The 118,996-nt window shown below is 46.1% G+C and overlaps 3 protein-coding genes across 5 annotated transcripts; 2 read left to right on the top strand and 1 right to left on the bottom strand.

The window, feature by feature from the left end:
- Nucleotides 1–585: 585 nt before the first annotated feature.
- POPDC2 (popeye domain containing 2) lies at nucleotides 586–21,069 on the top strand. 2 transcript variants are annotated; one of them, XM_055002840.1, is made up of 4 exons: nucleotides 586–1,266; nucleotides 6,210–6,318; nucleotides 14,208–14,676; nucleotides 19,356–21,069. In XM_055002840.1, the coding sequence occupies exons 1-4, from the start codon at nucleotides 776–778 to the stop codon at nucleotides 19,430–19,432; spliced, it is 1,146 nt and encodes a 381-aa protein (XP_054858815.1). In that variant the 5' UTR covers nucleotides 586–775; the 3' UTR covers nucleotides 19,433–21,069. The 2 variants fall into 2 exon arrangements, with proteins under 2 accessions (XP_054858815.1, XP_054858816.1); XM_055002841.1 differs by having other exon boundaries at nucleotides 14,208–14,724; nucleotides 19,347–21,069.
- Nucleotides 21,070–24,809: 3,740 nt separating this feature from the next.
- Nucleotides 24,810–56,967, bottom strand: PLA1A (phospholipase A1 member A). Its single transcript, XM_055002172.1, has 11 exons — nucleotides 56,524–56,967; nucleotides 47,971–48,172; nucleotides 44,323–44,500; nucleotides 40,699–40,807; nucleotides 39,260–39,361; nucleotides 37,306–37,395; nucleotides 34,094–34,261; nucleotides 30,248–30,337; nucleotides 28,495–28,603; nucleotides 26,785–26,949; nucleotides 24,810–25,106 (listed from the first exon to the last, which is right to left on the bottom strand). Exons 1-11 carry the CDS (start codon nucleotides 56,594–56,596, stop codon nucleotides 24,971–24,973), a joined length of 1,422 nt encoding a protein of 473 aa, XP_054858147.1. The 5' UTR covers nucleotides 56,597–56,967; the 3' UTR covers nucleotides 24,810–24,970.
- A 4,065-nt stretch (nucleotides 56,968–61,032) lies between these two features.
- CD58 (CD58 molecule) lies at nucleotides 61,033–100,309 on the top strand. Of its 2 annotated transcripts, none has more exons than XM_055002759.1 (6): nucleotides 61,033–61,174; nucleotides 71,187–71,492; nucleotides 78,904–79,170; nucleotides 80,605–80,730; nucleotides 88,615–88,701; nucleotides 99,641–100,309. In XM_055002759.1, exons 1-6 carry the CDS (start codon nucleotides 61,126–61,128, stop codon nucleotides 99,646–99,648), a joined length of 843 nt encoding a protein of 280 aa, XP_054858734.1. In that variant the 5' UTR covers nucleotides 61,033–61,125; the 3' UTR covers nucleotides 99,649–100,309. The 2 variants fall into 2 exon arrangements, with proteins under 2 accessions (XP_054858734.1, XP_054858733.1); XM_055002758.1 differs by lacking the exon at nucleotides 99,641–100,309 and adding an exon at nucleotides 90,657–91,616.
- The last annotated feature ends 18,687 nt before the right edge of the window (nucleotides 100,310–118,996 follow it).

Raw genomic sequence — 118,996 nt, 5'->3', positions numbered from 1 at the left:
AAAAAAAAAGTACTTCCGAAACCCCAGTTTTATAGTCTCACTTCAGTATCCAGTCTTGCTTCTACTGCTTACCATCTATGACGGACACAATTTTTCATTCCCCCCCCCCCCCGCCCCGCGCCTTGGGAAAGAAGAGATACCCTTTCTCACCACACTATCTCTGGAAAGGGGCTGCAAACACCGAGTGCGTGCATGCGAACAATACGGAGCGTAATCTTGTTCTCTGAGTTATGTTAAGTGATGAGTGCCTGCCTGGCTTCTCTTCCCCCTCAGCCGCGGCTTCTTGAATTTCAATTCCAAACATGGTTATCTATTTGGGGTCTTTCCATTGCCCTGTGCTCCACGTTCCACCTCCAGCACCAGTGCCCTCTGCTTCGCTCTTCTCCACCCCTTGTGCCCTCCCCGCTCCTCTTGCAGCCGTTCTATTTCCACTTCTTCCATGGCTGAGGAGAGGGCAGGCCGTGGGCACTCTTTCCAGCTGTTTTGCCAAGGTATTCTCCACTGAAGGGGCCCCTTTCTCTCCAGCATCAGATTTCTGCTGTGGATCTAGCCAGTTCGCTGGGGCAGGGACCCCTGCAAGATCGTCAAGAAAGCTACTGGGTCTACTTCGTTGGGGAAGGGATTGCTGGCCGTGTTTTGTGCAAACATATTCCTCGTTTCCCAAATGGTCCACTATAATTTCAAAAAAAGTGGAGCTGCTGTTTAGTTCCCATTCCAAGAATCTGTGTTCCTTGCGCATTGTAATATAGCCTACAAGGCTTTTAGGCCTTAGAAAATGAGTGTAAACAGCACCCTTTTGGACCGGATCATTTTCCACCCAACTTTGTGTGATGATTGGAAGATCTTTTCCGAAGGGGCAGCCTACCACTTGGCCGCTTGCATCCTTCTCCTGGGATTGATGGGGGGAAGCGGCCCCTTTGGTGCCATGTACATCTTTGGTTTCCTGGCTACGGGCTTCCTCTGCTTCGCTCTCTGGGGCTGGCTGGATGCATGCGGAGTCGACATCTTCACCTGGAGCATGTTTTTAGTTTTGATTTGTGTGCTTCAATTAGCACACCTCGTTTACCAGCTACGGAAAGACACGGTGTCCGAAGACTTCGACCAGCTTTACAAGCAAGTGTGTCAGCCGCTGCAGGTGCCCTTCCAAGTGTACAAAGAAATTGTCAAGTGCTGTGAGGAGCAGGTGCTGCCATTGGCCAGAGACCAGGCCTATGCCGTGGAGGGCAAGACAGCCATCGACCGCCTGTCTTTCTTGCTGTCAGGCAGGTAAGCATCTCCTCCTTTGCTTGGCTTTGGTCACCTGGGTACTTTGGTTGCATAAACGAGATAAGCAGGGCTTTTTTTCAGGGGGAACGCCAGGGAACGGAGTTCCGGAACCTCTTGAAAATAGTCACATGGCTGGTGGCCCCGCCCCCTGATCTCCAGACAGAGGGGAGTTGAGATGGCCCTCCACGCCGCCCAGCTCAGCGGCGCGGAGGGCAATCTCAACTCCCCTCTGTCTGGAGATCAGGGGGCGGGGCCACCAGCCATGTGACCATTTTCTCCGAGGGCAACCCACTGCGTTCCACCACCTCTTTTCCCAGAAAAAAAGCCCTGGAGATAAGAATGACATATTCAGCTTCCTTTGCAAGCTTGCAAAGAGGAAGAGGAATGTCAAACAACCTGAGACATAACCTTGGTCTAAGCAATTGCAAACATGGTTTGGAACTGGGGTGTCTAGTTCTGGTTTGCAAGGTGAACTATGGTTTTTGTAAACCAGACTTTGGAGGTGATGCCAAACTAGCATTCGCTGCAATCCAGAAATAGAGGGATTTGAAGTACATAGAGAAAAGGAAAGGGGCCCAGGAAGGATGTGAATCTGTGGGCTGAACTACATGATCCCTCATTTATGGGATGGTCCCCGGCACCCATCAACCAGACAAGTGCTGGAAGTTTCAGAGTTAATCCCCAGATGCAAGGGGTTGTGCAATTCTTAAAAGATTCTTCCCTTTGCACCTATAGCCTCTCTTCTTCATTCTGCCTTGGTGCAGCCCCCTTTCTTCTTCAGATGCAAGTAGGGGCCATGGTGCATGGGGGCTTAGTGTGCTTGCCAACCTCCAGGTGTGGCCTGGAGATTTCCTAGAACGGATCTCTAGCCTACAGGGATCCGTTCTCTTGGAGAAAATAGCTGCTTTGGAGGGTGAACTCTGGTATTATAACCAGCTGGGATCCCTCCTCTCCCCAAACTATGCCCTCCCCACGCTCCATCCTCAAATCGCCAATAATTTCCCAGCCTTAGAAATTTACCCTTCCCCTTTTGCTATTTTCCTGACCTGAAATGGCCCTAGGAAGCGACGACCGTTTGCCCCATTGAGAAAATTTCTGTGTACTGAAGAGCTACAGTTAAGTCATGGTCTGCATCCCAATTGGGCCCCTGAGAATTAATACAGAATGCCCAACACACATCTGGCAAACAGGACTTGGTATGGACATGGGGCAGACCTATAAACCATGTATCATGTAGTCAGGCCCTGAGGCTCACTGCGGGTTGAACCAGTCCCATCTCTTTTCTGGCTTCATTTTCACCAAAGGGATAAAGCTGCTTTGGTTCTACCATTTCAGTCTGCAGATGGGGACTCGTGAGATAGACAGAAACAAATATGGGAACCCTGCCCCTAGAAATCTAGCATGTCAAGGAGAAGGCTGATGTACCTAGACAAGACATTCTTCCACAGAGGTTTTTTTTTCTTTTTGACAGATATTTAATCCTGTGAGCCCACAGACCAGTCTGAAAGGGGGCGGCGGCATGCCAGGCGCAGGTTGGCTGCTCTGATGAAGGCTGCCGGGGACGAGTTTGGGGTGGGGGGATGTTTCAGGGAAGAAAGGCGAGTGCAGACAGGCAAGTGCATTCTGCCTGGCTTCTCTCCCCAATGGGCTCCTCCTGCCTGAGGTACAGAAGCAGTCATTGTACCCAGTAGTGTGTGGATGTAGGATAGTTTCGTTTTCCTTGCTGAAAGAGGTTCATCTCACATGGGACCACAGCCACACCCCTGAGGTCCTAGAAAAGGAACACCCACCCGATCAGGAGGAAGTTCTGCACATTGCAGTGAGGCTTCCCCTCAGCAGGCTGTGCGGGCCCTACCACCTTCACTTCTCTGGGGCAGCAGGTTTTCCGCAAAGCAGAACTGGTCCTCTGAGCCGTTCCTCCAAACCATATGTTGTTTGTCGAGGTGCACTGTTGCCTTGCCAATGTGGGGCAAGTGGTGTGGTGTGCGATCTGTGCTCTGATTTGTAACAAGCATGGAAAGGGCATACAGGATCTTCCCACGGGCAGGGCACTGCGATTTATTTTTTCCCCTTGCCTGCATTCCCGCCTGCAGCCATGTTGTTGCCAGGCAAGTTGGTTTTGGTTTGGTTTGAATGGAAGTAGCATAGGCCTAGGAGAGGGGGTGTCACCACCTTGTGTAGCCTGGAGTCCGCATCGGCTCAGCACCAACCCCCCCCCCAAGTTGTTGGGTAGTTTGGCCAGGGAACTGTCCCTGTCCACAAAGGGAGGCTATACACATTACTAAGTACCTAGGGATGCTCAAGTGCAGGATTGTATGCATAGTCCTCAATTCATGTCCATGCACATGAATGCCGCTTTCACGGGAGCTCCCTTTGTGTGATGGCATCTGCAAGTGATGCCAGAGGGCAGAGCAGCAATTCAGCTCTGTTTTCGCTGCGAGAACAAGTACTGTTGGCTCCTTTGATTTGCTAGTTTGCATTTCTTTACCATTTGAGAAAGTGCCATTTTCAATGAATGGATGTGGGGGGGAAAGGGATACGTTTAGCAGTTGAGGAGGAACTGATATTGAATGTGTGAATGTATTCACACAGAGCAAATGGAAGTGTGACTGCGAGCGAGCGCATGGGAAGTTGGAGGGGGGGACGTGAAATGAGGTTCACTTGAACATCCCTAGGGACTTCGTAACATGTATTTCCACCCAAAGACGTGCTCCAGAAGGGGCAACTGCCTCCGCATTTTGCTCACAGGCAGGAAAGGGATGTCTGGCTGTCGCATTCCTTTCTCCAGCTTGCTTATGTCTCTCCGTCTACACACCTGTCAGCTTCTCTCTAGCCTGCCTTCCACATTTCCTGTGCAGAATTACTGGATACAGCCGCATACACTGAGTTCTTTGACCCTAGATGCGACGGTGTTGGCTCCTACGGTTCCATCCCACTGATGAAAGAGCTTTCCACTGGCAGAGGCCTCCTTGCATCTAGGGAAGGCTCCCCTATTAGCAATATGAAGTCACAGGATCCAGCCCACTCACTAGAAGTAGGGTTGCCAGCCTCCAGGAGGTAGCTAGGGATCTCCTGGAATTACAACTGATCTCCAGGCAATAGAGATCATCTGCCCTGGAGATAATGCCTGCTTTGGAGGGAGGGTGGGATCTATGGCATTATACTCTGCTGAGGTCTCTCCCCTTCCCAAGCCCCACTGGTCCCCAGGGTTCACTCCCAAACCTCCAAGAATTTCCCAACCCAGAGTTGGCAACCCTAAGTAGAAGAATACCATTTCATTCCAGAACAAATGACAGTCATCTCAGGCCATATTCTCTTTTTGTTATGGAAGTGCAGAGCCATTAATATAGTGGGAATATCCTGTAATAATTTTAGCAATAGTCTCTGACATCAGAGGTGAAGCTTGACTTGGGATTGGCTACATCCCCTAATCAGTCTCATGGAGGACGCTGCCATAGGTTGGATTTTATTGCCCATAAAAATCAGGGAGCTCTGGACTTTTCTTCGTCCCTACTTGGGAACATCCGTACCCCAAGACCAGGAGGCCAGGGGTTAAAAAGCTCCTCTGCTGTCTTGGTACTGCATGGGACTCTGCTCACGCTCTGCGGAACCTGCTACGATCTAGGTAAAGTGTACTTTGCTAAGTTAGACCAACCGTGCCGCTTTTATTTGAGATGCTGTGTGTTGTGTGAGATTGTGTGCTTTCCCTGATTTTGTATTTTGTCCTCTTTCCTTCCCCTTTTGAATCCAACCCCCACAACTCTTTTTTTATAATAAACCTTTTTATAAACACTTCCCGCCCCCCCCCCCCCGCCCCCGTTGCTTCAATAGTACAATATATTTCCCTGGGATGCTTCTCTGAATCTATATTGCTATATTTTCCCAGGTTTTCACCCAGTGATTTTGTTATTGTCCTAGTGCTGCTGATCCCTCTCAGTAGGTCAGTCTTGATAGTCTCAGGAGGACTGATTGATTGATGGATTGATGGATTGATTGATTGATTGATTGATTGCATTTGTACCTTACTCTCCCCACACACAGGCTCAGAGCAGTAACAACAATCAAACACATTAAAATCCATTATATATAAATTGCATTAAAACCGTACATTACATTAGCACATAAAATCATTACAAGTCATACAAATCAGTGCAAGAGGCAACACCTTTTCCTGTGACTCCTATGCTGAAGCCCACACAGCTAAATTCTGTACATCCCGTGGGATGGTGATGCTATACCTGATAAGAGGGTTGGCAGACAGTTGGGGGAGGGGGCTGGGTTCTCCCCTCAACAAGAGACCAGCTAAAAAGGACTAACCAAGGAGCCCTGCTCAACCCCGACCTCAACCATACGCCTGATGGTTGAGGTCATCTCTGTCCTGTAGGACCAGTAGAAAGATAGCAAATTCAGAGGGGCCCGGGTGTCCGCCAACAGAGAGTTCCACCAGGTGGGTTTGGGTTGCCAGGTCCCCCTGTCTTCCCAGCAGGAGTTGGGGGACCCGGCATCTACCTTCTCTGTCGACAGGCATGTGCACGTGCTCCCAGGCCCACGAGAAGGCATCACTTCCCGGAAGTGATGTCATTGCAAGGGCTGCAGCTGCCCCAGAAGCACTCCCGAGCTCGGGGAGGGGGTGAATTGGGCCAGATCGGGCCCGAATTGTTCCCACACTCTGCAGTGGCCCAATCTGGGCTGATCTGGGCAGATTTAGGCCCAAATCAAGCCGGATCTGGCCCATGGGAGCACACCAATAGCTTTTATCACTAGACTGAGTACCCTCCATGGAACATATGGCGAGACTTTAGTGGTGGCAAGCATTGCCACGATGCTTTCCAGGGAATCCTTGGTCCAAGGGAGATTTCCAGCAAGGAAAATCACCTCCCCCCGACTACTGTTACAGCAACTAAGCGTGTATTTGAATACTGTCCTTTCCCTCCCTTCCGTAGGATCCGAGTGAGCCAGGATGGGCAGTTTCTACACTATATCTTTCCATATCAGTTTCTGGATTCCCCAGAGTGGGAATCGCTACGGCCATCTGAAGAAGGAACGTTTCAGGTAAACGAAAAGATCGCTGCCTCGCTGCTCTGCACAGCCTTTCTTTTTTAAAAACAAATCTCTCCTGTTAAAAAAAAACTTACGACAGAGGCTGGGATGCACACAACTAGTTCTGCGGGCCTGAAGCCTCTCGGTTTTTATGTTTCTTGAACTTCCATCTTGTGCCACTTTAAGTGTGGAGATTTTCAAAAGCAGTTTGTAGCATAAGATGGAGGTGGGGGTGGGGTACATCTTGCTGGCGAAAGGAAAAAGCTCAACATTCCACTGGGCGTGTCTAAGGTGGCCAGCCAGAGGGATCTCAGAGGGGAGAGGCAACTTGCGAGAAGGCCTGGGTTCAAATTCTGGCTTGCTTCAAATTCCCTTCAGTTTCATAATCTCAGTTGTGTGGCTAAGCAATGACAATGGGGTTCTGGAAGAAGTGTAAACCAAGCTTGAGCCACAAAGGGAAAAGTGGGATATATTTTAATAAATAAAATAACAACACCCCCTTCCGGGCATGTATTGGAGCATAGAACTCGGCACTGTATGTAATATTTTTTCTCAGTTAGGAGGGTTGTATTGTAGTAGTAGTAGTAGTAGTAGTAGTAGTAGTAGTAGTAGTAGTAGTAGTAGTAGTAAATTAATAATAACATTCGATTTATAAACCGCCCTACAGGATGACTTAACACCCACTCGGAGCGGTTTTCAAAGTATGTCATTATTATCCCTACAACAAGAATCACCCTGTGAGATGGGTGAGGCTGAAAGAGCTCTGAGAGAGCTGTGACTGACCCAAGGTCACCCAGCTGGCTTCAAGTGGAGGAGTGGGAAATCAAACCCAGCTCTCCAGATTAGAGTCCCATGCTCTTAACCACTACACCAAACTGGCTCTCAGGGAGTCTGAGATGCTTTGTTAATGAGTTAGGGACCATAGACTTCACCACTATGTTGCCTTGCATACAATCTGTTGCTTAAAATATGTGCTGCTTTGTGCTACCTGTGCATCATGCTGTTTTATATCAGCCCTAGAATTGCTTATGTTCTGTTTCAGCATTTCTTCAATTCTGTATTGGATCCTTGCTAATGCTATGTCTTTGTAAACTTGCATTTATTCACCCTGTGGCATTGTTTATGGAAATGTCCTTGATACTGACTGTACGAATCTCACACTGTTTAATCCGCCTTGAGACTCAGGGAGAAAGGTAGACTAGAAATGATATAAATAAATGCATTAAATAAATAAATATTATAATCTTGAGGCATTCACTTATCACTCCATCTTCTGCACAGATTAGACAGATTCATGGAGGATGGGCCTATCAGGAGCAACTAGCCATGGGGACTGAAGAGAACCTCTAGCTTCGGAGGCAGTAAATCTCTGGATCCCAGAGGCAGGAGGCAACTTCAGGAGAAGGACTTGGCCTCTTTGCATTGATGTTGGCCCTCTAGAGTAACCGGCTGGCCGCTGTGTGAGACAGGACGGACCACTGGTCTGATCCAGCAGGGCTCTTCTTCTTACATTCTTATGATCTTGCATCATAGAATGGACATGGGGTTGTGGGTCTTTGTCAGGAGGACATTTAGTGACAGGCCATTCAGTGGGCCCCTGTAACTGAGGGCCAAGCGAGAAGAGACGAATGACACTTGAGTGGCAAGTGAACAGACTCACATGCATTCCTCCCTGTTCACTTGCACTCCACTCAATCATGTAGTGATCGAGTGGAGTGCAAGTGGAGTGCAGGTGAACAAGGAGGAATGCACGTGAGTCTGTTCACTTGCCATTCAAGTGTCATTCGTCACTTCTAGCTTGACCCTGTTACTTTTTCCCCTGTGGGGAGATAAGCATCTGAGACCAGGATGTAGCAAACTGGAATGGGGAAAATAGTCTGAGGGGTTAAAAGCTCCTTACCCCTTTTGCTCAAACTTACCATTTCTCAAGGACGCTTCTGAGGTTTAAAAAGAAAAATGGTAAAATGCACGTGTTTTGGCTGGACCTGAGTTTGTGGTGGTGGGTCCTGGAGTGGTGGTGGGTCCTGGAGTTCTACCAGAATTAAAAACCGATCTCTAGACTAGATAGATCAGCTACTCTGAAGAAAACAGCCACTTCAGAGGGCAGATTCCACAGCGGAGCCCCCTCCCCAAACCAGGGTTGCCAGGTCCCCTCTGGACGGAGGTTGGAAACCTGGCACTTACCTGAGTGCTGCCATCACATGCATGCATGCTCCCAGCCTGTGCCAAGATGTCACTTCCAGGAAGTGATGTCATTGTGCCAGCCACGTGCCTAGGGTTCCCAGGTGCCCTCCGATGGCAGGCAAACTCCTGGGGATTTGCCCCCTTGGCCGCCAATTACCCAGAGATCGGCGGGAGGAGGCAAGCTCCTGGAGGTTGCCCACCACCAGCAGGCAACCAACACAGCGACATCACTTTTAGAAGTGACACTGTCGCACTGCCCACAGGAGCATTCCTGCATCTCAAACAGGATGAATCGGCCCTGTGTGGAGCGCGGGAGCGCTCGCGTGGCCGGTGCAGTAACGTCACTTCCAGAAGTGATGCCATCATGCTGGCTCCAGGGTGTGCGCGTGGTTTGCGTGTGTGCAAAAGAGGACCTCGTGCAGCACACAAGGTAAGTGCCAGGGACTCCACCCTCCCGACAGGAGGTGAGGGGTACCTGGAAACCCTACACGTGCCACTTAAGGGAGTGCTCCCACTCTTTGCAGTGGGCTGAATCAGGCCCAATTCAGCCCAATTCAGGCTGCTGCAGTGCCCAGGAGCGCTGCCAGGGCTGTGCGACAGGCCTTGGAGTGTTCCCGCATTCCTCAGTTGCCCAATTTGGCCTGAAATCAGCCTACTGCAGCATCTAGGAACGTGCCACGCTGCCTAGGAGCACGCCCCAGGAGGCACATTCCCCTGCCGGCCAGGTAGGCGGGGGCGGGGGGTGGAGGGTGGGAGTGGGGGATCCGCCACCTCCAACGGAGGACTAGCAAACCTACCCCAAACTTTACCTTCCCTGGGCTGTACCCCCAAGTCTCTCAGAATTTCCCAAACTTGAGTTGGCAACACTCGTGTGAACTCCTCTTTGGCCTGGTTCTTCAGAGGACTACATTATGTATTAAGAAAAGAATGACTGCCTTTTGCTTGCCATCCTGAGAAGGGGGTTCCATTTATCAATAAATCTGACTGCTCAGGACAGAGGTGGTGGGTGAGACTGGAATCACGGGCACTCGTCGCCAAGCTCCCTTCTGGGCTAGAAAATGCTCCTGGATTTCTCTCCCCTCCACTCTGCCAGATCCGCCTCGCCCAAAGTCTGCTGCATTGGCTTCTGGGTCTGCTAAGACCAAATCAAAGCAGCTGCTTGCGTGGCTGAGGCACTGGATGTCAAGCGCCAGGACAGGCCGTGTCGTTCACCCGTATTCTTCTTCCCCAAGCACCATTCCTTGGTCTTGAGCCAAGGAGTCCCCGGCGGGGACACTGGGCGGCCTCTGCATATCTTGGCCCGCCTCTCGCCATCCTCCGTGGCATGTCAGTGTCTCATTTACACAACCTGGCGAGGGGAACATGGTGTTGATTTTAATAGCCAAACAGCTGGTTCTCTTAGGTCAGCCTTTTAAAATGGTCCTAATTCAGATGAAACTTTCAGATTGCTTGCAATATCGGTTTGAGATACAAATGTATGAGTAAGCCATGACGGAAAAACGGAGACCCCTAAAAACAGATCAGTAAACACCCAACTAGCTCCCCGCTAACTCCGTTGCCTGCTGGCCTTGCCCTGCTTTAATTCATTCTTACTGACATTCTGTCTTGTTTCTCCCTAAATTAAAACCACCAAAATGGTTTCTCTGCCCCCCCCCCAGCTGTCCCTATTCAAAAACAGGGCAGAAAGATTCCCAAATCATCAAGAAACGTCAACCGTCTGTCCAGTTCCTAATACACAGGGAGGAAAAATCAACTGATAATCTCTTTAGTAACTAGAACTTCACAACGTACGATGATCATCCAGTTTCCCTAACAGTATCCTTGCATTTGGCCCATTTGTTGAAATATGTGCTTAGTTATTTTGATCTAGGCAGAGTCTAAGCAATAAGCTTTTACTTCATGATCTTAGGATGCCTTTGCTCTCAGCCTGTCATTCATTCATTCATTCATTCATTCATTCATTCATTCATTCATTCATTCATTCATTCATTCATTCATGTCATTTATAGTCCGCCTTTCTCACTGAGACACAAGGCGGATTACACACTGTAAAAGGGCATGGAGTGCAAAATAGAGTGTGGGGTGCAGCGAAGAAGAAAGAAAGAGGTGTTCAAGAGGAGAAATAATATTTTGAATGAGCTAATTAATAGGAGACAATGACAGATCATAGATCCAGAGGAGTTAGCTGTGTTAGTCTGTAGCAGCAAAATAGTAAAGAGTCCAGTAGAACCTTTAAGACTAACCAACTTTATTGTAGCATAAGCTTTCGAGAACCACAGCTCTCTTCGTCAGATGCATTGTCAGCTTTCGAGAACCACAGCTCTCTTCGTCAGATGCATCTGACAAAGAGAGCTGTAATTTTCGAAAGCTGACGATGCATCTGACAAAGAGAGCTGTGGCTCTCGAAAGCTTATGCTACAATGACAGATCACTATATCTATATGTTGCTTTCTCTCCCATTTCCCATCTGAAAAGTTTTGTGTGATCTCCAGCTTAGTAAAATGCAACACACTGTTTCACTACAAGCTCAAAAGAAGTTGTGGTCCATCTAAACTATATGAATGGGTTTTATAACAAGTTTATCAGCATATGGATGACACCCAACTAGGGTTGACAATGTCCAGGTGAGGCTTGGAGATCTCCTGGGATCATAACTGATCTCCAGACTGCCGAGATCAGTTCCTCTAGAGAAAATGGCTGCTTTGGAGGGTGGTTTCTTTTTTAAAAAAAATGTAAGTTTATTTAATAGGAGAAAAAAAGACAATAGAAAGTGTGTAAAGCATCTTGAACAGAATACAGAATAATAGATTTAAGCTACAACAAAAAATATAAGCAAGACATATAAACGCCCCAGCTAAATTTCATATTACTCCTCTCCCTCTCCTTAATTACTTATACCCAAAATTTTATACTCAACATTCGATATTCAATTATATACATCACCTTTTATATTCAACATTTTAAAGATTTTAATGTTATAACTGATCTATATCCATGTTAACTCTTCTTGATTTTTCTTAATTTCCAGCTATGTGTTCGAAGAAAACTGTCCATTTTTCCTGGAATTCCTGTGTTGGCCTGTTGTGCATAGAAGAAGTTAATTTAACCATAGAGGCATATTCATACAATTTAGTTGTCCATTCAATCATATCTGTACAAAATTCTGTCTTCCAGTTTGCTGCATAGGCAACTCTCGCAGCTGTTACTATGTACTTAAAAAGTTTTCCATGGGATCTGGATGCCACGGCATTACATCCCTGCTGAGCTCTGTCCTCCCCAAGCTCCACCCCAAATCTCCAGGAATTTCCCAACCCAGAGTTGATAACCCTACACCCAACTCCGAAACATCAGATAATCTCTCTTCCAAAACCTTAATAGAAAATTATATAGCAGGATGACGACAGGCCTCCAACAGCAGCAAAGGACATCCTGTGATCCCGGCTTCTACCTCCAAACGTCTTCACAGGATGGCGTGGTCCGACACATCAAAGGCTAATGAAATCTACAAGCCTCTTCCCCCAATTTGAGCCCCTCTCACTTGTCTTCATAAGCCACACCCCTGTTCCTACTGTTACTGAGAATGGGTCTCCTTGAGATTAAGTGGAGGGAATTAGTGCCAAGGAGTACGGCTCTGTGAGGGGGTAACACTGGGATATCTCCACCAGTATTTACAAGCTCCCTTTCCCAAGCAGGCACATGAAACTGGTGATCTTGAATATAGGAGGAAAGCTCGCACGCACGCATGCAAGCAAGCAAGAGATTGTTCGCAAATACACAAGATGTCTAGGAAAAACAGTGGTGAAAGTGGAATAGATCTGAGGGATTTCAGGGTGATAATTACCTATCCAAAGAGCAGAGTAGTCCACAGAGGAAGAGCTTTGAATGTCCAGCATTCTCGGCCAGGAGAGAGAGAGAGTCTTAGGGAAAGTATCCCTAAGGTAGCAGCACTTGGATCCAGAAGGCGCTATTTGATTGGGGTAAGAGCCCTGGTTTTTAGAGGGCAAAACATATCCTGAGGCTGGGGAGCCCCCTTAGCCGTTGGAACAAAGACCCTAAAGGTCAGTTCCTGGGAATTACAAAGGTTTGATTACCTCCTGCCGGAGTGTGTGAAGGGAAATGCAAAGTCTCTCCTGCTACCTCACAACGGGGCAATTTGCTAATGAATCTCCCTGGAGCTGAGTTGATTAATTTAGATAGGGACAGCATCTTCCCAGGAACAGATTATAAACTTATCAGTGCTAATTGATTGCTACTCGATCTTGGGGTGGGGATTTCATCATGGAATGAGGGTATCGAAATGTGCTAAGGGGGTGACTCAATGAGACCCTGTCTTATTACAGCTCACATCCATAGCTTGGAAGGCAGTAAATACAATCACTGCGGTCACTCTGCATTTCCGTGAATGTCCTGCTCATGCTTGATCTCCTGGGTGGGACTCAGCAAAGCTCACTGCCCAGCTGGCTGGAATTCCCCCAATGCACATCAGGCTGCATTAATCCAGGGGTCCTGTGATTTTTATCAGCTATTAAATATGGCGTAGGCCAGGGCCGACTACTTACACTACAGGGAACTGTACAAATTATTGCTATAATTCAACTTTGCCAAGACCAACTATCTCCGACTAATGTTTGACTGCCCTGAAACAAGACAATTTTATTCGTTTTTTTATGTTATGTATAGTCCATCTTTCTCACTGAGACTCAAGGCAGATTACATAATGTGAGATTAGCACAGTCAGTAGCAAGGATATTTCAATAAACAATGCCGTAGGATAAATAAATGCAAGTTTACAAAGACAAAGCATTAGCAAAGTGTTCAAGACAGAGTTGAAGAAATGCTGAAGCAGAACAAGGACTGACATTAGACAACACAGAATGACCCGGTAAGGTCATACTTAAAGCAACAGATAGGACAGAAGGCAACATAGTGGTGAAGTTTATGGTCCCTAACTCATTAGTGAAGCATAACTTTGACACCACCTCCTATCTGAGTAAAAATCCCTTTTTAATAATTCAATTTTACATCATTTGTGGAAAGCCAGGAGACCGGGGGCTCTACTGACCTCCTCAGGCAGGCCGTTCCATATTGCATTTTTCATGAATATTGTTTTTTATCCCTGTTACCAAAACAAATATGCACTCGCCAATATATGCATAGGAGGAGCCCAGAAAAGGAAATACTGCCCCCCGCATCCTGGTTCACCCAACAAAGACTCCCCAGGGAAAGTGATATAGGATAGCAGCAGGCCATGGAGGGGCTTTGGTTACAGATAAGGGGGCCGAAGCGCCCCTCCGAGAGCCTTCCAAAACAGTAGTTAAGTGGACCATCACAAGAGATTGAGCCCCCCTCCCAGTAATTCACCCATACAACCGATGAGGTAAAAGGTATGTCTGGTACACACACAAGGGTTGCCAACTGTGGCTTGAGAAATTCCTGGAGATTTTGGGGGTAGTGCTTGGGGAAGAGTTCAGTGGGTATGTGATTCTTGAGCGTGTGCCCTCGGAAGTTGCCGTTTCCTCAAGGGAAAGGCAATACTGATCTTGGTGTTCAGACAGCCTGATCCGTTATAAGACAGCTTTGTGTGTTCATGTTTGTTCAGTATGAATCTCTTCCGATTCACATCTTTGAAATCCGCCTATGACTCGCTGCCGAAGACGGTATCACCTACTGAGACGGAAAGCCCAGATGTCACCTCTCTGCTTTTCTTTCCTCGGCAGGTCACTCTGACAGCCGAGACGGACTGCAGCTTCATCACCTGGCCGAGGAGGAGGCTGTACTCCCTGCTAGCAAAAGAGCGCTACATTGCCCGTCTCTTTTCAGTCCTGCTGGGCTACGACATCTCCGAGAAGCTGTATGCCCTGAATGAAAAGCTTTTCGCCAAATTCGGTCTTCGTTTTGACATCCGTCTACCCAGCCTCTACCACGTCCTGGGACCTGCCTCTTCAGAGACTGAGATGGAGCCCGAGCCGGCTGAGCCCGAGCCAGTGCCCTTACGCCCCCCGTCGCTGACCTTTGTGCAGTCCGCCCCCACAGCCTCTCGTGCACCTCCCCCCGCAGCCCCTTGTGCCCCTCTCAGGATACCTCGGCCTGACAGTGACCTGTCCGGTGAGGACTCTACCAGTCTTGTATTGGAAGATTTTGCTGAGTTGACAGGGTCCTTTATGGACTATGTGAGCGAAGGGGAGTATATGAAATGAGGGCACTTCTAACATGGGCACACGTCACCCGGTGTAAGTAAGTAAGTACTCTTTGTGCCTCTAGAAGGAAACACAAGTGTGTGTGGCTGATCTGTCCAGCATGCTGTGTACACCATTCTCTTGGTTCTCCTGCTCAACCCAGAGCTCATGTGCCTCAACGGGCTGGTGTCAGCCCTGTTTGTCTTATTAAATTATTCTGATCCAGGTAGCCTGAGATTTCGGTGCTTGGACCTGCCAGAACGTTATTGTCTCTTAATGCCCAGTGCCAGCATAGACCATGTTGGCATTCTGGCCGTTGTGGTGGCTCATTGGAGGAATGAAAGGCTGTATGAACCTCAATCAACTTGAAGGGGCGGCGGCAGAATCCCAGTGAAGGTGCTTTATGAACACGGAACCCAAAGTCCCAGGATTTAGCCTCTGTTTCTGAAATTGATTCTGATACTTATCCAAAGCTTCGCCTCAAGTTCAGAATGGAAATTCTGGATGCAAAATGCCATAGAGCCAAGCTACCAGTGACGAATGACACTCGCGTGGCAAGTGAACAGACTCGTGTGTATTCCTCCCTGTTCACTTGCCATTCACTTGCGCTCCACTTGATCAAGTGGAGTGCAAGTGAAAGGCAAGTTAACGGGGGAATCCACGTGAGTCAGTTCACTTGCCATGCGAGTGTCATTCCTCACTTGTAGCTTGGCTCAGAGTTACATCACGTCTGGGAGATGAGCCGGGCTGCCAACCTCCCAAAGAGACCCGGAGATCTGGAATTAAAACGGAATTCCAGAATACAGAGACTAGTTCTCCTGGAGAAAATGGCAGCTTTGGAGGGTGGACTTTATGGTGTTATTCCCCCACGGAAGTCCCTCCCCTCCCCCAAATCCCCAGAAACTTCCTGTCCTGGAGCTGGCAACCCTGTCTTATGGCACCGTAAGTGGACATTGATGGGTGAGGCTGGTAGACACCATTTCTTTGTGGAATATGAAGAACGGGCTCTGAAAAGGAAATGAGGTTCTGAGGCTGTTTCCACCTGTAGCCAGACCAAGGCACCAATTTCCCAGGTCATAATTTTTTTAAAAAGCTAAACTCTGAGACTTGAATACAAGCTTTTTAGGGTGCGCTCCGTGAACTCCAAGTTGAGATAAAGACTTGGGTGTGAGGAAGAATAAAAAGTAGCAGGGGAAAGGCCTAGTGTAAGTTTAACCTCAGACTTAAGGTAAGCAATCTTTGGTCCAGTCAGCCAGAGCGAAGGTGTGGCAAAAGATTTCAGTAAAGACTGTATCAGCTGCAAGCCGCTGTTCTTAGGGAGCCAGTGTCAGAAAGTGAAGTGAAGGGTAAGCTAGGAAGTCCCTGCTTCTAATGCAGCTTCAGCACCTCAGGCTCATCCCTCACTCACCATCTGAAATATGGGGACAGAATTACTGGCCTATCACACAGGGCTGTTGTAGGGAGCACTGGAGAAGGCGTGTGTCACAAAATGCGCAAGCGGGGAAGGGTCTGGCCTTGTATGCAGAAGGTACATTTTCCACTCTTCCACTTTTGAAGGGCTCTCCGGTTAAAAGGCCCTCATGTAACAATGCCAGAGGGCTTTCAGCAGACTGTATTGGCCTAGGTGGAGCAGTGCTCTCCCGTGCTATACGGCGCATCCAGCTGTTCACATGTATAAATACTAAAGATCAACATCCTCTGTGTAAGTATTCTTGGTTGAGGTTTCTGGATTATTTCTCCACATGTTTCATCCTCATGGTAGCCTTGATAAGAGCTAGAAGGGTTCTGATGGTGCCTCAGAACTATCAACTCCTTTGAACAAGCTGATTCACACGTGACAAGATTACACAGGTTGTGTAGGGTCCCCACCTTGTGTCCTGTGAAACCGTCACATGTGAATTGAGGGTGCTCCACAAGCACCCTGTGTGTGATATCTGATTCAGGTTGCAACTGTGGCACACAGAGAGAAGGGACTTCGTCCTTCCCCCATCGCATCGTTTTCCTGATATAAAACAGTCCTGGGGGAGCACAACTTGGCCGGTTGGATAAACCCATAAGTTGGGTTTCCCTAGCAGGCCAAATAGTGCGCCCCAGGGATGGTTGCAAGATGTCCTGCCTGGCCCATTTTACTGCAGCAATTTTATGAAGGTGGGATTCTGTGACAGGTGATGAAGCAGACAGGCATATGTCCAGGGCCAAAGAGCTGCCATTGTCCTAGGGTTGCCAATCTATAGGTGAAGGCAGGAGATTTCTGGGAATTACAACTGATCTCCAGACTACAGAGATCTGTTCCCCTGGAGAAAGTGGCTGTTTTGGAGGGTGAGCTTTATGGTTTTATTCTCCCCTCCCCAAATCCTGCCCCCCGCCCCAGGTTCTTCAGGAATTTCCCTACACAGAGTTGGCAACCATGTATTGTCTGGATGCTCCTCTTGGGAAGCAATCCAAGTCGAATCCTAGGCGTTGGCATACTGTGGGCACAGAGGAGGTAGAATTCTTGTATACTCACTTCTACTCTTGTAGAACTCTTCTGAAGTAAGAGTGTTACTCTGTTTGGAATTGCACTGTTAAAAATGACTGTTTACATTCAAGTACAGATTTTCATTTTCGTTTAGAGATGTGGTGAAATGGACAGTGTGAGCTAGGAGTACAAAAAGCTCTGGGTGTGCCATGTATATATTTTATATGTACAGGCCTTTCTCAGTTTTACCTCTGTATCCCCCCCCCCCCACTAAGTGAACAGTAACATTATCTTCTTATGAACAAGCAAAACTTTAACATTGGCCAAAACAGAACTAAAAATAAATAAATGGCTGCAGGAAAATCCTGATGAAGAGCTACAACAATTCTGTGAAGGACAGTTGAAAAAACTACAAGGTTTAATGTAGCTGGATGATTCTTTGAAACTTAAAAATGCTGCTACCCAAGCACAAAACCCATACATGCTGTGCCAGTTCTCAATGGCACAAGTGTGAGAAAAATAAATGTTTTCCCTTTTGAAAGTACATCCGAGCAAAAGAACCCCTCTTCCTTTCAGGGCCACACAACTGGCCCGTATTTGAAACGGAAAAACAATGTATGTTATATATATGTATATACACACGTGTGTGTGTATATGTGTTTGTATAAATATACACACACACACATACGATTTGTACATCTGTTAGTCTCTTGCCATGAAAACCCCACCAGGGGGTTGCCATAAGTCAGCTGTGACTTGTTGGCACTCTCCATCACCACATATGGGTAAGTTAGTAAAAGCCCTCTCCTAAGAAGAGAAACGAAATGACTATGGGGGGGGGGGGTAGTACTATTATGGATGCAGAACTGCTTTAATAGCTGCCTCCGTGGTAGGGTTGCCAACCTCCAGGTGGAGCCAGGAGCTGTCCCAGAATTAAACATTATTTCCAGACTACAGAGATCAAATGGTTCCTTTAGAGGGCAGACTGTACGGGATCATGCTCCTGTTGAGCTCCAAACCTTGCTCTTCCTGCGCTCCATTCCCAAATCTCCAGAAATTTCCCAACCCAGAGTTGGTAACCCTACTCCATAGTCACTTTGTTTTTCTCTGCTGACTTATAAGATGTGTGGTTGATAAAGGCAGCAAACATTGCTGGGTTAATTTATACAAGGGACACACGTTGGGCAATACCATATTGACTGAAAAGGAAGATGACCCTAAACGTAAGATGACCCCCTTTAAAATGTTATATGTGCATACATACGTATTACTGGACATAACCATATCTTGTATGCAAATAATATAAGACCACCCCATCTTTTTTTTTTTTTGATGGAGTACGTTGGCGGTAGGGAAACCTACTCTTGTATTTGAGTAAGTATTGTCCTTCTGGGCTTCACCCCATCAGTGGCCTGCAAAGTCACCAGTAGGCATTTGTCAACTCCCTTGACAGATCTAATGACTTCCAAGTGATCATCTTCCCCTACCCCACCCCAACAAAGGCTTGTTTCTAAAGGGAAGATTACTCTGAACATTGTGATGTGTGCAAGAAATAATGAAAATTCTGTAGATGAGTACAGCCTGGACTAGCCTGATGTCGTCGGATCTCGGAAGCACAAGTAGGGTTGGCCCTGGTTAATACTTGGATGGGAGACCACCAAGGAAGTCCAGGGAAATACATGTTGCGAATTCCTGGGGACACTTCAAGGGCAGGATTGTATGTGCAGTCCTCAATTCACATGTAGGCTGTTCTTGCTCAGCGCACTTGAATGCAGCTTTCACAGGAACTCCCTTCGTGTGATTGCATCTGCAAGTGAGTTTGGAGGGCTGAGTGCCAATTCAGCTCCGTTTTCTCTGCTAGAACAAGTACCATTGGCTCCTTTGACTTGCCAATTTGCATTTCTTTAGGGTGCAAGAAAGTGTCAACATCTGCATTTCAATGAATGGATGTGGATGGCAGTGAAACTGAGATACTTTTAGCAGTTGTGGAGGAACTGATATGGAAGGCATGAATGTATTCACGCGGAGCAAATGGATGTGTGACTGTGCAAGCAAGTGCATGGGAAGTTGGAGGGGAGACATGTCCCTAGATACTTCATAACATGTATTTCCACTCTTAGACTATGGTTCCACTGGCCCTGAAGTTTTCCTGCAAATATACTGAGTATCTAGGCATGAACTGATTCCTAACTGGAATAACCATCTCTCTTTCCTTACTGCAGCCTCTGGACGCCCTCTGAGAAACAACCGCCAAGCCCTTGCGAAAGGACGTGCCCCGCTCGCTCCCACTCAGACCCCAGAACTCTAGCGAACAACCGTTTGGGCTCGCCAAGACTGTCCCTATACCACCCAACAGGCACATGTGTCCGATCAGAAGAATGTTTGTTGCTTGTGTGTCCACATGTGAGTTTCACTGGGAAGCGTGTGACACTCTTGAAGTACTTGCATGAGACCAGCGTGTGATAGTAGGACACTTTTCCACAGCTTGTCGATCGTCTCCAGCACACCTTTAGCTGCACGTGTCTTCTGAACACTTGGCCCATGGCTCTGTCATCAAACATCGTGGAAAGACAATGGCATACGGAGTCAAAGGTCCTTGCTTTCTGCCGAGGGCCTGGCAGGTCAGCATTTCCCAAACTGGGGGGGTGGGTGTCTGTGGGTCACATCTGAGTCTCTAACCTGAATGGGGGTGACCATCTTACTGGGAAAGACGGGGAGGGGGAAACTGCTCACCTTTAGAGGTTCTGCCTGTTGTGTTGGGAAGCAGCAGCAGCAGAGCAAAAATGCACACACGATACTGGCCTGGGTGGCTGCTGGGGCCTCTGATCTCACAAGAGAATGGAGACCACCCCCCCTACACAGGTCAGGCATGTCTTGTTGCACACTTTTTAAAGGACCGGGAAGCAGCTGAAGAAGCCGTGCTCTGTCTCCAGGCTGATCAAGGTCCCTTGAAGAGGAAGGAATGGGTGACGCTTAACCCTTTCCCCTCCACTTCTGAGGCAAAAGGGCTCTCTGGTGCCTGGCAGGCACCAGCAAGGGAGGGGCTGTATGGGGGGGAGTGGCCTGTGAAAATGTTCAAATCAAAGAGCGGTCCTTGGGTTGCTTGCGTTTCAGGAATCTGTACTAGTTCCTCACCATCAAACAAAGCGCATAAAATAAATTTTCTGTGTCTCCTGTTTCGCTGGGCAAAAGGGGTGTTTGCTAAATTGTGACTACTCTGGATTGCATCTTGCAAGAGAGGGGAGGAAAAAAAGAAGAACCAGGTGCAAGGTGAAAAGATTCATTAAAGATTTTTAAGATCCCTATGCATTTCACTTTAGGCCTGCTCAGGAGATCTGTTGTAAAATACTCCATAGAAGCTATGTTATCGTGTCCGTTCTTATCACTCTAGTTTGAATTATGTATGTAAATATTTTGATGTTCCTTCCATTCTGGAAATAACAATTGTTGCAGTTCTGGATGCTGCTAAAGAAGCTTTTTAAGATAAACCTGTAACATGCTCCAATGGATATCTTTGTATTATATTTTAATGCTTCTAATTTTATTAATTAATTGTTCTATTTTGACAAATCATGTTTTTATAACAGATTTCCTGATGAAAGCTAAAGCAAAATGCAGAGAGATGAAAAAACCTTCAATAAATCCTTCCACCTTGTACCTGGCTCTTCTTTTGTTCTGCTTACTGGTGCGTCCATTGTTTCTCCAGCATTCTGGGACTGGGGAGCCACACCTATAAGCTCAAGAGACAGGCCTTCCTTAAGCTGCTAAATAACTGCTGTGTTTAGCTGAGTACTATGTTTAACAAACCAAAAACACAAGACAAAACCCAAAAAACACAAGACAAGACAAGCTGAAGGTCAGGAACATTTTCCAAACAGTGAATATCTAAGGCATTTTAGACACTCTCATTGGCCATTTCCGCACGTCCTAACATCGCACAACCCTCACAGAATGAGGACATCTTCATGACGCGATTTCTGACATCATCACACCACAATCCCATTTTCATGGCACGATGACATGAGAAATTGCGCCATGAAGACGCCCTCCTTCCGTGAGGGTTGCGCATCAGTAGGATGTGCAGAAATGGCCATTGTCAGGTATCTTTGGATATAGTAGTAACAAATTTGTGAACTTAATTCTGAACAGGTAAGATTTACAAAAAAAAAAAATTACAATAGAAAATTACAATAGAAAATATTTGCAAAAGGAGTGAAGTATCATTGCAACTCCTATGCGTTGACCAACATAAATAATACTAATAACTGTGCTTATCTACTGCTCTTCTAGAGAGATTAGTGCTCCACCCAGAGCAGAGATTACTTCCAGGAAAGTGTTTTTAGGATTGCACTGATATTCTCAGTTTGACGGTGTTAATCCAATACCCTTATTGGACTGCATGACTCATGTCGTATGTTGTATGAATATTAACAGCAGTGGATAAAATAGTCAAGAAAACTGAGACATTGATAATATTTTCATCCAGAATCTAAAGCTTAGGCTTGGCACAAGGCAAATTGCTATGGGAAGGGGATTCGAGAGCCGAGGCACCACCTACCAAAAAGGCCCTTTCTCTGGTCATCACCTTCACGCAGCTTCTCTTCTGCAAAACAGCTTAACAGTCAACTTAATAGGGGAGCAAGGATGCCTGCAAACATCCTGTTCCCAGACTGGCTTTCCAAGTAAGAACCAGCATTTGGAATCGGATCCAGAACTGAGTTTGCTTTTAAGACTAGCAGGATGCGTTTTCTGTGCGGCAAAATGACAATTTGTACTAGAGATGCCAACTATAGCAGCCAAGCAACCACACCTCATACACACAGGTACTAAACTTTACACCTTTGGAAAAGAAAGGCTTAATTTGCACTCTGTCCATGCTCAGGCTCCCCCAAACTGGTCTTCCCAGGGAAGACAAAGGCAGCTGAGCACATTTCTCTAGTCATTTTCGGCTGGAAGAACTGCAGCTGTAAGTCCATATGGGTTCTTTCTACAACAGGAGGATTCTGAAGATGCTAGCTTTACCTGGCACTTCCCCTTAGATAGAAGAGATGGGCTCTGTCGTTTCAGGACTGAGAAAGTGCAGATATTTGGATGGAAGATAAGGGGTCTGGTTTGGAGGAGAAAGGGGAAGGGGAAGAAAATCATGGCTTCAGAACAAAGTCATACCTGGACAAAAAACAGAAGAGAAGTTCTATTGAATTTGGTAACCAAAATGACTTTGCCTCTCTCTCTTATTTTGCCATCACAGAGAGAAAGAGGATTGGGTTTATTACTGTTCCCAGGATTTGTTAGATCTTTTTTTATTTTACTATATGTTTTTGCTTTGCATCATCAGTGGCTTTAATTGCAATTAAGGTTAATTGGTGTTTAAGGGCCTATCCAGATTTGTGTTATATGCTGTCAAGTCGTCTCCAACCTATGGTGACCCTATGAATGAAAGACCTCCAAAATGTCCTATTGTTAACACACTTGCTCAGATCCTGCAAACTGGAGGATGTGGCTTCTTTGAATGAGTCCAGCCATCTCATTTTAGGTCTTTCTCTTTTCCTACAAAATAGAAAAGAGTCCAGTAGCACCTTTAAGACTAACCAACTTTACTGTAGCATAAGCTTTCAAGAACCACAGCTCTCTTCATCAGATGCCACAGTTCTCTTCATCAGAAGAGAGCTGTGGTTTTCGAAAGCTTATGCTACAGTAAAGTTGGTTAGTCTTAAAGGTGCTACTGGACTCTTTTCTATTTTGCTACTGCAGACTAACATGGCTAACTCCTCTGGATCTTTTCCTATAGCCTTCCACTTTTCCTAGCATTATTGACTTTTCCAGACATTTTTAAAAAGTTGGGTCTGGGTTCCATGTGGATAGTCTGTGCACATGGAGCAGCAAAAAAAATGAGAGAATAACTCCCCCGTGCTGTTTTGAGTGGGAAAACGGCTGGCGGGGGGGGGGGGAAGAGGATTTCCTCCTCTCACAGTGGTGTTCAAGCAGGCTCTCCTTTATTTTTTATCAGCCTTCCTTGCAGCTGCTGCGTGGCTGCAGGGAAGCACAGTTGGATGTCTGTCCTCAACTCTTTAAAAACCAGCATGTCTTGTGTGAACATTTTGACTGCACATTGGAAACCTAAGCTAGAGAAGTGTTTGCAAAGAAAACTCCTGCCTGAATTTGAATTAATAAACCAGGTTACCAGGAAAAATCTGTGGTGCTTTATTGGGAAAAGGAGTTTTTTGATGCCTTAGTTTCCAGTGCCTCCTTGTGGCGGCTTCTTGGGCAGAGCTGGAAGCATCCTTGTAATTCTGGGAGATCTCCAGCCACCACCTGGAGGTTGGGAACCCCAGAACATAAGATGAAGCCAATCAGTAAGAACCAAATGAACATTTTTTACTTTGGAGGCGGCGGGGGCGGGGAGGGTACATCTAATCAACGTCTTGGCAGAATATTGGCAGAATTAAAGGACTTTTCATATCTGCCTCTTCCTTTAATACAGTCTTCTTGTCCTATCCTGTGGTGGTCAAGCAAAATCCCAGCATCTCCCTCCATGGCAGCGTGGGCACCCATCTTTGCAAGTGAAATTGCAGGGGTAGATACCAGCAAACTGAATTCCAGCTAAGCCCTCATGCCCCCCCCCAAACTTCAAATAGGTTGGCTGCTTTTTTAAAGTTTTAAAAGCACAAACTCAGGGAATGGGACAGAAGTTTCCTGACAACGTTGGGGAGGGGGCCAGGAAACCAGCTCCCTTCTACAAGGACCGGCCCAATCTGTGAATGGTTCTGGTCAAAAAAACAGGCAGAACCAGAATGTCCTTGTGCAGGTGTAAAGGGTGGCTGCATTTGGAATGCTATGTATAATTCTGGTCACCATAGCCCAAGCAGGCTACTGTAGCACTGGAAAAGATGCAGAAAAGGGCAGCCAAAGTAATCTTGGGATCAGAACAGCTTCCCTATGAAGAAAGGGTAGAGTTTGAACCTTTATTATTATTTTTACTTCAGAGAAAAGACAACTAAGGGCCAAACTAGCTGTGCCCTTGTCCTCGGTGTTGGACCTCTGTCATGTCTACTTTGGCCCTAATGGGGAACACGACAAAGGTGGAGAAACTGGAGAGAGACAGAACTTTTCCCCCCTCTCCCATAATATTTGAAGTCATGGTCACTTGATGTAGATGCAGGGACAGAAGGAAAGAAAATCCTTCTCTACTCGAAGAGTAGTTAACATGTGGAACTCACTGCCACAAGAGGTAGTGATAGCCACTAGTTTAATTGCATTTAAAGGTGGGTTAGACTAACTCATGAAGAAGCCATCATGACTAAATGCAGGGCTTTTTTTCAGCTGGAACACGGGGGAACGGAGTTCTGGAACCTCTTGAAAATGGTCACATGGCTGGTGGCTCCGCCCCCTGATCTCCAGACAGAGGGGAGTTGAGATTGCCCTCCGCGCTGCTGTGCTGTGCGGCGCGGAGGGCAATCTCAACTCCCCTCTGTCTGGAGATCAGGGGGCGGGGCCACCAGCCATGTGAACATTTTCTCCAAGGGCAACCCACTGAGTTCCGCCACCTCTTTTCCCAGGTGGTGGACTAGATGGACCGTGGCTGTCATCTGCTACAAGCTGGTCTTTTCAGTCTGCAGTGCAAGAAAGGAATATGTATGTTTGGACTGAAAGTGCTTCTAGATAGACCCCCACCCCATCTTTACATGTTGTGTTTTGTCATCTTCTTTATTGCAAAATTCAGTGGCTTTGGGTGGAGACATACAGGCATTCTAAGGGGGGCACGAGTGATTCGAACACACATCTGCACCGTTTCAAAGCCTGTGTTTTCAGGGCAGAGAACGTGGGCTCAGACCACTTCCAGCATACTTCACTGCCGAGGTGCTGTTGGTACCTCTGTATCTGCTGGGGGAGCTGTGCTAGGCGTGCACGCAATGGCCAGGTCATAGGAAGGGCTTATGCTTCTGGTCAGAGTCATTGCCTGAGTCAGGCAGAAGATCTTCTCCCTGCAAGAGGAACGGGTCAAAGTTAGAGGATGCTAACAATGCCAAAGGTGAGTCCTTTATGAAGGTGCCATATTACTGTCACAAGCGATGCAAGTGGCCTGGGTCGGTGTACCAAAGTATCAACCACCCTGCAATACCTCAGCATGCCTCCCCAAGTTACATTCCTGGCTCAAGCTTTTCCTTGCTGTTGTTTCCTTTGCTAGATCCTTGTTTGGCTTCAGCACCAGGCTGAGCTACTTTTGTAGCATTTGATTTTACTTCATTTGTACACTGCCTTTCTCCTCCAGTAGGGATCCGATGAAGTTTCACATCATTATCCTTGCAACAAGCCTGTGAGGTAGGCTGGGGCTGGGCTGAGAATGCTTGACTGGCCCAAAGTCATCCAGCAGTTCCATGGTGGAGCATGGCAGCTATAGCTTCTGATGTCAGAAACTGAGCTCTGCTAGGGATTGGCTAGATCCCCTAATCAATTTCACAGAGGAGGCTGGCTTGGGTCAGATTCCATTCCCTATAAATATATGGGAGCTCTGGACTTTTCTTTGTCCCCATTTTGGAACATCCAGAGACCCCAAGACTAGTGGGCCTGGGGTTAAGGGTGCATCCATCTTGGTCATGCAAGGAACTCTGTACATGCTCCGAGGAACCTGCTACAACCTAGGACAAGTGTACTTAGCTGAAAGGGAAACTACACGAGACGCCCAGGCACTTGTTGGGTCCCTCAAGGTTCCCTGGGTAATGTAGTCTTACAAAGAACAGCTGCTCAATGCAATTCTCCGCTGGGGGAAGAACGATGGGAGAGATTCTCTGTTTTGCAAAAATCCGAGATGCGATTCTCCACCAGAGAGAAGAGCAGTGGGGGGATTCTCTCTCTCTTACAAAATGCCGCCCTGGATTTCCTGCCTCCTATTACATCCACCCTGCCCTCGAGCTCCTGGAGGAAAACCCGAGTGGAGGCTTTTGGCAAGGGACAGAAAATCCCTGCACACACTGCTCTTCCCCTGGTGGAGAATCGCATTGAGCGACTGTTCTTTGCAAGGCTACACTACTCGGGGGAACTTGTGGGACCCAATACATGAGGAACACATATCTGGCCTCATACAGTTTGGCTGTGAGTTAGACTAACTTCATACCTTTATTTGAGAGACTGTGTGCTGTGTGAAAGCATGCTCTTCCCTTTGTTTTGTATTTTGTCCTGTTCCCTACCCCTCTTGAATTCACACACCATTCTCCCCTTTTTTCTAAAATAACCCTTCTTTTTATGAAGACTTTTTTTGGCTTCCTTAGTGCAATACATTTCTCCGGGATAATTCTCTAAATCTCTTCCCTATTTGTCTGATTGCCTGGGCACTACATAGTTTGCTATAAGTATTTTCCAGAGTTTCCACCCTGCGGCTCTTTCTCGGTGGGTCCGAGGTACCTGAGTGGTGGCAGCCACTTAACAGGGTGTTTTCCAGGGAAACCTTCTTCTAAGGGTACTCCCAGGAAGAACAGGCACTTCCCCCTTACTGTAACAGTACTCGTGGGATTACATTGTTTGGCCTTTGTGAACTATATTGATATTTAAAGACAAGAATGGAAAATCATCCCACAAATCAGCCTGCAGGCCTGTGTGCCCCTGCATGAGGCCAGAGAGTTTTCTGTTACTAGACCAGGCTTTCGAAAGATGCTACTTGCTTACCTTGGATTGACAGGAAGGGGAGCAGCACAAAACTGGCTGACCACCGGGTCCTCGTCCTTGCTCCTTCTCCAGCTCCTCGGGTGGTAGAGCAAGCTCACGCTCTCCACCTGGCACAGTGGTATGGAGTGAGTCACCAGATTTTTGCCCAGCGTCTCCTGCTTGGGTCTGCAAAACCCAGCAAAGGAAGTGAGTAAGCGTACGGTAAATACACTTTGATTGGGTTGCTGAAGTTTTATTAACTTGTGTAAGCACTCATAGTTTTAGATGTCACTATGATGTCTTTCTAGATTTACAAACCCCAGAGGGGTGGGGGGAACTCTTGGGTTTCTGGAGACGGATTCATTGGGGAGAGTGGAAGGCAACAAAAGAGAGCCACAGCAAAAACTTTTTGGCTATACATTCAGAATCTCTCTACATGAGAGGCCTCGGCACATGTTCATCAAGTGTAGAGAGACATAGTATTAGCTAGGAAGCATAGTTTAAAAAGACAGAGTGGGCAGAGATCTGTCCTCAGAGGGTTTGTTAATTTCATCTTCACCTCCCAAAGGCTCTGTTAATTTCACCTCTCCAGTCTAAACTGTGTAGGATTGCAACTAGAGGTCAGTGAGAAATGGGCTGAAGTTCCCTTCTGGCTTTTCACAGCCACTTCACACAGCTCCAGTGTATAGCAAAGCCTTTGCCCTGCCTTCGATTCTGTCTTTTTAAACTACCCTTCCCGGCTAACAGGTGTTCTTCACGTGTCAGATGTGTGATGTAGAGAGAATCTCAGCTACACATACCAGAAGACTAGTCTTGTTATGGGAAGTGGAATTTCTTTTCCAAGATTCACTTTTTTAGAGACAGCTATTGATTCCTCTTATTCTCGTTTTTCTTTTTTAAAAGAGTGATTCCCCTTTTATTTTTCTTTTAAATCAATGCACCCTTTTTTAACTTCAGCCTTTCCAACTGTTTTGTGCCATACACCACTCGGTAGTGCTCTAACAGGAAGATAGGTGATACACAGCCTGCCTCTGAGAATCTACAGAGTGAAGTTCTGAAATTTTGCAGAACCCCTCTTTCTGCACCTCCTCTCTTTGAATTTCTCTTTAATCAATACAGACTTGATCAGAAACTGTCTCCAAATTTCTAAAAGGAGGAAAAGAAAAGGATTGTTAGATTTTAGGGAGAAATTGTGTAAAGAGGAATTAAGAGATGGTTGTTGTGGATTTTCCGGGCTGTATAGCCGTGGTCTTGGCATTGTAGTGCCTGACGTTTCGCAGCTGCTGGCGAAACGTCAGGAACTACAATGCCAAGACCACGGCTATACAGCCCGGAAAATCCACAACAACCGTTGTTCTCCGGCCGTGAAAGCCTTTGACAGGAATTAAGAGAATTCCTCTTCACAGCCTTACAGAAGACCCTGCCATTTAGTTCCAGCCCTTGCAAAGTCTCCCAGCAAGTTTGGCTTCAGGGACCCCAATCACTTTCTTTCTGTAATAAGATCCTGCCAGATTTCACTGAAACCTACACAAACATTTGCAATTGCAGATCCATGGGAGGGTCATGTCTTCACAGTATTTAATGTTACTAGATCCCTTGTAGATCAGCCTATCTGGCCTTCTATGCTCCTGCTACAATTACACTTTGTGTAGATACTCCACCGGTAAGGTGCAGCAGAGAAAAAGGGACAAAGACAGCGAAGGCACACTGGACTTGTCCACGGTTACTCACACAGTGATGGTGGTACTGAAGGTAAAGTTTCTGCTCATGAAATAGACCTCAATGGTAGTATCCGAGGTTCTCCTCTGCTGCAAGCGAACTTTAACCAGGCTGTGATACACTAAGCAAAAGAGAAAGCCATTCTCGTGTTCAGACAACCAGGATGTAGGAAGGCTGTGGTATTTTTCTGAGGGGTGGAGTGTCTGACTCTCTCATGACAAGGATCCTTTCATTGTAAAATATTCCCAGTTCTTCATCCCCTGTACTGCACGCTGTAACTGTCTCTCTACGGGCCAAACTACAAGTGACGAATGACACTTGAATGGCAAGTGTATTCTTCCCTGTTCACTTGCCCTCCACTTGCTCTCCACTCAATCCACTTGCCGTTCAAATGTCATTCATCATTTGTAGCTTGGCCCTACATGTTACTTCTTTTATGAGTTCTCCGCAGATCCAATCCGTGCTTTACACAGACACACGTCAGCTCTGAGGATTGTTTTTGAATTTTAAAAAGTGTGCAAACAGGTTCAGAAAGCAGCCACTGAAGGAGGAAGAGCTCCTTTTTCCCAAGCTCTTTTTCTCCATGCAAAAACATTGTGGAGGGGAGATATTTCCCCATTTCTGCTGCTCCACGTGGAGGTATTTTGTGCCTGTGTCGCAGCAGTTCTGTCTTTATACACATCAAACATTTTTGCGTAGTCTGAGAGTATATTGATGTTCATTTAGTAAGTTTTCACGGTGACTTTTTTTGTAGTTAGTGGCTTTCTTTCTGTGATTCTCTCATTTGACATCCTTCCTCCCCTGGCAACATTTTCCCAAGCCCATTTGCGCTGTCGTCTTTTATAGATGCCAATCCCCAAGCTGATGTGTGTATGTGCAGAGCACAGGCTGAGTCCGTGAAGAACTTGTAAAAGAAGTAATGTGTAGAGTGACTGGATGTCTTTGAAACCTGCAGATGTTCCTCTGGTTGGGTCAAGAAAAGGAAGTAAACCTGTGACAGAAAACGGACATCAAGGACACTTGTTTCCTAAGAACGAATATCCGGTTAACTGGTTTTCCTGAGGAACAAATTCACTGGATGCACTCTGCATGTTCTCAGAGCTGTGTCATCATGACTGCTGTATGTGACAACTAGCATGTGTGAATGGGCCATCACAGAACTCAGAAAGAGCAATCTCCTTCCATCACTTGACACTATTTTTCGGGGGAGTACATTCATACATCCAGTCCCCCCAAGTGCAGAGAAAGTGACGTAAAACCCTTTGCGTCTGTGGGTTTCTGCATGTTGGGCTGCCTCCCTAGAATGATATCACATTTACAGTCCCCAGTAGCAAACTGGAAAAAACCCGAACCATGCGCACGAACTGGAAAAAACCCAAACCATGTGGTTCGTGGTCCATCAAATGTCATGAACCACGAACTTTCAAGAACCTGCCCCTGGTTCGTGAACTGGTTTGTTTGGTTCGTGAAAACGTCACATCTGGGTCAGAAAACCGTCACTTCCAGGTCAGCAGAAGGTCTGCAAGAAGTCCATCCCCTGTTGCCTAGGAAACTGATTGATTGGCACCAGGCTGTCTGCAGTCACAAACCAAAAAATGAACCAAACGAACCAGCCTAAAGTTCATGGTGGTTCATCAGAAATGGGATCTGACGAACTGCGGTTCGCGAACCACAAACCAGCCTGGTTCGTGCTTAATTTTGGTTCGTATTTCAGTTCATGCCCATCTCTAGTCCCCAGCCCCCCTGGATGTTCTTGGCTACTTACCACAGTACGGAGCTGATGCAGCTGTGGCCAAGTAAACTTTTACCTCTCTGGGCAGTGTTTTCATGTCGATTCCTCCGTTGTCTAACAGTCCTGCAACAAGAATAGAGCACAATGTAGAAGAGCCATTGGCAGGAGCACAGAGAGCTGGGTTGTGTATAGGCCACAGCTCCTGCAAACATGATGTTTGGGAATAGGCACAAAATCCAGATTCTTGAAAATCTCAGTGTACGTTTAAAAGCAGATGAGTTTCTAGCCCTTGTGTCTATGAAGGCAGAGCATGAAAGTGAATAGTTGTGATGAAATCTCAAACGTGACAGGAGAGACAGGGCGAGATGCCCAGAAATTCAGTGCCCCGCAGATCTGCAGCCTCCCCTCCACAGCAGCAGACAGAGGATTTATGGTATGAAATAAGTATATCTACACCTATTTTCTCATAGTATATAATCTATAGACCACAGAAGTAACCTCTTGACAGAGTATTTCCCTTTAGTTCAGAATTCACAGAACCTGGCATGCCTCATGTAAGTGGATATGTGTTGTTATTCTTGAAAAAGGGTTTGGGTAGTTGGTTTATCCATGCTCTGCCCCATCAGCTTCACTCATCTGAACAGGGCCTTCGGCAGATTTGCCCTGCGAATAGGCAAAATCTACAACTGTGTCTGCACATGCTCATTTTCTGTTGTGGCCTTCTCTTTGTGGAATGGCCTGCCTTGTGAGGTCAGAAAAGCTCCCACCCTCCTGGCTTTCCACAAACTATACAAAACTGAATTATTCAGGATTTTTTTTACACAGGTAGGAGGGCTCGTACTGTATCCAAATAGTCCAAATGGTCTCTTTTGGGAAAGGGACAGGAAGTGTATACTATACTAATGTGTACTGACTGTTGCTGTAACCTATCGCATTGTTTAAGAGATGTTTCAGCTGTAATTCATATTGATGTGCACTCTGTAATCTGCCCTGAGTCTCACTTAGAAAGGCAGACTATAAATAATGTAGATAAATAAATAAAAATGCCCTCTGTTGTCATTGAGCAAAATTTGCCTTCTCACAGTTTTCAATTAACGTTATTTTTCACCTTATAAGCACAGAGCCAAAAATTTCCACTCTTGAGTCGGTTAGTAATTTAGGAACTAAAATATTTGGTATAAAATCTGCCCAGTGTAATGTCAAGGGTTTGATCCATTTCTGTCTCTCCTTGTTGTACCGTGGGCATTCAAATAAAACATGGGTTACAGTTTCGATAACACCCAGACCACAGCCACAATATCTGTTTGAAAAAGGTACACCCAAAATACGACCTTCAGAGACTGCAGAAGGTAGCGCATTCAGTCTTACAAGCATAATTGCTCATCTATATTTAGGGACTGTTAAGCCAAACAAATACGTTGGAGTCGTAAAACTTGGAGGGATCCCCATATAAAGGGAAGAACAGACTCTCCTAGCTCTACAGATGGTGCTGTTCATATCTATCTTCAAAATTAATTCCTTGATGGTTTTACGAGCTAAAGACCATCCTAGAGCAGTGATTACACCCTCTGCACATTGTAAAATATTCAGTTTTCCTTCAATTGCTTGGCTCCATGCACTAGAATAGTTATCATGCTTTAAGTAAAACAATCAGCTATTGTTCTTTGAGAAGATTATTTTAAGTTTCATGTTTGGAGCCAGAATCCAAGCTCTGGCTTCAGTAGAATGCTGGCCCAGTTCTAGTTTGAGGGCAAGACCCGCCACAAACTTTGGTATTTCACAGATCTGACGTAAAAACTGTGTTAGTGGTCCATCTATAGTTTCACCTATCTTATGAATCCACACTGCTGCGCCATATAGTAATTGAGGTATTACTTTGGTATTAACAACTGTAATTGCAGCTGGAAGGTATTGTCTACCTTTTCTATAGAAGAATCGCTTTATCGCTGCTCCGGGAGAAGCTGATAAGCACACTGTTGCTTTGTTCCTGAAGTGAAAATAGTCTGAGAATTTCTCTACACAAGACAGCTTACACGGGGATGCTCAAGTGTAGAGAGACACAATGTTAATCAGGAAGTGTAGTTTAAAAAGACAGAGCTGAAGACTTTCAATTTCATCTCTCTACACAGAGTAGTTTAAAAAAAGCCAGCAAAGATAGCTCCTCAGAGGGTTTCTTAATTTATTATTTTTATTTTATCGCATTTATATTCCGCCCTCCCCGCAAGCAGGCTCAATTTCATCTTTGCCTCCCCAAAGGCTGTTGAAATGAACAAACCCTTTGAGGAGTGATCTCTGCCGGCTCTGTCTTTTTAATCTATGCTTCCTGGCTAACATTGCATCTCCTTACTCTTGAGCGTCCCTGTATAAGATGTCTAATGTAGAGAGACTGAGTTATTACTGATAATGACATCTTTATCCTGCCATTCATCTTAATAGTTCAAAGCAGCATACATGGGATTATCACCAGAACAACCCTAAAGAGTAGATTAGGATGAGAGAGGAAGACCGGCCCAATGTCACCCATGACATTTAGGGAAATATTGTAGGATTGTCAACCTCTATAAGAGACCTATAGATCTCCTGGAATTACAGCTGATCTCAAGACCAATAAGATTAGTCCCCTTGGAGAAAATGGACACTTGAAAGGTGAACGCTATGGCATTATACCCTGCAGAGGTCCTCCCCTCCCCAAATTCCAACCTCTTCAGGGTCCAATTCCAAATCTCCAGGAATTTCCCAACCTGGAGTTCCCCAAATTTCCCAACTGGCCGGAGGCTCTTAACGTCAAGTTTGCCCATTTGGCACAAGAACCAAAGAGGGTCATCTTATGTTATCCCAGGGAAGGGTGACGATCACCTTGAATTCCCTTTCTCATGTTTTCCACCCAGCCATATCAGTCTATACAGATTTCATCCAACAGAGGAATTTTTGAAACACCAGAAACAAGAAAACAACCAAACTTCCTTTTAAACCTCAATTTCAGACAACTGAAGAATTTAAATTCAAGTTGATATAATTTCTTTTGACCATAAAAAGAAATCAGTGTATGTTCAAAAACTTTGGCTGAAAGAGTGATGGATCAGGAGGCCACGATGAATAAATGCCGTGTTATACCAGCTGATTGTTTAATGTATTTAAACACTGGAAGTCAGCTGAGCAATGAATATCTGTTTCAAAAACGATCTGTTTCAAAAAGTACTCCTGTTATTTGTAGGTTGTAGTTACTGATATTCTTTCATTTCCTCTCCTCCACCCATGCTTTTAAGGTGTTGGTTGGGCCTTGTTTTGCATTTGTCATTGAAAAAAACAGTTTTACTCTCCTAGTTGGAATTCTTTGGTACAAAGCACAGGCTGCATGGCAGCCTCAGAGTTTCGACATTGTTCCCCTTTCTTATTCAGCAGGAAACAATGACTCACCAACAAACTTGTGGTTAGAGACAAGGATGGTTGAAGTAGCTGATCTCCTCCCTGAGGCTGCAGCAGCCTCCGTGGGCGCCTCTGCTTCCTCTCCACCCCTGCCACACCACCCACATCCACTCCAAATATAGTTTGGCAACAAACCCCTCAGACTCTCAGGATGACCAGGGACCCAGAAATGTTGTCTCTCTGGACCCTCTCTTGGTGGCATTGCTTCCGCCATTGATCAAGTTGGGCTTTGTGACCCCCTCCACCCATTTCCTACTTGTACAGAAATTCAAGAATGATTTTAAAATCATCCATACGAGACTTTCATTCTAGTTTTCAACCTATGTAAAAAGCATATTTTATTTCCCTCTCAAGACCATGAGGCCACTTCATGATCTCCGCTGGATTCAAAACTACCCACCAAGTTCTAGATTTCTGGACACCTGATACCATTGACAGAGAGCCACAGCATACCTATTGTGGGACAGGAATGCAAGAAAGACCCAGTGCAGCGTACGCAGTGGCCAGCTAAGAAATCCTTGTAACTGGAGCAGGGAAAAGCTGTCATGGGGCAAGAGTCCTCCAAAGCACTTATGTAGAAATGCACAGCCCTCATGTGATCACAGATCATATAGTTATAGCCTGTAGGAGTGGGAGAGAGAGAGAGAGAGAGAGATCATAAAACCTGAGACCAGCAGACCACAGAGTTGGCAGGTATAGGCTCGTAATTGCTGTCCAAGCAATGCTTGCAGCAGGCTTCGTCATGAATGGTGGTCGTTAAGAAACTGATTTATCATCATGATGACTGCCGTTTCAGAGCTGGGGTTGGACTACACAGGTGCAATGAGGTTAAGGAATAAGGATGCTAGTTCCCTGCCAGGGGCGGGGGATCCCTCGCTCCCACCCACCCCCATCCCCACTTATCTAGTCAATGGGAGGAATGCACCTCCTGGGGTGTGCTCCAGGGTGGACTGGCACGCTCCTGGGCAGCATGGCGTACTCCTGTGCACCACAGCAGCCTGATTCGGGCTGGATTCGGCTAGAATTGAGCCGGATTTGGCTGGAATTGGGGCAGATTCAGCCAGAATCAGGCCGGATTTGGTCCCCATTCAGCCCCCTGGGGAGCACAGGAGTGCTCCCAGCGTGGCACATGATGCACACAATGATGTCACTTCCCAGAAGTGACATCATCACGCAGGGTGGGAGCATGTGAGAAGCCATAAGGTAGGTGCCGGGCCTCTGACCTCCCACCCGGGGGTTCAGGGGAACTGGCCACTCTAAATGAGGTCATAGCGTCCAGGCCTTGCACCTACATCGCATTATTCTCACAAAGGATTTTGCACCCCCAGGACAGCTATTGCTTTTGGACTCTGCTGGGTTGCTGAAAGGTTTTCTGCTACCTGCTTCTGTGCTCTGGACCTGCTGACCTGGATTGGGGCCAGCCCAGGGTTTCTTTCTCTGGAGTCTGAGACTTTGAAATCTTGTTTGGATTCTTTTGGTTTAGTCTGAAAGGTAACCTTGGGATGGGAGACTGAAAGTCTGTTTAAGTGCGTTTGTTTTGTTTTTTAGTGTTTATTGTTTTCCTCTTTGTTTGCACGGTTGTATATTTGTACCTTTCTGCACTTCTGTTAATAAACTCTCTGTAGTATAACTTTGTGTGTTCTTTTGGAATTTGCAAGCTCCAGTCTGAATCCAATACTGTGACCCATTTGGGCCACAGCTACCCAAATAGTCGTTTAGTGGAACTCAATCTGCAGAGTGGTCTACCTTGCAGGGTTGATTTCCTATTGACAGTAGTGATTCTGAACATGGGCTGAACAGGTATTCAAGATTAATTAATTGAGGGCAAAATTTTAGGATTTTGTTATGGGTCTAGGTGCTACTGTTGAGTTGATGCCCTTGGAAGAGGAGGCAGCGTGCGTGGCCCAGGGACGGCCTGGCTGGCGGGAGACCAGCACGTCCTCATGAAGATCTGCAACAGTTTCCCGGGGAACGCTAATACCAGAGGGCCAAACAACTCAGGACAGCAGAAACCTGTGATAATGGGTAAGACGCTAGCAGTTACGTGTGGGGAAATCCTATTTCGGATCAGGATCAGGGCACAGAAGGGGAGCAGAGTTAACTTTTCTCTTTCTCTGTCTCTCCCTGCCCCGCCACACCGTTTTCCGTATGCAAATCATCCACCCCAGCTGTTGTTTTTCTTACTGGGGAAACGTATCTGTATGTTTTCTCCTACACAGCTGAGGAGATTGAAACTGGGAAAACTGTGATGGGGGAAGATTAACTCTCCTTCTGCAAGGACAGCTCCATTCTGTTGAGTTGCTTCCCTTGGCTGACAGTCACTCTACACCAGGGCTTTTTTTTCAGCTGGAATGCGGTGGAAGGGAGTTCCGGAACCTCTTGAAAATGGTCAGATGGCCGGTGGCCCCGCCCCCTGATCTCCAGACAGAGGGGAGTTGAGATGGCCCTCTGCGCCATGCGACACGGAGGACAATCTCAACTTCCCTCTGTCTGGAGATCAGGGGGCGGGGGCCACCAGCCATCTGACCATTTTATTCGAGGGCAACCCACTGAGTTCCACCACCTCTTTTCCCAGAAAAAACCCCCTGCTCTACACGTTTCTGTTTCTACAAGTTCTCCACGGAGCCAACTCATTCTCTGCACAAACACACATCACCTTGGGAATTGGCTTCTGTTTTTTAAAAAAGGTATGCAAATAGGCTCAGAAAGCTGCTCCCAGGGGAGGGAAATCTCCCGCCTTTCTTCCATGCTTTTTTCCCCATGCAAAAATAATGCAGGGAAGAGAGTTTTCTCCTTTCTGCTGCCGCATGTGCACACAATATCTCCATGAGTTGGCTCTGTGGAGAACTTGTAGAAGACGTAACGTGTAGAGTGACTGTCAGTTGGCCTATAATCAGAGGAGATTCTTTCTGAACCCTGATTTCTTATGTCACCTGTACTTTGACGCTTTGTCCAGGGACCGCTGGTTTGTGGTATTATCAGAGAAGAAATGAAATTTCATTCTGTCCACACTTGTATGCTGCTCATGGCTTTAAAAATGTCTGTGATGGTATTCGTAAGCCATGTGTCATCCCCTTTCCATTTCTCCTGTGGGTCTTCTGCTGAGTAGGGCCCGTGACTAAGGAATGGACGCCCTTAACCCACTTCTATATATGACCAACCAAAGTCCCTGTCACTTTCATCCAGACATCTTACATGGGTACGCTTAAGTGTAGGGAGACGCAATGTTAGCCAGGAAGCATAATTTAAAAGATAGAGCAGTCAGAGATCACTCCTCAGAGGGTTTGTTAATTTCATCTTCGCTTCCCCAAGGCTCTGTCAATTTCACCTCCCCTTCCAGGAGGCAAGATGAAATTAAAAAGCCGTATGAGGAGCCATCTCCTCTGGCTCTGTCTTCTTAAATGACGCTTTCTGGCTAACATTGCATCTCCCTACACTTGATCATCCCCGTGTAAGATGTTTTGTGTAAAGAGACTCTTTGACAGCTTGTAGGGAGAGTTTGATGGGAAAGACCATCCCAGCCCCCCCCCCTCTATGGGAAAGCCATTGCCAGGCCAAAGAAAGTAATGTACAGAACATTTTTACCCCTGCCCCCCCTGGCCCATCATTAGAGGACAGGAATGATGAAAAGCAACTTTTAGTAATACGTGGTAAACTTTTCTCACCAGATGGGATGAAACGGGGGCAGCCCGGTTGATCTTGGCCTCCGTTGACATAATAATCTATGTGGCCCACCGGGATCCGGATGCCAAACTCTGAAAAAAGACTTGGATCAGATTTGCTCTGTCTCTAGATTATGCAAAACACTCTGCAAATATTGCGTGCAAACTGCCCCGCCCCTCCGCATTGGAGGATTAGTCTCAAGCTACAAGACCTCTGCCTTTCCTCCCTCGAAAAATCTTGCTCTGTGTGCATGTGTATGAAAAGGAAGAAAAACAGAGATCCTTTCGTAAGATTAGAAGACAAGCCCTGCTGGATCAGATCCAAAGGCCAGTTGTGGCCAGATGTGTGTTCCTTGGAAACGCGCAAGCAGAGCATTTCTTCCACAGGAGAAAGAGGAAGGAAGCACCCACAAGGGCTCCAGCAGACGGTCTATGAATAGTGTAAAGTCTGTTTCGAAAATGAAGACACGTTAAGGATACATTGGGATTGTGTTGTTCTTGGATCCAGTGGGGTGGATCCAAGCACCTTCCTTTAGCCTGAGGAGACCTTCCTCCACCTTAAGCGTCTCTTCTTCCCATGGAGGTCTGCTCCCAAGTTTGGAGGAAGGTTTCACACTTGAGCCAGAAGGGAAGGTGGGGTATAAATATTTTAATAAATAAATACATGCATAAATAAACTTTGTTCAGTGTGGGGGAAGGATGTGGTAAGACCCACCCCACTGTGTTTCATTAGAGTCCCCACTCCATCCATGTGTGGAAAAAAAGGCATTGGGCAATTTTCTAAAACTCCGGCTAGTTCTCTGCTGCGTCTTTGGGTGTCTTCTTCTCCTTCTACTGCTTGGTGTTACGTCCCTCATCTCTTGCTTCAAATCTCTATTCAAAGCTACATCTTTTTGGCCCGGTCTTTAGCATTCCCACCGTAACCAAACATTTTGCACATTCCACCACATTTGCCCTTCCCTCTTCACTGATGGCCTATTTGAAAGGTCCTTGGAGGCAGTGTGTGTGCGCAGTGCTCCCAAGTGATAGCTAACTTATGGCAACCCCCAGGGCTTTTTTTCTGGAAAAAGAGGTGATGGAACTCAGTGGGTTGCCAGCACAGGGGGCAATTCCTGGCGGGAGGTGGTGCCCCTGGTACCACATGCACATGCGCAAAGTGTGCACACGTTCCCAGGACTGCGCAATGACGTCACTTTGGGTCAGCTGGAACAAGGGGGGAAGAGTTTTTTAAAATTTAAATTGCCCTCAGCGAAAAGGGTCACATGACTGGTGGCCCCGCACCCTGATCTCCGCTGGAGTGGCACAGAGGGCAATCTAAGCTCCCCTCTGTCTGGAGATCAGGGATCCGGGCCACCAGTCATGTGACCATTTTTAAGAGGTGCTGAAACTCCGTTCCACCGCATTCCAGCTGAAAAAAAGCCCTGGCAATCCCTGGCAGGGTTTTCATGGCAAGAGACTAACAGAGGTGGTTTGCCATTGCCTGCCTCTGCAGCCCTGGTCTTCATTGGAGGTCTTTCATCCAATTTCTAACCAAGGCTGACCATGGTTAGTTTCTGAGATCTGACCAGATCAGGCTCACCTGGTAGAGACCTCTGTATACTTTCCTTGTAAAATTCTGTAAGGTGCCATATAACAACAACAACTACTACATATATATGTGGTTCTTCTAGACAGATTAGAGCCCCACTCAGAGCAGTGAACAAAGTCAGTGTTATTATTATCCCCACAATGCAGCTGGGGAGCTGAGGCTGAGAGGAGGGGCTTACCCAAGGCCACCTGCTGAGCTCACGGCAGGAGAGGGATTTGAACCTCCCAAGTGCTCATCCTCCCCTCCCCCGACATATTACCACCACAGTGGACATAATTCTCCACAGGAAATGGGGTGTTTCTAGTAGGAGCTCCTTGACTATCAATAATGTGTGCTGCGGTTGTTAGCATCGCCAGTGAGAGAGCATACTGTCTGCATCTGTGTGAACGGCTTCCACGAAAAGAGCATCTCCGGGATCTAGCCGCTCTTCAATGCTGGCTTTGGTGTATTTGGGCCCGGCAGGATCCAGACCTGGAACATGGTAAAAAGACAGTGGACGTGAAACATGACCCATTTGGCCTGCAAGAAGACCCCAATGGACTCCAAGGAACAAGAGCTGTTGAGTTCTTGAACTCCATAAACAGAAGCTTATGAAACTCTGTAGCTTTTTGTTAGGGAATTTTGGGTAACCCTTTGACTTTCAATTCAAACCTCATTGATCTGGGCTGCTCAAAGCCTGTGAGAAAATTCCTCTTACACCCCACGTTTTGCATTTCTGTTCCTGCAATTGTTTTTATAACATTAAAACTTAGAAAAATCAAAAAGAGTCCAGTAGCACTTTTAAGACTAACCAATTTTATTGTAGCATAAGCTTTCGAGAATCAAGTTCTCTTCGTCAGTTCGGATCAGGCATCTGACGAAGAGAACTTGATTCTCGAAAGCTTATGCTACAATAAAATTGGTTAGTCTTAAAGGTGCTACTGGACTCTTTTTGATTTTGCTACTACAGACTAACACGGCTAACTCCTCTGGATTAAAACTTAGAGGCCATGAAAAAAGGGCATAGCAAGTTTGCTTCCCCTATACACTGAAAGTTAAAAATGGTTTATATCTGGAGATATTTAGCTTTGGCCTTGGGGTATCCTTTCCCAGTTATCTTTTGAAATTGATTGGTGCCATCCAAGAATGTTATTTTTACTCTGTTCCTTTTAATTCCTGGCTATGACCTATCAGTCTCTACTGTTCAGAAAATCATGTACTTTGACTTGATTGTAAGAACTGGCTGTTTACAGAACTGTAAAGGCTTTTTACTCAAATGGGAGGGCCGTATTGTAGGGATGGAGTCTCAGATGCTTCGCTAATGAGTTAGGGACCGTAGATTTCATCATTATATTGCCTTACATATTATCTGCTGCTTTAAATATGTACTCCTATATACAACCAGTGCTCCATGTTGCCTGATTATGTTCTGCTTCGGTATTTTTTCTACTCTGGATTCTTACGCATACTATGTCTTTTAAACTTGTATCTATTTACCCCCTGGCATTGTTTATGGAAATGTTCTTGATACTGTATCGAAATGTAATTGATACTGATTGCACTCATCTCATACTGTGTAATCCGCCTTGAGTCTCAGTGAGAAAGACAGACTATAGAGAGGGTGGGGTTTGGGGAGGGGAGGGATCTCAGCTGTGCATAATGCCAACCAGTCCTGACTCCAAAGTGGTCATTTTCTCCTGGGGAACTGATCTCTGTTGGCTCGAGATCAGTTGCAATTCTGGGAGATCTTCAGCCAGCAGCTGGAAGCGGGCAACCCTGTGAAAGGCTTGGCCAGCTGACTGCCATTGGGAATGCTTGCTTTTCCTTACCGGTAATCCTTCCAAGGTGGCCTTTGTAGAAGTGGCCAACCAGACCTCCGACGTGTGCACCCAGGCTCACCCCAATAAGGTGGATGGATGACTCTGGAGCTCCCAAGGCCTAGAGAGTCAGATAGCCAGGAATCATTCCTACAGTTGGAGTCCTTTCCTCCCACCTCAAAGTATATTATCTCAGAACAATTGGATCATCGGTCCATTGCAGCAAGGATAAATAGAAGCGTTGCTTGGCACAAGTCAAACAAAATTTTATTCCAGGATAAATTTTCACAGCAGGGCTTTTTTCTGGGAAAAGAGGTGGTGGAACTCAGTGGGTTGCCCTCGGAGAAAATGGTCCCATGGCTGGTGGCCCCACCCGTGCACAAATTTTTACACTAGAATAAAATCTTATATTTGCTACAAAACTTGGTAGGGGGCTGCTACAAGTTCTGGGTGGATTTCTTCAGGCCCTGCTGGCTAAAATTGAGATTTGCCATATTCTTTCCTTTTTCTTTCTGTACTTTGTAGTCTATGAGACTGATTGCAACATATAGAGTGTCTCTACACAAAACATCTTAGAGTCTCTCTACATGTTACTAATTACCTAGGGTCGCTCAAGTGCAGGATTGTATATGTAGTCCCCAATTCACACACAGGCTGTTCTTGCTCAGTGCACATGAACGCCGCTTTCACGGGAGCTCCCTTTGTGTGACTGCAAGTGATTCCAGAGGGCAAAGCGCCAATTCTGCTCTGTTTTTGCTGTGAGAACACATACTGGAAGCTCCTTTGACTTGCCAATTTACATTTCTTTAAGGTGTGAGAAAATGTCAAGATCTGCATTTCAATGAAGGGATGTGGGGGAAACTGGGATGCTTCCAGCAGTTGAGGAGGAACTGATAAGAAATGTGTGAATGTACTCACACAGAGCAAATCTGATGTGTGACTGTGTGAGTGAGTGCATGGGAAGTTGGAGGGGGGGGTGACATGTGAAATGAGGTTCACTTGAGCGTCCCTAAGTGCTTAGTAATGTGTAGAAAGAATCATACACAAGTAGGATCAAGTGAAAGATCTTACATTTGTTCGCCCATTGTAGATACACATGCACCACTAGGACAGTCAGGGCTCATTTTGAGGGGGAACGCGCAGGAACACAGTTCCAGCAGTTCCCCAAAGAGGTCACATGACAGGTAGCCCCGCCTACCTGACTCTCAGCCATTTTGGCCCGTTTCAGCCTGGATTGGGGCCGAAGCAGCCCAGATCAGGCCTCTGATGGGTGGTGGATCACTCTCCCGCTCAGCAGTGGCCTGACCCTGACCATTTTCAGCCCCTTTTTGCCATTTTGGGCCCAATTTCGGCTCTGAATGGCCAGGATTGGGTCCAAAACAGCCAGGATAGGTGATGTCAGGGGGTGTGGCACATGCAAATCAGCTATGCTAATAACACACTTCCGGTGATGGAAAGGGGCGTGGCATATTCTAATGAGTTATGCTAATGAGTTATGCTAATGAGTTCCGCTCTTTTTCTACGAAATGACCCCTGAGGACAGTAATAATAAAATCTAATCTAAACCACTAGGGAGACAGAGTACACTTGAATATAATTCTACACAGAAAGTAAGGCATTTGAGCATTCCCACGTAAGATGTCTTGTGTAGAGAGACTCGTGCTTTCATAGGCTTCACTGGATACAAAAAGGCTCCTTTTTGGTTTTGCTGAAACAGCTGTTTTCTAAGTGTTGCTTGCAAGAATAGTATGTCTTTACTGCATTTATACCCCACCTTTTTCTCCAACGGGAACTCAAGGTGGCGTACATAATTCTCCTCCCTCCATTCTATTCTCCCACCCTCTATTTTATCCACACAACAACCCCGTGAGGTATATTAGGACGAGAGTGTGTGATTGGCCCAAGGCCCCCCAGCAAGCTTCGTGGCAGAGTCAGGGCCATATTATTCATAATATTATTCATTATTCTGCCCCTGGGCAGAGTGGGAAATCAAACCTGGCTCGCCCAGATCCTAGTCTGATACTCTAACTACTATACCACGCTGATTCAGAGAGCCAAGCATCAGTGGGTGGGGAGGGTCTTTGCCACCCCCACTGTCATTTCAATGTCACACAGCCTACTCTTTCACACTTTATGGTTGTTTCAGATTTCCCCCCTAGTATTTCTTTCACATATTGAACCGGTCGCTTTTTAAAGAAAAAATGCGGACCAGGATGTTGCAGGGTCAATAAAAGGGACAGCTGGAAAAGACCCTTCAGTGATGCACAATGCACAATGGGAGCCAGGGCCGTATTAACCCATGGCTGGGCCCCGAGGTGTTCAGGTATTTCGGGCCCCCTCTGGCACTTCAATCTTTCACCCCACTACAGCTGACAGCCTGACCCTGGTGTGGCAGGTACTAGACCACCACAGTACATAGAGCAATGTCTGTTTTGAGGGCCTCCTGAAAAAGTCACAATTTTAAAAATATTTCTATTTGCCATAGTAGAACTTTTCAGGAAAGCACATTTTGGGGGTATAATTATTCAATACTGTAATATTTTGAAGTGAATAAAACTTATTATTTATTAAAAAATTATAATTTATGGATAATTGCTTTAATATAAGAGACAATTTGTTTCACTTCAATAAGGAAGCAGTTAATTATCTTATTAACAGAGGTTATATAAGAGAATCAATTCATTGTAATTTATGTGGGGATGTGCCTCAGCCAAAAAAATTGACAGGCCTCAAGTCCCCATGGGGCCCCTGGGCTTCAGCCTAGTCAGTCTTATGAATAATACAGCCCTGATGGGGAGGCAGGGAGACAGGCAACTGAGACACCTAGTGATTGCCCATCTTGTAAATAAAACAGTTTCTTTTACACTGAGACGTAATTCTCACGTCTTGCCAGCTTTAAGGTTGAAGGGGGCAGGAGGGAGTGTGTTAGTGGGGCTAGAGGGGTCCCAGGAAGGGGTTCCAGGCCCCCACAAGACCCTCTGCATGAAAGAAGACCTTGTGCTCAACATAAGGTAAATGCCAGGTACTCCACCCTCCTGGTGGGAGGTGAGGGGTACGTAGCAACCCTAGTTTGTATGTGTATATATTTTTATTGAATTGTTCAAATATTTTCTATAAAACTCATTTTAAATGCTGGTTTAATGTCTCAGTGATTTAACATTGAAGTGTTTTCATGTTTGGGTGTTTGGTACCTTGGGGACCCTATTTGGGTGGAAAGGCAGCATAAAAACATTTGATGAGTGAGTGAGTGAGTGAGTGAGTGAGTGAGTGAGTGAGTGAGTGAGTGAGCTGTCAAGTTGCCTCCGACCTATGGCGACTCTATCAAGGAAAGACCTCCAGAACGTCCTCTCATTAACAGACTTGCTCAGATCCTGCAAACTGGAGGATGTGGCTTCTTTTATTGAGTCAAGCCATGAATGAATGAATGAAATAAAAACAGCTAAAGCGAGAGGACCTCCTGGCTACCGTTCATTTAGCAGCAACTTGGGCTGACAGTTCTAATGGGAAATGCTTTATAGGGCTCTGCAGCTTGCGTCAAGTCTCTGTGTGGCATTTCCCCCCCCCCAAGCACTGCCCCCCTCTCTCTTGGGTGTGATGGCTGCTCTTAGCCAGATTCAGAAACGCATTCTCACCTACCAGCAGCTTCTGGAGGAAGGTGAAGATTTCCAGCGCCAGCTTGGTGACGTTCTCCACGGCAGTGTTATAGGAGGCTGTGGACCCGTGGACCCAATCCACAGCAATGACATTGGCGGGGGCTGCTTGCAGCAAGGCTCCGACCAGCCCATTGATCCAAGAGGGCTTTGTGCCCAGCGCCCTGAGGAGACAAAAGCTGGTATGTGAGGATAAATCTTCCCAAGTTGGAAAAGCTGGAGCCTAAAGTGCAAAGGTTGGCATCTAGCAAAAGAACTGACTGGAAATGGACTAGTCACACAATGAGTGAAATAACAATAACAACATTTGATTTATATAACGCCCTTCAGGACAACTTAACACCCAGACAGAGCTGTTTACGAAGTGTGTTGTTATTGTCCTCATGACAATCACCCTGTGAGGTGGGTGGGGCTGAGAGAGCTCTGAAAGAGCTGTGACTGACCCAAGATCACCCAGCTGGCTTCAAGCGGAGGAGTGGGGAACCAAACCCAGTTCTCCAGAGTAGTGTCACGCCACTCCTAACCACTACACCAAACTGTTGGGATACAAAGGCTAATAAATAATAAAGAAAACAGAAGTCAAGTGGCAACACAGACTAAGATGCCCCCCCCCCAATAAACTGTCTGGAATCTAACCTGGGGGAGTCTTTCCTCAGCCATGAATTTGATCAACCACTATCAAGATTCTTCTACAGAGCAAAAACCGCTTTGTGGGAAGCTACCTAGAGCCTGTTGCTTGGGTCAGTGTGAAGCATAGGTTGCCTGACAGAAAAGCTTGGCCTGCAAACTGCACATGGGCCATTAATAACATAATAATAATATTTGATTTATATACCGCCCTTCAAGACAACTTAACACCCACTCAGAGTGGTTTACAAAGTGTGTTATTATTATTCTCCTGGCAATCACACTGTGAGGTGGGTGAGGCTGAGAGAGCTCTGAGAGAGTTGTGACTGATCCAAGGTCACCCAGCTGGCTTTGAGTGGAGGAGTGGAGAATCAAACCCGGTTCTCCAGATTAGACTCCTGCAGCTCTTAACCAGACATGGGCATGAACAGCATTACGAACAGAAAAAAAACATGAACAGCCCAATCTGGGCCGTTTCCAGATGGCTTACCTGAAGCCGCTCCATGCCGCAATGTTGTGGATTGTGCCGGGGAAAATGTGAAATATCGTGTTTTCTCGCGCGAGTTTTGCCCGACATTGTGCAAAACTCGCATGACAAAACGCGATATTTCGCGTTTTCCCCGGCACGATCCACAACATTGCGGCATGGAGCAGCTTCAGGTAAGCCATCTGGAAACGGCCCTGCTGTTCGTGAGGGCCCATCCTAAATGAACAGGTGGTCGTTGCAAGCCTCGTTTGTTGACTTCGGCAGCTGTTAGTCAAGCCAGACAGTCTGGCACCTGCAATCAATCCCCTTGGCAACTGGAGGCAGGGACTGAACTCTGTCTGAACTCCTTCTGGCTTTCCTTCTGGTTTTAACCCTTCAAAGTACTTCCAGCAGAGAGTCCCGTTTTTGCCACTGTGAAGAGAAAATGACAGCCAACGGGGAGACTCGTGGATCATGCCTTTCCTGGGGTGCAATCTCTCTGAAACTTGGGGGGTCTTCAGAGGACAGTGAGGACTATGTCCCCTACAAATTTGGTGGGTATTGGACATTGAGAAGGTCAGTTTGTAACCCCTCAAACTAGCTGCCAGCAGACACTGCTGTTTTTGCCAGAACAGGGCCCTTTAAACTATCAGCTGCCAGGCGAACCCCCCCTTGCTGCCTGCCAGCTGATAGTTTAAAGGGATCTTTAAAGGGCCAGGTAAGTGGGTTTGAGGGGAAGGGGGGCTAAGTGAGGGGTTTGGGGGTGGAGGTGGTTCTGGCCCCTATGAACAACGAACATGTTCGGGAACAGTTCATGTTCGTCCATGTTCATTGTTCATTGTTTGTGGATGGCAACAAATGACGAACAGGGTGTTCGGGTTTTTTTCCCCCATTCATGCCCATGTCTACTCTTAACCACTACACCAAACTGGTTCTCAGTCTCAGATGCCTCAAGCTTGTTATATGTCTACCAAACCACTCTCATCATGAGTTTAGAGTGACTTCTTAAGTTGGTTGCATGGAGAAGCCTCCTCTTATGCACACAGAGCATCAGCAAGCAGCATAGGAACAGGCAGAAATGGCACCCCATTCCCAAATGTTTTTTTTAAGATAACATGTATTAAAGTGGTATATCGAAGTTTCAGGTGGGTGGCTGAGTTGGTCTATCGTAAAAGAACGAGACTCGGTCCAGTAGCACCTTCGAGACCAACTAGATTTCCAGGGTGAGCTTGTGAGAGTCAAAGTCCTGACAATCTGATTTGCAGTACCCCTCCCACCCTTTTGCCTGGACCCTTTTCTACTCCACGTGTCCAACGAAGGGAGCTTTGACTCTCGAAAGCTCGCACCCTGGAAATATAGCTGGTCTCTAAAGTGCTCCTGGACTCCAAGGTTGTATCAAAATTATCCAAAGATAACAAGAAGCACCACCCAGTAAAGGAAAGCATCCAGATAACATTATGTCCAATCAGGGTATTCTTGACCCCCCGCCCCCACCCCCCAGGCAGAAAAAAACCCTAAACGTCATCTAAATGCTCTGAAGAAAGGGAGAAACTTGTTTTTTAAAAAAATTATTGAAAAAACTTTACAAAATTCGATTATCACATTGCAGGGCATGTAAAGATTATGACATCAGGAAATGGGCAGGGCAAACAATTCAGGAAGGTGGTTGTCTAACCTCCACAACAGCAGCTGCCTTCTCTAGCCAGGCACCTCAACAGGATCTTGCCAAACAGTCTCTGGCATTGCAGCTGCATTCAAGGTCAGAAAAATTGCCACAGTCTAATTCTAAGACGCATTAAAAAAAATCCCAAGAAATATTCAAGTACATTACAGGGAGAATCTTCTGACCAGCTGCAGGTGACTCATCTATATGGATGCCCCCCTCTGCAGCTGAGAGAAGGGGGAAAGCTAAGCTGCATACCCCTCCCCAGCCTGTAAAAGGGCTTCCCCCCTTTCCTGCCATTACAGCATCCTTTTGTAGGGGAAAGGCAAGTGAGGAGAAAGGGGGGTTTCTTGGACACAGGCGGCCCCAATGAAATTGCCATTGCGTTTTGTGGAGGCACAACAGGAGGAAGGGAGAGGGTTGTGGGTGGGTGGTGGCAGCAGCAGTGAATGGTTCTGAAAAGCAAGTAAGTGGATACCGTTTCTGCCTGCTTCCATGCTGCCTGCACTACAGTTGCCAACTCCAGGTTGGGAAATTCCTGGAGACTTGGGGTCGGAGCCTGGGGAGAGTGGGGTGTGGAGAGAGGGGAGGAGCCTCGGCAGGGATGTGATGCCATCGAGTCCAACCTCTGAACTTGAATTTAGTCTGAAGATCCGTTGTAATTTTAGCAGAACTCCAGGCCCCTCCTGGAGATTGGCAATCCTACTGCTGCTGGTGCCATGGCAGGGTCCCATTTTTGCACCCCTGTGCAGATGCAGCCTAAATTAGATTTAAGCCCTTTTAAAAGTGCCGTTCGTTACTGTTACGGTAGAGCTGAAAAAATCAAAGCCATTTTGGTTGACTGGACCTCAAAGTTGTCCATGTTTGTAGACAGTTACCTAAAACCGTGGATGACTATTTTTGTTCCCAGGCTGGCATTGAAGCTGGAGTTCTGGATGTCCTCGATACTCGACAGCAGCTGCCCGCAGCTGGGATGGACAGAAGTGAACAGAAGGAACTGGACCTTGAGTGTGGTACCCCGCAAGAGGTTCGCTGACTGGAAGTCTGTGCAGGATGTGGGTCTCACAAGACTCTCAGGCCCTGAAAGGCAATCGAGCAAAGGAAGCAGTGGCAGGTATTCCATTTGAGGCTATGGTGGATGGAACAGTTTTCAAGAAGAGGCTGGATGAGTATTTGCCAGGGATGCTTTAGGTTCATCCTGCATTGGGCAGGGGGTCTGTATGGCCCCTTCTAACTCTGTGATATCATTGAAGGGACTTTGAAGTCCAAGGATCGACCCAATCTGCCGGCAGAAATGCTCCCTGAAATGAAACCCTGCCTTCAGGTCATAGTTAGGAACCCCTGGTGGGGTTTCCATGGCAAGAGACTAACAGAGCTGGCTTGCCTTTGCCTGCCTCTGCAACCTGGGTCTTCCTTGGAGTTTTCCCATCCAATTATTAACCAAGGCTGACTCTGCTTAGCTTCCCAGATCTGATGAGCTCAGGCTCTCCTGGGCTATCAGGTCAGGGTAATGCTCCCTATATTCCACATATTTTAAAAAGTACATGAAAAGTTGCTGTCATCTTCAAATTAGGGGTTGCCAACTCTGGGCTGGGAAATTCCTGGAGATTTGGAGCTGGAGCCTGGGGAAAGTGGGGTGTTGAGATGGGGGAGGGGGGGGCTCAGCGGGTATAATGGCACACAGTCCAACCTCCGATGCTGCCATTCTCTCCAGAATATGTAAATTTGTCATATGTAAATTTGACTCAGTCAAGCTGGGATTGAATAGAGACTATGAATGGTTATCTCATTATCAGAAGTAACTGACTTCCTTAACAGAAGCAAACTGATCTCCATATCAGAAGCTACTGTTTTCATCTACTCCACCCTCCCCTCTCCACCTATATATCTGACCAGTTTCTTCTTGCCCTCCATGCATCTGACAAAGAGAGCTGTGATTCTCGAAAGCTTATGCTACAATAAAGTTGGTTAGTCTTAAAGGTACTACTGGACTCTTTTTGATTCTCTCCAGGAGAATGGATTTCTGCTGTCTGGAGATCAGATGAGATAGGTACCCATGCTAGTCTATCTGTAGCAATAGAGAAGAGCATGAGTCCAGTAGCTCCTGTAAGACTAACAAAATTTGTGGCAGGGTAGGAGCTTTCATGAGCCACAGCTCACTTTATGGCTCACAAAAGCTCATACTCGACCACAAATTTTGTTAGTCTTACAAGTTCTATTGGACTCTTGCTCCTTTCTACTGGAGATCAGTCATAATTCTGGGAAATTACCAGGCTCCACCTTGAGGTTGGGAACCTTACTTCATACTTGTCAGGGCTTTCTGCAGCCACCACTGGGCGGGGCGCCGAGCAGTCTGCTCCTGACATCAGAGGGGTGCCAGGGATGCTGCAGGACCCTGCTCTGTGAAAGGAGGGGTGGTATACATCACCCAGACTCCCTCTCAATCCACTCACTGGTCTGCTCAACCTGTGCCACTCACCCCCTCGGGCCTCTCCTCCTCCATCCACTCTCTTCCTGGTCTTCACTCTTGCTCCACTCCATCACTCCTACTCAAACCCACCACCCCAGAGCTCTTCCCAGCCATCCTTTATAGGGCTTCCTTTCTCTGCTCCGCCCTCCTTCCAGCCTGGTCTTGGGCTGCCCCAAGTAGTTGCAGCTGGGGTAGCAGATCTGGCTCCACTGACCAGCACCAGCTGTGCCTTGTTCTCTGGCTGCCAAGCCTCCCTGCCTCTGCTGATTGCCGAAGGCAGGTCCAGCTGCAGCCCCCTGGCTGGCTGCCAGGCCTCCCTGGCTGAGCTGATTGCCGAAGGCAGGCCCAGCTGTGGCCCCTTGGCTGGCTGCCCAGCTCCTCCAGCAGAGTGCCTCCAGCAGCTCCACCTGGAGGGGCTTGGCTCTTGGCATCTCCTGGGCCAGGCTACTATCCTCTAGCTGGGCTCTGGGCTGTTGGGGCTGCTGCTCCTTCTCTTCAGGCAAGGGCTCTGTGTGGGCGAGTGCTGGGTTCCCAAACCCACTCTCCTTGCCCCCTTCCTCTGCTCCGCTTAGCCCCCTTTCCTCCCCCGGGGGGGTGGGACTAGCTGGGCTTTCTTTGTCTCCTCTCGCCTTCTGAGGCCTTGGGGCCTCGCCCCTTCCCCCTGGCACAGGCAGGTTCTGGCTCTGTTTGCCAGTCAGAGCGGTTGAACTGCTGTCTCCTGGCTGCCCCCCACCGCTGCCCCCCGGCAAGTCTGGGGGCTGGGCTGCTGACCCCAGACAATACTCCATTTCAATCTGTTTTTCAGAAACAATAGCTTGAGGTTCTGGTCTTGTTTTGCTAACTTTAGAAAAGACTCTTCTGACAATTTCAAAACTGTAGTAATGGAACACCGGAAGGGGACAGTTTTACATGGAAACAGGACCGTAGTCGATGGCGCTGCTTTCTTCGTCATCTTGCTTTTACAACATTATGTTCTGCTTCTGTAACCCACTTCCTACATTATGGTATGGCATTAGTTGTTGTTTGCTTGCATTGTTTTCCAGTTCTGTACTCTTACTCAGGGCTTTTTTTCAGTGGGAACGCGGTGGAACGGAGTTCCGGCACCTCTTGAAAATGGTCACATGGCTGGTGGCCCCGTCCCCTGATCTCCAGACAGAGGGGAGCTTAGATGGCCCTCAGAACTGGAAATGACAGCTTTGGGGGGCAGACTCTATGGCATCACATCCCAGCTGAGCTCCTTTCCTTCCCCAAACGCTACCTTCCTCAGACACTGCCCCCAAATCTCCAGGAAATTCCCCAGCCAGAGTTGGCAACCCTAGATCCAACTCAATATGATCAACTATAGGTGACACAAAAGCTTTTGAGTCGAAGAAAGGAACCCCCAGGCTTGTTCCCATCCCAAGCAGCTCGGCTTTGCTACTTCTTTTTTTGCTGATGCAGGTTTTTTAAAAAAATCATCATTGAAGAAAGCTGAAAATATAAGAAAAGCTTTCGACGTCAACTAGATGCCTTATATGCCATGGTCCTCCTTCTCCTGCCCATAGCTTGGGAAAAATTAAGAAAAAAGAGACTAGGGGAACTTGAGTGGCGTGCTCTCTCCCCCCCCCCCCCCGCCCTCCCCTTCCCGGCAATCAATCGGAATCTTGTCTCAAAAATCTAGAATATCATCTTTCCCCCTTAGTGGCAAAGTCTGCTCACTTGCAGTAGGAATGTCCTCGTTCAGTCTTTTTTACTCAAGATAACAAATTTCTCTAGCAAGATTAGAAAACAACCTTTGTCCCCAGGACTAAGAGAATTCTTTTGTATTCCTTTGAGGATTGTGCTTCTGCCTACAAGCCGACAGAAAACAGCTAAAATCCGAGTTGCTCAGTTGTGGAAATGCTCCAAATTACTTTACTGAACTATTTATTGATTTACATTATTTGTAGTCAACCTTTCTCACTAAGGTCTTAGACAGGTTACATATGATGACTCACAGCCGGAAACCCAATAAACAGTGCAATAACATCAGGACAGAAGAAAACTGGAAAACAAGCAGATACCGAACTAAAACAATGCTTAAAACAAGGCATAAGTAATTAAACACGACACATTAAATGGTGTAGAAATTACTTGGTAGAGGCATACTTATGGCAACTGACAGTACATAGTAGTATAGTCTACCGCTGTGAGTTAGTACAGTCAGTTTCAAGGATATTTCAATAAACACTATAATAGGGTGTATAAATGAAAATCTGCAAAGATGAAAACCCAGCAGAAATAAAATACAGAGGCCATTTTCACACGTGCCCCGAGAGATCCCGCAGACTCCTGGCATGAAGCATCTTCCTAGCACAAACTCCCGGCATGATCCCCTTTAATGGCCCCATGATGTCAGAAAAAGGGCCATTAAACGGGAAATCACACTAGGAAGACGTGTTATAGCCCTGCCAAAAGGGACACCAGCTGTCTTGCTAGGGGCAGAACTCGGGTGGCCGCGCTGCCTTTTGCCTGCCCTGCAGGGCAGGGGGTACACGGCAAGCCGGCCGCCCCCTGTCCTGAGGGGCAGGCAAAAGCAGCACAGGGGGGGGGGGGCTGCGCTGCCACCCACGCCATTTGCCTGCGGGGAGGCGAATGGCACAGGTGGCTTCCCAGCCCCTCACGCTGCCTCCATTCTGCCCTGCGTGATGACGTCACCGAAGTGACGTCATCACGCAGCGTGGGGAGCGTGCACGCACTGTGCGCGCAAAGTGACCAGCCAAGGGTTGCCCCGGGCGTGGGCAACCCTAGATCCAGCGCTGGTACAGCCCTCCTGTCTGAGTTAAAAAGCCCTCCTGAAAAATCCAGTTTTGCACAGTTGGGGGAAAGCCTGGAGAGAGGGCGCTTCCCTGACTTTTTCAGAAAGACCATCCCACAAGGCGGGGGCCATACTGGGGAGTGTGCATGTACGCACATGTGTCGATTTTGTCCATTTGCAGGGAGACACACCTGCAGAAGCCCCTGTTCAGATGAGCAAAGCTTTCGAGATGGTGCATAAAGAGAGAGAAGGTCCTGCAGATATGAGGGCCTAAAGCCACGAAGGACTTTGTACATGATAGCCAGGACCGTGAATTGAACCCAGTAACTGATGGGTAGCCGATAGAAGGACAGCAAAATGGGGGTAATATGCATGCGCTGCCTGACCCCTGATAATAAGTGAGCTGTGGCTTTCTGCATCTGGAGTCTCTGGGCTGATTTTGAGGGGAGAACTATGCAGAGAGCGCTACAGTAGTCTAGTCTGGATGTTACTGTGGCATGGGTCCAGGTGGCCAGATCAGCTGTGTCAAGGTAGGCGGCTGTCACTGCTGTCCCTTTGCAATTGTTTCGGGGGTGAAAGTAGTGCTTTTGGGGCGGAGGAGGCAAAAAAGTCTGAACAGAGCCTTCTGCCAATACCACCCTGCAAATGGGCAAAATTAACGTCTGCCCGTCCACGTGTGTTCTCTGTGGTGGCCCCTGAAGAGATCAGGAAAGCTCCCACTCTCCAGGCTTTCCACAAACTATGCGAAGGTGAAATTTTTGGGAGAGTTTTTTAACACAGGCAATAGGGCTATGCTGTAAGAAATGGTTGAGAGAGATGCTTTGGTAAAGGGACAGGAACTGTAGACCATACTACCGGCTGCTGTCTGTTGATGCGGCTCTGGTCCTATGGGGAGTTTTCATGTCATTTGATATGTCATGTTAAATTAATTATGTTTTGTTTTTCATCTCTGTATACAGATTTATTGTTGTTTTCAAATTTCTGCAACCCCATACTCTGTTGTAATGTTTATTGAATGCCCCCGCTGTTGATCATATTAATTTACATTGTGTAATCCTCCTTGAGTCTCAGAGTCTTTCTACACAAAATATCTTACACAGGGATGCTTAAGTGTAGGCAGATGCAATGTTAGCTGGGAAGTGTAGTTTAAAAAGACAGAGCCAAAGGCTCTGTCAATTTCACATCCCTACAGGAGGGTAGTTTTAAAAGACAGAGCCGCGGAGATTGCTCCTCAGAGGGTTTGTTATCTCCTGGAAGGCTCTATCAATTTCATCTCCCTTTTGGAGAGGCGAAGATGAAATTAACAAACCCTCTGAGGAGCGATCTGTGCCGGCTCTGAATTTTTAAACTAAGCTTCCTGGCTAACATTGCATCTCCTTACACTTGAATGTCCCTATGTAAGATGCCTTGTGTAGCAGGACTCTCAGTGAGCAAGGTGGATTATAAACAAAGAAACAAGCAAAGGCTACTACCTGGTGACATCATTGAAGCAAAGAAAGCTGCCATTGCCCTCCTTCTGAGTGGGTGTCAGAGGAGAGGGACATGTGGAGAGGTAGTTAGAGTGTCAGAGTAGGATCTGAGATACTCAGGTTCGAATCCCCCACTCTGCCATGGAAGTTCACTGGGTGACTTTGGGCAGTCACACACATTTAGGCAACCTATCCCTCAGGGTCGCTCTGGTGAGGAGATAGCGGAAGAGAGGAGAATGATGTAAGCTGCATTGGATCCCCATTGAGGAAAAAAACAAATTATCAAGGAAGTAATAATAATCCCTACTGTCAAGGTACTTGGGGGTGATGTCTCCTCTTTTGGTAACAAGCCCTGCCGCTGTTTTCTGGCCTGTCTTTGCAGCTGCCATCACAGCGTGGCAACGCGAGGAGTGCCAGACCAGTTACTTGGGCAAAAGACACACTCCCCTCTCCTAGGGTTGCCTGGTCCCCTTACTGCCCTGAAGGGAGGCTGGTGACCTGGCGTTTACCTGTCTTCTGGCCCCAGCATTCGCTCACGACCCTGCGCCATGACACCACTTCCAGTGATGTGGGTACGGGAGCACATGCATACTTCATAACAGGCCAATTTGGGCCTCAAACGGGCCCAATTCAGCCTCTTGGGGGCCAAAATCATCCCACTGCAAAGCACGCATGCACTCTTGGGGAGACGCAATGACATCACTCCTAGGATTGACATTGTTACACCACCCCCGAGAGTGCACCCCGGAGGCCTGTTCCTGTGCCCTTCTCCCCCACTGGCCAGGTGAGTGGTGGCGGGGGTGGGGGTAGAGGGTGAAAGCAGAGGATCCCCCCGTCCCCACCGGGGGAATGGGATCCCTACGGGCCTCTCCTGTCCTTGCACCACAGCACAACACAGGGCAACTGCTTTCTTCCCCTTTCACAAGTCCTGGCCTAAAAACCCACCAGGGTGGGGGAACTTCTTGCAACTGACGAGAGTGACCCTTTCCACACGGGTTATCTGCCCAGGCCCTCCTTGCAATGCTGTTGGTAAGTGGGGGTTTTCCTGCTTCCCCAGAGTCCCATGAGTGCCTTTGTTTACATCCTGGGGTTTCGCCAGCTTTTATCTCATCTTCCTGCTTTGATGTGCATTTTTGGGAAAGATTGCAGGAAAGCCGGGATGGCTGCAGGATGGGTGAGAAAGGTTGGATTTTGCAAGAAGAGTTTGCAGAAGAGTTCCCACCCATTTTGACTTAACCAAGACTAAGCAGCAGCAAATCTTAAGGGTATGGGATATCCTAACTATGCAAAAGTTAACTAATGGGATGCAAGCCACTTGCCCCCCAACAGTGAAACTAAATTTCTTGCAGGACTGGCAGCTCCTAACAGAGAATTTGAATAAACCTGGGATTTGCAGGCTGAAGCCAGTGGAATAAAAAATACCAAAATTCCTGGAAGATTATAGGTGGATGAGGCCACGTGCTTCTCTAGTCATGTGTCTTCAGTTTCTTTTCTTTATTATTTTATCAGTTCATCAGGAAGTATCACAAGCTATGCAATCATAAACTTGTAATACAAGCTTTTTTGACACTAGCAGTTGAATCCATACATTGTATAATTATGCCCACTGAGTTTGATACTTCACTAAAATATTGTTGTTGTTGTTTTAAAAAAGGAACCACAACAGAAAAAAGGGTTTTAAAATCACCAAGATGTGTATGTCAAACAATAAAACAGATCAAAAACCAGAGATTGTAAATGGTTTCCCTTGCCAAGTGCATATTAAATAAACTGCCTCCTAGAAATAGTAACAGTTTTTTAAATTTATGGGATACAATTGAAATCCCACAAATCAGAAAAAAGACCTCATTGGCAATCTCTTGGTTGTGGCAAAGAACTTGCTGTCTTTATACTGGAAATCCAAAATAATCCCCACAAAAGATAAATGGTTAGAAAAAATTTGGGATCACTATGTACAAGAAAAAATATATGATAAATTATATCAAACTGAACATTACCCAAGGGAAACTGATTTTATGGCAAAATGGCAACCATTTATTGAATTTATTTCTATCACAGATCAGCATCCTCCCAAACATTTACTTTTTGTTACTCAAGATTGAAGTAATAGCTCCCAAAGAAGATCTATTTATATGAACCTTAACAAAGCTGACTTATTGACTATTATCTGTTATCCTTGTTTCTTGTTCGAAGCTATAACCAATCGTGATTAAGTATTCCTGTACATAATTGTATATAGTTAACTATTACTTTGTTGTTCTTTGCTAACTCTGTTCACTGATTTTAATATTTTAATAAAAATATTACTTAAAAAAAAAGAAATAGTAACAGAATAACTCTTCCGTTTCGCTTTCAGTGTTCAGAATGAAAAAGAGCTAGTTCTGATATGACAAAGTGCCCCTCGCCCCCAACCGACTGTATCTCAACTCATTCCAAAACAGTTTTTAATCCTGCAGATATAACCATCATTGGCCACCACCTCTAGTTCTCCCTGGGCAATTTAGTTGCCTGCCAGAGACCGAAAAAACAAGGACAAGCCACAATCCAGAAAGTTAGAGGGTGGGCCACTTTTAACTTGGTGGGCTACACAAAACTGCTTTACCATGAACTCTCCACATGATCTTGAATTCACAGGTTTCATAAATGTTGGCCTGTGCCCAAATGGTTATATCCTTTCTGGCCCTCCACTTCTAATTGCCACCCAAGCGTTCCTTACCTGCAACAGCAAAGTTGAAAAGCAGTTGCACAGCCAGGGCCAAGGGAGGCCACCTCCAAGGACTTCCGACCATCTTTCTGGCAAGGCCTTTCTGTGCCACAGCAGACGATAAAGACCCCTGTGGGTGAACTTGAGCCCACTTGCTCGCGGGTTAATGATTAACTGATGCGTTGGGGGGGAAACTCGGACAGCTGCCTCTTTCCCTGTTTTAGTATTTTTTTAAAAGCACTATAGATTGCTAACTATTGTTATGACTATTGCTACAGAAGAGAGTAGCAACGCATCACTTTGGTGCGTGCGAAGAAAACTGATTCAGTCCTCGGGATCAGTTGGAGTCGGCGTCTGTGGGCTGTTCTAAAGGTGCATCTCAATAAGCCCTCTGTTCTGCCCGTTGCATAGCCACAGAGGAATCAAAGCCCCACAAAGGCCCTGGCAGAGAGGCCAAGCGCTGTTTACTCTTTCAGCTTCTAAGAGCGGGTGGCACCAGACTGCTGACGGGTGGCTCCCGATCAAGGCCACAGACACACAAGATGTCCTGGACCAACCAGAGCCTGTTGCCACAGACTGTCAACAATTTCCCATGAATTTATTCGACGGCTGCAGATAAGAAGCTGTCAAAGTGCAGGCAGAGGGCTGTGCTTCATAAAATGGTTTGTTGTGCCAGTTGTACCTCAGTCACACGTGCGTTCTCCTTAATTCCAGCACATCCAGGACTGTGGTGCACATGAAGAAGAGGCTCAGCCCCCCCCCATTTTCTTAACCAAGGGAGATGCATCTGGGAAGCCCACATGTATCACCCACATTGTTCCCCTAAATGGCGCCCCCAGGACTGTTTCAGGCTGGAAGAATGGCAACGAGAGGGAAGGCTGAAGCCCTTTTCCATGTAACCCACAGTCCTGGTCTTAACTGGGCACCGCATATGTGTGACTGTGTGACACGGGGGCGGGACCTCCCTCCTCGGTAATGTGTGAAGAGTGTGGCTGCAGCTGTAGGCCTGACTAGCCCAGACTCCCAACAACCCTGCAAGGTGAGAGAGGCAAAAACAGGTAGTTTTCACATGGGGGGCGGCTTATGAACCTGGCTCTACGTTGTGAGGCCTAGTGGCTCTGGGGAAGCCTGTAGTAGAGTGACTACAGGGCCTACATTTCCCAGGTCCCTTTTGGACCCTGTGATTGGTTAGGAGGTAGGCTTGCCAGGTCCCTTGGAGCCCAAACCTGGGGTTTGCCAGGTCCCTGCGGGGCACAATTCTCCCCAAAATGGGCCTGCTATGGGTGCAGGAGCATGTAACGCGGATCGGGGTGTGTGTGTGCAGCACGGCTCAGGGGGTGCGTGCTGCTGCTCGGGGGGAGCATGCCCTGAAGGAGTGTGCCCCCCCACCAGCCAAGTAAGTGGATGGGGGGGTGGGAGAAGGGGATCCTCCGCCCCCCAGTGGGGGAATGGTAACCCTATTAAGAGGGGATTTGGGGGGGGGGGGAAATTGCACCAATAAAGAAGTAGGGGGATGGTGTTTGAGAGAAGGGAGAAAAGGCGTCGCCACAGTGGGAGAGTGTTCACTCCTAGGGACAGGGTTGCCAGCTTCCAGGTGGTGGCTGGAGATCTCCTGGAATTACAACTGATCTCCAGGAGAAAATGGCCGCTTCAGAGGGTGAACTCTATGGCATTATACTCTGCTGAGGTCTCTTCCCTCCCCATACTGTGCCTTCTTCAGGCTCCATCCCCCAAATGTCCAGGAATTTCCCAACCTGGACCTGGGAACCCTACCTAAGGAGCAGAACTGAGGAGAGGCTGCTGCAGATGGAGGAATCCCTCATCCAGAAGGGACAAATCGGCTTGAAGCCAATCACTAAGAGTCAGCTAGAACAGATGCATTAGGGGTGTTTTATTTTGTTCGTTCGCCTACCTTTACTTTCTCCTTAATCTACCAAGTTTTGAACATCCGTTATTACTAAACCTTGTTTATTACATTACCTGGGTCCTCACGCCTCATTCGGTCACACATAACATAAAACCTACTGGGAAAGAGTGGACAAAAGGGGTTGGTTGGGTGCTCTGGGCCCTTCAGAGGAGACCTGTAGCAGGGTGGTGGCAGCCTACAAAGAGCTTCTCTGGCCCCCTGCCTGCTGTGACATGGGGTTTCCCCGTTGCTGCTGCAGCTGCAGATAAAGCACAGCAACAATGGGGCTGGTTTCCCCCGTTTCCATGCCCTGGTTCCCTTGCAATGGTCACCCTCCTCCCCTCAGTCATCAAGGCTTCACATCTAAAAAAACCCATCACTAGAATATCATTATACTGATACATTGTTGTCACAGTAGGTACAAGAGAACAATAGGTTTAACAGGTTCTCTGAATTTTCCAGGTTTCAATTTTTTCTAAGGAAGTTTCAAGCCCCTTCTGTTGCCGAGATATGCCTATCATCTCTAACAGAAAGGGCTAGAGACTTTTTTTAAAAAAATGAAAGCTGGGAATTCACAGACCATGTTACACGTTGGTATATATTTATATAATATTATATACTGATATAACAATAGTCTAATGTCAATTTTTAAAATGCGCCCCCACCCTCGAGTCAGGGGAAGGAAATGGGTGCCATTGACACAAGGATAGTGAAAATGGTGGCCACGTGCCTAGGAAAATCCAAATTTTCCCTCCTATATGGCAGCCACTCAGGCTTTACTGTGATCATTCCTAAAAGAGAAACTCAGGTTTGTGAAAGATCAGAGAAAAGCCCAGGAAACACCCAGGAGTATACAAATGCACCACAATGCTGTGGGAAAGTTGAAAAAAAACACACTTCCCCAAAGTGGATAAGCCACACGGAAGTGGCCAGAGACCAACTGGGTGAAGGTGAGCTAATGAGATTGACAGCACAGCGGACATTTATTGTGTTTATTTAGAGATTTGTACGCTGCCTCTCCCAAATTTCCTTGAGGCAGGTCTCCCAGATTCTATTATAAAACAGTCCGAAATATAAAAGTGACAGATGCCATTTGGGTTGCCATTTGATTGGTTTTCCTTTTTTTGTGATTATATATTTTTATTTAAACTATAAACAGTGAACAATACATAAGAGATAAAAACCAAATCATCTAGCAAACAAACCAAACTAACAATACATACAAGCATAAAAAAGAAAAAGGAAAGGGGAAAAATGAGAAGACATAAAGACCCCTCCCCTAAAAAAACGAGGTTCGATTTTCTCCAAAACAAATATGTGTCATTTACAAATTTTCACTTGCTCTGTGTTAAGAAAGTCTAAAGTCCGTATTCCTAAATCCATTTGATTTGTTTTCCTAATCTTTTCCTGATTTGTTTCCTGGGTTGGATGGACCCTGGTCGCAGCAGCAAAGGAAGTGATGCAATATCCTGGGCAGAGCTGCCCCTGGTTGGCGGTACGCTTTGGCAGCGTGGTAGCACAAGGAAACTTTCGTTGTCACTATGCCTACAGTGGGGAAGGGACTAGCAGAGTTTCTGTGCTGATTTTAGCACTTCCTCTTCTTCTCCCTCTGACCTCCACAAACTGTAAACTAAAAAAAAAAACAGCTGGCAAAATAATGACAAGAACCAAGTATTACAGAACTCAAATGGATACCATTTAGTTTTGTATTTATTTCGGCTACAACATTAACTGAAACAGGGTGTTTGGGTTTTTTGCACATCCCTATTACAAGATAGCTTTCCCACCCTAAGTACCTCTCTCACAACAGAACAAAATCTTTTCTTTTAAAATGTGTGCCCAGCCCGTAGCTAAAGACCCCACAGCAACCATCATCCATGAAGCTCTTCCTGCAGCAGCAAATGTACCTCCCCGCCTCAGCTCCACACCCACAGATGCCATTCTGCCCCCCATAGCACTGAAATTAAAAAATAAAGGATAGATCACTATAGTGCAATATTCTTGCCACAATCTACAATTCTTGCCACAATATTCTTGCCACAATCTACCAGTTTCCAATTTCCATTTTTCTAAGAAAGTTCTACCCATTTTCACTGCAAAAGTTATGAGAGAAGGCGTAGGTTGCACATTTCCTCTTATAAGTTAGCAAAGAAAAAGGCTAGGAACATTTAAACAAATGCATGCGGCAAACTGGGACATCATGACAACAATGTTGAGCTAGAGCAATATGCCAATTATTAATTTATTTTTTGGAGGGAAGCCCTTTAGCTCTGGCTGAAGGGGCAGTGGTGGTTGAAAGGAAGGAGATGGTGCCAATGTGGGGAAGGACCCTGCAAAAATATGCACGTTCCCAGCCTCATGGCATCAAAAAAAGTACACTGACTGTAACCTTTCCCAAAAGGCTGCACCAAAGACAATTCCACGTTTGTGGTTGGCGAGGCCCAGAGAGGCCAACCGGAGAGCCTGGCAGCCGAGCGCGGCGCCTGCATCTCGCCGCCACCAGGCCGCGCCGTCGGGGAAGGCGCCCGGCGAGGTTCCCCAGAGCGCCGCCTTGGCCCGCTTTTCCTGACCGGGCCGAGCAGCCGGAGCCCGCCTTCCGAGGGAGGGGCCCGGGAAGCAGCAGCAGCCATCGCCGGGGCGGCCCCCGGCGCTTCCACTTTCGCTCCAGCAGCCTGGCGAGGCGAGCGGCGCCTCTGGGCCGGCGGGCGATGCCGGGGGCCGGCGGGCGGCTGGTGGCTGCGCTCTGCGCGCTGTCGGGTAAGGGACGCGCCCTCGCCGCTTGCTTGCTTGCTTGCTGCTGGCGCGCCTCCGAGCCCGGCCGCCGCTCGTTGGCCGGGCTCGGCCGCGGCAGGGCGCTGCTGGGCTCCCCGCTCTGCCGCCGCCGCCCCAGCCGCCCTCGCCCCGCTGCTTTCCAAAGCGCAGGACGCTTTTTGGCTCTCCTCCCCCCCCCCCGGGAAGCTCTTGACGCTTTTGGGCTGCAAGTTGGGGAGTGGGGGCGCGCCTAGATGCGTCCTGGGTGCACGGACGTGCTCAGCACGCTTTTCTGTTTCGTCGAACGGTTGCCATCTGCAGGCTGGGAAATTCCTGGAGATTTGTGAGTGGAGCCTGGAGAGGACGGATTTGGGCAGGGGAAGAGACCTCAGTCCAAGTCCAAAGTTTGTCTGTGGCCCTAGGCTGCCACAATTTACCAAACACCAACTAGTAAACAGTTACATCCAGGGCTTTTTTTCAGCTGGAAGTGGTGGAACGGAGTTCTGGAACCGCTTGAAAATGGTCACATGGCTGGTGGCCCCGCCCCCTGATCGCCAGACAGAGATCAGACTGAGCGCGGAGGGCAATCTCAACTCCCCTCTGTCTGGAGATGGGGGGGGCGGGGCCACCAGCCATGTGACCATTTTCTCAGAGGGCAACCCACTGAGTTCCTCCACCTCTTTTCCCAGAAAAAAAGCCTTGGTTACATCCATTATCAGTTTGTAAAAGTTACTTACAATGAATTAAAACAGCACAGTATGCCAAACTATCCCAGGAATCACGAAACAGCCTCATTCGGTACCACCTTAGATCTTATTGTTTTGGCTGCCAGTGCAAACTGAGAGACTCTGTAGGACAAATGAGTCCTCAGTTGGTATGATGTAGCGTTGCCAACCTCCAGGTGGTTAAAAAAAAAAAGATCACAGTACAAAGACTAAGGGACCACCACCGTGATAAACTGCTCCTACTACTAACTACTACTACAGTTTAATCAAAGTTCTCTTGTGAAATTAAGCTGTTATACTCTTTGTGTAAATATACACAGTTGCTTTCTCATAATACATACCTACTCAAAAGCTGCCAACATTGACGTAGCCAGTTGAAGTTCTCATTGCGATTCACATAGTTAGATTATCACGGTAACTCCTCTGGGTCTAATATCACGGTAGTTGTCCCTTATTAACCTCCAGGTGGTGGCTGGAGATCTCCCCGAATTACAACTGCTCTCCAGGCCATGGAGATCACTTTCCCTGGAGAAAATGGCTGCTGTGGAGGGTGGTCTTTATGGCATTATACCCCACTGAGGTCCGTCTCCACAAACTTGACCTGCTCCAGGCTCCACCCCCAAAATCTCCAGGAATTTACCAACCTGGAGCTGGCAAACCTAGTATAATGTCATAGAGTCTATTTTCCAAAGAAGCCATTTTCTCCAGGGCAACTGATCTCTGTGGCCTGGAGATCAGTTGTAATTCCGAGAGATCTTCAGCCATCACCTGGAGGTTGGTAACCCTGGTTTCATGGTGCCTGAAAATCTTTCTGCAGCAGCACCTTTGGTGGGCTGGAGTCCACTTCTGATGCTGTGAGGTGGTCTTTGCTAGGCAGACCATTTATGTATTTATTCAGAATGGGCTTAACCCGGCTGTCTCTGAAACCCGAGTCAAGGCAGGTAGCAACGGTAATGAAAACAACATACACGTAAAAACCCGTAGAAGCTAACAAATGGTTTTGCGAGCCCTCCCAAATAAGTCCACTTGACCAACTGGGACCAGTCTCAGCTTAGCCTAACTCACTGGGTTGTTACTGTGAGGATAAAATGGAGGACAGAAGAAATATATCAGCTGCTTTGAGTCCATACTGGGGAGAAAGGCATCACAGATGGGGAGGGTGGAAAATAGCCTCTCCTTTGCAAAACAAAAACAGTTAAGGACATCCCTAAGGTATCAGAGTTAATGTCAGACAAGGACCTGGGAGCCCTGGGTTTGGATTCCCTGTCCCAGAAGCTTGCAGGGTGGCCTTGGGCCAGTCACACCATCTCAACCTAACCTACACCACAGGGTTGTTCTCAGGATAAAATTGAGAAGGAGAGAATGATGTAACCCACTTTGAGTCCCCTGGGTAGCGTTGCCAGGTCCTCACAATCTCCCAGCAGGAGTTGGGGGACCTGGCACTTCCTTTGTGCCTCCAGCGTGTCTTCTTCCAGGAAGTGACATTGTTGCACCGGCCACAGGCGTGCCCCCACCCTTTGTGCAGGGCTAATTCTGGCCCATTTGGGGCTAAAATTGGCCACAGCAAAGTGTGGGAGCACACCTGCGTCTGGCGCAACGACCTCAGTTTTGTGAATGTTCCCAGGGAATGTTCCCTGCTGGTGGCGGGAGGTCTCCGGGAGGCTTGCCACCTCCTGCCAATCGCTGGCAGATTGGCAGGCAAGGAGGCAGACTCCCGGGAGATTGCCTGCAACCAGTGGGCACCTGGGAACCTGAGACCGGGAGAGGGGAGGGAGTCATAAATGCATAATAGCTGGTTAACATTGGAATGAGTGGGGAGTCCCAGGTTTTGCAAACCACACACATACTGACCAAGAAATCTTAAATCCCATTCCAGCCTGTGGATAAGAAAGTGTGAAAATGTCTGGCAGTCTCTCGGAATGAATTCAAGTGTCACATGAGGAAGATGTTGCCTTTGCTGTTGAAATGTTCAGCCTCCTTTATTGGGAAGAGACAAAGGCCAACCCCAGAGTACTGTAATGCTAATGCACGTTATCATTTTCTAGCTCCTGTTCTCAGTATTGCTACACTCTCCTCCAGGTAGAGGGGAGGCATTCCAGCCTACCTCATCTGCCCCCCCCCCACTCCCAACCCCTCTAGTTGGTTTTTTTTGTACTCTTCAACAGTTTTTTAGCTTTTCCCGTTCTTAGCAATCAGTCAGTCAGTCAGTTAGTCAGTCAGTCCTTTATTGGCATAAGACAGCGATGGCGAACCTATGGCACGTGTGCCACAGCTGGCACGCAGAGCCCTCTCTGTGGGCACGCGAGCCAAGTCACCAATCGCTACATCCAGGGCTCATTTGGAGGGGGAACACCTGCAACAGCGTTCCAGTAGCTCTGAGCAGAGATCACTTGGGTTTTGGCCCTGCCCACGCAATTCCTTTTCCTCAAGGCTGCCTCCCTGCTGCCCATCTCTTTAGCAGCAGGAAGCGGAGGCAGCAGCCAGGCTGCTGGGGCTGGCTTTCTAAAGAAGAGTAAGTTGCTTTGATTTAACTTGCTTTACTTTCATTTGTGGCTCTTGAGTGAGTGTGTGAGAGAGAGTGCTTGCAAGCCGGGTTGCTGGTGTAAAGAAGGGCAAACTGCTTTGATTTAACTTGCTTTACTTTCATTCGTGGCTCCTGAGTGAGAGAGAGAGAGAGAGAGAGAGAGAGAGAGATGTTAATTAGTTGGGACAACTGTATGAGTTGTTTTTTCTAAACTAAAACCTCAGTATTCAGGTTTAATTGCAGTGCTGGCACTTTGAAATAAATAAGTTGGTTTTGTGTTGCAGTTTGGGCACTCCGGCTCAAAAAGGTTCGCCCTCACAGGCATAAGAATACATAGAGTGAAGCATGATATACAGACTGCACTAGGGTTACAAATAGATAAATAGATCATTAGAATATCTCTTTTATGTATTATCAGAGTGCACTTAATAGCGCATTGCAGATATATAGCTGCCTTCTCAGTTATATCTGGAGAAGAGTCATTCAGAATGAAGTAGATCTTGGCGGGGTTGGAACGTCTCATCTTATTTTCCAGAACTGAATTTTGATATTTGCTACGAATTTCTACATAAAAGAGGCAATAGAAAAGAATATGTGAGATGGTTTCAATGCAGCCTAGCTTACAGGGACAGTATCTAGCTGAATATGGCACCTTTTGAAATCTTCCATGTAGGGTTGCAGGTGGCATAACATTAAATCTGGCCAAAGAAAAGGCTCGGTGCTGTTGTGGAATTTGCAGAGAATGGAGATACGAAGCCATCTGGCTTGTTCATCTGCAAACCTGCGTTACATTTTAGCCCTGAGTGCCCCCCTTGCAGGTTTTTGATTCCATTTGTGGTGCTATGGGTGGCTGTAAAGAAAGATGATGTAAAGGAAGGAATTGGGATTTTGAAAGTGGAAAATATCACGATTTTTGAAGGAAACGTAAGAAAATTTATTATTCGGCTGTGAAGGTGGGAGATTGGGTGTGCACCTTGCCCCTTCCTCACAGAATGTCTTGTGTCAGGGGAAACAGTACTCAGTACCTGACAGCATCACTCACTTTCCCCCTCCTCACAGCTGGCCCAGTGGCATTTTGTCCACGTTGCCCCAGGACTTTTAGACCATCAACTTTTTGAAACTCAAAGGTGTAGCCCTTTTGGTGCTACACCTCTGAAGATGCCAGCCACAGCTGCTGGCGAAACGTCAGGAACTACAATGCCAAGACCACGGCAATACAGCCCGGAAAACCCACAACAACCATCGTTCTCCGGCCATGAAAGCCTTCGACTATACATCATAAAATGCATTGTTTATAAATTAGCATACGATGGTGGAGAGCGCCGTCAGGTCATAGCTGACCTATGGAGACCCCTGGTGGGGTTTTCATGGCAAGAGACTAACAGTGGTAGTTTGATAAAGTTGTACTATTTGGAATATTGATGGAATTTAGAAGGATAAATGTTTTGTGAAAGAAAAATTGTAAGTATGCCTAATAGTTGAGAAAGAGTGGCAAGCTGCTGCACTCTGCGCTCCATAGCACATGGTTCTTCAAATTTTTGCCATCTGATAGGAAAAAAGTAAAAGTTGAAGACGGAAAGCAAGTTCTGTAGTAAAACTTGGGCCAGTTACACTCTCTCTGCCTACCTCACATGGGTGTCGTCAGGATAAAATGGAGGAGAGCAGCTTTGGGCCCGATTAGTTAGATAGAAACTGCCTCATAGACTCACAACAGGTCGGATTGCTGGCATGTTTGGATATTAATCTATATAACCTGATGATACTGAAAACAGTGAACTCTTTTATGTATTGTCCTTGAACCCATTATAGCATATTAATCATTGTCAAAATTATTTACCTTTTTTATGAAAAAAAAAATCTTGAAAATGTTGGATATGCCCACAGTATAATAGATTTTTTCAGCACTCTCCAGAATTTCCCGTTAAATTCTTATTGGAAAAATTGAGAAAATCTATCCGCGCTTTTATTTTGGAATGATTGGAAATGCTTTGTAAAGCAAGCTTTTTCTCACACAAAAAGAGAAAATTATTTCATAGGAGTTTTTTCCCCTAGAGTGCCTCCCCCCACAATTTCCCATTTTTTTCTGTTGGAAAAATCAGGGGGAGGAAGAGTGCTGGTGTGATGTAGTAGTCAAGAGTGTCAGGCTAGATCTGGGAGACCCAGGTTTTAATCCTTGAAACTTCACTGGGTGACCTTGGGCTAGTCACACTGTCAGCTGAACCTACCTCACAGGATTGTTGTGATGATAACAGGAAGGAGAGGAGAAAGCACAAGGCGCTTTGGTTGCCCATTGGGATGAAAGCCAGGGTATAAATGAAATAAAAGAAAAATAAATTCCTTGGAGGAAAGGAGGGGGAAATCATAGGTGGGGTTTTTTGTCCAAATATTTTCAATTTTTCCCCAGACCTTCACATCTCCATGTAGGGCTTTTTTTCCGGGGAAAGAGGTGGTGGAACTCAGTGGGTTGCCCTTGGAGAAAATGGTCACATGGCTGGTGGCCCCACCCCCTGATCTCCAGACAGAGGGGAGTTGGCGCGGAGGTCAATCTCAACTCCCCTCTGTCTGGAGATCAGGGGGCGGGGCCACCAGCCGTGTGACCATTTTCAAGAGGTTCCGGAACTCCATTCCACCGCGTTCCCCCTGAAAAAAAACCCTGTCTCCATGAAACAGAGGCATGTCTCCATGAAACAGAGGAAAAAAAACCCTGTCTCCATGAAAAGAGGCACAAGAAGGCCCTCCAATCCATTAAAGTTAGCAGACAATGCTATTTTACATTTTTCCCCATTAATTATTACGGTACCAACATCAAAAATATGCCTTTCTCAGACCCACAAATAACAGTTAACCAAAGTACTGGCTAAAGCTATTTAAACCTTTTGGCCCTCTTCAGAATAGCCACATGGCAGTTGTGTGCCAAAGTCCTGTGTGATGGATGTAACTCCACCACCATGTCCTGCCTTCTAGGAGAGTTGAAGGCTTTCCGGAAATTGCTGGGGCATGGAAGCCCTTGACTCAGCGCCTTCAGATGTGTCACTTTACATGGAGTGCAAACTCCAGCTCAGCTGGTGCAAGTGGCTGGCCGTTAGAGTGCACCCAGCTTTCTCCCTGGCAGGCAGCCCCACTTCAAGATGCAGAAACGGTTTGTTAGTTCACTTGTTTTTGCGAAACGTGCTGGGCACATTTTCCTCATTGCTGTTTTACTGTAGTATCACTTCCTTGTTAGGTTTGCCTTACTCTGGTAGCTCATTTCCTGTGCAATCAAAGGAGCAGCCCTTAGAAGGGGCGATAAATAGGGAGAGTTACAGAGAACCTGCAGGATATGCGTTGCCTAGAGAGACGGTGCTCCTGTCCCACCCAGAGAGCCGAACAAAGCACTCGGAGCACCTCTTGCTGGGGCTGAGCATGTGTGAAAGACAAAAGCCGTTTTAAAAATGTTTTTCTGCAATTGGGAGGTGGGTAAGCAGTGGGTGGGTGGGCATCTGTCAGGGATGTATATTCCTTTACTGACTGTGGGCCAGATTAGATTACGCCCCCCCCCATTCCAGCTCTCTGGGGACGGCCATGGCAGCAGGAGGATGTACAGTCACAATTCAGCCTTCCTGGCACCTTCCCCTCTTTCTGAAATGCATTTGCAACCTCCCAGCATCCAACCCTTTTTGTCCATAGTTACACGTGCTTGGGAATTTCTTTTCCACATTGGAGAGCCAAGCTACAAGTGACAAATGACACTTGCCTGGCAAGTGAACAGACTCACGTGTATTCCTCCCTGTTCACTTGCCCTCCACTTGCGCTCCACTTGTTCATTTGCCAGGCAAGTGTAATTCATCACTTGTAGCTTGGCTTGGAGTATTCTCTCTCTTTCTTTCTCTCTCTCTCTCTCTCTTTCTCTCAAACAGTTGCCAAAGCCTTCATTTGGATGGGCTAGGATGAAGACGGAAGGACCTTTCCTGGGATGCTGTTTAGACATGTGGCTACTTCAGAGCTTGCAGTACCGAGAGAGGATTGTGGCTTCAGTGGCCCACCCAAGGCATTGCTAGAAACTTGGCAGTCCCTGGCTTGCATGCTGCTGGCTGAGCTAGCAGCCCCTCGCTCGGGGGCAGACCCTTTGGCCTCCTGCGGCAGAGCACTGCTTGTCAGGGCTTGCTAGCTCCATGGGTATGCAAAAGTCAAATAGTGCAAACAACCCCCCCCTCCTGTTTATATTCTAGCAGCCAGACAGGCTTGACTTCCTTTCTTGTTGAACAGCAGGATTTGAGTCCAGTGGCACCTTAGAGATCAACAAGATTTTCAGGGTAGACGCTTTCAAGAGTCAAGGCTCCCTTATTCAGATACTCTTGGAGAGTAGCTAAAGGTTGATCCTTATGCACCTATTTAGCCTGCTGCCTGGTGGGAGGAGAACTTGACTTTTTAGGCAGAGGGAGTATGTGTGGCATGGCATAACAGGACTGGCAAAAAATATTTCAGGAGGATGCAACAGTTTTATCTTTACAGCAACCTTATGAGGCAGGTCAGGCTGAGTGAATGGGCCAAGTGCACCCTAGGAGGTTTGTGGCGGAGTAGGAATTTGAACTCAGATCCTACTGATCCAAGTTCACAGCTCTCACCACTCCATCACCCTGGGTTCAAAGAGAGCTGTCCTATCCCCTCTGGGTTTCCTGTTCTATAAATCTCACAAACTAGTCACCTTTCCATGCTACTGAGGATACAATGTTCCCCAGTGCTCTTCTCTAAACTTGTTCTAGCTTGAATTTCTTTGTGCTTGGATCAGTAGAAAAGGGCAAGAGTCCAGTAGCAGCTATAAGACTAACAACATTTGTGGTAGGGTGCGAGCTTTCGTGAGTCACAGCTCACTTCTTCAGATACAGTTAGAATGTGAGTCCATTTGTCCTTTTATCTTTGAGAGAGTAGAGTGATTTCAGATGCCAAATGACAATAGCGAATGAATGACAGGCTGTTTTTACACTGCTTATCGGCCACGGAATATTGCGCCGAGCTCCCGGAATGACAGCATCTTCCTGGCGCAGTTTCGTGTGAGAACTGCCGTGTGAAAACGGCCATAGGCTCACATTCTAGCTATATCTGAAGAAGTGAGCTGTGACTCACCAAAGCTCACACCCTGCCACAGGTTTTGTTAGTCTTATAGGTGCTGCCGGACTCTTGCTCTTTCCTACTGCTACAGACAGACTAACAGGGCTACCCATCTTGATTTATGCGTGGATAAAAGTGATGAACGATTGGTGGGCAAAGTGTCCTACACTATTCTGGACTTCTCACAGATTTATTTTTGTAAAAAAAAAAAACTTTTATTGATTAACCAAAACAAAACACACAAAATATACAATACTCCAATACCCATAATAACTTTAAAAAATCAAAATTAACCCCCTGGGGAATTCCCCTGCCCTTCCTAAAGGGCCTGCCTGAAAGCAACCCAGTATTATGTCCAGCCATTTTACAGTCACTTTGACAACTTTCCAGAGGATTTTTAGTGTAATAATTGGGCATTTGTTAGATTTATTTTATTTCCTTTATTTATACACCAGTTTTCTCCCAAATGGGGACGCAGAATGGCTTACATCATTCTCTGTTTTATCCTGTGAGGTAGAGAGAGTGTGACTGGCTTGAGAATTGGTTAGAAGACACTAAAAGTGTGGACTGATCATAAGGTGTCAGGTCTTGCCAGGTATTTCCCCAAAACACTTCACTGCATCACTCCGGTGCATGAGTTAAAGTTGTTTTTTATTAAAGGAAAATACCAGTATCAAGATACTAGGACAGGCGTATTGGCTGGAATGGTCCAAGGTAGCAAAGCAAGGTTAATTATAGGTCACAGTCCCTGCCCGTGCCCCCACCCCTGTGGGAAAGGAAGTGCGTGAGGATTTTGGCACGTAGAGCCTGGAAAGAGGGGAGGAGGGAAGGGATGAGCTCTACTCAGAGCCAAGCTGCAAGTGACGCCTGACACAGGTTGTCACTTGTCAACTTCCCTCAAGTTTTGATGGGAAATGTAGGTGTCCTGGTCTTGCAGCTTGGCTTTCCGACTGCTGTCCAATGGACTTTTCAACTGTCACTTGTCCAACATTCCGCCAAGCTGCCTACATTTCCCATCAAAACTTGAGGGAAGCTGACAAGTGTCCAACCTGTGTCAGGCATCACTTGTAGTTTGGCTCTCAGTCTCTTAGAGGCTTGGTGCAGTCTCGCTGTAACTTCAAGGCCGAGTTCCCAGGCCTGCCAGGAAGTCATAACCAAAACACCTGCAAGATAAGCAGCTAGCAACCATTCAGCAAAACAGGTTTTACTCTGCATGTTCTCAGAGGCATATTGAGTATTCTAGCAAGAAACTCATAACACATGACATATGCTGGAACATTTAACCCATGGCAGATATGCTCGAGGCTTACCTGACACCTGGTGAGCTTCTGTGGCAGAATGGAGATTCAAGCCTGGGTCTCCCAGACTGTAATGTGACAATCAATCAATGTCTTTATTCGGTCATTGACCAGTACAAATCAGAAACAATCACTATATAGTGAAATCATAGAAAATTAAAATTGGTCCAACCAATGACTATTAGTTAAAATATAAGATCTATACATAACCTTTCATGAGAAAGATGACATTTTATGATGAATGTGACACTCTTAAATTCACAGTGATGATGGTTTTGACGCACGTCTCGCCATTCTCCTCCCATTTTAATGGAACATAAGGCACCCATAGTTACCAATGTCTCAGGCAGCTAATTGTGCCTCTTTGTGTTTCTTTCCTACAGTCTGTCTTGGTTGTCAGCCGAAGCCCCCTTTCCAAATTATTGGCGTTGATGGAAAAGAAGCCACTCTGGAGCCAAAGGTGAATGGCAGCCTGACAGAAATCTCATGGAAGAGAGGAAGGGATAAAGTAGCAGAATGGGATCAGAAGCTCTGGTTTACCCCTTCTTTAGAGGGCAGAGTAAAGCTAGATCCAACGTCTGGCAGACTGACTTTTGTAAAACTACAGTTGAACGATACTGGAGAATACAGAGCCGAAGTCTTAGTTGGAGAGGAATACCAGTGCACCTTCTTCTCGCTACGCGTTTTAGGTAAGTGGCAATATTCAAGAGGCACAAGAACATCCTGCTGCTAATAAACTGTTAGTAATCGAGTTGTTAGTAATTTATGGATATATATTTTTGCCACAGATTAATGATGGCTGCCAGTTTGGATAGATTTTAAAAAGGGATTAGAGAATTTGGTGGCAGATTCTGTCCAGGGAAGTTAGTTCAGTGATACACACTGTTCATATGATTTTTACAATGGAGCCCATTGCATGTGGAAACAGTGGGGGGCGGGGGGTAGAGCTGCTTCTCCTTGTGTGCTCTGAGCAAAAAACAAAGAAGAGCTGGTGTGCTTTCTTGGAGACACAAAACTCCCCTCACACATCCAAAGGAGTTAGAAGTGTTAGTCTGTAGTTGCAAAATAGTAGAGTCCAGTAGCACCTTTAAGACTAACCAACTTTATTGTAGCATAAGCTTTCGAGAACCACAGCTCCCTTCATCAGATGCAACTTTATTGTAGCATAAGCTTCCGAGAACCACAGCTCTCTTCATCAGATGCAAGTTTATTGTAGCATAAGCTTTCGAGAACCACAGCTCTCTTCGTCAGATGCAACTTTATTGTAGCATAAGCTTTCGAGAACCACAGCTCTCTTCGTCAGATGCAACCGTTACTTATGCAACAATAAAGTTGGTTAGTTTTAAAGGTGCTACTGGACCCTTTACTATTTTGCCCCTCACACAGGTGATTGTTCCTAGTTTTGTCCCCTGACAAATATGAGGACTTGGTCATGTATAGTAGCACCTATAAGACTAACAAAATTTGTGGTTGGGTATGAGCTTTTGTGAGACACAGCTCGCTTCTTCAGATACAGCTAGAATGTGAGCCCATCTGTCCTTATATCTTGGAGAGTGGAGTAATGTGAGATGGACTCACATTCTAGCTGTATCTGACTGACTGGAGGTACACCTGGGGTTTTTCTGTTGTTTTAGGGCTTCTCCATACAGGTCATTATTAGCCCACAAGTTAGTGCTGTTGGGAAGGCATTCCCCCGCACCCCAACCCTTTCTACAACATCATGGTGCATTTGTGCACTGTCAAGTTTTTCTCTAACTTTTCTTTGATCGTTTTTTGCAGCTGCCTTAGCTTGCTTATCCTGTGGGGCAACAGAAAACTACTCCATTCAATATGTGACAGCCCTTAAAATACTTTAAGAGGGCTGTCATAGCACCTCTCAGTCACCTCCTCTCCAGGCTAAACATAACCAGCTCCTTCAGTCTTTCCTCATAGGACTTGGTCTCCAGACCCCTCACCATCTTCGTTGCCTTCCTTTGGACACGTTCCAGTTTTTCAACATCCTTCTTAAACTGTGGTGTCCAAAACTCAGTACACCAAGTGAGGTCTAACCAGAGCAGAGTAAAGTGATACCATCACTTTGCGGAATCTGGACACTACTTCTTTTGATACAGCCTAAAATAGCATTTGCCTTTTTAACTACCTCATCACACTGCTGACTCTTGTTCAGTGTATGATCTACTACGACCTCTAGATCCTTTTCACGTGTACTTCTGCCAAGACAAGTCTCCCCCATCCTATCATTATGCTTTTGATTTATCCTATCTAAGTGCAGAATTTTACATTTATCTCTGTTGAAATTCATTTTGTTAGTTTTGGTCGATTTCCGGCCTGACAAAATCACCTTGAATCTTGATTCTGTCTTCTAATGTATTTATCACCCCTCCCAATTTCATATCATCTGCAAGTTTAATGAGTTTCCTCTCTGTTCCTTCATCCAAGTCATTTATAAAGAAGCTGAACGACAAAGGGCCCAGGACAGATCCTGGAGGCACTAAGAATGATCTCAGTTGTGCCCATTGGGTCGCCTCCGCAGGGGGATTTTGACTGGCATGGAAAGCAGGAAACCCCTCGATCAAAGGGGAATTTGCAGACTGTGACCTGCTTCTGTGTGTGACTCAGGGAAATCCTGGGGCTTTCCCCTTGAATTTGAAGAAAAGCAAAACCTATTTTGCTCCATTTCAAAGGGGGAAGTGTAGGGTGGCCACTGGTGTGTTTGCGTGCTCCTCCCATAGCCACCGTCTGGATAGTGGTTTCGTAGCAGCATGGGGTAGCCCACTTTGCTGCTCAATTCCACCCCCCCCCTTAGTGTTAAAAAGACTTTTCCTTCCATTTCCCTGCCAAAGCATGCTGCAGCCGTAGAGAATCTCTTGGTAGAGAAAGGAGACAATGAGGGGAAGGAGAGGGGCGGTTTCCAGGCTGGGTGGGTCCCTGGGGAAATCAGTGCTGCATCGGTGCCAATTGAAAAGGGGAGAGGGGCCATTTCCAGGTGACTTACCTGGACCCGGAACGTCGTGCCACGTTGCGGGGAAAACGCGAAATATCGCATCTTGTGCGAGTTTTGCGCGACATTGTGTGACGTCGCGCAAAACTCGTGTCAGAAAACGCGATATTTCGCGTTTTCCTCGCAACGTGGCGCGACGTTCCGGGGCCAGGTAAGTCACCTGGAAATGGCCCTGGTGGGGATTTGCAGAAAGCAGGGAGTAGTGCAGGGACAGGGTGTTCCTGGAGGTGATCCCTGCTTGCTCCTACACTGCTTGCTGCAGCCCTGTGTGTGTGTGTTTGGGGGGGGGGCATTTTCATTTCCCCACCCCCCTGGGTTGGAAGCAGCCCTCTGTTTGGGTGCAGCATCAGCTTAGGGCTTGAGAACAGAAGTTGGGGTAGGGTATTGCCTTCCATTGCTTCATCCAGGTGCTCATGTAAGTTTTCCATGCATGTGCTTAAGGATTTGAATATATATCGACTAGTAGCAATGTCCTGTTTTGGGGGACAAGGCGCTTGAAGACGTGGTGGCTGTCCAGCTCAGGGCATTTTTTTGCTTTGGATTTTCTGGACCTGTTTCAGTCTGACCCGTCAGTACTGTTTTGATTTCCCTGACAGGCATTCTGAGACTGGGAAATGGACAAGGGTGTGTTTGCGTGTGTCCCTGTCAATTTGGATCTTCCATCAGCTTTGATTCCGTCAGCAATGACATCCTCATATTTTCTCCTGGTCCGTTTCCAGATTACTTACCTTCCTCCGGAACGTCGTGCCTCGTTGTGGCAAAAATGCGAAATATCGCATTTCCTCTTGCGAGTTTTGCGCGACGTCGCGCAAAACTCGCGAGAGGAAATGTGATATTTCGCATTTTCGCCACAACGAGGTGTGACGTTCCGAGGGAAGGTAAGTAATCTGGAAAGGGCCTTGGAGAAAATGATGGAATACGTGGTGCTGGCTACATTAGCATCTTTGATTAGAGAAAAGACTTTGGAGAAATACTTAATCACTTGGAAACCTCTTACTGACTTTTTGCTCAAAACAGGAGAAGAATTAATTATATGTGCTTTTGAAGATTAGGAAGAAGGAAGAGACTGTTAAGTGTTAGAGTTAGTGTAGAATAAGTATAATCTTTGGTTTGCTTCAAATGGAAAATTGGTATATATTCTTAATATTTAGATGCTCTTTTTCTTTTTTCCTTTTTAAATTTTATTTTAGTTTTTCATGAGCTTGTCTGTTTTTTTTTAATTTCTTTGCTTTTTCTTTTTTATTCTTTAGTTTTTCTTCTTTCTTCCTCTTTTACTTTTATTTTTTATTGTATGTTTTACAAATATGTTGGAAATTTGAATACAAGTTTATTTTTTTAAAAAAGCAATGACATCCTCATCGACTGGTTAGCTGAAATGGGTGATGGGTGCCAGAAATGTTGTGCTCTGATAATGCTGTACCTACCTAATGAGAGGGCACCAGAAGACGGTGCTGTGGAGACCCTGCAACACTTATGTTGTGGGGTATCGCAGAGTTGTCCCCCATTACCATCTGTGTGAGGGTCAGTCAATTGAAGCTATCTCCTGATAACTGAAGTGCTCTTTGTTAAGAATAAGACAGTGTAGGAATGTGTCGTCATTTCTGGACAAGACTGCACTCTGTTGAGAATCAGGTTCACAGCTTGGGGTGCTGTCACCAGGGCTTTTTTTCAGGGGGAATGCGGGGGAACGGAGTTCCGGCACCTCTTGAAAATGGTCACATGGCTGGTGGCCCCGCCCCCTGATCTCCAGACAGAGGGGAGTTGAGATTGCCCTCCGCACCGCTGAGCAATCTCAACTCCCCTCTGTCTGAAGATCAGGGGGCAGGGCCACCAGCCATGTGACCATTTTCTCTGAGGGCAACCCACTGAGTTCCACCACCTCTTTTCCCAGAAAAAAAGCCCTGGCTGTCACTGTTATGGCCAGACTATAAAAATCATAATCCAATCGACTAAGAGCCTCCTCAGATAAAAACATCTTATCCTGGCACCTTAAAACAATCAAACTTCAGCACCAGGGGGAAAGGAATTCCATGAATGGGGGCCATGGCAGAAAAGGACCTGTCCCTTGTGGTTGCCTGCTTCTGAAGGGGGACAGGACTCACCCATGAAGTAGAGTCCTTAAGGTAGGCTGAAACAAGCACCGTGAGTTGAGCCTGGAAACGATTGTGCAGCTAGCGTGCTTCTATACATTCTGGTGTAATGCGTTGCCTGTAGCCAATGCCTGGCCACAACTGTCTTGCTGCCACGTTCTGTACCCGCTGAAGTTTTCAAACTGTCGTCAAAGACAGCCCACCGCTGAGTGCCTAACAGTAATCAGTCCTGCAGACCCCTGTAACCAGATCCCTCTTCTTGAAGAGGTGCAACAAACAAATAATTTTAAAACGACCTAACGTTTACCACACTTAAAATCCTATCATTTTAATTACACAGGCATAATCATTTTCATTACAGTACCAAGACCAATATACAAAAATCATGTTACCAAACCACTTATCAATAAAAAGAAAAACCATCAGTTTTTTGAGAACTTTAAAAATATATTTCACGCCTTTTAAAAATTACTGTACAGAATCTGGCTACTTGCCATGTGATCATGTGGTTTTTATCGGCTAAATAAAGCTTTGCTTTATTTGTAATTATATGACTGAGAATCCTATCTAATAGTGGGGTAATAATTTTTAAACGAACCTCTCCATAGAATGGGCAACTGAAGAACGTGTGCTCTGCAGACTCTACCTCTCCCAAAGGGCATAGACACAGCCTTTCTGCATAGGGAATTTTGTTGTCCCTACCCTCAACAACCGCTGTAATTACGCAGGCAAAAATTTGGCAACAGACAGTGCAACTCCCAAGTCCACACCTTCCAAAGGTTTTTAACCTTGTCTCAACATTGGCAACATTATCATAAAAAATAGGAGTAATCCACAAATCCCTAATACTGTGAAAAATAGTGCTTTCTAGTAAACAATGCTCCGAAGTTTCTGTCTGTCCAGTACCACAGTCACCGAAGTCCATCAGCATATGGAATCCTTTACCTTTGACCTTGCATTGCTTGGAAAGGATTAGAGTTTAGTCTGGCAAACACAAATGCTCTCCTATATTATGGAACGGTAAAAAAAAATCTAAAATGACTGCAGTGATGACAAAACGTCTTAATACCTTTATAGACAAATATATCCACACAGATCAAGCAGGCTTTATCCCAAAATGTGACATAACTAACGTGTTCATTGTTGATTTCTATTTGTTGTATGTTATAAAGCTTAATTTTAAAAGAATAAAATCGAGAAAAATAAAGTTTCCAGTCTTTGGCAGGAATGCAGAAGGCAATGATTATTTTAGTGCTAAATGCAGACGTTACCAATAATCAAAATTTCTCACGGGCAATGTTCAACAAGTTCTATCCTTCTAACAGTGCTTTACATTTATTTAATCCTAACTGTGGTCCTAAAAAGAGCAAGAGTCCAGTAGCACCTATAAGACTAATACAATTTGTGGTAGGGTATGAGCTTTTGTGAGTCACAGCTTACTTTCTCAGATACCCTACCACAAATTTTGTTAGTCTTATAGGTGCTACTGGACTCTTGCTCTTTTCTATTGCGACAGACAGACTAACATGGCTACCTATCTTGATCTATTTCCATGGACCTAAAATCATTCTTTAAATGAAGTAAAGTCTCAAGGGCTTGCACATTACGCTCTCTAAACTTATGTTGATGCCGAATAACCTTTTTTAAACACCTGCATTCATTATCAAACCAATTATTATGAAAATCTGAGCTCTTAACTGAGCGTGCTCTTCTAGAAAAAAATAGGTGCTAAAGAATTCAGGAGTTTAACCAATATTTCTATAGAGGTTTTCATTCCCTGAATTTTATAGAGCTACTCTTAAGACTTCTACAACTGGGAGAAGACATAAAAGCATTAACTCCACTGACAGAGACTAGTGAACTGGCTTCATTGTTACACACACTTTGGTAAACAGAATGTCATGCTCTAAAGCCAAGGCTAAAACAACCCACATGCATACACATTCTTAATAGTAAGGGCCAGGGCTTTTTTTCAGCGGGAACGCGGTAGAAGGGAGTTCCGGAACCTCTTGAAAATGGTCACATGGCTGGTGGCCCCGCCCCCTGATCTCCAGACAGAAGGGAGTTTAGATTGCTCTCTACGCCGCTGAGCGGCGCGGAGGGCAATCTCAACTCCCCTCTGTCTGGAGATCAGGGGGCGGGGCCACCAGCCATGTGACCATTTTCCCCGAGGTGAACCCACTGAGTTCCACCACCGCTTTTCCCAGGAAAAAAGCCCTGGTAAGGGCCAAAGGCAAATGGTTGCTGTCATAAAAGGCTTCTACTTGCAAACTACTTGCCCAAGGAACCAAGTCTAGAGAAACAGGAAAATGGTCAACGAAACTGGCTCCTCTTAAAGAAATACACATATATTCTCACATATATAAGAGGTGAAGAGGAAATAAGCAAACCCTCTGAGGCCTGATCTTTGCTGGCTCTGTAGAAAGGGAAATTGACAAAGCCTTCCGATCTCTTTTAAAACTCAGCTTCCCGGCTAGCTTTGCAACTCCCTTCACGTGTTCCTCCTCGTGTAATTCATCTCTTGTAGCTTGGCTCTAAGACATCCTATAGTATAAATCAAACTGAGAGGGAACTTTAGGTGCAGCGAAAATCTAAGAGCACACTAAAGAAATCAGGGAGGCAATACTATACAGGAAACTTGAAAGGGGGGAAATACCACAGTACTGTTTTTAAGTTCTTATAAACCATACTTGCTGTTTTAAGCTAGATCTCATTTAGTGTCTCTGCTCTGGATTCCACTGGGTAGAATTTCTGTCACAAGTATATCATACTTACATGGCTGAGATCATTCCTCAGTCTTGGTTATTTTTTAATCCCTCTTCAGGGATCCCTGTTCAGGTATTGTAATCATTGGACTGTATTGATTTTTTGTACTGTATATTCTTTTGTATGTATTATAAATTGTGATGTATATTTATAGTGTTTGCTGTGGCATTGTATTTTTTTGTGTTTCAGCACTCTATTTCCTCTTTAATTGCTTGTTGTTGTTGTCCTTATGATTGTCCACAGACCGTCCCAAACCACCTCAGTTAAACTGCACAGCTACTGACGGTCACATCCAGGTGAGGTGTGCGCTAGACACCCGGGATGCAGCTCAAAATATAACCCCATCATACAAGTGGAAATACCAGAAAAGCAGCAAAGAGATTCCAGAAAACACCTCTGCAATTCTGCTTGAGAAGGATGTAGACCGTTCTGATATTATCACATGCACCATCGGCATTTATAGCGCAAAAGCCAATGGGTCCATCAGTCTGAAAGATTGTGCCCCAGAAGGTAAAAGTTTGGGTTGTGTTGGGCAGTTAACAAGCCATAATCTTTCCATTGGTCTCCATTGATTAGAGGTTGGCAAGTGAGTTGCACCCTGGTCTACGGTGGTGACATTGCCATAGTAGTGTTCTTTAACAGGAAGATGGAAGGAATGTAAGTACACTATAAATTTATATCAGTTCTATAGTTGTTTCAGTATGAAGACATTCCCCTGAAAATCCTAGGAATAGTAGCAGTGCATATGCTGATACTTTGAGGTTGGTGCCCCGTTTCCATCACAGATCCCAGGATTTCCTGGGGGGAAAGGAATGACTATTTTACTGGTATGTCTGCAATGCAGAGACATCCTGCAAAAACGGAGACAGAGAACCAAACTACAAGTGACAAAAGGCACAGATTGGACACTTGTCTGCTTCCCTCAAGTTTTGATGGGAAATGTAGGCAGCTTGGTGGAATGTCAGACAAGTGACAGTTGAAAAGTCCATTGGACAGCAGTCAGAGAGCCAAGCTGCAAGACCAGGATGCCTACATTTCCCATCAAAACTTGAGGGAAGCTGACAAGTGTCCAACCTGTGTCAGGCGTAACTTGTAGCTTGGCCCAAAGAAAGCAAAAGAAGGCCATGTCTCTTAAAATGAGTCCTAGGTCAGCCCTGGGTCTGAAAAGGGTGCAACGTGCTCATTTCTCCCTTCGTCCCTCAGAAAAGTTCAGAGTTTCTTTTGTTTGGTTTAAAAAAAGATTTTTTATATTTCCTCCTGGTCCAAGACTTCATCTTATTAGATTAAACCCTGATATTATTCAGGACTTGGCACTTGCAGTGGTCAAGTGCAATATTAAGAATATCGAGAAAGGAATTATTTGAGCACATGGTCTCATGCACTCAGAGTTTGTTCTTTATTTTTTGTTATTCCCCCACCAAAATCATTGCCCTCTTATGTTTTTTATCTAACCACCACAAATTATTTTAGAGCTTTCTTATTAACTCATTTGAATGCACAGCCCACCCTGGATATGAAGGGAAGGTTTAGAAAGAGTCCTTATCCAGACCACCTTTGTGGTAGTTATCAGGGCAAAATCAATACTTTAATACATATTTTGCTAGAGTGTCCTCTTTTTTATTAGGCTTAGAAGTAGGTTTCTAACACAGTATCTGGATAATTTTTTATCCTTATCTCATCCTTATCTAATTTTACTCCTTGTATCTGACACATCTCCAAATCTTACCCTTGCTATCGCAAGATTCTTTCACTGGTTTAGTGTTGTATCTAGATGATGCTTCTTAACAGATGAGTTTTGACTGCTCAGGACTTTTAGTCAAAGAGCTTTAATCAGACTATAGGAAAGGAAAAGATTTTTACCCCCTATGTATCCAAACACATATTCTTTGACTCTTATCAGTATGGCTTTTTAATCAGTGAATGCTTTCAAAATTGTTCTTTCAGGAGATGCTCCTCAGAAAAGAGACAGGACAATGTTACTCATTCCATTTGTACTCATACCTGCAGGAATGGTGGGAATACATTGCTTGTGGAAATGTGGTGTGTGTCTGGCGCTATTCCAGTCAACAGGTGAGTAGCACAGCTTTTCCCACAGTATGCAACATGCAGAACGTGAGGCTTTCATTGAGCCACAGTCCTAGCAGTGAACTTTTCTTCCAGTCAACTTTTAAAAAGAGTTACATTGCCAGGCTTTAGCTCTTTGAAATGAGGGCAGGGTCTGATTGGCCTGTTGTAGATCAGGAGATGAGTTGTAAGTGCTCTCCACACAGGGACAGGCGTGTATAATTTCCCCATAGCTGTGGTAATGGGGGTTCCACATGGCAGGTTTCCCTCTAGTTTCCATTCCCTAGTCCCCAACAGTGGCCATCCCCCTCTCCCTCGGCCCCACGGCTTTTTCCATGTTGTTTTCTAATTGGCAATAAAAATATGGTTACCATATTATAACAATCTGTGTGTCATGGTCACTGAATTCCCATCTTTCATTTTTAAAAAATTATCTCATTGCAGAGATATGCCTTTTCCCTTATATCTCCATAATGAAACCAGCTAGAGCATCCGTATTTGTTCCACAGCTCACCGAGAGTCACATGTACAATTGCCCTCAAGAAAAAGAGCCAAATTACTTCCTTCCCTGCCACTTCAGGGAGGCTCACAGTTTACCCATTCTTCTGGTGGCAGTGTTTCCGCTACAAACCCCAAGCCCTACTGGTCAAGGGTCTTGTCCCCTTTCCTGAATCATGGGAATGGTGCACAAAAGAGCTGTAGATGGCATGTCAAAGAGCCGCATGTGGTTCTCAAGCCACTGAGTGGGTATCACTGAGTTAGACTTACTTTTTTCAATGACAGCTGGGAATTCAGAGGACCTGTTTGTTGAAATGATATGTGGAGATCCAGTGTGGTGTAGTGGCTAGAGTTTCAGACTAGGATCTGGGAGATTCAGGTTTGAATCCCACTCTGCCATGGAAGTTCACTGGGTGACTGTGGGCCAGTAACAGCCTCTCAGCCTAATCTACCTCACAGGGTTGGTGTGACGAAAAAGTGGAGAGGGGAGTGATGCATTTATTGAAAAAAAATGACATCACTCAATAAGGAAATTCAAAAATAATTCTTGGAACTGAAAGAGATTAAATTTAAGAAGTTCCAAAGAAATTTAAAGGATTGAGAAGAAAATAGGTTCTGTGAATGGCCAACACACTGATGTAATATCTTGAGTAAGAAATCTGTTTCCTTCGGCACAACCACGGAACTAGATCAAAACAATTCTCTTGAAAGAATATCTGGAGACTTAACTTCTTTGTCTTCCACTAACAATAACAACTCTACTTACAGGCGGACAGGCAGTGTAATCCTAAGGGGTGCCCAGGCGCCTGCGTAACTTAAGCGGTGCTAGTCTGCTCTCTGAGGTCTTTCGACAGGGAGATACACCGACATACAAACCCAACCAGGCACAGGCAGCAGAGCAAGCTCTCCAGTCTCCATAGAAACACTGGCAGCATTCACCAATAGCTGCCAGCCAACCTCTGGCTGCAAATTCAGCTGCTGTCTCTCAATGCCATGCCCCCCTCCTGAGCTAGCAGACAGGAAAGATTCTGTGGCTGCAGCACCTTGACAGAGGCACTGGAGGAGACACACACCACACACACACGGCAGACAGGGTGCCCACCCCATTCCTTTCGAGGGTAGGGTTGCCAGGCCCCTATTACTTCCCGCTGGGAGGATGGAGACATCACCATGCTGACTGCATGAGCGCTCCTGCGCTCTGCACAGGGTCGATTCAGCCCCCAATGATTTAAGCCCCAAATGAAGCTTGGGAATGTTCCTGCAGCTGGCGTGACGACATCACTTCCGGAAGTGATGTTGCCGTGCTGGTTGCGAGTGTGTCTGCAGTGGGTGTTCCCAAGGTGCCTGCTGGTGGTGGGCAAACTCTGGGAGTTGGGCAATCGGTGGGTGACTGGCAGAGGAGAAGACAAATCCCTGGGAGTTTGCTCGCCACTAGCGGACACCTGGGAACCCTATTCGAGGGCCAGACTGGAAGCAAAAGTGCACCCACTCCTGGGGAGGCTCTGAGCCACAGACACCCTTCCTCTGGTAAAGGAAAAGCAGAAAGGCAAAGGGACCAGAAAGACAAACGAACCAAAAAGACAGCCCACAACACTCTGGACCAGCCTGTAAACCCCAGAGCTAGGAGAAGAGGTTCCCAAGAGTCATGCCAGCAAGGACTAGACACTCCGTCTCACTACGCATTACGAAGTACCTGGGGAGGCTCAAGTGAAGCTCATTTCATGTGTCCCCCCCTCCAACTTTCCATGCGCTTGCTCACGCAGTCACACTTCAATTTGCTCCCTGTGTGTACATTCTCGCGTTCGGTATCAGTTCCTCTTCAACTGCTAAAAGCATCCGAGTTTCCCCCACCTCCACATCCATTCAGTGAAATGCAGATCTTGACACTTTCTCACACCTTAAAAACTGCAAATTGGCAAGTCAAAGGAGCCTACAGTCCTTGTTCGGCAGCAAAGGACTCACTTGCAGATGCAGTCACACAAAGGGAGCTCCCGTGAAAGCGGCATTCAAGTGTGCTGAGCAAGAACAGCCTGCACGTGAATTAAGAATGACACACAAAATCCTGCACTTGAGCATCCCTAAGTAATTTGCAATGTGTCGAGAGACTGAGAGCCAAGCTACAAGTGACGTCTTACACAGGTTGGACACTTGTCAGCTTCCCTCAAGTTTTGATGGGAAATGTAGGCATCCTGGTCTTGCAGCTGTAATGGAGAGCCAAGCTGTAAAACCAGGATGCCTGCATTTCCCATCAAAACTTCAGGGAAACTGACAAGTGTCCAACCTGTGTAAGGCGTCACTTGTAGCTTGGCTGTGATAGAGAGAGGTGTGGAATGACCCAGACTTTATTAAACTGTAAATCTTGAAGGGGATCCTAGGACCTACGTAGGTTGCCAGCCTGTGGAGGCAGATCACTAAGAGAATATCACAGATTCTTGTTTGTTCCAACACATCAACATGATCATTTTAAATTTATGATGGAGATCCAACAGCTGTTTAGAAAGTTTAGGCTTGCTGGCTTCTTTAAAGATAAGGATGAAGGGATTCGAGCCTTGTTAACTAATAATGTTTTTAAACCAAAATCTGTCTTCAGTCCTCCCAATAATAATAATAATCCAAAAATACAGTTTTTTCAGGAGTTAGTGTTGGAAGAACTCAAGAAATTGGATCATACAAAAGTATCAGTATGGCACCATTTGTCCATCTGAAAACAGAACATTATCGGGAGCTGTGAGCTCATGATGTTATTTTTAAACTGGGCTGATAAGGGAGGTGCTGTAGTTGTGCGGGATAAAAATAACTACGATGGAGCAGGGCTTTTTTTCTGGGAAAAGAGGTGGTGGAACTCAGGACCGCACAATGATGTCACTTTGGGTCAGCTGGAAGAAGGGGGGGGTTAAAGTTTAAATTGCCCTCTGCGAAAATGGTCACATGGCTGGTGGCACCGCCCCCTGATCTCCAGACAGAGGGGAGTTTAGATTGTGCTCCGTGGTGCAGAGGGCAATCTAAACTCCTCTCTCTGGAGATCAGAGGGCGGGGCCACTGGCCATGTGACCATTTTCAAGACGTGCTGGAACTCCATTCCACCACGTTCCTGAAAAAAAGCCCTGCTAGGGAGACATAAAGGCAATGAAATAATACAACTTATTATGAAAAAAGTACAGAGAACCTCACTGCTTGTATAAAGAAAGAAATTGCCCAAATTTTGGATGAAGCACTGCTGGACGTGTATATAAATAAGACGACTCATGATTTTCCCTTGGGTAATGGCCAAATGCCACAATTTTATCTTTTGCCTAAACTTCATAAAAATATTTTCCCAGTCCCAAGTCTGCCCATTGTCCCAAGATGTGGTTCCATCTTGGGAGTTCCTGGCTCTGTATTTGGATTCTTTAAAAAAAACTTTTGTTCCCAAAATTGGTTCATATTTTAAGAATGCTATGGATTTTTAAAATCAGATCAATGAAACACAGTTAACATCGGAAAATAATTTTTGTGACCTTGGTTGTGTGCTCTTTATTTGCAAATGTCCCACAAAATGAAGCTGTAGACCTTTTACAGGACATTTTGACAGTAGAGAGTGTTCTTCTAACCCTTTTTTATGTCAAATTGCTCAGGCTCTGTGGATGACCTGTGGATGTCCGTGGATGCTCTGTGGATGTCCGTGGCTCTCTCTCAGCCTGACCTTTTGTCCCCACAGGGGGACAAAAGAAGTAGATAGAAGTGAACAGACCGTCTCGAGGACGGTGATCTTTTCATCAAGGCTAGGTGGGTTTGTGAATAGCTTTGCCTGCTCCATCCTGAAGTATAGGATGAATCGCAATTACAAGAGAACATTGAATCCCCTTAAAATTATATATGCCTTTAAGACCTTTCTTCCTTAGCTTCCCCAAAGCCAGCCTGTCCAAAGAGGTTTTGCCAAATTTGAAAATAAACTTGTGTTTGGTGGTTCTCCAAGAGTTTTCCTCAGAGACTCACCTCCCAGCGGCGCGGAGGGCAATCTCAACTCCCCTCTGTCTGGAGATCAGGGGGTGGGGCCACCAGCCATGTGACCATTTTCTCCAAGGGCAACCCACTGAGTTCCACCACCTTTTTTTCCCAGAAAAAAAGCCCTGCCCACAACAATCACCCGGTATGGGCTGAGAGAGCCCTGAGAGAGCTGTCACTGACCCAAGGTCACCCAGCTGGCTTCAAGCAGAGGAGGAGTGGGGAATCTAACCTGGTACTCCATATTTCAGTCCACCGATCTGAGTATTGTTACAGTGCTGTAACAGGTTCTCTGAACCCTCATCTTTCATTTTTTAGAAGTATTTCTAGCACTTTTCATTGCAGAGATAAAAGGGGAAAGGCATCTCTCCACAACGCACTGAATGTTAAGCTCTGGATTGTCTGTTTTATAATGACTCCAGAGAAAGATTTCTTCTCTGCCTCGCTGGTCTTTTACCATGGCTGGTCTGATTACTTAATCTGGGTTCTGTTGTAAGACACCGAGATGCTTTGTTATGTACAGAATGGCTTGATTTGCTGTAGTGCTGACAAACATTGGCAGTGAATGTCTTCAGCTACAAACTGTACAGAGGCTTCTGGAATCTAGATTGTAGCCTCTGCTTCCCAGAAGGAGTCATTGGGAGAGTATTCTTATGTATCCTAATTGTATGTTGCATTTAAATCATGTTGTAGTGGTCAAGCAGGGGGAAACAATACAGGGCCGATTCCAGACGGCCCTCCCCGTCCTGAAACGTTGTGCATCGTCACGCAGAAAACGCGAAATACTGCGTTATCTCGTGCAAAACGCGACGTTTCAGGACGGGGAGGGCCGTCTGGAATCGGCCTAGGTCTGAGCTGGATTTGCATGCGCTTTAGTGTGCAGGCTGATTGCAGAAGGGAAGGCCTCCTCGCCTCTTACGTTGGCTTTTATCAGGAGACTGTTTACAAATTACCCGTTACCATCTATCTAGTTTGGTCCATGTTCAGTGCAGTTGCCAAGGGAACAGGCTGTGAACGGAGATGCGTCCTTGCTTCAGATCTCACCCTGCTATGAACTGGCTCAGTGACCTTAATCAATACACTGTCTCTCTGCCTCCCTGCCCTGAATATGGGAATGATTATACTGGCCTATTCAACAGAGCTGTTACAAGACTACAGTCCTGAACTGACGCAGAGACTCTCATCCCCCGTCCAAGCCGGTTCTCCTGACCGAACAGGACCCCTAGGAGCCAATTCAACAAAGACAAGTGCACAGTATTACATCTGGGCCACAAGAATGGGAAGCACAAATACTGGATGGGGGATACACTTCTGGGCAGTAGTATATGTGAAAGAGATCTTGGGGTGAGAGTGGACTGTAAACTAAATATGAGCAGTCAGTGTGATGCGGTGGCAAAAAAGGCTAATTCAATCCTGGGTTGTATCAAAGGGGCCATAGTATCGAAATCGCAGGAGGTCATAGCCCCTCTCTATACTGCCTTGGTCAGGCCACACCTGGAGTATTGTGTGCAGTTCTGGAGGCCTCACTTCAAAAAGGATGTGGCCAAAATCGAGAGGGTGCAGAGGAGAGTGACGAGGATGATCAGGGGTCTGGAGACTGAGCCCTACAAGAAAAGGCTGAGGGCCTTGGGAATGTTTAGTTTGGAGAAGAGGAGGTTGAGGGGGGCCTGATTGCTCTCTTTAAATATTTGAAAGGCTGTCATTTGGAGGAGGGCAAGGAGCTGTTCCAGTTGGCAGCAGAGGGTAGGACCCGAAGCAGTGGGCTAAAACTACATGCACAAAGGTACCGGCTGGATATTAGGAAGAACTTTTTCACGGTCAGAGTAGTTCAAAAGTGGAATCAGCTGCTTAGGGAGGTGGTGAGCTCCCCCTCACTGGCAGTTTTCAAGAAGAGGCTGGATGAATACTTGTCAGAGATGCTTTAGGCTGATCCTGCACTGGGCAGGGGGTTGGACTAGATGGTCTGTATGGCCCCTTCCAACTCTATGATTCTATGAGCCTCTAAGAGCTCTGGTCGTTAGTTTGAAGCACCCTTGCTTCCTGGGTTCTTTGTGAGTGTGTACCTCCTTAGCAAGCAACACTGGACACAGGCTGGTATAATATAGAAGGAATTTATTAGAAGAAGAACATAGGAGCATATATGCGGTAGAAACTGCTCATAAAAGTAATTAATAACAGCTTACTAGTCTATCTGTGATCCGAGCTAAAATACTACTTGCTGGCTAGCTATCTGAACATTCTCTGAGTGGGTTCCAAAGCTGGTTGTTCTTACCACAGTCCATCCATGCCAGCTCACTCTGGGCGTCCTGGAGTTGGCACGGAGCTAGAAGCCCTCTTCTCCCATAGCTGGTAGCTGGCAGTGGCTACTAGGTAGCATAGCTGGTCAAACCTGGTCTGGAATGGTGTAGGATGGTAAACTGCCTAGAAAGAGAGAGGCTTCTTCAAAGTGGTGGGGGCACTGGCCCACTGAAGGAACCAATCAGGGCTTGTTACTTAATTGGACATCACCTCAGTGAGCAAGTTTAGGGAGGATGACAAAGCTTGAAGCCTCTCCAAGGTCACCCTCTCAAAGCAAGAGAGAGGGTGCAGTTAATCAGCAGAGGCTGTGCAGTTAATCAGCAGAGGCTGTGCTGTTAATCAGCAGTGCAGTTAATCAGGTGCAGTTAATCAGCAGAGGCTGTGCAGTTAATCAGCAGTGCAGTTAATCAGGTGCAGTTAATCGGTTATTTATTGTTTATTGTTTATTGCTTTTCCGGCCGAAGCCATAAGCCATACAAACACCAACAAAATATGAACTGTACACTTGAACAGACCCAATTCACACAGACATAACTGTGCAGTTAATCAGCAGAGGCAGTGCAGTTAATCAGCGGTGCAGTTAATCAGGTGCAGTTAATCAGCAGCGGTGGTGCAGTTAATCAGGTGCAGTTAATCAGCAGAGGCAGTGCAGTTAATCAGCGGTGCAGTTAATCAGGTGCAGTTAATCAGCAGCGGCGGTGCAGTTAATCAGCAGTGCAGTTAATCAGGTGCAGTTAATCAGCAGAGGCTGTGCCTGCCTCAGCAAACAGGTCTGGTAAGATTTCTTACAGGCATGAAGCCTGAACCAAAGTTTTTACTCTGTATATGGTGGAATAGGGCCTGCTCCTTACAAGTCCCAATAAATAAAAGCACTATAAAAATCCTAATTGTTATTGTTACTCCCTACCAGAATCTTGAGCTCTTGGCTGGGGGCTAATTAAAGGAATTAATTTCTAAATTAGTACGTGAATTTACTTCCTGAATGGAAACATTATTTGCATTTGATGAAATGAAAGAGAAATCAGCACTTTGTTTTAGAACAATGATATCAAGAATACATTTTCAGATTTTTGTTCTAGGGTGAGTTACTTTTTATTATCTGTTTGTTAGATGTGACTGAAGGTGCTGAGGCAATTCCAGAAAACCAGCGTCTTCAGGAAGAACGTTCTAGGCACTTGGAAGAAGGCAGCGGAGAAAGTGAGTATATAGAGATGTAAAATTTCTAGGTGGGTGGGGAGGCAAAAAGGTGTGTTCCCCATTTTTTGCCTCCAGGGGAAAAAGAGGAAATTTGGTAAAAACAGAAATATATGCAATTCTTATTTTTATATCAAGCCTCAACATTTCACTGGTTTAACAGCATAAAATGCATCATTTATAAATTAGCATATACATTTTTTTTCTTTTGGGGAGCATATTTATGACGTTGAGAAATAGTTTTCTTAGTTTTCTACAACCATCATTACAAAATGACCTAAGACTGGAGAGAGAAGGCAGAAAACTTTTGCACCCGATGCTGTCTTAGCACATATGTCATAGTTCATCTACGATCTGTGGGATCACGACCCCCAAATCAATTGGAAAACAGGGGTGTTGGTCTTCAAGAAAGGGGAATGCCAAATGCCTAAGTGGGCCCCATAATGGGGCCGAAACGCTCCCCCTTTGTTAGAGCCAGTATTGCTAACGCAAGAGCAAATCGAGCAGATCCCTGCTGAATACCGGGATCAGTATTTGAGGAGGAAGAAGCCAGTGAGCTCCCCCCCCCACCGTGCTACGGACTCCACTATTGAACTTCTCCCTAGGGAAAAACTTCCAAAGGGAAAACTGTATTCAATGAACAGAGAAGGGTGGAAGGAGCTCAGAGAGTTCATTGACAAAAACCTGGCGCGAGGATTCCTCCGCCCAGCCAGCTCCCCTCATGTTGCTCCAGTTTTGTTCCACAAGAAAAAGGATGGCGGACTGAGATTTTGTACTGATTACAGAGGAATAAATTCTGTTTCCATGTTGAATGCATACCCCCTCCCTCTCATCAAAGATTTCCTAAGCATAGTCGCCCAAGGGAAAATCTTCTCTAAACTGGACTTAAAAGACAGTTACTTCCAGGCAGGGCTTTTTTTCTGGGGAAAGAGGTGGGGGAACTCTCACCCGGGGCAACTCCCGGGAGGAGATGGTGTACCTCTCAATACATTCATGCCCCCGGGACTGCACGATGATGTCACTTCCAGGAAGTGACATCTAAATATTATCAGAGGAGACTTGCGGTGGCACAGGAGAACTGAGGGAGAGGGGGTGTGACCTCACCACCACAAGACCGTTTCGGTGGGAAAAGTCAGCTTGGATTGGTCGCCTCCCCGGATAGCCTAAAAACTAGAAAAAATCCTGTTCTGAGCGGCTGGCCTGCGCAAGCGCAGTCCCAATGTATGCCTGCACGAAAACCTAGATGAACAGCAGTTACAGGTAAGTGCAACTCTGTTTTATTGCCATCTGAGAGTGTCTCTATGCAATACTTTTGACACGTGTTCTTCATGTGTTGGGAGATGCAATGTTAGCCAGGAAGCATAGTTTTAAAAGACAGAGCCGGTGGAGATTGCTTCGAAGGGGACGGATTCTCTCACAGCCCTCTGCCGCTTCTGTCATCTCCTCTTCCGAAGCCTTTGCCCTGCCAGGACTTGGTTAATTCAGAGTTTTAAGCAGCGAGGGCAGCAGGGTAAAAGCTCTCGAAGGGAAGTGATATCTGCCAGCTCTGTATTTCAAAACTACGCTTCCCAGCTAATCTTGTGTCTCCTGACAGTTGATGGACGCATGCCCTGGTGTCTGTCTCTGAGAAGTAGGAAAAATTGAAAATAGAAAACTCATTTAGAAGTAAAGAAAAGCAAGCGTGCTATTTGCACAGGTGTGGACTCATTCAGCCTGAATAGGCTCCGTTGCAGAGAATTTGCTCAGTGCGGAGAAGATCCCAAGTTCACTCCCTGACGTCTCCACTTAAAAGGATCATGTTGGAGATGATGTGAAAGACCTCACCCTGCGACCCAGTTGGGGTAAGCAGTCCTGACCTCGATGGACCAAAGGCCATCTGATACAAGGCAGATTTGTGCGTGTTCATGGGAGTTTTTCATGTTACGACATTCACATGTGTCTGTTACTCTCGTTTCCAGAAGCTTCTGCGCTTGGCAGCTGAGCATCAGAAGGAGGGAGAGCAGTCCAGTGTCGCGGGACCCCATTTTGCTCTTGCTGTCTGCTTATAGCATTTACCCTCCTTAATTTATTGAAGGACTGTCTTGAAGAGGAACTTGGAGTATGCAGTGCCTCCTTGAGAAATGACTTCATTCTGATAAAAAAATACATGCTTGAGTTTTTTTTGCACTGAAGCTTCTCAAGACGGACAGATGTTTTTCCAAAATTCAGTGCTTCCCGCCCCTCCTTCTGAAGCATGGGAGGGGCACACAACATGCAGCCCCCATCTGGCAGCCACATGGCACTTGACAAATATTGCTGGAGTCCCGGATCCTGAGTGCGCCCCCTTCTGTCGGAGAGGCCCTCTAGGAATTGCTCTCCTTCCTGCGACTGACCCTCATTTTGAATTCCCTGTGCAATTCTGTACGGATTTCCTGGGGATATAATGAGGCTTACTTCTGAGCAAATAAGGATAACGAATGTCTGTTACCTAGTTTTTAGGACTCTGGCCTTGTGACAAGCAGTGTGTGATGCTTGCTTGCAGAAATGCCCCTCCCTTAATCCAAAGCGCTTATGCATCGCTGCTGTCATCACTGAAAATTTGCACAGGGGCAGAGCCTGGTGCAGTCATGAAGTGGAGCCTGATGTGGCCTGCTCAGCTGCAATCCCATCTTCCTCATGACATCGATTCAGGTCAGGCTACGGGGCAAGGATGGCTCTGTTGGCTTTAGTTGATGATCTCTGTCTGAATGTAGACAAAGACCATTCTTCCTTGTTGTTCTTCTTGGATCTGCCTGCAGCCTTTGATACAGTAGACCATGCTATCTTTTGTTTAAAAAAAATAAAAAATATTTTTAAAAATATCCTTTTTAAAACATATATGTACAGGGCTTTTTTTCTTGGAAAAGAGGTGGTGGAACTCAGTGGGTTGCTCACAGAGGAAATGGTCACATGGCTGGTGGCCCCACCCCCTGATCTCCAGACAGAGGGGAGTTTAGATTGCCCTCTGCGCCGTTTGGCGGCGCAGAGGGCAATCTCAACTCCCCTCTGTCTGGAGATCAGGGGGCGGGGCCACCAGCCATGTGACCATTTTCAAGAGGTGCTGGAATTCCTTTCCACCACATTCCCGCTGAAAAAAGCCCTGTATATGTATATAGATACATATTATTTGAAAAAGGAATAAACAATAAACAGTAAACAATACATAAATAAAAAATATATCAGAGTACTTAAACTACATAATATTTCTCCACTCCATCCCCAGACTTACTGAAAATATTTTACATTCAACATTTTATATTCAGCATTTTGTGTTTAGCATTATCTGCCATGCCATTCTGTTGAGGCAATTGGAGGCAGAAGTATCCAAGGATGTGACTTGGGACTGCTTTAAATAGTTTCTTGTGGAACAGACTTAAAGTGTTGTTGTAGGAGACCAGCTGTCTCCGGCGTGGAGATTATCTTGTGAGGTTCCACAGGGCGCAGTCTTGTCCGTCATTTTATTCAATCTCTATGTAAAGCCTTGAGGAGAATTCATTTGTATCTATGGAATTAGAATGCCATTAATATGCAGATGACACCCAGCTCACTGTCCAAATCACCATGGGATGCAGTGGATACTTTGGGTTGCTGCCTGAGAGCTGTGATCAAATGGCTGAAAGCAAACAAATTGAAACTGAACCCAGACAAGATGGAAGTGATGCTGGTTGGGAAGGCAGGGATCTTGAAAGACATTCTACTCCTCACTTTCAATGGTGTTCATCTGATCCTTTCAGACTCAGTTGAACTTGCGGGTTCTCCAGCACTACTGCTAGAAAATCAAGTTAAGGCAGCGGCAAAAATTGCTTTCTACAGCCTCAGTCTAGCCTGGAAGATGGCCCCCTACCTCGACACCAACAGTCTAGCCACCTGGATGCATGCCATGCTAACATCGAGACTTGACTACTGTAATGCACTGTTTATATAGGTCTCCCCTTTAAGTTAACTTGGAGACTCCACTTGGTACAGAATGCTGCAGCTTGGTTATTACTGGGTGCTGGGAGGAGCATGAATGTTATTCTCATTCTGCATTTCCTCCATTGACTGCCTATCATTTATCGGGCTCAATTGAAGGTATTGGCTATCACATACAAAGCTCTACATGGCCTTGGCCCGGCATATCTATGGAATCACTTCTCTCCCTACGTTCCATCACAGCAGCTTTGCTCATCTGAACGGGGCCTTCTGCAGGTGCCACTTTGCACATGGGCAAAATCGGCAGCTACTGGTAAACGTGCGTTCTCAGTAGTCCCCCCTACCTTATGGAATGGCCTACCTGAAGAGAGCAGGAAAGCTCTCACCATGCTGGCTTTCCACAAACAATGCAAAACTGAATTATTCAAAAGGGCTTTTTACTCAAAGAAGAGAGCTGTACTGTAAGGAGGTGGTCTCAAAGAGATGCATCAGTAAAGGGATGGGGAGGAACTATAGACTCTACTACTATGTACTGTCTGGTGCTGCAAGGATGATCTTATTGGATATTTTCTATGTTGATGTGTCCGTCTTAGAATTGCTTATGCTGCATTTCAGCATTTCTTCAACTCTGTTTTGGGTTTCTGCTGGTTTAAGTCTTTACAAATTTGCATTTACTCCATCGCATTGTTTATTGAAATGTCTTCGAAACGGACTGCACTGCCTCACATTGTGTAATCCGTGTTCAGTGGCAGTGAGAAAGGCAAACTATAAACAGTGTATATAAATAAATAAACACTTTTGGAGCTGTGCATCGCTTGCTTTTAACAAAGTTTTAAGAACTGACCCAAGGTCATCTGCTAAGGACACTATTTATAAGGAGCTAAGTGTTGCTGGGAACCACGAAGTGTGTCATAGGCTTTGGGACTTCTGAGAAACCTCACCGTTTGTCACTCCGTTGTTTTAATGCAGAATTCCAAAGAATTTTATTTTTCCCTTTCAAAGACGAAGAAATTTCTAGTTCTCGTGGGTCTTAAAAGTTTAAATTGCCCTTGGAGAAAGTGGTCACATGGCTGGTGGCCCCGCTCCCTGATCTCCAGACAGAGGGGAGTTGAGACTGCCCTCTGCGCCGCGGCGCAGAGGGCAGTCTCAACTCCCCTTTGTCTGGAGATCAGGGGGCGGGGCCACCAGCCATGTGACCACTTTCAAGAGGTGCCGGAACTCCGTTCCACCGCGTTCCAGCTGAAAAAAAGCCCTGGTTAAAACTGCTCAGGTGCCAAGGAGGAGCCAGGCAATGACTTCAACTTGCACGAGCCTTTGTCTCTCATCCCAGTTCTCTTTTCCCGAGTGTGGCTGCTTTGGGCTCTGGGCATGCTAACCTCCCTCTCTCCCTGCCACACCCGATTCAAAAAAGTACATAAGACCATATTTTGCAAACAAAATGTTTGAAATATGTAGGTTATAAGGGCTTCAGTAGCCACATTCCAGACCACTATTATAAACCATTCCCCACAGGGTCTGACATCTTTAATTGTTAGAGATAATTTTCAGTTCTCGTGGTCAAAAGCTGTGCATCGCAAGTTGCTAGCCCTCAAGCTGTTCTCAAAATGGGCTATGACCAGGCCAAAGCATTAGTTAAACAGAGACTGTTCGATATTGAATGATGGAAGATTTGACTAGAGCCCCAAATTTCTTGATCCCAGAGGATTTTAGATTTATTGTAGCCCTGGCCTCTTATCTCAATTTGTTGGAAATTCCAAGCCAGTGGAGGGGTTTTTCTCCTGCACGGTGGAGGGCTCTTCCATCAGCAGTGCTAGAAGGAAGATCTAGCAAGATTCCCATGCAGGAGAGATTCTGCCTCTCTGGAAGCTGGCAAGGTGGAATCACTTTAGCATGTCTTGCCTCGCTGTTGTTTTTACCACGAAATACATTTGGAAATTATTTTCCCTTTGCTTAGGATGCTCCCTGGCCATTTGGATTATGATATTTTTAGATTATTTCTTGAGGGTGCTAAGACCCATTCACAGTTCGCTGTGCAAAATTTTTCATGGTGGCCTGTAAAATCCGCAACAAAATTATACATCTGGAACCTAAATTTTAGCCCATTTCTTTTAAAAGTTATATTTTTGTACAATGGAATTCTGGTCAACATTTTCTATATTCTGTATTGTTTAGATCTGTGCTGGTCTTTGACCAAATAAACTGATTGATTGATTGACTGCCTTTTTTTGATTATGTCCGTATTTAATTGGACTGCCTTGACCTGATGATCTAGGCTAGGCCAATCTTGTCAGATGTTGGAAGCTATGCAGGTTCATCCCTGGTTAGCACCTGAATGGGAGACCACCAAGGAAGACCATTCAGAGGCAGGCAATGGCAAGCCACCTCTGTTAGTGTCTTGCCTTGAAGGCCTCTGCAGGGGTCGGTATAAGTCGGCAGTGGCTTGACAGCACTTTAAAGACACATAAATGCGAAGAAATCCAAGTATTCCGACGGCCTTTGCTGGGGTAGCCCATGCGTGCCTTTACAAGTAGATGCTTTGGGATGGTGCACAGTGTAGTTTTCAGGCAGAGAACTTGTCCGCAACCCACCTTGGGAGAAAAGGTTGAGGTAACTGTGAATTCCCTGCATTGTGCAGGGGGTTGGACTTGATGACCCTAGAGGTCCCTTCCAACCCTGTGATTCTATGATGATGAATTCTGGAAAGCAGATTTAAAATAAAAACATCTATTTGCTTGCTGTGAGGGTTCCAAAGGGGCATTGTGTTTTGAGATGGACATGCTGTGGAGACCTCTGGATCGGGCCAATTTCTATGTTACGCTCTGATGACAGGAAGGATGGAAGATCGGTCATAATGCTCCCCTCATGCCCACATTGACCATCAGTCAAGCTTGGAGCCAGGATGTACATTGGTTAAAAGTTTTCAAGACCAAAACAGCAGCCTCCTGTACTGAGAAATTCCAACAGACCTCAGGATGCAGACACGAAGCAGGAATTTCTTGTGAGTTTTTAACTGTGAGTTTCTCCAGAGAAATGTGTTCAGTATTATCAATCTCAGTTTAGTGCTTGGCTTGTGCACAGTGTGGCATTTCTGGTACCCCCAATATTTTGTGCTATGGTTGCCTCTTTACATGGTGGAGGGCGTTGGGAGAAGGACAGATCGATTCCTAACATTTCATTTCCACCATTAAGAACAGAACTAATGAAAAATGTTTTTTTATTGAATGAATATTGCTAATTGTTGCTCAGGTCTGTAAATGAACAATTATTTTTACACAAGATTTAACTGAGTATTTGCTACTTAATCCAAATAGTTTCTTGACATTTTTGAAGTAGTCAATACGTTGCTGTATTACCCTCCGACCCCCAACATGGCGCTAATTAAGCTAAATATTGAGTCAGTTTCACACCTTGGTCCATTTTAATCTTGTTACTTAACCCCTCTTTTGAACATGCAGTCTTTTGTATTTTGGGATCTGGAGCTGTATTTTGTGATTTTTACGTATTTTTCTCGTGTTGATGTATTTTGAAAATAAAAAAGTTTTTCAAAATATCAAGTTACCACGGATTTTGCAGCCTGCAGACTTACACATTAAATCGACGCATTTCCTTATTTGGAGTGTGGGGCCATGGTGGAAACGCCTGTGTCTGAAATCACTGGGACGGGCAAGGACCAGTGCAGGAATAACAAAGGGTGCCCCTTTCCTTGTGTATGAAGTCTAAATTTGAAGAACAAGCCGTCATAATAAATCAGGTGAAAGGAATGCCGTGTGGTCCCTGCATGCAGATTCTTAAATTCAAGATTTGGGACCACTTAACTACAAAACAGATGGTTCTGCAAACTTGGGTGAGCCCCAGCTTTGCAAAAAAATTGGAGAACCCAGAAAAATACATTGGAGAGTTTAACTCTGGACACTTACCTGACTTTTGCACATACACAGATTCCAATAATCGATGGGACAGATGCAGCTGGAACCGTGCAGTGGCTTCAAACTTACCTGCCTGTGTTTGGCAAGCTGCTGCTGCTGCCTCAGTAAAACAGTATTTTGGCTCAGCTAAGCAAGCTATATGTTTACTAAAGCAATCTGCCACTCATAAAGGCCCTAACAAACAGTATTTTCTTGGCTATGTGTTTACTAGGGGTATGCGATTTGGGCTTTGGATTTGGAAAATAAACCAAATTCTGCCCGTATCGGAAAGATTCGGGTGTTCTGAATTGGGGCCAGCGTGCTGGCCTTGATTGGGAACACCTGAATCAAAGCTTCCCGAAGCTGGGAAGACAGCTTCCCCCCACAGTTCGCTATGCTCCAAATCTTTACGGAGTATACCGAAGTGATTTAAAGACCCGAATCCGGAAGCGGCTTGCTGAAGCTGACAGGAAGAATTCATGGCCTTTTTTCAGAGATAACCTAAAGCAGGCAAAGTTCTTGCGTTTTTCTCTGTCAGATTTCCATAGCATGCTTTAAAAGTAACACGTTGGAAACCAAAGCTAACTTGGTAGAGTCACACATGTGTGTTATAACAAAAGGCTGCAGGTGCATGTTGAATTTCTTACTGCGCAATGTTTATTAACTAATCCTGTTATAATTAATTGCGCTAATGTTCTAATGACAGAAATGCTATAAAGGTGGTTCTGCTCAAACGAGGGGTGGAGGAAACCATTTTTTTTGGCATAAACTTGCCTGGAGTTCGCCTCTCCTTTATTTGCAGTAAGTGTTTAAAATCACTCTTCCTGCTCCAGCCCTTTGTGTCTCATTGGATAGACCTCGGAGAGTGAGCTGTTTCAGGCATAACACCACCACTGGAGGACAGCGCCTGCCCTTGCTACCAGCTGCTTCAAAACCATCTGCTTCCGGGAGTTGCGAGTTGGCCTTGCTTCTCACTGGGCCAGGCCACGGACCCTGGCCCCCCTGGGCCCAGCTGCCGTTACTTTGAGTCTGCCTGAGTAAGGGGGGGGGGAACAGGAAAGGGTGTTTAGAGGTGGGGGAAATACCGGGAAGGGTTGGTTGGGAGGACGGAAACAAAGGCAGGGGGAATAAGTCCCCAGAGGCAGGATTAAAATAGGATAGGGGAAATGTGGAAAGGGTCCTGAATTCTCCTGGTTTCCTGTGTACTGTTCTGAGAACCTATTCTTTGAGGCAAGCTGGGCTGTCCCTGATGAACTGAAACTGGAAACAGCCACTCTGCTCCTTGAAACCAGAAGGCGTCATTTAACGTGCATGGGCTCTGGGAATCTCCTACCACAGAAGCACAGAGCAAATCGCATAACTTTCTATATCCTTTTGCAACAAAAAAGAGCAGGAACAAGGAACCAAGTAGACACATTACTTATTGTTGCCAGGGCCAGGCGTACGTGACCTGCTTTTGAACTTAGACTCCACATTGGAGTTATATCTCCTTAGTTAAATTTCTCAGGACAGTAAAAACATGTACTCTGACCTGGATAGCCCAGGTAAGCCTGATCTCATCAGATCTCAGCAGCTAAGCAGGGTCGGTCTTGGTTAGTAATTGAGTGGGAGACTTCCAAGGAAGACAAGGGCCGATTCCAGACGGCCCCCTGCCTCGCGAAACGTTGCGCGTCGTTGTGCAGAAAACGCGAAATATCGACGTCGCGCAAAACTCGTGTGAGAAAACGCGATATTTCGTGTTTCCTGCACAACGACGCGCGACGACGTGCGACGTTTAGCGAGGCAGGGGGCCGTCTGGAATCGGCCCAGGGTTGCGGAGGCAGGCAATGGCAAAACACCTCAGTTAGTCTCTTGCCTTGAAAAGCCCAGCAGGGGTCGCCATAAGTCAGCTATGATTTGAGGGCACTCTCCAACACCACACACAGCGAGTAAAATCTATCACCCTGGTTATCATCCCCAACTCTTCTGTATCAAACCATTCTTCTATCAAGGTCAGTAATGTCTACTCTGACGGGCAATAACTCTCCCGGGTCCCAAATGAGGCTTTTCCTGCCACCTACTACCTCATCCTTTTAACTGGAGATGTCAAGGAGTGAACCTGAGGCTCAAATGCAAAGCAGTTCCTTTCCCTTTATTCCCTTAGAAGCTTAATGATTCATAAATCTTGAGCAGGGGCACATACTTATTCTCTATTTTTTGGATGCAAAGGCTAAAAGGTCTGAGACATATTCTGCAATTGCAAAGGTAAATTTAGGATCCTTATTGATAAGCAGAAGAGCCAGGGTTTCTGGAGTATAAGGGGACAGTTGGTTAATTAAGGGCTTAATATAATAATCCCTTATATCGTCAAAGAACCTACATTCAAGCAGGGCATCCTATTAAGGCCTCAAGGGCATATTCAAAAATCTCCCCTGTAAAACCATTGTGGGTAAAATATTCAATCTTGCAGTCAAGAAAGCTCTGTAGTATCATGGGATGTTAAGTTAGTACATAGAGTATTGGTTTTGGGAAAGAAAGACCAAAAGATAGGAGTGAACAAATTCTGCGGGCTCTCGAAATCACGCTGCTATGGTCGATTTCTAGGACACGGTTTTTAATCAGAGACAATGCTTTGGATTTGCCCATCTCAAAAATATCATCAATCGACATTCCATCTACTGATCCAGAGTAGAGATACTTGAGATACCTGGTAATTGATCCCAGTCTTTTAAAGCATTCTTTGGAGAACATTCTGGTTTTTCTATGAGTTATGTTTAGGTTTGCAATGTGACGAAGGCCATTACATTTTCTCTGTTTTGTAAAAGTTCTACATTATCTGATTACTGTAATTGTATTGAAGAAGGGTAACACAAAACAGGAGCGTATCAGATTCCTGTATTGTGCTCTGCATACAAGATTTGTTTCAATTTGCTTTGTATGTAAGACTTACTGTTTCCTCTGCTCCGCATGCTAGCCTTCTGCCTTTTGTGCAAGATTTCCTGCAAATAACTTTGTGTTTTAGACTTATTGTTGAGTTTCTGTCTGTTTTGGATGCTAACGCCTTAGCTTTAAGTTTTGCTGTAATTTCCTCTACATACATAAATGTACTCTTGATTTTTGTTCCACAGGATGCTAGTAGCGGCGTAGGGGATTCCTGCAGTGGTGCATTCCAGATGTGGATCTGTTCACAACAGCGATCAGTACCAAAGAATAAGTGTTTTGTTCTCTATCTCTATTGGGGATTTTGTTCCCCTTCTCTATCGGGGATACCTTCCAACAGGACACTTGTTTCCTCATTGCCGCCAATTCCGTTGGTGCCCAAGTCATTTGCCAAATAGAGAGGTTCAATTCAGATTGCATCCTCATAGCCCCTTTTTGGCCCAGACAAATTTGATTTCCAAAGTTCTTTCTAAATGGAAATACATTCCACTTCTGCAGTCACCAGACGTAGTTCAGTTGGGAACACTGTTTCACCGTGACCCCAGCTCCATGCATCTAACAGCATGGTGCATTTGCTCCCAGCTACGCGTTTTACTGTGCAGCGACAACAAATCCTGCTGATCCCCAGGAGACCTTCAACTAGGAGGTTGTACAATTCAAAATGGAAGCGCTTCTTGGAATGGGCGCAGGGTAAGGGCGTTACATCAGAGAGTTGCCCATTACCTTTAATATTTGAGTACTTATATGAGTTGAAGTCAGAGGGTTTGACTACCACTTCCCTCAGGCAGCCCACGCCTCCAGTCACTTGCAGATGGGTTAGGATTTAGCCTTCCCCCAAGAAGACGCTGGTTCCCATACAGTCAACTTGTAGATTAATAAAATAAAATAAAAAAATTGTACATGCTTGCCAAGGATCAACTAGAAGTAAAAAACTAATCTTGGCCTGCCATCTAGTGGCCATGCCCTAACAATTCCTCTAAAAGCCCTCTTCTCCCTGGCAGAGGTTCTTTCTCTAGGTGTCTCATCTAGTCCGTTCGGCTCCCTCTTGCTGCTGCCAGCTCCTCTTGCTCCCCTAAAAGCACTCCGCAGCCAGAGGGAGTCGAGCGTGCAGGTAGCAGCAAGAGGAAGCCGACTGCACCAGCAGTGGTCAGAGGGAGCTGGCAGTGGCGATAGGCTCCTTGTCCCTCTTGCTGCCACCAGCATGCTCGGCTTCTTTTGGCTGCCGAGTGCATTTAGGGGAGCAAGGGGAGCATGCTGGCGGTGGCAGGAGGGACAAGGAGCCCATCGCCGGTGCCGTCTCCCTCTGGAGATAAGAAACGATGTTAGAAAAGAAACAAATTCTATAACATGTTTATATAAATCAAAGATAACTATAAATAAGAGAATATATAAAATACAAAATATCCCTCCTCTCCGTCTCCTTACTTATATTAGACTAGCATGATACCTATGTTTCACTACGGTATTTAACTACTTTAAATCCAATTGTAATACTTAGGGGGATGTAACATTTTTTGGTTTGTGGGTTGTTTTTTTAGTTGTTTTTAGGATAATAGCATAGTTCCCGAGCTTTACAAAGGTGTTTGAATAAAGCGAAGTGTGTTATCCCTATTCAGGAGTCTTGTACCATCTTTCTTCAACTGTCTGCAGTTTTCTTGACCTGATTTTTACCTCAGAAAAACAGAGTACCAGGAGCTTGCCAACCACACAGGAAAGCCAGGCCCCACAGGGACTTTGTGGACTGTGGACTTTGAAGGGAAGACTGGGAGAGGTGCATTTGACCTAGGGTTGCCAGGCCCCCTCAATCTCCCAGTGGGGGATCGGGGTACAGCTCTTACTTCCTTGTTGAGGGGGGTGCACGCGTGCAAAGTGCATGCGCTCCCGCAAAGCATGATGAAGTCTGGGAAGTGATGTCATCACACAGCGCCCCCCCACCCCGAGCATGCCCATGCTCCACAGGGGCTCGCGTTGGGGGCTGGTGTGGAGCGCAGGAACACTCCTGCACTCCACAGCAGCCAAAAATGCACCCGCGGATTAGGCCTGTTTTGAGGCACTGCAGAGTGCAGGAGCGTTCCTGCGCTCTGCAGCGCCTCAAAACGGGCCCGTTTTGGCCCGGACTGGGCCCATTTTTTGCCTCTGTGGAGCATAGGAGCGCTCCTGCGCACCACAGCATCCCAAAATGGGCCTGATCCATGGCTGTTTTGGCGTGGATTGGGCCTGTTTTGGGGTGCTGCGGCATGCAGGAGTGCTCCGGCGCTCCACAGTGGCTCAAAACGGGCCAAATCCACAGGAGCGCGCAGCTCCACAGGGAAGTGCGCACAGAGGGTGCGTGCCCTCCTGCTGGCCAGGTAAGTGGGGGCAGGGTGTGGGGGCAAGGTCAGGGGATCCCCCGCCCCCACCGGGGGTCTGGCACCCCTAATTTGATCTCAGGACACATTCAATGACTCCCAAGAGCAACTGCAGACTGTTTATAATGGTGGGGTGAGGACCAATCAGCCTACATGTGCAAATTACCTTGAAAGACTGGTCCAATCAAGGAAGAGTTGCCCAGCTGGCAGAGGGTGGGGGTGCAAGCAGGCAGCAGCCTGCCAGCCACACAAGGAAGTTGTATCCCTTTGGGAAAACATATTTTACCCCCTTAGGGGGTGAATTTCTTAAAATTCCTTCTTAGTTGGTGTTTACATCATGAAAGGAATGTTCTCCCTCAATTTCAGGTTTCTAGGTCCAGGGGTTTGGGCTGGGTGTTGATGAGTCAGTCAGGATACTTGTCTTTATATGTATACTAGTTCTGTTCAGTTTGGCAAGAAATTACTCCAAGGCCCCATGAAAATGTTTGCCTTGTTCTTTTTGCAAAACTACGCATGTACAAAAATGCTGCTGTTCCAAATAAATCATCAGCCAATAATATCAAACAACAAATAGTCACATTTATTTATGGCTAGCTTGATGCCCGTGCTTCACTACAGTATTTTAACTACTTTAAATCCCGTTATAATATTTATGGCTATGTAACTTTTTTGGTTTGTAGGGGGGGCGGGGGTTGAGTTGGTATAGACAAAGGCCATGCCTTACTGCTTCCATTGGATCTGTCTGCAGCCTTTGACACAGTAGCCCATGCCATCCTGTTGAGGCATTTAGAAACAGAAGTGGGCATCAAAGGATGTGCCCTGAACTGGTTTAAATCATTTCTCATGGAACGGACTCAAAGGATTGCTGTCAGAGATCAGCTATCTCCAGAATGGGATCTATCTTGTGGAGTTCCGCAGGGCGCAATCTTATCTCCCATGTTATTCAACCTCTACATAAAGCCTTCAGGAGAACTTATTCGCAGCTATGGAGTTGGATGTCATCAATATGCAGATGATACTCAACGCTATATCTCACTATCCAGGTCCCCACAGGATGCAGTGGAAATCTTAGATCGTTGCCTGACAGCTGTGGTGAAATGGGTGAAAAACAACAAATTGAAATTGAACCCAGACAAGACTGAAGTGATGCTTGCTGGGAAGGCAGAGATCTTGAAGGACACTGTACTCCCCACTTTCGATGGAGTTCGTGTGACCCTTGCAGACTCAGTTAGGAGCCCAGGGGTTATACTGGATCCAGTGTTATTATTAGAAAAATAAATTAAGGCAGCAGCAAAAATACTTTCTACCACCTCACTCTAGCCTGGAAGATGGCTTCTTATCTTGACACTGCTGACCTGGCCACTTGGATCCATGCTATAGTAACATCAAGGCTTGACTATGTAATGCTCTATACATTGGTCTCCCATCTAAGTTAACTAGGAGGCTCCAATTAGTGCAAAAGGCTGCAGTTCGATTGTTATCAGGAGCGAGCAGGAGCATGAACATCACTCCCATCCTACAGTCGCTCCACTGGCTACCCATCATTTACCATGCTCAGTTCAACGAATTAGTTATTACATACAAAGTTCTTCATGGCTTTGGTTCAGCAAAGCCTCCCTCCCTATGTTCCTCCACGGCAGCTTCGCTCATCTGAACAGGGTCTCCTGCAGGTGCCAGGCTGCACACAGGTGAAGTCAGCAGCCGCCTGTACATGGGCTTTCTCTGTGGTGGCCCCTATCCTGTGGAATGACCTGCCTGAGGAAGTCAGAAGAGCCCCCACTCTCCTGGCTTTCCGTAAACGATGCAAAACTGAACTATTCAAAAAGGCTTTTTACTCAAATGGGAAGGCTGTATTGTAGGGATGGGGTCTCAGATGCTTCGCTAACGAGTTGGGGATCACAGACTTCATCACCATTTCTGCCTCATATATTATCTGCTGCTTTAAATATGTACTTCTATGTACAACCAGCGCTCCATGTTGTCTAATGTTAGTCCTAGAATTATGTTTTGCTCCAGTATTTTTTTCTACTCTGTCTTGGATCCTTGCTAATGCTATGTCTTTTAAACTTGTATCTGTTTACCTTATGGTACTGTATTGAAATGTACTTGATAGTGATTGTATTAACCTCATACTGTGTAATCCGCCTTGAGTCTCAGTGAGAAGGGCAGACTATAAATGACGTAAATAAAAATAAAATAAAATAAATGTAACATTTATTGAAGAGATTTTTAAAAGGAAAAGATTGTAGGGCAATAAATAAAGTGAAAAATACATACAACTTTTTTTTTCTACTGAAGGACCTCTTTGTAGACCTCATTGGTGATTTCCCCCCACTTTGGAGCCCCCACTTTGAGCTGGGAAGCCAGGAGGGCTGAGCATGTTGTGGACCGCATCATCCATTTGCACCACTGAGTCCACAGATCTGTTCTCCATTTCTGCCCCTTCGAGGGAGTTGTGTTTCATTGATGATGGCAGCCTTGTCGTTTTTGGGGTCAGAATTGTTAGAGCGAGTGTTAAACTACGCTGCGGAATTAAACGCCGAGCTGGTCAGAGAGGCAAAAGCTTTATTTGAGGAAGTTACATACTTGAGGGAAAGGGAAGAGAGAGAGATCCTAGCTATCTGACTACATCTTGCAGAGACAGAGAAGAAGTGTGGCAGGAGAGAGAAGAAGCAGGATATTGCCCTGTTTAGCCCAATAGGAGACAAGACAAGGAAATGACCCCCAGGAAACAAGAGAGGTGCTACTCTCACTGTCCTAACTAAGTGATCCTTGCTGCCCCCTGCATGGTAGGCTCTTCTTACTTCTTGCTGCTGCAGTACACCAGACATTGTTATTTCTAACACCCCTTCTTAATGTCTAGTGTACAAAGTCCACAAAGTTCAGTCTTTCTCGTAGACTTTGAAATTTCTCTTTGGCAAGTGGCTTGGTGAGGATGTCTGCTATCATTTCTTCTGTAGGGCAGTACTGTAGCTCAACAAGTCCATCTTCTTGCATATTTCTCACAATGTGATTCTTTATGTCAATGTGCTTGGTTCTTGATCCAATTCTTTCTGTATTTGCAAGCTTTATGCAAGATTGATTATCTTCAAAGAGTTGTATAGGTTTGGGTTCATTTATCCCAAAGTCTTCTAATAGTTGTAGAATCCACTTGAGTTCTTGGCATGCTTCTGCTGCTGATATGTATTCAGCTTCTGTAGTTGATGCCGCTACTAGGTCTTGCTTTCTGCTTGTCCAACTGATTGCTCCTCCACCATAAAAGAATACTCGTCCACTGGTAGACTTTCTGTCTGTGATGTCTTCTGCCCAGTCAGCATCCATGAATCCCACTAGTCTGGGATTGTCGCTTGCTGGTAGCTTGAGCTTCAGTTGTGCAGTACCTCTCAGGTATCTTGCCAGTCTTTTGACTGTTTGCCAGTCATTCACACTTGGTGATGCACTTTTCCTGCACAGTATTCCAACTGCTGCTGCTATGTCAGGTCTGGTCACTGTACTTATGTAGAGCAGTTTTCCAATTGCTTCTCTGTACACTTTGATGTTTCTCAGAGGTTCATTGTTTCCATTTTGTTTCAGGAAATCTGTTTCCATTGGAGTACATGTTGGTTTTCCATCTTTCATGTCCATGTAGTCTAGGAAATCCATGATCTTTTGCTTTTGATTGAGAAGATAGCTTCCATCTTCCTCTCGCTCTATTTGAACTCCAAGGTAAAAGCTGACATTTCCAAGACGCTTTACTTCAACCTCTTGGTTCAGGTGCTGAATTATTTCATCACAATCTTGTTGATCCTCATAACAAAGAAGAATATCATCTACATAAATCAGGATAAAAGTCCATTTGTTGTCTTTCTTTCTTGAGTACAGGCAGCGTTCTGCCCCGCCTTGCTTGAATCCTTCTTTGATGAGCATTTGGTTCAGTTTCTGATTCCAGGCTCTTGCAGCCTGTTTTAGTCCATAAATGCTCTTCTGTAGTTTGCATACAAGTCCTCTGTCTTTGGACTGTTCAAATCCAGGAGGCTGTGTCATATACACGTCTTCTTCCAGCTCTCCATGGAGAAAAGCAGTTTTCACATCCAGATGCTCCACATGCATCTTCCTTGCGGCTGCTATGCTTAGTAGTGTTCTTACTGAAGTGTGTTTCACTACTGGTGCAAAGGTTTCATCATAGTCTTCTCCATACTTCTGGGAATATCCCTTTGCAACTAGTCTTGCTTTGTACTTTTGTACTTCTCCATCTGCATCAAGTTTGGTTTTGAAAATCCATTTGCATCCTACTGTCCTTTTTCCAGGTGGTAGTTCTGTGAGAATCCATGTCTTGTTCTGGATCAGAGAGTCAATTTCTTCTTTTGCAGCTTTTCTCCATTTCTCTGCTTCTCTTGCTGGCATTCCTTCTATGTCTTCCCAGCTAGAAGGTTCTGGTACAGCTTCTGTTTTTGCCAGGTAAGAGAATTTCAGTGGTGGAACTCCTTTGTTTGTTCTGTCTGAGCGTCTGACACTTGGCTCTGCTTCCCCTTCTCTTTCTGTGGGCTCTGCAGGTGTCTCTTGCGTCTCAGTCAGGTCCCAGAGTTGCACAATTTCTGGCTGCTGTGCTGCATCAGCTTCCTTTGGTGTAGACTCTCTGGTGTCAGGCTTGCTTGCCTTCTCTTCTTCATCAATGTACACCACATGGCGGATCTTCACCGTGTCTGTCTCTGGGTTGAGGATTCGATATCCCTTGCATCCCAGTGCATATCCAACAAATATGCCTGCTTCTGTTCTGAGATCCATCTTAGACCTCTTTTTCTTCGGAACATAAGTGTAGGCTTTTGATCCAAACACTCTCAGATGCCTTACATTGGGCTTGCGGTTGTACCACAGTTCAAATGGTGTGCTGCTTGCACCCTTTGTAGGTAGCATGTTCTGCAGATAGGCAGCAGTGTTGATAGCTTCTCCCCAATATTTTTGAGGTAGCTGTGCTTCTTGCAGCATGCTCCTGCACATTTCTGTGAGAGAACGATTTTTCCTCTCCGCTATCCCGTTGAGGTCGGGGGTGTATGGCACGGTCAGGTGATGCTCTATTCCTTCATCTGCTAGGAAGCTTGTCATCTCCTTCCCCACGTACTCGCCTCCATTGTCTGTGCGGATAGCTATTGGTTTTCTCTGGAATCTGTTCTGCACCATTGCTAGGTACACTTTGAATTTTTCCAGTACTTGGCTCTTTTCCTTGAGCAGGTAAATCACAGTAAATCTTGAAAAATCATCAGTAAAAGTCAGAAAGTACTTACTTCCACTGGGTGTTTCTGTTCCCATGGGTCCACAGACATCACTGTGAATCAGCTCCAGTGGTCTTGTCGTCTGCTTCTCACTCTGTTTGGTGAAAGAAGGTCTTGTGCCTTTGGCTTGAATACAGCAAACACATTTCTCTGCATCAGGACATTTTCTCATTTGCAAATCATTAGTCAGATTCTGCCTTTCAAGCTGATATATATAATCCATATTAGCATGTCCAAGCCTTCTATGGATAAGACTAGTACAATTCTTGTGAGTGCACTTTTCAATTAAATTCACTGCGCCTTCAGAGCAATCCAGCATATACAGGCCATCTTCTAATGTGCCTTGTGCAATTAATTCACCATCATTGCTAATAAAACATTTCTCTCCTTTGAATACAGTCTCAATTCCTCTTTTGGCCATAGCAGAAACCGATATTAAATTAGATTTAAGTTCAGGTACGTATAGACAATCAGTGATCTGCACTTCTCTAGTTTGGCCACTGGGTAGTGCACAACATGCAGATACGGTCCCTTGTCCCTGAGCCGTTAAAGCCTCTCCATTTGCTGTATACAATTTATCCTGGCTTTCATTCATCTCATTAAAAAACTTCTCGTTGTTGCAAAGATGGTTAGTACACGCACTGTCAATTGCCCATTTGCATATGCTTTGATCATTTTTACCAACATTTAAACAATTCTTATCAGATCTGCTTTTCCTTTGACCATCGGCATTAGGTGACTTAATGGCTGCATTAGCATTCCTAAAGCCCTTTGTTCCCATCCATCGTGGCGGTTGCTTGCTAACTCTCTGTGAATCACGAAACCAACAGTCTTCCTTTAAATGTCCTTTCTTTCTGCAGACGCTGCAGGAGAAATCCCTTCTTGAACTGACTCTTAAAGCTAGCTCTCTTGGCTCACTTATATGATCCAGTTTGCTAAAACTTTCCTCTTGCAGTCTTGCAAGTACATAGTTTAAGCTTAAATTTTCTCTCATTTCCAAAACATGTACTATGTTTGTATAAGATTGAGGAAGACTAGACAGCAAAATTATAGCTAGATCCTCATCCTGGATCTCCTTTCCAAGGGATCTTAATTTCTGTGTTAATTCCATGAAATTTGCAATATGATCTTTCAGTTTTTCCTGAGGCTTCATCTCAATCCGATACAATTGCCTCATTAGCAAAATTTTAGTTTTAATTGATTCTTGACGGTTTATTTCTAGAAGAGACGTCCACATTTGTCTAGAAGTGGGCTCATGAATTACTCTTATCAATTGTTTATCACTTAAAGCATTAATGATAATAGATCTTGCCTTATTGTCGTGCTTGACCCATTTGGCTTCCTTCTGAGGATCTCCAGTCGGTTTTTCATCTGTTATTGCAGACCAGACGTCCAGTTGAATAAGATGGGCTTTTATTCTTTCTGCCCAAAGATCATAGTTCCTCCCGTCGCCTAGTCGGTCGATCTGGAACCCCTGCTGTGCTCCCCAGGAGTCCGCCATCTTTCCTCTATTGTCTGCCCTCTGTGCTTTAGCCTGCGGCTACGGCAGAACTTTTATTGCTCTCTCTTAACTTCAGCTTGCGTTAATTGCCTCTGTGGCCCATTACCCTGTTAGAGCGAGTGTTAAACTACGCTGCGGAATTAAACGCCGAGCTGGTCAGAGAGGCAAAAGCTTTATTTGAGGAAGTTACATACTTGAGGGAAAGGGAAGAGAGATAGATCCTAGCTATCTGACTACATCTTGCAGAGACAGAGAAGAAGTGTGGCAGGAGAGAGAAGAAGCAGGATATTGCCCTGTTTAGCCCAATAGGAGACAAGACAAGGAAATGACCCCCAGGAAACAAGAGAGGTGCTACTCTCACTGTCCTAACTAAGTGATCCTTGCTGCCCCCTGCATGGTAGGCTCTTCTTACTTCTTGCTGCTGCAGTGCACCAGACATTGTTATTTCTAACAAGAATGGCACACTTGCACAGCCAGTCCATGAACTTCTCCGTGATAGTGGCGATATCAGGGTATATTGTGGCTGTTAGGTCTGCTAGGGTCATACCCAGGCCTGCAGGGATGGTCACCTTTCCCTTGGACTTGGGACTTGCTGATACTTGGCCACTGCTGCTCAGTGCACTGCAGGAGTACGATGTGCGTATTTCTTTGCTGCAAGTTGCTTCCTCATTTTAGCATTGATATATCTTACACAAAGTCTGCCAGGAGGCTTCTTGGGGGCAGTAAGAGGTGATGGCTGCGAGGTGGGTGAGGGACGGGTGGTGTGGTGGGCACTTTGGCAGGTTCATGTGAGAGGTTCGCATTGAAATGGCCCCTAGAAATGTTGTGCCCCATCTCCCCATGAACATTTAGAAACTCAGTTGCCATACTGATTTTTATATAAAACCCCTTTTCAGGAGTCTTGTACTGTGTTTCTTCAACTGTCTGCAGTATCCTTTACCTGATTTTTACCTCAGAACACAGAGTTCCACAGCTGACCCATCAGCCTGCCAGCCACACAGGAAAGCCAGGCTCCACAGGGAGATTGGCAACCCTAGAGGGGAAGACTGAGGTGTATTTTTACCTCAGGACACATTCAATGACTGGGAGTGTTCTGCATACTGTTTAGAATGTTTAGAGTGTTCTGCATACTGTTTAGAATGTTGGGATGATGACCAATCAGGCCACATATGCAAATGACCTCAAAGAAGAGTGGCTGAGTTGGCAGGGGCGGGGAGGAGAAGCCTGTCAGCCACACAAGGAAGCTGTATTCCTATGGGAAAACACACTCTATCCCTTTTTACCCCCTTAGGGGACGAATTTGTTAAAAGCCCTTCTTAGTGAGCCTCTACATCATGAAAGAAACGTTCTCCCCAAATTTCACGTTTCTAGGTCCAGGGGTTTGGGTCAGTCAGTCAGGATACTTGTCTTTATATAAATATTTCATGACTAATCATTTTTGCTAATAATTGTTTTTAGTTTTTCTTAATTTTCAGCTATATAATCAAAGGAAGCTTTCCATTTTTTCTGAAATTCTAGGATTGGTCTATTGTGCACATAAAATGTTAATTTTCCCATTGACGCATATTTGTCCATTCTATCAAATCTGGATAGGATTCTGCCTTCCATTTTGTTGCACATACTACTCTTGCCGCTGTCACGATATATTTAAAAAGTTTGCTACGTGTTTTTGTAATATTACTTGGTATTAGGTCTTGTAAGTTTCAAGTTAGGTACGGAATCTTTCTTTGTCTAATTTCTTTTATTAGTCTCTACACCATACTTTCTGTAGCCTGTATACACTCCAGAGGTGTGTTGGTAGAATAAAGGTTGCATTTGTTTTAAGATATAAGAAGACTGTTGGACTGGATCACTATCCGCATCCCTTGGCTGTGGTCAGTATTACCCCAAAAGTCCTCCTGCCGTCCAACTAGGAAAGGGGGAGGGGGTAACCAGGAGGTGGTGGCGCTAACTGAGACGATGAGGGTTTGTTTAGGAACAGCCACAAACACAGAGGGTGGTATAGTTCAGCCACTCAATTAGGCATGTGCGGGCGTGAGTATATCAACACTGCCTCTCTTGCAGTGGACCATGGAGACCTTAGTGAGGTTTTCTCAATGAAGATAGTCATAGTGATGCTGGAGGGAAGCATTACAAGTTTTATTTCCTCCCTGCTGGCTTTTCTACAATATAGGCAGATTGAAGAGGAGGAGGCTGCACGTTCCTTCTTTTGCAAGTTCTCCTTGAGCCAAGCTGCACTCCCGGCGGACACATATTAGCTTGTATATATATAAAAAAAGAGAGAGAGTGCAAGTGGGCTCGGAAAGCTGCTGCCAGGGGAGGGAGAGCTCCTGCCTGTCTCCCAGGCTTTTCCCCCCATGCAAAAACAATGTGGGGAAGGAGACCCTGTCTGCTGCCACACGTTCACAAAATACTTCCATGTGGAGCAGAGGAAATGGGGAAATGTCTCACCTCCGCAATGTTTTTTGCATGGGGAAAAAAGCTTGGGAGAAAGGCAGGCGCTCTCCTCTCCCTTGGCAGCAGCTTTCTGAGCCCATTTGCTTGCTTGTTTTTTTAAAAAGAAGCCAATCCCTGAGGTGATGTAATGTGTTGAGTGATGGTTTATTCCACTGTTGTGGAACGGATGCCATTTGGGGTTGTTTTAAATAATGTCTGTCAGGGCTTTTTTTCTGCTGGAATGTGGTCGAATGGAGTTCCGGCACCGCTTGAAAATGGTCACATGGCCAGTGACCCCGCCCCCTGATCTCCAGACAGAGGGGAGCTTAGATTGCCCTCTGCGCCAGTGGCACGGAAGGCGATCTAAACCTCCCTCTGTTGGAGATCAGGGGGTGGGGTCACTGGCCATGTGACCATTTTTGATGAGGGTGATTTAAACTTTAAAAAAACTCCCCCCTTGTTCCAGCTGGCCCAAAGTGATGTCATTGTGCGGTCCTGCGTTCCGCCACTGAGTTCCACCACCCCTTTTCCCAGAAAAAAAGCCCTGATGTCTATAACAGAATGGGTCACTAGGGGTCCCTTTGATGTAAAAGATTACGCAAGAGGTAGCGCTGAAGACCTGTGAAAAACATAGATTTGGCAAGGCTGCCCAAGACCAGATGGTGGTGCTGTTTTCCCATTGCTTAGGTAACCAATGGCATTTTCTATCATAGTACGTAAGACCAGGAGACCCCAACGTTTTAGGTATGGACGGTGATCCACAAGTCCATATTTACTTGGTATGGTGACCTCTTGAAAGGGCAGAGGCCTGGGACCACTTTCACAGCTCTGTGGCCCACTTTTGAGTCAGGAACCATAACCTGGGGAAGGCTGCATAAGATGCATGGTGGAAGATAATAGATACTAGGTTACTGAGCAAAGCCCAAGACCCCAGTGGTCTTTCTGTCTGTCTTCTGTTAGGACTAGCTACAACTGCACTACAAAAGCAAGCAGAGTTCTCTTTCAGGCTAAATGGTGCTGGTGGGGAAAAATAAAACATTTAAAACTGAACCAAATGCTACTAGGGTCAGAGAAGCAAAATGTGTGTGTGTGTGTGTTATGTGCCGTCAAGTCGCCTCCAACCTATGGTGACCCTATGAAGGAAAGACCTCCAAAACATCCTATCATTAACAGACTTGCTCAGATCCTGCAAACTGGAGGACGTGGCTTCTTTTATTGAGTCAAGCCATCTCGTTTTAGGCCTTCCACTTTTCCTAGCATTATTGACTTTTCCAGAGAAACTGGTCTTCTCATGATGCAACCAAAAGAAGATAGCCTCAGTTTTGTCATTTCACCTTCTAGGGAGAATTCAGGCTTGATTTGATCTAGAACCCACTTATTTGTCTTTTTGGCCATCATATCTGACTGCCAATGCACAACACGCAGTGTAGATTCGTATTTACTCTAGCTTTGGCACCCTGGTGGTTCACAGATTATACCCTTCCACCACTCTGAAGTCAGACAGCAAAGAGAAGCCCCAGACAGGTAAAAGTAAGAGACTAACAAAAGTAAGAGAGTAAAAGTAAAAAAGTGAAAGAGTAAAAGTAAGAGACATGGCAAGAGACGAACAGAGGCCATTTGTTGCCTGCCTCTGCAACTCTGTTCTTTGCTGGAGGTCTCCCATCCAATTATTAACCAAGGCTGGCCCTGCTTAGCTTCTGAGATCTGATAAGATCTGGCTCACCTGGGCTATCCAGTGGAAATGACATCTTTAATTCATGCAATAATTCAGAATAGCTTCATGGGCCGTACAGACCACCACAACTGTCCTCTCATCTGCTTGTGTTGAATCTGAAGCCATCTGGGGCCCTACGAACCTATTTGCTTATTTATTTACAACTTTTATATCCCACCTTTATATCCCACTAAGGTGGACTGGTGTCCCCGAATCCTCCTTTCAAAACCGAAATATAATTGGGGAGGGAGGACTCTGACAACAAACAAGCAGCATTGTGACTTTGGTCTCACACTTGGACCGGCCTTATACTGAACTAGATCATCCATCCAATGGCTCGCCGGGGACGCAGGTAAAGGTCTCAGGCAGAGGTCCTTCACACAACCTACCAGTGGATCCTTTTAGCTGGAGATGCAAAAGAAAAATCCTGGGATCTTCTGCATTTCAGGTTCTGCCAGTGAGCCACAGCCCCTCCACATTGTGTCTGTGGCTGCAGGCAGCTGACAAGCATCCAGAGATAACCCACAAGGAGCACTTCTGTTGATGCAACTGTGGCTCCTGCATTATCATGAAGATGTTTCATTCTAGCCGCTGTTTATACTGTATAACTAGAACACTCATTTCCAGGACTTTTTTTCTGGGAAAAGAGGTGGTGGAACTCAGTGGTGGAACTCAGGACCGCACAATGACATCACTTTGGGTCAGCTGCAACAAGGGGGGAGTTTCTAAAAGTTTAAATCACCCTCGGCGAAAATGGTCACATGGCCGGTGGCCCTGCCCCCGATCTCCAGACAGAGGGGAGTTTAGATTGCCCTCCGCGCCACTGGCGTGGAGGGCAATCTAAGCTCCTCTCTGTCTGGAGATCAGGGGATGGGGCCACCGGCCATGTGACCATTTTCAAGAGGTGCTGGAACTCCGTTCCACCGTGTTCCAGCAGAAAAAAAGCCCTGCTCATTCCTGATTGCAGTGGAAATGGGGGCAAAGAAGCATGTGTTCATGGAGTTCAGTGGGGGAGACAAGATTCAGACAGCGCCAAAAGCCCAGTTACATTCAAGGCTAAGCCACAAAATGTAGCATCTTTTAGAATAATGTAGGTAATTTAATCTCCATCAGATTGTGAGTGCTTTCTTTTCTGTACTTCCTAACAACGCTAGCAATGTTCCTAGGGTCGGCCAACATAACGTGACCCTCTTTCCTTCAAAGCTGTTGGCAGCAGTTGACGTGGCCCCCCATGATGTAGCCTCTAAATCTCCAACAAATTAGCATGTGAGGATAATATTTCCCTCCCTGCCATGAAAAGCTTCCCAGTCTGGTTTCTGCCTATCAGGTGCTTGCGGAAGGAACAGGACCAAGGGCAGGGGCAGTATTATTCATAAGGCTGACTAGGCCGCAGGGACGAGGGGCCCGTCAATTTTTTTTGCTGAGGCACACCCCCACATAAATTGCAATTAATTGATTCTCTTACATAACCTCTATTAATAATTGCTTCCTTATGGAAGTGAAACAAATTGTCTCTTATATTAATACAATTATTCATAAATTATATTGTTTTTAATAAATAATAAAAAGTTATTCACTTCAAAATATTACAGTATTGAACAATTAAACCCCCAAAATGTGCTCTCCTGAAGAGTTGTACCCACGCAATAAAAATATTTAAAACATTGTGAATAGAATTCTTCAAGACAGAGATCCTCAAAATGGATATAGGGCTATGTACTGCGGTCTAGTACCCACCGTACCAGGGTCAGGCTGTCATAGGGTTGCCAGGCCCCCCCAACCTCCTGGCAGGGGATTGGGGCCTGGCACTTACCTGCTTTGGTGGGGGTCGTGTGTGCGCACCTCCACAAGCGTGATGTCATCACTTCTGGGAAGTGACATCATCATGCAGCCCATGGGTGCGTGCCCACACTCTGCAGGGGCCCAAAATGCGCCTGTTTTGACCCAGATCAGGCTCGTTTCAGGCCCATTTTGGTGTGGATCAGGCCCGTTTTGAGCCTCTGTGAAGCATGGGAGCGCACTCCACAGTGGCCCGAAACGGGCCTGATCCAGGCAAAAAATGGGCATGTTTTGGGCTGCTGCAGAGTGCAGGAGAGCTCCTACGCTCTGCAGCGGCTCAAAACAGGCCCGATCCGCACCAATATTGGCCTGAAGCGAGCCCAATCTGGGCCAAAACAGGTGTGTTTTGGGCCCCTGTATATGGCAGGAGTGCTCCCGCGCTCTGCAGTAGCCCCAATCCAGGCCAAAATGCGCCTGATCCTGGCGGCAACAGCACACGGGAGCAAACAGCGCCACAGGGGAGTGCACACAGAAAGTGCGCTCCACCCGCTGGCCAGGTAAGCAGGGGTGGGGGGCAGGGGCGGGGCAGGGGATCCCCTGCCCCCAGCGGGGGTCTGGCATCCCTAGGCTGTCAGCTGTAGTGAGGTGAAAGATTGAAGTGCTGGAGGGGTCCCGAAATACCTGAAAGCCTAAGGGCCTGGCCATGGGTTAATATGGCCCTGGAGCAAGCACAACAGAAGGATTTCAGGCCAGCTAAAGGGGGCCATTCCCTCTGATATGTATCCCTAGTGCAAAGGCCCTCAGAATGGCTACACCTGACTCAGGGCCAAGAGGGATGAGATGGTGGGAGATCCATTTGACTTAAAGACAGGTGAGGAGGAGGAATCTGAATGTTGGAGTGGAGTTTAACTCCCCCCCCCCGGGCATTTTCCTGATCTAACCCCCTAGGCTCTTATGGGGGAACATACATGAGCTAGTGTGGCATAATGGTTAGAGTGTTGGACTACGATCTAGGAGACCCAGGTTCAGATGCATCTGACGAAGAGAACTGTGATTCTCGAAAGCTTATGCTACAGTAAAGTTGGTTAGTCTTAAAGGTGCTACTGGACTCTTTTCTATTTTGCTTCTACAGACTAACACGGCTGACTCCTCTGGATCCATTTTCTCCAGAAGAACTGATCCCTGTAGTCTGAAGATAAGTTGTAATTCCAGTTCTCTAGGTCCTACCTGGAGATTGGTAACCATACTCCTTGGTCTGCTGATTCTCCTTCACCTTTGGTTCCTGAACATGCAGACAGAGGCATCTGATTTGGGTTCACGAAAAAGCTATTAATGGGATAATATCTGGATCTGTAAAAAGGATGTTCAGCTGAAGATACTGACCTGGGAAAGGCCCTGAGTGATTGCTTTACATTCATGGCATCTAGCCCTATCTCAACAGAAAACATTTGCAGACGGGGAAAAAACCTCACACCCAAATGGCTTCATGGGTGATCATGGAAGATACCTTTCTTGTGTTGTGTGTATGTGTCTAGGTAGCAACAACTGGCCTCTGCATCCCAGGACGTAGACACCACATGGGTACATTCCCTGTTTCCATAGTCCTGGTCTCAAAAGCAAAAAAGACCCATGTAGACTTACTAAGTAACCTCTTATGTAAGTTGTAATAAATATCTAAGTACTATTTAATTACAATTCATAAATCCTTTAAATACACACTGAGTAATTCAGACTTACATTGAAAGGGCCTTAAGGCACTCCAACTCATAGTAGGAATAATAATTCATACACGTGCAAAAATGGAGCCCTGTGGCGCAGAGTGGTAAGCTGCAGTACTGCAGCCCAAGTTCTGCTCACGACCTGAGTTCGATCCTGGTGGAAGCCGAATTCAGGTAGCCAGCTCAAGTTTGACTCAGCCTTTGATCCTTCCAAGGTCGGTAAAATGAGTACCCAGTTTCCTGGGGGTAAAGTGTAGATGACTGGGGAAGGCAATGGCAAACCACCCTGTAAAAAGTCTGACAAGAAAACATTGTGATGTGACATCCCCCTGCATGGGTCAGTAATGACTCGGTGCTTGCAATATTACAACAGACCCTGCAACATTCAATCAATATACATAAAGTGCTGGTGCTAAAGTGCTATTGAGAAAACTTATATTATTGCACATTCATATTAAAGTGCAAATGCATAATCAGCACAACAAGTCCTTCAAACATAATATTCCAGGGTCATAAGCACTATGTATCCATAGTGAGGGAGAAACAGTCCAAGCAATATTTACTCCAAAGCAGACAATTCCAAGTGGCTGTGAAAAGTTCCAGGATGATCAAAATAATCCGCTTGGTTCTTTCCTCTCCTCTTCCTCTGACGGGTTGTCTAGATCAATGTTAATCCCGTTTCAATTTTCATCTTTCTCAAAGAGCACACAGTCAAAATTACCATTCATAGGAGATTTCTCTTAGCTCAATTGGTATCTTCTCTCAATAATCACAGTGACATTCATAGAAACATAGAGCTGGAAGGTACACCACGGGCCATCTAGTCCACCCTCCCTGCAAACTGAAGGAAATTCACAGCTACCCCCCCCTCCCCTAGTGATGCCTGTTCTATGCCCAGAGGAAGGCAAAAACCTCCAGGACCACTGGGGCAATATGGCCTGAAGGAAAATTCCTGCCTGATTTCAAAGTGGCAATCGGCATGACCCTGGGCATATAAGAAGGGGCCACGAGAGCCTCGCACCGGCTCACCCCTTCCTGCCTCGATCTGCCTAAATTCATCCTGCGTCATAGAATCGGCATTGCTGTCAGGTGGCCATCCAGCTTCTGCTTAAGAACCTCCAAAGAAGGAGAGCCCACCACCTCCTGAGGAAGCCTGTTCCACTGAGGAACCACTCTAATTCTCAAGAAATTCTTCCTGATGTTGAGCCGAAAGCTCTTCTGCTTTAATTTTAACCTGTTTTTACTGGTCTGACCCTTTGGGGCAACAGAAAATAACTCCACTCCATCCTCTATGTGACAGCCCTTCAAGTACTTGAAGATGGTTCTCATATCGCCTCTCAGTCATCTCCTCTCCAGGCTAAACACAACCAGCTCCTTCTGTCTTTCCTCATAGGACTTGGTCTCCAGACCCCTCACCATCTTCATTGCCTTCCTTTGGACACGTTCCAGCTTGTCAACATCCTTCATAAACTGTGGTGCCCCAAACTGAACACGGTACTCCAACTGAGGTCTAACCAGAGCAGAATAAAGCGATACCTTCACTTTGTGTGATCTGTGCACTATACTTCTGTTGATGTATCCTAAAATCTCATTTACCATTTTTGCTGCTGTATCACAGTGCTGACTCATGTTCAGTGTATGACTCACTAAGACCCCTAGGTCCTTTTCATATGGACTACTGCCAAGACAAGTCTCCCCCATCCTATAATTATGCCTTTGATTTTTCCTACCTAAATCTCTGTTGGAATTCATTTTGTTAATTTTTAGCCTGTCAAGGTCATCCTGAATCTTGATTCGGTCTTCTACTGCATTTGCTACCCCTCCCAATTTACTGTCACCTGCAAATTTAATAAGCGTCCCCCCCATTCCTCCGTCCATAATGTTTATTCATAATGCTTGGAGTAGGAATGGCTGGAGCAAATGCTCTAAAATGAATATTTTCAGCACAGAAGAAGGGCTTTGAGACGTATACAACAGGACTGTAAGCAATACTGGGACCCAAACCTCAGGAAACGGAAGGAGACAGCCAACCTGTACAGGGAAAGAGAATGTTGTGGGCCCACACGGCAGAGATTCTCCACACACCACTAATTTCCCCCCAGAATGGGCTTTTTTTGCTCCAGGCAGCCATGAGAGCAATATTAAGCCCCTTAACCTTTCTAATTATTCGCTTTCCATTTCAGCTGGTTGCCTATTAACCTTTCAGTCTCTTCCGTAATGTGGTTACTACAGCCTCCAGCTGGTCTTGGCCTCCCTTGGCGATCACTGGCATTCTGGCTTGTCCGCTTCTTCCATTTCTGTTTTTTCTTTAATTCCTATTATTGTTGTTAAGAAGCCAGTCAGAGCTGGCGTTTTCTGCCGCCAAGATGACTGTGGCAGGGCCCTATAAACAGCCCTTTGTGCACCTGGCTTGTTTGACAAAAGTGATGTGGTCTCCTGCCTCAGTGCACTTCATGGCAACTTATTTGATCACATCCATTATTGAGGCAGCTTCCTTATTGCAATATGAGTTGCAGTTTTGTGTAGTGGTTAGGAACGGCAGGACTCTAATCCGGAGAGCCAGGTTTGATTCCCCACTCCTCCGCTTGAAGCCAGCTGGGTGACCTTGGGTCAATCACAGCTTCTCAGAGCTCTCTCAGCCCCACCCACCTCACAGGGTGATTGTCATGAAGGTAATAATAACACACTTTGTAAACCATTCTGAGTGGGAGTTAAGTTGTTATGAAGGGCAGTATATAAATCAAATGTTGTTGTTGTTTATGTTGATGACATCCCTGTTGTCTTTGCTGAGCAACATCT

This window comes from Eublepharis macularius, chromosome 18, assembly GCF_028583425.1.
Source record: "Eublepharis macularius isolate TG4126 chromosome 18, MPM_Emac_v1.0, whole genome shotgun sequence".
Classification (NCBI taxonomy): domain Eukaryota; kingdom Metazoa; phylum Chordata; class Lepidosauria; order Squamata; family Eublepharidae; genus Eublepharis; species Eublepharis macularius.
Note: the sequence above shows the minus strand (reverse complement) of the source record. Positions and strands in the feature narration are given on the sequence as shown.

What these genes read in the sequence shown, in the direction of transcription:
- POPDC2 (XM_055002840.1), top strand. Translation starts at nt 776, where the DNA reads ATGAGTGTAAACAGCACCCTTTTGGACCGGATCATTTTCCACCCAACT. An exon ending in TCTTTCTTGCTGTCAGGCAG is followed by an intron (nt 1,267 to 6,209) that starts GTAAGCATCTCC and finishes TCCCTTCCGTAG; the next exon opens with GATCCGAGTGAGCCAGGATG. An exon ending in CTGAAGAAGGAACGTTTCAG is followed by an intron (nt 6,319 to 14,207) that starts GTAAACGAAAAG and finishes TTTCCTCGGCAG; the next exon opens with GTCACTCTGACAGCCGAGAC.
- PLA1A (XM_055002172.1), bottom strand. Translation starts at nt 56,596, where the DNA reads ATGGTCGGAAGTCCTTGGAGGTGGCCTCCCTTGGCCCTGGCTGTGCAA. An exon ending in GCATTCCTGTCCCACAATAG is followed by an intron (nt 30,338 to 34,093) that starts GTATGCTGTGGC and finishes TTCTTGTTGCAG; the next exon opens with GACTGTTAGACAACGGAGGA. An exon ending in TTCAGTACCACCATCACTGT is followed by an intron (nt 26,950 to 28,494) that starts GTGAGTAACCGT and finishes TGGGTTTTGCAG; the next exon opens with ACCCAAGCAGGAGACGCTGG.
- CD58 (XM_055002758.1), top strand. Translation starts at nt 61,126, where the DNA reads ATGCCGGGGGCCGGCGGGCGGCTGGTGGCTGCGCTCTGCGCGCTGTCG. An exon ending in GGCGCTATTCCAGTCAACAG is followed by an intron (nt 80,731 to 88,614) that starts GTGAGTAGCACA and finishes TCTGTTTGTTAG; the next exon opens with ATGTGACTGAAGGTGCTGAG. An exon ending in GGAAGAAGGCAGCGGAGAAA is followed by an intron (nt 88,702 to 90,656) that starts GTGAGTATATAG and finishes TCTCGTTTCCAG; the next exon opens with AAGCTTCTGCGCTTGGCAGC.